We start from the raw sequence: 134,388 nt of genomic DNA, 5'->3' as shown, positions 1-134,388 counted from the left end.
GGTCCATTAGTTCTTCAATGTCTTGCTTCCACAGGAGTGTCTCTAAGTGATCATAGGAGCCCAGGAAGGTGAAATCGGGGCTTTCGTGGGAGATACAACGGGTTGGGTTTTTAATCACACCTCCCTTGCCTGGGGCCTCATCAGAATCAGATGTGCCGGGCTGTAGATGGGTGAAAGGATGAATGGTCAGGGCCACAAGAGACCACAGACTCAGGAGTCCTGCCTGAGTTCCCCTCCCCTAGGCCTCAGACCCAGGGGGCCACTCCCCGCAGCCTCCTCCCTCAGACCCCGGGGTCCAGGCCCAGCCTCCTCCCTCAGATCCAGGGGTCCAGGCCCAGCCTCCTCCCTCAGACCCAGGGTCTAGGCCCAGCCTCCTCCCTCAGATCCAGGGGTCCAGGCCCAGCCTCCTCCCTCAGGCCCAGGGGTCCAGGCCCAGCCTCCTCCCTCAGGCCCAGGGGTCCAGGACCCAGCCCTCCTCCTTCAGACCCGGGGGTCCACCCCCCAGCCTCCTCCCTCAGACCCCGGGGTCCAGGCCCAGCCTCCTCCCTCAGATCCAGGGGTCCAGGCCCAGCCTCCTCCCTCAGGCCCAGGGGTCCAGGACCCAGCCCTCCTCCTTCAGACCCGGGGGTCCACCCCCCAGCCTCCTCCCTCAGACCCAGGGTCCCCTGGAGTATAGCTGGCCTTGGAGGACTGTGACTGGTTGATGGTGTTGGAAATGATGCTGAAGATGGTGCGGATGGTGATACTGGCCTTTCCTGGTGGGAGAGAGTGGACTAAGCCCTTGGAGAGGAGCAGAGCCAGGCCCACATGTGGGAGGGAGCAGAGGAAGGGAGTTGCTCCTACCAGAAATGTGGACTTGGGTGTTGGACTTGTCAGGGTGGACATCTGGGTGGGACCTGTAGGAGCAATATTGTGGGACTTTGGTGGAACCCGAGCCAAAGACCTGCTCCATGTGCTGCCCCCCACCAGCAACAAGCCTGCACCCACTTCTCCGTGGCTTTCTTCTGATCGCCTGCGTGATCCAGCTGGGACCAGACGAGAGGCACGGAGTCACCCACAGCCTGAGACTTGAATCTTCGCTTGAGGGCCTGGAAGTGGGTGGAGAGAGACAGTCAGAGAAAGGGCAGCCCCACCCAGTGCCCGGCCCACTGGCCTGCCCAGTGGGCTCACCTTGGTCTTCTTCTTCTTCTTCTGAGAGGCCAGCATCTTATAAGGAAAGGTGGGCTCAGGGATTGCCCCTGGAGAGAGGTGGAGAGAGGAGGGTCAGGGCAGGGCATGGGGACAAGGCCCTGAGGAGAACAAGCAGGGCCCACCCAGGGGAGAGCAGGGACCCAGTCCAAGTGTTGGCGCTTCCACAGGGAAGGCACCTGGCCCGTCAAGAAGGGCCTAACAGGTGGCAGAGCCTGCTTACCTGTCTGTCTGATGTGGGCCTGCTCCTGTGGACAGGGAGGGGGCAGTCAGGAGGGTCACAGGCCCTGGTGCGACACTTCCATTGCCCACCCAGCCAGCAGTCTCATCCCCAGCCCCTCCTCCCTCAGACCCAGTGGTACGGACCCCAGCCCCTTTGCTGGGACCCTGGGACTTTAGACCAGAGGTCCCAGCCCTCATGGAGTTGGGACTGTGGTTCTCCGGAGCTTTCTGCCTGAGATCTGCGTGTTAGGGCCCCACCTGGAGGTGCCAGGTAGAAGCAGGCGCTGTGGCCAAGGACATGTCCAGGGGGGGTGTTTGCAGGGTCCTGGGGGCCCAGGTGGTGGCAGGCTCCCGAAGCAAGTTGATGAGGCGGATCCAGCGGTTGAACAGGAAGCCCACCTCATGGTCGGGGGCGTCTAGCTCCAGGTAGTAGCAGCGGCCAGTGACCAGGCGCAGTTTCAGGCGCCAGGAGGACAGATCATGGACGTATAGGTGGACAAGGTCTAGTGGGATCATCCTGGGGAGGCAGAGACAGCCAGCTAGAGCTGGGGGTGGGGGAGGGTGTGGCAGGGATGGGGGCAGGAAGGCACCTGGTCAGAAGGAGGCCGGAGGTGTCCTTGCCCTCTGCGGGCTGAGCAATCAGCAGGAGGTCGGGCAGCATCAGGCCTGGCAGGGAGGCAGCCACGCCCATGGTCAGCCGGTTGGCTCTGTGATGCACGAACACGGGGCCCCCACGATTTGTTACCTGGGGTGGCCAGGGAGAGGGGCTGGAACCGATCCTTCCTCCAACACGCCCCTCGCACCCTCTGCCTGAGCCCCCTTCCAGCCCACTCCCCGACCCTCTTAAACCCCCACCCATGGTCTCAACCCTTCTGCCCCCTCAGCCCACAGAGCACCGGGAGTAGGGGACCTGGACAAAGTTACTCTCGAACATGGGCAGCGGGCGGAGGGGCAGGTACTCGCCCTTCTGGAGGGTCTTCTGCAGCTCCCCCAGAATAGGGACCCACTTTTGAGGGGTCTGGTGCTGCGGGGGATGCCGGATGTTCCAAAGCCGGTTCATGATGCCTGCAGAGCGTTGGGTGAGTATGAATTAGGGATCTGAGGCCCAGGACCCAGCACGCCCCTCTTCCACCCGGGCCCACTGGCCTCGGCCCCTTAGGCTTCACGGGTGGTGGGAGCTCAGTGGTCACAGAGAGTGGAGCTTCCCCAGGGCCGGGAGACTAGGGCTGTGGCCATGGCCCTGCTGGGGTGGACAGCACTGAGCTGGGGGAGGAGCCTTTGGTGGAGGGCTTTGTGACCTCAACAGACACACAGGGGACTCTTCCTGGGAACTCTTCAGGAGCCCTGTCCTCCAGGGGTATGACCTGGAGTCTTCAGGGTGGGGATGGGTGAATCAAAACCCCAGACCCAGGGTGGGGTCCAGACCCATTGCACCCTCCAGAGCTAAACCTGTGACCAAACGAGGCCCCTGGGGGGTGGGTGTCTGGCTACTGTAAGGGGACCATTAACCAAAGGAATGAGAGGCCGGCCCGCTCTGCCCCTGGCCTGCTCTAGTCCCCGCGTAAGACCCAAACTCACACTGAGCCTCAGTCTCCTTACGTCTAACAGTGTGTGGGCCACGTCAATTGTCCCTGTCACCAGGCTGTACAGAGTGGGATGCCAGCCAGCTTTGGAATGAGTCCAACCAGACTACCATCAGTTTCATCCCCTTAGCTGTGTGACTGCGAGGAATGCACCCCACAAACCTCCATTTCTCTCACCTACGAGATGGGGCATGTTCCAGGGTCCACAGGGAACCAGCTAAGAGCCCACAGGCAGAGCACAGCCCAGGGCTGCGGCTCAACCAAGGGTCTTTATTATTTAGATTTTTTTGGGGGGGGATGGGAAGGTAAGACTGGCATTCCATCATTCTAAAAATAGTGTTTATTATTATTTTAAAATGTGTCATGCAAAATACAGTCATGGTAGAAATTCTGGAAAATACAGACAAGAGCAAACAATGAAAGTCACCCGCATCCCATCCCTCACTTCCACCTAGCCAGCCACTGTCAACATTCTGTGTATTTCCCTCAGGGGTTCGGCATCCTGCTGTTTCAGGCCACAGGGCATCTTTGGGTGTCTCAGCAGCCCTGTCGAAGCCTCCCGTGGGGCCAGGAGACACTCCATGCTGTGGGTGCCGTGCTCTAGTTAAACATCTCCCCACGGCTGGGCATCTAAATTATTTCCAACTTGTCATAGGAAGCAATTCCAAAACGAACAGCCGCCAGCCTGCAGCTCTGCCCCATGCAGGTCCTGTCAGTCACAGGGTAACCTTCTGGAACCTTCCATGAAATATTTATTGAACACCTTAAAGTGCTGGGCGCCATGTTTCCTTAGAGTTCTCTGAGTAGCTGACCAGTCTCCCCTCCCCTGCTCTGCCCACTCAGGACCTCCGCCTCCCCCTGCACCAGGGACCCCAGCATCCAGGCCCCCAACCCTCAAGAGAATTCACCTCTAAGTGCATAGGTATGACAAGTTTAATTCCCCATTGTCTCACAAAGGTTTCTCACATTTTTGTATAAAAACCCAGGCTTCCTTCCCCCCTCCCCACCATAACATAAAAAGTAATTGTTTAATAAATAATATACGCTCCTGCCCAGGCCCAGAGGGACGGAAGCCAGGAAGACACTGTGGAAAGATTTCTTAGAGATACAAGAATCCAGGATCCTGGTTCCCTTCTCCTTAGTCCACTTGCCTCCCACCCCCTGATTCCTTAAATAAATAAGTATAAATAAGGCACACATGCCCCCCACCCAAGTCTCCTGGAGGGACTGTATCTAACTATGGTGGGTAATGAGAGGGGCCGTCCCCTGCCCTCACACCCGAAGTACTGAAATAAATAAATAAATAAGATGTGGCTTTTAAGGACGATGGTGGCTTTAGGTCCCAGGTCATAGCCGAGTCTTCAGCAGCAGCAGCCCCCGAACGGCCCAGTCCAGGGTCAGGTGCAACCCCCCTAGGATGGCGTGAGCCGCCCTGATGCCTCCCCAGGCTGAGGCAGGTGGGGCTAGGGGAGGCGCTGGTGGGTCTGGGGCTGACTGGGGCAGGGCCAGGCGGGACATCTGTCAGGAGGGGACAGAGGTGAGAAAAAGGTAAGGAATGTGGTGGAGGTCTGGGGAAAGGGGATATTCAGGGGCAGCCTGGGGGCATATTTGCAGTCTCTGGTATGTGAGATGAGGGGTTAGGGAAGGAAGATCTCCAGGAACTAAAAAATTGAGACTGATGTCAAAGGTTGTCATCTTAAGGTCGGCCTCCAGGACCCCGTTTTGAGGGTTGGGAGAGAGGTCTGTAAAGTTGGGGCTGGGATCCTGGTGCTTTCTAGTGAGGGCTGGGGCCTCTTGGGGTAGTCAGGGCTGGAATTTTGGAGCTAGGTCTCTAGGGTCTGTGCACTCAAGTCTGGGGTCAGGCCCAGGATCTCAGGGCTATAGTTTCAGATGTATTGTCTCTAGGACCATCATTCTAAAAACAGGGTTTATTATTTTTAGGGACTCATTATTCGGGTCTCATGGGTGGGCTGGGGTCTCAAATCTGGGATCTCAGAGCTAGGAGCTAGAATTAAAGGTCTGAGGTTTTAGGAGTCAGGTTCAGGAACTGGGACCCAAAGTCTTCCAGTCTCTTTGGGGCTTCGGAGGTCAGGCCTCACGGTCTTACACAATCAAGATCTGAGATTGAGATATTTTTGACCATGGAAGAGAGATATGGGGTCCCAGGCTCAGGGTCTGGGGTCTGCAGGTTTGAGACCTGGGGGTCTCAGGACTTGAAATCTGGTCTCAAGGCTGGCTGGGTCAGGGTTGCTCAGGGTTAGGAGCTCTGGCTGGAACTTTGAGGGTCACTGCCTTGGGACTAGGGTGTCCAAGTCTGGGGGTAAGGATTTAGATTCTCAAGTCTCCCCCATCCTGGGGACCTTGGGTCTTGGGGTTCTCTGAGTACAAGGTCTAACTTCAGGATAAAACCACAGGCTCTGAAGTCTCAGTCTCAGGGTCTGGGACCCTGGGGACATGAGGGGGCTCAGGGTCTTGGGGTGAGAGTTTGGGGCTTGGGGGAAGTATTTTGGGGTCTGGGGTCTCAGGGCCACAGGACTCTGTGTGTCTCAGGGTCAGAGTCTCAGAGCAGAGATCAGGTTTGGGGTCTGGGTTTCTAGGGTCAGCCTGGGATCCGGGTATCTCAGGATTCAAGGTCTTGGGCTATAGGTTCTAGGGATCTCAAGGATCAGGGTGGGTGGTGTAAAATCTGGGAGCTAAGGCATACCAGGAGCTGCAGCCGTCGCAGGAGCCGGTCCAGCCGAGCCTGCAGAGCACCCAGCTCGGGTTCCAAGGTCTTCAAGGAAGGGCCACCAGCCCTGCGCAGCCACTGCACGTGCCGCAGGTAGGAGAGCAGATCAGTTCGAAGCCTAGTCAGCACGCCTGGCAGCTGGGAAGCAGGCTGGGGCATCAGGACACAGCTAGTACATGCCTGTGCAGCCCCCAACCCCCTGACCCCCAAACCCCAGTCCTTACCTGCAGCGCTCCCAGTGCCCCTGCACTCATGGCCAAGGTGGGCAGGGACTCCAGGTTGTGGTCTCCTTCTGCAGGGAATTTGTCTCTCTGGTGGGAAAGAGGCTTTGAGCAGCTTCCTATTCCCCACCTCTGGTCCCAAACTCTCAGTCCCCGCCATGCTGGGTGCCTAGAAGCTCTCCAGGTGGCATACTGGAAGACTCCCCCCCCCACTCTCATATCTGTCACTGCTCCAGCCCATTCCCTCCAGGCTCCTACCAGCTGTGCGGCCAGCTGCCGAGTGTCCGCCAGGAGGGAGCGTGTCAGGAGCACCGCACTGTCCAGGTCTGCCCGAGGGTCTGGGGGAACTCGAGGGGGACCAGGAGGTGGCCCAGGGGCAACAGCTCTATCTAACCGGAGGCTCAGCACCACCAGGACCAGGTGGCAAACACCTGAAGGCAGGAGGGCACAGAAGGCTCAAGCTGGACCCGGGGTCCGAGGGGAAGTCTGGGCTCCGCACTCCCGGTTCTCTCCAGGAGGGGCTGAGGTCGTGAGTCTCTGGGTGGAGCGCCCGGGGGCAGTTTGCAGGGCCCAGGCGGGCTTCCCTCTCCCTCCCTGACTCTGGCTGCCCCGCCCGTCGGAGCAGACGCGGCCCGGGGCGGGTAGACGGGCCGGGCGTCTCCCGTCCGCCCCCGGACGCCGGAATCTGGGCCCCGGGGCGGGGCATGAGGGGGAGGCACAGGCCAGAACCTGCCCCCTCCCCGGCCCGGGAGCCCAGCGGGCTGGGAGCAGGGGAAGGAGCCAGGGGCTCGCGCTGAGACCCGGACCCACCGACCCCTCCCCCGGGAGGGCTCCGAGGTCCCCAGCTAGGCCCGCCAGAGTGGGCGCGGGAGGCTGGGCCGCAGCGCCGGGCAGGACTCGGGCGCACCTGGGCGGCGAGGTACAGAGCGACGCGCACGGCCCGAGACGGGCGCTCCTGGCGCGGGGGCTCCGGCCGCGCGCTCGCCGGCTGCCCATCCCCCAGCTGCCCCGCCCACTCCCGCGATCGCCAGCCAATCAGCGCCCCCCGGCCCTCTGCGCTCCCTTATCACACCCCCAGCCCGCCCCCTGGTCCCCTCTGGCCGAGGTCCATCCTCCCGCCCCTTCCCGGCCGGCGGTCTGTCGGTGCGTCTGTCCTGCAGGTCTCTCCGAGCTTCTTTCCGCACTCCTGTCGGTCTCTGTTCCCCTGCCTGGGACCCGTGCTCCCAGGATTGCTCTCGTGTTCTAGGACTCTCTGCCTCAGTTTCCCTCGCTGAGCCTCCGTCGGGGTCCCCGGGCTCTTTGGGATCACCTCCCAGCATCTGTCCCTCTGTCCCTGTCTGGCCTGTCCGTCTCTGCTGTCTGATTTGCCCTTTCATCTGTCTCTCTGCTCATCTCTCCTCTTGGCTCCTACTTTCTCTGAATATTCTTTTTCTCCGTCTCTGACTCCCTCTCTCCTCTGTCCTCTGTCCCTCCCTCGCCGGTGGTGCCTCCCCCCCCCCTCCCTGTCCCCTCATCCCATGAACTGGAACCAACTTACAGTTCATGTCCCCACAGGCCAGGGGTTCCCCAAGGCAGGGGGCAGGGAGCCCGGGGCCTTTAACCCTTCCCTGTCCGCTGCCGGGGGAGCCCCGGGGGTCAGCTGGGCTGCGGCCTGGGGAGGGGAGGCATGTGCGTGTGAGCAGCAGGGGCCGCGGCAGTGAGGGAGTGTGTGCGCCTGGGGGGTTATATAGGGGGCCGGGGCGGGCGGGCGGGGGGCAGGCGGCTGGGGAGGGCGGCCTGACACATCCTGACTCACCCTCCCTCCTGCCTTTTCCATTCAGACGAGCCGGCTGCCTAGCAGGGCTCACACCGCCTTGCTCGGAGGAGGGCACGGAAGAAAAAGTTGGAAAAGTTGAAAAGTGAAGGGGGGGGGTGGTCGGAGAGGGGCTGGTGAGGTCATTGGCGTCCCCTCCCTCCACCTCCACCGCCAGGGCAGACACATGTGGCTCAAGAGCTGGGGCCCGCTGTGGGTGGGGGTCTGGCTGGACCAGGAAGGGCAGGAGAGGCCAGCCACAGGCCTGGGGAGATGGAGCTGCGAGGAAAGTCAGGGACGGAGAGAGAGATGGGGCACCAGGACAGAGATGGAGACAGCGGAGAGAGACATACCAGGAGATGGAGAGGTCAGGGCGGGAATGGAGGCTGGCGGGAGCAGACAGGGAAACTGTGATGCAGCAGACGCCAGGAATGAGGGGACACCAGGAATGAGCACCCAGAGCCTGAGGGAATCAGCCATGAGGCTCAGGCAAGTGTGAAAGACATGACAACTCAGGGACCCTCTGTCCTCTGTCCCTGTTCCCAGAGAGCCCAGGGGAAAGAGGACCAGGACCTCGGGGTTCGCAGACAGGAGGCGGCTGCAGGAGAGAGAGTGCGGGACACGGGGCAGGCAGCGACCCAGAGCCAAGGAGACAGAGAGTAGAAGAGGGTGTGGAGATGGGGGCACTCAGCAAGGGGACATGACAAAGGCAGGGAGACACTGGTCTAGAAAAGACCAGAGACAGAGCCAGGTGTTGTGCAGAGGCGGGCTCTCCGTGCCTCAGTTTCCTCCTGCGTGAAGCACACAGAGATAATGTGAGCTCATCCACCCACATAAAGCACACAGTAGCACTGGACAAATGTCAACCACCGCTGCTGCCATTGCTCCATTTCACTCACAGTCCAGAGAGACAGAGATGAGCCCCACAGACAGTGGTGAGTGGGTGAAAGGGAGTGAGGGGGACAGGGACACCCTAGAGCAGGGCCAAGGTGCTGGAGAACTGAAGGATGTCACACGGAGATGGGAACAAGACAAGTGTCCAGGCAGGAGAGGGACACACAGCATGAGGGAACATAGCAATGCAGTTGGTGGCACCAGAGAAATGGGGTGGGGGGCAGGGTGGCCCAGGATTCACAACCCCAAAGGGAGAGACAGAGACGTCAACCCCAATTCCCCGGAGTCTCCTCCCCAGATGGAGATGGCAAGGAAAGATGGGATCCGACTGAGCGCAGGGATAGGACTTCCAAACGTCTCTGCAGCCCCCCAGGCTGGCCTCCCAGACTGCGATGCACGGGTGGAGGACTTGGGGCTTGAACGAAAGCTGAGGCTCCCCCTCCCCATCCACCCCACTGGGAGAACTGCTCAGGTCTCTCAGGAGATGAGGTCACAGCCCCCAACAGTGGGACATGACCTCATCTCCTCAGGTAAGTTTTTTCTCTCTCTAGGTCTGTCATGGCCACCCCTTCAAGGGCCCCCCAGGGGCCCTGCCCAGCCCTGGCTCCCACTGGGACCCGCGCCTCTGACCATTGGGTCTCCGCCCCTCAGGGGGCCTGTTTCCGGCTGAGTCAGCGTGGGGGGCCCAAAGCTGCGTCAGTGAGGGGAGAGCTGACGTAGCCCCCCCCAGACCGGCAGGGCCAGCCAAGGTGACTCAGGCCACCAGCCTGGGGGATGGACTGGCCTGAGGGGATGGGGGACTGGGCCTGGGGCCAGCCCTGGAGCAACACAAGGGATCTGGGAATGCCAGCCCTTCCACCCACGGGGATCCAGGAATTGCACCCCAGCCCCCTCTTCTCAGACACAGGGGTCCAGACCCCCAGCCTCCTCCCTCAGACCCAGTCCAAGCCCTAAACCCTTGTTTGAAGATAGGTGGAGGAACATTTGGGGCCCTTCTGCACTCTGTGGAGAAGGTCACAAATCTGGGTCAAATGAGGGGTCCCCGGCTGGCATCAGTTTCTAGTCCTGCCTTGGTCCTCACCCTTGGGGGTGTGGCATCAGACTTGACCCCCTCAAGGTAACTGCAAGAGGGTGGCCTTGTGCTTGGGTCTTCCTGGCGCAGGGTGGGGACACCTTGGGCTACTTCTATGGAAACAATAGCAAGAGACCAGCCTGGGGAACCCCAAGAATGACAAATGACAAAGCAAGTACAAATAGAGATGGGGCCACCAAGGCCAGAGTAAGACCCAGACACAGGAAGAGATGGGTGCTAGGGAGACCAGCGTGGGGCAGGGTCTGCAACAGACTGGGGAGCAGGCGGAGAAGCCCTCAGGTGCTCACAGACTTGGGGGAGGTGCCTCTGCTCTGTGGGGTGGGCTGGGGGTCCTTGCTGTGCTGGCCCTGGGTGAGGTCCCGCTGCCTGCGTGTGATGACTGCAGCTCCCAGGCTGTGTGTGTCTGTCTGTCCCTGGGGGGTCCTGTCTGGCCTCTGGGGGTGACGGGGCAGGCCAACCACAGAGGCAGCCCAAACCTGTCATTAGCGGTGAGGGCCGTGACAACTGGGCCCCCCAGTCCAAGCCGCGGTCCGGGGCCAGTCAGCCCCGCCCCCCACCCCCTCCTTGATCCCTGAGGAATCCCGGGAATTGGGAAGTGGGTCCAGATGGTGTTGACACAGGAAATGGTCAGCAGCTGCCAGGCCTCAGCCCCACAACCCCTCTGACCCCCACCCCCGGCCCCCTGCCAAGCCCCTCTGACCTGTGTCATCTCTGACGGAGGCAGCTAGGGCCCACTCAGCACGCAGGAGGATGTTTACAGGAGACATGGGTATGACAAGGAGTCAGCCCGTGGCTTTTTGGGAAATGGGATCTGGAGTTGGACCCCTCCACCCTCTGACCAGGAGTCCAGGCCCCAGCCCTCCTCCCTCTGACCAGGACTCCAGGCCCCAGCCCTCCTCCTCCTGACCAGGGATCCAGGTCCCAGCCCTCCTCCTCCTGACCAGGGGTCCAGGTCCCAGCCCTCCTCCCTCTGACCAGGAGTCCAGGTCCCAGCCCTCCTCCCTCTGACCAGGGGTCCAGACCCTAGCCTTCCTCCTCCTGACCAGGGGTCCAGGCCCCAACCCTCCTCTGTCTAACCAAGAGTACAAACCCTCGCCCTCCTCCCTTTGTCTAGGAGTGCAGACCCCTGCCCTATTTCCTCAGACCCAGGAGTTTGGACCCCAGACCTCCTCCATCCCGCTGACCAGAACTCCAGACCCCAGCCTTCCTCCTCAGATTCAGGAGCTCTGGGCCAAAGCCAGAACACCAGAAGTCACTGAGGTTCCCTCTGCACTGTGCTGAGTGGTCACGGAGACAGGATAAACTAGGGATCATGGTCCCTACCAAGTCCCTAATCTGGCTTCCCCTAGTGGGAAACCTGGCCCCTTGACGGTCATTGTGGACAGGAAAAACAGCAGTGGCACTTGAGAGTCTCCAGTGGACATTCTCCTTTTACAGGTGGGGAAACTGAGTCTCAGGTGGACATGGGCCCCTTGCTCTTGAGGCACCTAACAGCCGCTGAGCCCCTCAAGCCCCCATGTCTTCAGGGCCTGGACAGCCCCATGCCTGGCCACAGGTTCCTCGAGAAGGCCAGCTCTGGCTGGAGCTGGAGAGCCCTCTAGGGTCCTCCCAGCTAGGGCTCCAGCCTCCAGTGTCTCAGGCTGGGTCCAGTCTCCTGGTTGCTGCGGAAACCTTCCCTAACAATGGGGCTCAGTGAGACCCTCCTCCCCTGTGCCCGCGGCCCCTCCCTCTGGTTGCTCAGGGGACCGACTCCCTAGCCACGAGGTTTCCTGAGCCTGGGCCACCAGAGGCTGCCTTCCCCGGCAGGGTCAGGGAGGAAGGGTTCCACAGCACAGAGGCCTCGGACCCTCCCTTCCGTACTGGGTGGGCTGATGAGAGGGAGGTAGCCAGCCCTAGGCGCCTGCCCGCCTTCTCCTTCCCTCTGGAGTTCCTAAGGGGGTTCTCTAAAGTTCAGAGGTGCCCCCCACACCCGCCTCTGCCTCCTGGGTGCCCATGGAGTCCCTCTTGCCCAGACATGACAAGGCCATGGGACTCTCCCTGCCAAGCCCTGGCTGAGGGGACTCCCTAGCAACAGAACTCAGAACCCTGGGCTTGGGGCAGCAGGGCGGGGCTGGCCGTTGCTTGGTGATGACCTTCCAGGCCATTCCCCACAGAGGCCCCAGGGCTCTGGGAGGTAACATGGTGGGCTCAGGGATCCCAGCGTTGGGCCTTTTCCTGCTGATGCAGGGCTCAGTAGGTGAGGGGGCTCTTGAGGCGGTCAGGGGCTGAGGAGCCGGCCACCCCGGCCTCCATACAGGCCCCCGACACCACCCTTTTCTCTCACAGATGGGAATGGAATCCAGGGATTCTTCTATCCATGGAGTGAGCCGGAACTGAAATCCTGACACCCCCAGGGAGAGGGAGTCCAAATTAGAGCTTAGGGTCTAAAAGGGAGGAGGGCTGGGGTCCAGACTCCTTGGGCTGAGGGAGGAGGGCACCTGGACCCTGGGTCTGGGGGAGGAAGGCCTGGACCCTGGGTCTGGGGGAGGAGGCTGGGCCCTGGGTCTGGGGGAGGAGGCTGGGCCTGGGCCTGTACACCAACACTGGGCAGGCAGTGCCCATCCTGGCTGGGCCCTGTCTAGCCTGAGGCTAGCTTTCTGAGTTTGTGCCTGGTATGGTTCCCTAGGCTGTGAGGGAGATGTGTGGGATAGGGAGAGCTGTGGGGGTCAGGCGGCCATCGAAAACCCCAACCTCTGTCTGCGCCTTCGATGCTGCTACCGAGATGGTGTCTGCTACCACCAGCGTCCGGATGGTGAGTGGCCAGGAGGAGGGTGCAGGGACCTGGGGCTGGTGGTGGGTGGAGCCCAGGGACATCGACCTCCCTCTTTTATGCAGAGAACATGCGCAGGAAGCACATGTGGGCCCTGGGCTGGACCTGTGGTGGCCTGCTCTTCCTGATCCTCCTCATCTGCCTGTTCTGGTGAGTAGGTGGGGCTCAGGTGGACACCTGCCTCCCAGAGCACAGGCTGGTGGCCAGGCTGAGCACAAGTCCCCTCCTCTCCAGGTGGGCCAAGCGCCGGGACATGCTGCACCTCCCACCGTTTCTGAAGGGCAAATGCGACCTGTCGAGGACAGTTTCCCTGCTGTCCAAGGACCGAGCGTCAGAGAAGAAGTCATCTGCAGGCAGCATGCAAACCCCTGGGGAGGGCGGGGAGACAGAAGGGGAAGCGACGGAAGGGGGCGAGGAAACAGAGGAGGGGGGAGACTAGGGGCCTCCCCAGGGGACCCTTCAATATAGATATGGCATCTAGGTGTGTGTCTCATTTCTGGGGGCTGCGCGAAAAGGTGATTCAGTGTGAACCTGGGGTGGGGTGCATGTGCTTGAGGGAGACTGAGGGTCAGACCTGAGACTGGGTGCCGTGAGCATAGGGGTGCGCCGAAGCAGGTCTGGAGTGACAGCATCCTGGAGAAGTGGGGCCGACCTGAGCTCAGTGGCCCCAGGCTGAGGGGCACAGGCGTAGGGGGCTGCAGTGAACCTGAGGTGGAGCTGGGATGAGTGGGGGCTGCGGGCCACCTAAGCAGGAGGTGGGGTAGGACGCACACAGCCATGGAAACGTGTCCCCAGCTGTCCTGCTGTAGTGGAGTGACTGGCCAGTGCCCCCTCCAGCCCTGTGGGCTGCTCGCCCCCAAGGCTGAGCTGGGCAGGGCACCAGTGTGGCAGACATGGGCTTTCCCCAGTGGACAGCTTTGGCTCCCAGGCTCCCCACTGGCTGGTGAAAATTCCTGTAGAAGTGTGCGGCCGTGGGAGACTCCTGCCCAGCTGGCCTGACCTCTGCCTTGCGTGTTTCACCCAGTACACATCTGAAAACCCAAGGTGCCTGTGTCTGCCTCTGAGAAGGACCCAGGCCGCCTGGGGGTGCCAGGCGGAGGCAAGGGTCTGGGCTTGAGGTCCTTCCCTTCACCGTTGCCCTCTGATGCCTTTGAGCTTCCCGCTTCTCAGGGGCTTCCATCCCACTCCAGCACAGCCCCTCTCCCAAACAGGCAAGTGGTATTGTAAGGTAGAGCTGTTTATCCAAGTGAGGACACGGGGGACAGATGGGTGTACTGGTGGTCGGCCCGTGGAGGGGCAGCTGCGCTTCTCAGTCGTGTCCTGACTGGTGAGGTTACCTGTAGGAGGGAGGGTGGGGTTAGTGACTGCTCCAGATTGCCTCCTCTCCATCCCAATGTCCTGGGCCCCCTACCAGTGGCAGGGGTGGACGCAGGGAGCCCCTCACACCCTGGCGCACATCCTGGCTCATCTGTGTCTCCCTTCCTGCATCCCTCCCATCTGCTGCAGACCCCAGTGTGTGCGTGCATGTGCGACTATGTGTGCCTTCAGCTCACTGGAATTCATAGGACCAGGGAGAGGCAGAGGAGAGTGACAGAGGCGCAGAGACAGAAAAGCACCTGGAGACAGAAGCAGAGGTGAAGAAAGCAGAGACAGAGAGGGGGGAAATAATGGCGGGAGGGTGGCTCTGCCCTTCTCATTTTGGCCTCAGAGGGATAGGGGTGCTGTAGAGGTAGAGCGTGTCCTTTGTCAAAATTCAAGTTTGGGCTGGAGATGCCATGGTGTGGCACACACCTATGATCCCAGCGACTGGGGAGGCTGTTCAAGGCCAGCAACTTAGACCCTGTCTCATAACCAAAAAATAAAAAGGGCTGGGGATGTAGCTCAGTGGCACAGTATTCCTGGGCTCAATCCTCAGTACTGGGGCAGGGGGACCCCCAAACAAACAACTCTCCATGTGCTGGCAGCACCTCACCTCCCAGGGAAGGAGGAGCCCTTGTTTAAATGCCTCCCTTTCCTCCTGAGAGGGGCCTGGCTCAAGGCAGCAAGGTCTAAGGCTCTGGTGGGCAGTTCCAGCAGTGCAGATCCACTGGCTGGGGTGGCCTTGCGGGCCATGTCAAGGATTTTCAAAGGTTATTTTCACTACAGATGGTTAGTTCTGCATGATATGCCAAATTTTGCAGTGGCTCATGTTTCCCCTACTTACACATATAGTTGTTCATCCTTTTAAATTTTATTTTTCGGGTGCTAGGGATTGAACCCAGGGTCTTTATGCCTGTTAGACAAGCATTTGAGTACATCCCCCAGCCTTTTGATTTTCTTAAAATTTGAGACAGGGTCTCACTAAGTTGCACAGACTGGCCTTGAGCTTGTGATCCTCCTGCCTCAGCCTCCTAAGTAGCTGGGGTTGCAGGTGTGCACCACTGCACTGTGCCTGGCTCTAGCCTTCCTTTTTCCCTTTCCTTTTTTTTTGACAGTTTTTTAAAATATGTGAGAGAGAGAGAGAGAGAGAGGGAGGGAGAGAAGTTATAGGTAGACACAATATTTTTATTTATTTTTATGTGGTGCTGAGGATTGAACCCAGAACCTCACACGTGTGAGGCAAGTGCTCTACCACTGAGCCTCAACCCCAGCCCTAGACACACATTATTTAGGTAAGAGTGTGGGCTCTCTTGAGTGAGAAGCAAGGCTTTCGGCTCTATTCTTTCTCAAACTAGCTTACTCATTTGAACTCAGAGCATAGGATATGGTGAATGACCATTTTCTCAATTCTCACAAATAGTTTATAACTAGTATCATTCTGGATGCATGAGAAAAATTAACTCATCAGAGAGAATCTCTCTGGGTTCACATATTTTATGGGACTCCCATGTGGAACATGTAGTCACTCATCCACCCATCAGCAAACCCATCCTCTCATTCATCCATCCACCACACATCAGCTCAAACCATCCACCCACACACCCATTCACCCATCTACCCATCCAGCTAAACCACTCACCCACTCATTCATCTACCCACCCACATCTGCCCACTAAACAACCAACCCATACACCCATCCATCAACCAACTCCTGCATTCACCCATCTACTTATTGACCCACCTACCTACCCAGCCCCAACATTTACAGGGTTCAGACTTTTTGCTGGGCAATGTTAGGAACAGAAACACCAAGACCCAGGCTTACCCTTAAAGAGTCCCTGGCAGTGGGAGAGACAGTGCCAACACACAAAGCACAGCCATCCAAGCAGAACTGGAAACCCGGACAATAGGAAGACTCAGAGGAGGGCAGAGAAGGGGGGCTGGCGCTTAAAGGAGTTTTCTGGGTAGAGGGCAGACAGCAAGGACACTCCCCAGGTAGAGGGGATGCACAGAGGTCACTGCAGAGAAGGCAAGAAAATGGCCTGGGCTTAACCAGAGGGCAAGAGGGATCCACGGCGGTTCCTTGAGCAGAGGCCGACAGGCCAGCTGGTGTGTTTAGGAAAGGGGATACAGTAGTAATTCCTCCTCATCCGTGTGGGATACGTGCTGACATTCCAGGGATGCCTGAGGCCAGGCATAGCACTGAACCTTACATAAGGTAGAAGGTAAAGGAGAAAGGGGAGGGAACAAGGGCGCTTCCACTCCTCCTGCCTCCCTTGGTCCTTCTCATAGGACTACTTGTCAGGAAAATCCGAGCTCCTCCACCTATGTGTCGCACGATCTTGGGCAAAGGTGGCAGCTTTATTGACCTCAGTTTACCCCCTGTAGAATGGGGATAATAACACAGTAATCTCAGGCACCCAATCCCCTGAGAGGATTAAATGGGGTCGGCTGGAGGGTGGTATTTCCGAGTGCTGGGCGTGCCTAACCTTGACCACCCCACCTCCGGACTCACGTCCAGTTGCGGGGATCATTCGTGCCCGCCAAGTCTGCACCTACGCCGGCGGTCTCTGAGTCTCCGTGCCTCCGGCTTCTGTTACCCTGCCTCAGTCCCCTCCAATCTCCGTCTCCTGCGGTTCCTGTCTCCCTCGCCCCTCGCGGTCGCCATCTCTCCTGGTCTGTTTCCACCTCCACGTCTCCGCCGGACTCCGCTCACCTGGGGCTCACTCGTTGCCAGTGCCTGCAGCCCCCGGCCCGGCCTCCAGCGTGGCGAGCTGCAGGCGCACGCGACGGGCGCCGGCGGCGGGAGGCCCGGGCGCGCGGGCGGCTCGGCGAGCTCCGAGGGAGCCGGGCGCTGCGCGCGGGCCGGCGGCGGGCGCCGACCAGCGGCGGGACAGCTTGCGCGCCAGGCGGGCGAGTGCCGAGGGCCGCAGGCCGTAGTCGCGCTCGAGCTCCTGGCGCGAGATCTCGATGTTGCCGGTGTACCAGAGGATCCAGCCGAGCAGGCTCAGGAAGACGAGCAGCGCGCCCGAGTAGATGAGTAGGTCGCCGAAGTCGCGGCCGCGCACCTGCAGTTGCGCGAATACGCCTGTCAACAGCGCCGCCATGCCCGCCACGTCCAGCGCCACGGCCAGCAGCAGCGCCATGCGGCAGCGGCCCAGGCCGACCGCAGGGGCGGGCGCCTTGGCGGCTCCTGTCACCGGCGGGGCCCCCTGCGAGGCGCACGCCGCCGCCGCCACCGCCGCCATGGCCTCGCCCTGCTAGCCGCGCGCTTTGGGAGAGAGCGTTCCGGGGTGCGGCCGCCCGGGGCGGGGTCTGGGGCCCGAGCCAGGTGTACCCGGGGCCCGCTGGGTCACCTGAGCTGAGCCGGGCGCGGCGGCCCGGGGCCTGACTGAGGGCCTGTGCAGCCCGACCCTCAGGGGCCTGTGCTGGTGCGGATATGGCTGGTCAGGGTCATGGAGCGCCAGGCAAATTCCTGGTGGAACTTCAGGGTGCCACGATGGAGACAGCAGGGCGTTGTTCTCTGCAGTGCCCACAACCCCATGGTGGACACTGCCGGGGTCAGAAACAAGAGCAGTTAAGGCCCCCTGACTCCAAGGAGCTCTGGGATGCAGAAAATGAACGTCCATAAGGGAGGAAAGGGCGGAGGCTTTCTCTCACTTTCCTTTTTTGGTGCTGGGGATCAAACCCTCAGGCCTCATGCATGCTAGCATAGGCCCTTTGTCTAGACTTCCCCAGGTGCAAAGATGGAACTCCCTCTCTGGAGGGACTGATATCCATCAGACCTAGAGTGTGCTACTGGACATAGCAGGACAAGCCCGAAGGTCAGGGCTTATTACCGGTGAAGGATGAAGCCAAGGGCACAGATGTGGACCGGACAGGGTCCCCGCCCTCAAGGAGCTCCCAGAGAAACCGAGTCAAGGTGCAGCAATAGAGGTGGCAAGGGCACTTTCACTCCGGGTGTCCTTAGTAGGTGTCTCCTAAGGGGCTCCCCCCAGGCCAGGCCTAGCTAGGGAAGCTGAGAACACACATCTGGTAGGGCTCCTGCTCCCCAGCCTGACTCTGTCCACGCGCTTCCAGAGAGCCAATGCGGGTAACTAGGGCAGAGGCATTGAGGCACAAGCAAGAGCCTAGGCGAACCGCCCTGGAATACTAAAGGGAACCAGACACAGTCACAGGTAAAGCTCCCTTCCTTCAAACAAACTAGTCCTTAGAGGAAATTCACTCTCCCCTGGGGTGGCAGTCTGAGAGACAGTTATGTCTAGGTTCTCCCCAAACTCCAGGTAGCAATTTTAGATTTCAAGAAGATTGGGGTACATTTGCTGGGAGGGACTAAAGGATTAACCGAAGGCTTTCGAACGTTGCCGAATGGAAACCGAGTGTTTCTGAAAAGATCCGAACCATGCTTGGGTGACTGGGGGTAAAGCAGCTGGCTGACCCTTCCGAGCGACTTCGGACATTCCGAAAATGCCCGAGCGAGGCTCAGTGTCCCCATCGGGAATAGTCGAGGTCCTACGAAGAAGAGCGGAAGAATCCGAAGACGCCAGGGTTATGTTTAAATCACACACTCTTTCAAATTCACAAGAGTTTATTTATTGCCCACTATGTGCCACACACAGTGCCGAGCGCTGGGTGAGCAATACTGGAGAGATGTCTTTGAGAGATAGGCCTCGAGGTTTCTCGAATTGGTTCCACTCGGAACCCACCGTAGAGTTCCGAAAATTTCCGAGCGACCACGGAACCGAGGCTTTCCACGGTTGAGAACACACCTCCTCCCTTTTACCCGAGGATTTCCGAAGGCTCCCGAGCGGTAAGCGACTGTTGGCGGAAATAGCCGAAAGCCCCGGAGCCGCCTCGGAGGCGGGGCCGAAAGGAGGGAGGAAGCGGAGGCCAGCGACTTCTGGTATGCGTTCGGAGGGGAAGCGGAAATGCGTATGCGGTATTAAAGGCGTGGCTCCGCCCCAAGCGTTCCTCTTTCCGTCTCCGGTCGTCGTAGCGAGAGGAGGTGAGCGTGCGCTCTCCTTCCCCCCCCACCCCCGGCGCGGCCGCCATCTCTCGCTAGCCGTGGGGTGTGAGCTGCCCGGCCTGGCCCCTCTTTGCACCTGGGGTCTTTGGCGGGCCCCACCTCTGTCGCCCGTGGTTGTGTAGTCACGTTCTCCCCCCCCCCCCGGTCCCTACAGACGCCTCCTGGGGTCATCAGCCCCGCCCGACGGAGGCTTCTGCCTGCCCCGTGGGCACGTGGGTCAGGGTCCCTGTGCCGACGAGGCGCGGTGCGCCAGCGCCGGCCTGCTGCTCTTGCTGACGCCTCGCTCGTGCCCGCTTTCTTGGCAGCCTGCACCATGTCCGCGCACCTGCAGTGGATGGTCGTGCGGAACTGCTCCAGCTTCCTGATCAAGAGGAATAAGCAGACGTACAGCACCGTGAGTGGGCCGGGGCGGCTGGCCACCGCGGGAGGGTTGGGGGCGCCGCCTCCGCGTGTCTCTGGCGGCAGTGACATTCCCTGCACCTTTCCCAGGAGCCCAATAACCTAAAGGCCCGCAACTCCTTCCGCTACAACGGGCTGATTCACCGCAAGACTGTGGGCGTGGAGCCCGCGGCCGACGGCAAAGGCGTAGTGGTGGTCATGAAGCGCAGATCCGGTGAGCGTCGTCGGATAGGGGCCCTTTCCCGGGCTGGGAACTGGGGTGCCTCCCTCGGGCCAGCGGACGGGTTCTGCCGGGGAATGGAGCGTGCCCGGAAGCCCCTTCCCTCTGCCCCATCTGAGCTGGCTAGGTCACATCTTGTTTCTTTACCTGTAAAGAGAAACTAACAGAACCTGAGCTTCAGAGGGTTGTTGAGACGGTTCAGTTGCTGGGTTGTGCAGTTGTGTGACATTTTCAGATGTCACAATTCAGGTGGGGTGATGGGTCTCACTGATGTGAAAATTGAGGCAAATAAGGAACTGTCTCTTCTTTCCCTGTAGAGATGATACGCTGGGTCCAAGTATCAGTTTGACATCTATCCCAGAGTTCTGCTGGCTGAGCTAAAGAGAAGGGGTCCTGAAGAGCCCACCCTGCTAAACTGTGCTCTCAGGCAGATAGGCTTGTTTTGTTTTGTTTTGCCCGGAGTACTTGTGGGAGGTCAAGGGAGGCAGGGATCTGCTGTGGGATACCCACCTCCACCCGGGGTTTTTAAGATAACGAGTTTTCCTTGGGTTCTCAGTGGGACTGGCTTCTGTTCTGATTCAATGCCTGGTGACCTCAGTGACTGCTGCCCATCCTGGAGGGAGATAGTGTCTCTTCTCGGGAGCATTGCAGCCCAAGGAGTCACCAGTTGATTTCCCTAGTGGACTTCAGAGTTCTCCTGAGGACCATTCTGGAGCCATACATCCTAAGAACTTTTGATTCCTCTCTAGAATTGTGGAACACATGAGTGCCTTTTTGGGGCTAAAAATCCGCATGGTGACAGCCTGGTGTCTTGGGGAAGCTGTTTATGTCCCAGTATCAGGAGCATGATTCTGGCTAGGCTTGTTTGTTCTAACTATGTCCTGATGGATGGCTGCTGCATGATACAAGAAAAGGACATTTTCACATGAACGGTATTGGGAGAGCATGGAAGAATTTTCAAGATCTTTTTGATGCCAGATAACGAAGCCCAGACTTGGTTTTGGCATTTCTTGGCATCTGGGTCCTACCATGCTAAACACTCTTGCTCCTTTGAGATTGTTCCAGACTGCATAGCCTGGGCCCTGGAACACTGGGATATTGTGGTTATGGGGTCTAGCTTAGGAACAGTTAGCTCTGCTACATGGGGCCTTGAGAGTCCGTATCCTGTTGCCTCTGTTGTATTTCAGACCACTGTGAGGCCTTTGGCCTGAGTGTCTCGTGGATAGGCAGGCTGTCTGCTGGTCTGGTCCAGGAGGTTGGGGGGATGGCTGGGCAGTAGTTTGCTCAGACTCACAGCCAAGGGTGCTTTGACTCTTGGGGTGAGATTGTATCCTCTTACCCGGGAGGCACACTAGGGCCTAGGCAGTTGAACTGACCTACAGACTCCCTCACCAGGCCAGCGAAAGCCAGCTACTAATTATGTCCGGACCACCATTAATAAGAATGCACGGGCCACACTCAGCAGCATCAGGCACATGATTCGCAAGAACAAGTACCGCCCTGACCTGCGTATGGTGAGTGTTCAGAGGGCCTCTGGGTAAAGGGGGGAGGCAGGGGCTGGGAAGGTCAGGGACCTTTCCTTTGAGCTCCACCCCAGGGACACCCGCCCCCCCATGACGTGGACCTGGGAGGCAGGCATTTGGGGTGGCCCAAGCCCGTTAGCTGAACCCCACACTGCCCTTTCCCTCAGGCTGCCATCCGCAGAGCCAGTGCCATCCTGCGCAGCCAGAAACCTGTGATGGTGAAGAGGAAGCGGACACGTCCCACTAAGAGCTCTTGAGCCTCAAGCCTTCTAAAGCAATAAAGACGCAGCTGACTTTCTTTGGCCCCCTGTGTGTCACTCAGGCAGCTTCACTAAATCTCTTTTAAGTGTCCAAGTGTTTTTCTGAGGGGATAGTCGGGGCTGGACATGCAGGAAGGTGGGCAGGCAACTGTTTCCAGAAAAGGCTTGCTTGTCTCTTATCTAGACACTCCTTTCTGGAGCCCCGTGGGGGTGAGGTTTCTTCCAGCCTGGAATGGTAGCAGCCAAGGAGCTGTGGGCCCTGATGGTGCTCTCAGCCCAAATCTAAGTCCTTGGTATCACAGTAGGGTTTGGGACCCTGGAACCTGGTGGCCCACAGGAGTGAAATCCTCTGATGAGAGAGTCCTGCATGTCCTGGGCCTGAGCTGCAGGGGGCTACCTCATGTGGCCCCATCTCCTTGAGGACAAGATAGGTGGTCCCAAATGGGAGGCTCTTTGTCAGATCTCAGTTTAGTGTCTCCTTTGAAGGGATCTTCACTGATGTGTGTAGTTTCTCCTGGGTTCCCCAGCTCTTTTGTGTGTTTGCTTCTTAGTGTTTGTTGTTATAACCAGTGACATCGGGACCTGTGTGCACACTGAACATGGGCTGCCAGAGTCCTGCCACTGACTGGGCTATTCCACCTCTGCTACCTTGCCAGAATGAAGTGGGTTAATGAATCCAAAGAGCTGAGGACAGGGGCTGTAGGTAGTTAAGTGCTTAGTAATTATTAATGGCCTGTATACTAGAACATGTACTGTGAGAAGCAGAACCTTGTCTCCACTTTTGATTATGTCCAGATGTGTCTACCCAGTGACACAGCTCAGCAGTATAGCAGAATACTGTAATATTAGGTCTGAGTGGCTGCCCAGCCTGCCGAGTCGTTATACTACATGTTGCCAACACAGGAAAAGAACAAAATTCAAAGTACAGTTTGTACTGAGTGCATGCCACTTGTACCATCTTAAAGTCAAAAAGATCAAAAGTTGACTCATTGGAAGTCAGAGATCATTTGCACACAGACACATGTTTATGTAGGTGCTTTTGTACCCCCAGTCACCTTGTGAGGCAGGTGTCAGCCCCACAGTACCAATGGAGTAGGTCTAAATGGGGAAAATGTTACCCATGTTGATCCTGCCATGCTTCCTGTGTGCCAGTCATGAGCCAAGAATCTAACATCCGAATCCCTGGCCACAAAGAAGAGTCCTTGGGCTGTGCTGTGCCTTTGGGGGCTGACACCTCCAGACCTCAACCCAACCTCCACTTAAGCCTTACCCAGTTCAAAAACCCTGCTGGAGAGAGAGGGGGGGGGGAGATAATTTTTAATATTTATTTTTTAGTTCTCGGCGGACACAACATCTTTGTTGGTATGTGGTGCTGAGGATCGAACCTGGGCCGCACGCATGCCAGGCGAGCGCGCTACCGCTTAAGCCACATCCCCAGCCCCCTGCTGGATTCTTGACGACCCTTCTGTCTTCCTGGACCATTGCTGCCACACCCTGCCTTTTCCCACTCAGATCACTAACCCAGATCAAGAGGGATGTTGTCGGAGTTGGGTGGCTTAAACTTGCTTAAACCTCCCATCCTTCCCGCCTGAGGAGGCCCACCTCTTGGCTTACCTTACCTCTGACACTGGTCTGTGCATGTGGCTCACTGGCTCATTCTGCCACGTCACCTAGTGAGGCCTCTCCACACCAATGAAACTTGAAAGCCCTCCCCAGACCCTGGCTTCAGTTCAGCATTAAGGTGCAGTCAGTCTTACTTGTCCACCTGTGTGCTGGTGAGTAGGACCCAGCAAAGGTTCTGCCAGCCTTCTGACCCTGGCTGAAGCAGAACTGCCCAAGTGCATGCATGAAAAGATGGCAGATGTATGTGGTTTTTAGCCAATTTTTTTTTTTTTCCACATACCCGAGATTGAACTTGAGCACACATCCCCAGCCCTTTTTATTTTTTGAGACAGGGTCTCACTAAATTGCTTAGTGTCTCCTTATCTAGACACTCCTTTCTGAAATGCTTAAAGAATCCTAACTGGCTGGATTTGAACTCTTACCCTCCTGCCTCAGCCTCCTGAGCTGCTGGGATTACAGGCATGCATCATCACACCCAGCTCCAAGATTTTTTTTCTCAACAATTTTTCAACTGAGAATTAACGTAAGATTCAACCTTTTATTTTTTGTTAATTAATTTTTGGTACCAGGGATTGAACCCAGGATTACTTAATCACCGAGCCATCCCAGAGCTTCATTTTTTGAGACAGGGTCTTGCCAAGTTGCTGAGGCTGACTCGACCTGCAATATTCCTTCCTCAATTTCCCCAGCCACTGGGATTATAAGCATGTGCCACCATGCCCAGCTCTCTCTTTTATTTCGATAGAGTCTAGTTTGCTGAGGCTGGCTTTGAACTTGGCAATCTTCCTTGGGCCTTTCAAGTTGCTGGGATTGCCACCATGCCTAGCCCAAGTTCACCTTTTTATGGTGCACAATTCAGTAATTTTTAGTCTATTCATAATAAAGTTGTGTGGTCACAACCACTAGTTCCAGAACATTTTCATCATCGCAAACAGGACTCCAAATCTTGAAACATTCCCATCCTCCACCTCCCTCCAGCTTTGGCAACTGCCAGTTGCTGTGTGCGGGCAGCAGACATCTTGTATGAATGGGTCGAGCACAGTGTGACCTGTGGTGCCTTGGCGTCCTCTGCTAGCCCAGTGCTTTGCTCCCATGTGGAGGCCGCCTCACTTGGCACTCTGTGCTCATCTTGTTGACATGGGGCTCACAGTATGTCTCCCCATTTGCCTGGAAACAGAGGTGAATGTATGCCTTGGCTTTCTTCTTGCCTGCCCCCCCCCCCCTGCCAGCACCCAGCACAATTCCTGGCACAGGGATGGTGCTCAGCCAGCAAATGCGTAGGTCCATGTCACCATACTCCTACTGGGGACAGTTCCGGTTTTTGCTACTATATTTCAGAGTACTCCCAGTGGACTCCCACAGGACACACTTCATTCTCCCAGCAATATTGTGTGACTACCTGTCAACACACGAGGCTTGCCAACCAGGGATGCTCCACCAAGCCTTGGCATCGGGCATGGCTCATGGCCTCAGTAAGACACCTGCCTTACAGGATATTCCAAGGGCTCCAGAGTTATACCTCCCAGGAACCAGTCATGGGCCAGAGTTCCTGGGACGGGCTTGCTTCGAAATGTGCAGGGTTAGAGCAACCCAGGTCTACTGAGTTAACCTGCTCTTGACCCAGACTCTCTTACAACAAAATGACAGATTTGTCTTAGGGACTAAGTGTAGCATACTGGTTAACGAGATTCAGCTACAGGTCCCAACCTCTCAGGAGGCTAAGGCAGGAGGATAGTAAGTTCAAGGTTAGCCTTGGCAACTTAGTGAGATTGTGTCTCCAAATGAAAAATCAAAAGGTTGGAGGTATAGCTCATCGGTAGAACTCCCTGGGTTAAATTTCCAGTACTGGGGGAGGGGAAGAGGAATGCATAACTTCAAAAAGGTTTTACCATCTCACTGTTCCAGTTAGAGCACATGAGATTTTCTATTGTTCCACCATTTTGTCAACACTTGGTATTATCAGATTTTATAATTGTTGGTAATTCCTTTTTTTTTTAAGAGAGAGAAAATTTTAATATTTATTTTTTAGTTTTCGGCGGACACAACATCTTTGTATGTGGTGCCGAGGATCGAACCCGGGCCGCAAGCATGCCAGGCGAGCGCGCTACCGCTTGAGCCACATCCCCAGCCCAATTGTTGGTAATTTCATGGGAGTATAGTGGTATCAATTTTGGTTAACATTTTTCCAATCAGTAATGATGTTGAATACCTTGTTATGTGTCTAGTAGCCATCTGCATTTCCTCTTTTGTGAAGTGCTCACTTCAGTCTTTTTTTAAAATTTATTTATTTATTTTTATTATTGGTTGTTCACAACATTACAAAGCTCTTGACATATCACTTCAGTCTTTTTGCCGACTTTTCCATTGTATTGTCCTGTCCTTATTGATTTGTAGAAACTCTTTATATATTTTGGATGAGCCTTGAGTTGTATATTTCCAGATGTCTTTTATCATGCTGACTTGTTTTTCCAGCTTTTTGTTGGTCTTTAAGTAGTGGGGATTGACCCCAGTGATGCTTTAATACTGAGCTACATCCCCAGCCCCTTTTATTGAGACAGGGTCTCCCTAAGTTGCTGAGGCTGGTTGCAAATTTGCAGTCCTCCTGCCTTAGCACTCCCAAGTCTACAGGAGTGCACCACCAAGCCTGGATAGTTTTTTTTTTTTTTTAAATATTTATTTTTAGGTATAGATGGACACAACACAATGCCCCCCCCCTTTTTTTTTGGGTGCTGGGGATTGAACCCAGGGACTTGTGCATGCTAGGCAAGCACTCTAGCAACTGAGCCATATCCCCAGCCCCTAAAAGAAAATTCACTGAGGTCTACTTTACACAAAGTAAAACAATATTTTAAAAATAGAGAGAGCTGGGCTTTGTGGTACATGCCTATAATTCCAGCTACTAAGGAGGCTAAGACAGAAGGATCCCAAGTTGGAGGTTAGCCTCTCAACTTGTGAGACTGTCTCAAAAAATAAAGACTGGGGAATGTATCTCAGTGGTAAAGTGCCCCTGCCTTCAATCCATAGTACCAAAATAAATAAAAAAATAAATAGGGCAGAGGATATAACTCAGTGTAAGAGCATCCCTGAGTTCAATCCCCAGTAATGCAAAAAACATAGTGTGATGTCTTGACACATTTATGCACTCATGTGACCACCACTGTCAACTAGAATATGCCTATCACCCCAAAAATGTTCTCATAGCTGAACATTTGATTCACCCGATTCCAGAAAACCAATGTCCTTTTAGTCATTAATTTTCATATAAATGGAATCAAGTATTCTTTCACTTTTTTTATATGCCTTAGCTCAGCTTATATATTTTATATTTTTGACATTCATGTGTTTTGGGGTCTCAGTTGAGCAGTCCATTGTATGAATTCACCAGATTCTTTGCTCATTCATGTGTTGATGAAACATTTGGGTTGTTTCCAGTTTTGCCTGTTACAAATAAAGCTTCTAAAAGATTCATGTTGAAATTATGTAAATATGGCATGTTTTTCTATTTCTTGTGTAAATATTCAGGAACAGAATTGCTGGGTCATGTGTGAATTTTTTTCTTTTCTGTGGTCATAGGGATTGAACCCAAGGCCTCATACATGCTAGGCAAGTGCTGTACACTGAGCTAAATCCCCAGCACCCCCAATTTTTAAAAAAATAAGTCAATTTTTAATTTTTTGTATTTGTAGATGGACAGCATGCCTTTATTTTATCTTTTTGTGGAGCTCAGGATCAAACCCAGCATCCCATACCTGCTAGGCAAGTACTCTATCACTGAGCTACAGCAGCCCCACATACTGTTTTTAGTGACTGCCATTTAGGTCCGGTGGGTAATAAGTGAGGGTCCCAGTTGCTCTGCCTCCTTGTCAGACTTAGTATCAGTATTTTGCCTGTTCTAGAATTTCATATTTCTTTTCAATTTTAGCTGACTTCATGGATGTGAAGCCATGGAGGATTTCATTGAGAAAATTTTAAAACATGAATCCAATTTCTTTCATCATCACAGGGCCACTCAGATCATCTAATCCTGGGTATATCTGGATAATTCTTGTTTTGAGGGATTTGTCCTTTTAATATAAATTGCAATTTTACTGCTATCAAGTTGTCTATCATATTCCCTTACTCTTTAATGTCCTTAGGATTTGACCTGGTAGTGATGCTTACTTCTTTCATTTTTTTATACTGGCAAATCATATTTTCTTTTTTCTCACTCAGTATCAATAGAGGTTTGTCAATTTCATTGCCTTTCTCAAAGAATTAGCTTTCTTTTCATTGTGGTACTGGGGATACAGCCCAGGGCCTGCCTTGCTCGGGTGTGCTAGGCAAGTGCTCTACCACTGAGACACAACCCCAGCCCTTTTGTTTAAATCTTGATTTTTTTCCCTATAGGTCTTTGTTCCTTTTGTTGTGTTGCTGGGGAAGCATCCCAGGTCTTGCACTACTGGGCAGGTGCTCTACCAGTTGAGTGAGCTACACCCTCAACTCTTCAGGTCCACTATCACAGTCCTTTGTTTTATTCCCTGAAGTACCTTCATGTTTTTAAAACGGCACTTCTGTGGTTGCCTTGTGATTACCCTGGGACCTGTTGTCTTCAGGGTCAGTTTTCAGTTCATCCTCTCCTGCTCTTAGTCACCACAGGTCCTTTTACCATGTGCAGCTCAAGGTTTTACTCACAAAAGGCAAAGGCAGCCAAGGGGGCCGGGTTGTGGCTCAGTGGTAGAGCACTTGTCTGGCATGTGTGGGGTACTGGGTTCAACCCCAGCACCATGAGTGTTCCAGTTGCTCGGCATCTGTATCCATCTACAACAAACTATTAAAAAAGAAAAAGAAAAGAAAGGCAACCAAAGTCTCAGAGCTATTTGGGAGGCTGAAGCATGATGGCAAGTTCAAGGGCTGCCTGGGCAATTTAGCAAGATCCTTAAAAAAAAAAAAAAAAAAAAAAAAAAAAAAAAAAAAAAAAAGCCTGGGGATGTGACTCAGTGGTAGAGCACCCTTGGGTTCAATCCCCAGCACCAAAATACAAATTGACCAGTTCCACCACGGGAAAAAGTTTTCATCCACCTATGAAATCTTAGTTGTGTCCTGGTTATTCTCTGCTACTTAGACAATAATTTACTGCTTTCAACTCTTTAACCCAAGCCTATTCACAGAATAGCAGTGCACGTATCACCCCTTGGTGTACACAGCTGGGATAAGCCCTGCCTTCCAGTGAGATCAGACCTTGACACCAGGAAGCGACATAACCCTAGTGATTGGGTCTCCAGCCCTTGATTTTGAATTGATTCAAAAGTATCAGGGAAGTCTTGGCCTAACTGGAATATTCTTAGAGGGATGGGTTTTAAGTCATTCCTGATGGGACTGATGTGGAGGGGCAGCATATGGGAGCTGAGAAGTCCTCAGCCCCACTCCACCCCAAGCACTGAAATAAACCAACAACATATAAGCTTTGTAGAGAGGACTAAGGAGTGTGACTTAATAGCATCAATATCAACCTGTGAAATCCTGAGCAAGCAGCTCAGCTGTGTTAACTTCTAGCAGAAACCGGAGATGGGTTTTGTTTGAAGCCTCAGGTTTTGCAATGTTATACAAAGGTATATACAGGATAGGAACCCACAAAGGAAGTCAATATTAAGGCCAGGCCTGGGATTAGACAATGCAGAGGACAGGCCCAGTCCAAGACCAGATAGACAAGCTGATCAGACAAGGTTGAGTGCAAGGCTCTTCAGGCCTGTGGAGGAAGGTCACTAAATCACTGCTCATTCAGAGGCAGAGCAAGGGCAGGACACACAGACTGCTGGGAGCAGGCTCCAGGGCTCCACCCCATTTTAGACTGGAAATCCCATTCCCAGAGCATCGAGATGTTCTCAAACCCTACGGAAAGTCCAGTAAACTAGCCTTGGAACCTTTGAGGACTGGGGGCAGAGCAGGGACACCTCGTGCTCTAAACAACAATATAAGCACAGGTCCCAGGGCACCTGCCAAACGTAGAAACTGCTTTTCCAACTTTATTTAGAAAAACAAAGCCAGGTCCCAGTGTCCCCCACACCCTCCCCCACCCCAGCCATAATTTAAATAATTTAGAGACAGCGTGGGAGGGAAGGGTTAGGAGGGGAGTTGAGCCAGGGATGGGAGGAGGAAGAAAAGCCCACTACAGCCGCCGAAGTGCCCGCTTCTTGTCTGTCTTTTTCTTGGCTGCCAACTTCTTATCGCGCTCACCAGCGTGCTTCTTGGCCATGGGACCATCAGCTCCTCCTAGACCTCCAGGGACCACAGGGTCAGTGGAGGAGGCTGCGCCACTGGCCAGGGCCCGGCTGGCCTCAGCCCGCCCACTGCTGGGCCCACCTGCGCCACCGTGGATCTCTGTGAGCAGGCGGGCCCGGGCAGCATACTCCTCGTAGTTCTCTAAGAGCAGGCGGCCTGCCTCCTCGTTGAGAGCAGACTCTGGATTAGGGTGGATCAGCAGGCACTTGATGGTCTGTGGGGAGAGGGCCCAGCAGCCTTCAGGGGTCTGGAATTGTCCAGCCTCATGCCCTTCATGCTGGCTTTTCTCTTTTTCAACTCAATACCCGAAGGCCAGTCCCAGCTGCATCCTTACCTCTGCCCGAGTGGCCAGGCTACTTCCCTGATACCCACAGTAAACGCTCCCATAGGAGCTAATGCTACAGGCAAGCCTGGCCTGGTGGCTTCCTCCTAGTCCCTTGAGGCCTCTCAGAGCCCACTGGTTTAACAGAGGCCTAAATGGAAGAGGGAAGGGACTCGAGGGCACTAAGGACTGGGCTGCTGGGCTCCACAGCTCTGAGCTCTTTCTTTCTACAACACGGAATGCAGAAATCCAGAGCTGTAACAGGAACCCAAATTTCACAGCCATAGGGTTCTGGCAGGGCCCAACAACAACCAAGAGGGAAAGGCATCAGGAGGTAGAATATTAAGAGACTAGTGAGCCAAAGGGAAGTCTTCAGGGCAGGCCAGGAAGGGGACGAGTCCTCAGTACCCTCGTCAGCCCAGGTAACAGGTATGATGAGTAACCAGGCCTAAAGTAGCCCCTGGTGGATCCTCTCAAGTGGGTCTGGGCAGACTAGCTACAGCTTCTAAGTATGGAGAGTATCTTCCCCTGACCCCACTTCAGGGGCTACTATAATATACGCAGAGCACCCAGCCCAGCGGACACTATTGATGAAGACCAGAGATGCAGGGACCCTACAGTTTTTACCATGGCACCCTAAACTTGGGGCCTGAATGCCTTGCTACAGGGGCAGGATGAAGCTCAGCATATATCACAGGGCAAGGAAGGTGGAATCCGTGGAAAAGGTTTGGGGTTTGGTTACCATTAAACTTAATGCTTTCCCAATGCCCCCAAAGAAACCCCAATTCCCATCTTCCCAACTATCTGGTGAAGGGCTTATTAGAAATTTAATTGAAATTGAAAAAAAAGAAAAGAAAAAAAAAGTTTTGTTTTTTTTAAAAAGCTTGGGGGAGGGACAGGGAAGGCATCAAGTGACCTAAATGGTTTAAGTGGTTTTTAGAGACCACGGCACACTGGCCCAGACCAAGGTGTCTCTATTTCAGCCAATGCTGGGATGCTGTGGGCAGTCCAAGAAGCATCCCTGGCCTCACCTCAAGGTGCTAGCAACACCTCTCTCTAGCAGTGACAACCAAAAACCATCTCCACAAGGCCAGGGGCAAAATCACCCTGGCTGATAAACACAATCTAGGACAGACAGCGGAGATGGATGCATAGACCTTGTCGTTGTTAAAAAACTGCTGAACAAATTAAAAGGAAAAAGAAGCCAGGCAAATGCCTGTAATCCTAGTTACTTAGGAGGCTGAGGCAGGAAGATTGCAGTAACTTAGCAAGACCCTGTCTCAAAATAAAAAAATTTAAAATAAAATTTAAGGGGGTGGGGGAATCCTCTAACCAGACACTGATGTGTATGTACTTGCCAGGACACTATTCTAATCACAAACCCACCACTTGTTCAGTGCCCTAGATCCAACCCTTCCACAATTTTTCAGAAAAATTGGGAACCTGAATTTTTATGTGAAAATCCCCCGTACTTCAGAGTTGATTTTAAAAAAGAAAACAAAGCATGTGGCTCCCACGTTACTGGGAAGCCCAGGCCAGAACTCACCAGCAGCACATGTCGGATGCCCAGCTCAGCCGTCCAGTCCCTCTTGAGCACATTGACACAGATCTCACCGTTGGCACCCACATTTGGGTGGAATATCTTGGTCAGGAAGTAGCCCTTGGGTGGTGAGGCAGGGAAATCCTTCCCCAGCAGGAGTTTCATACGGAAGAGACCTCCAGCATAAGGGGTACCCTCTTGAGTAGAAGGAAGGAGACTGGGTCAGGAGGTTGAGGATCCCAGCACCCCAAGCCCAGTTTCCAGGGTCTGGATGTGAGGCAAGTGCCTGACATCTCTTCTCCTAGATTGGAGGAATTCTTGAAGGCAGCAAAAACCTAGTGTACAAGGGGCCATGACTGACATCCCCCCTTGGACACCCCTTTTCTCTCTCTCCCAGGAAGCAGGGACCTGATGCCCACTTGTTTTCCTGGTAAATGAAAACAACAGCTTTCAACTCCACAGCCTTTCCCCAGCCCAGTACACAACTTCTCCATTTACCTACTGCTGGAGTAGAAAAATGTGGGAACCATGACTATCTTACCCATCACATAGCCTCCAAATCCAGCACATCAGCAACTGGGCAGCTACCCTTCAGAATCTCCTGAACGTGACCCCACTTTCAAGTATGGCTTCTCAACAGGCCACTAACTTCTTCCTTGCAGGTCAAAGGAACTAAGTAGGATCTGTCATACCCGTTAACCTCACTTAGAAGCCTTAGTGTCCCTAAAAGATCTGTTCTCTAACCGCTTCTTTCTATTCCCACTTAACACCCAGATCTGCCTGCTCTAGACCTTTCTGGAAGCCTTGCCTCCCCAACTTCTTGACCCTTCACCTTTCAACCATCCTACACAGCTAGATATGAACTCTGCCAGGAATGGTGGCACACGCCTGTACTCCCAGTGGCTTGGGAGGCTGAGGCACTAAGCAACTCAGTGAGATCCTATCTCTAAATAAATAAAATACAAAATTAGGCTGGGGATGTGGCTCAGTGGTCAAGTGCCCCTGAATTCAACCCTCAGTACCAATAAAGAAAGAATTCCTATAGCTGTCAACACTTCAGGAAAATCTCCCTTGATCATATCACCGCTCCTAACTAGATCTTTCCTTTATAAGCTCTTGTAACACCTTGGCTGATTTTTTTTCCATATTTATTTTTTAGTTTTAGGTAGACACTATATTTTATTTTCTGTGGTGTTGAAGCTCAAACCCAGTGCCCTCAAGCATGCTAGGGAAGCACTCTATCACTTGAGCCACAATCCCAGCCCTTGGCTGATGTTTTAAATATTCAAGTGATAACAGAAACATAATTTGCACAAAACAAAGTTCTAAATCTCTCTGCAAAACAAAACAATCAAGTACAATCACTTATCTTCCCACAATGCGGAATTTTGCTTATGCCCAGCTACATCAGTGTTCCTGATACTAAAAGATGAACTTTCAGATGTGTGGACTACCTTCCCAACTTTTCCAAATATTAGTCCCACCACCTGGAACTCTCTTCCCACTCTTACTTAATCCTACCTACCCATTCTCAGGTCCCAGGAGAGCCACACTTGACAGCCTCACCCCCAAAAACCTAGGTTAAGATCTCCATTATATGCTCTCAGCAAACAAACTTCTCAATGCTTATGAGAAAAGGATGCATGATCCCTCATTTGTGGTATCCTGCTGAGTAGGATTGTGGATACAAGAGTGCTATCCCTGCCCTGCCCACCACCAGTCCTCAGCTCCTAACAGGGCCCGGCCTCTGATGATGGGTGCTTTCAAGCCTTGTTTGTTCTAGAGCGGGCGACAGAAGATACTAAAAAGCAGCACCTCCCTCTTTCATGCCCACACTCACCAGGGCCCTCGATGGTGACCTGCAGGTCAGTGAGGTCCTCCTCGTTGGGGAAGACCTTGATGCCATCAGGTGGGTCCGTGGTCAGTGTCGTCACTTCCTTGTACACCAGGCGGATGATGTGGGGGGGCAAGTTCTCTACATTGGAGTTCTGAGCATAGTCGGGAGAGGAAGGTGAGTGGCCGGCGAAGCTGGGCCTAAGGATGCCGTGGCCTCCCTAGTCTTGACCCTACAGGTCTCACCCCTGGGCCCCCAGACCCTCAACCAGAATGCTTTATCGCGGTCCCGGGCAGACCTCCCAAAAGAAATGGGGGCAGGTCTCCGAAGGGGCCTCTAATGGCTCCACCCAACTCCGATGTCCCCAAGGCCCGCTCCCAACCCCGCACGGGACCCCAACGGTAGGCCCGAGGCCTAGCATGTTTCCATGTCCCACATCCAGCCTTGGAAAACCCACCCTTGAAATCTCGCCTCAGGCCTGGAAATGGCGGCGGGCGTCTCCCTCGCGGTAACACCCGCAGGCGGGTCGCAGAGCGCCCAGACCCTTCCCCGAGCATCTGCGGGTCTTCCTGCCCAGGGCTCCTGCGGGCTGCTGGGGCCCCTGCCCGCCTTCAGAAAGGCCCTTGGGTTGGACCCCAGCCCAAGACCCCCACTGGGTCCTCGCATCTGAGGCCGCCCTGAGAAGCAACTGGGACTATGCCTCCTTCTCCAGGGAGACCCCGACCACCCCTCTCGGGCCCGGTGGCCCGCGCTTACCATGACTGCGGCCGGCCGGGGGCGGGTCCCCCCGGCCCCCTTCCCGCGCTCTTCGGGCCGCCAGCCGGGGCGGGGGGGACCAACTGCGGCCGCTGCGGCCCTGGCGGCCCCGCTCCGCTGCCTGCTGCCTCCGACGCCCACCGCACACCGCGTCCGCCGCTCCTCCCGCCTGGATGCCCGGCCGCACTGAGCCGAGCGCGCGCGCACCTCCGTGCTTTTATAACCGCCCAAAAGCCCCGCCCCGAGGCGCGCCTTGACCCGAGACGTCAGCGCGCACGTTCCTCGGGACTCTACGCACTCGACCCCTTCCCCGCAAACCGCAAGCGTCAGCGAGAGGAGTTCGGGAGGGGACTGCGTGGCGGGCTGGCCAATGAGGGCGCGCGGGGTTCGGAAAGGGGATCCGGGAAAACGGAGGACCTGAGAACCGGAGTGGAAGCGGAAGGAGACCCGGGAGGCGGGGCTGCCGCTGATTGGGCCGTTTGAATGAGAAGCCGCCACGGCCCGCGTACACGCGCGCGCGTCCTGACGCAGAGGAACTCGCGCACGCGACTAACGGTTGTTCTGTGGCCGGGGAGGAGGAGGAAGCGGGACTTGGGTTTTTAAAAGAGTGATGGAAGGCGTTCGGGCCAATAGGAACAAGACTCGCACAGACCCATCCCTGATGAGAGAGGCGGGGTCGGGTAGGACTGGAATCCACCGCCGGGAGCCCCAGGAAACTCGTGAAGTTTTCTGTGGATGCTAATAAGCTCGCGGTGCCTGTCGGCGCTCCAGCCTCTCCACCAGGGTCGGGGTGGACCTGGAGTCGCTGAGGTCTTTCTGTGGGGCGCCATTTTGTGCAGGAAGTGACCTGGCACAGGTCTGCGTTGAGAAGGCCCACAGACGAGGAAGGCCCCAGTAACCCGAAGGCTTGGACCGCTGGCCCCGCACTGTGTGACCTCGTCCTGCCCAGCTCCGTTTCCCCACGTGGCTAGGGATGGCAGGGTGGAAGGGTGGAGAGCCCAGGGCCTTCTCTGGAACTCGCTGTGCCTCCTGTCAGTCAGGTGGACGAGGCCAGGGCTCCAGGGTTGGCCTTCCAGAGGTGCCGGGGGAGCTGCCCACCTCGGGCATCTGTGCGGGTCTGCACATCCTCGCACCCTGGGGCACCCACAGCAGTCCCTAGTTTGCTGGCCTTCCCAGCCCTGGGCAGGGGCAGCCATATTCGGGCCCAACCTGGCCACCAGCTTTCCCTCAGGGGCAGTCTTCCTGGAAAAGGAAGGAGGGACGTTTAAGAGAGACCTGCGGCAGAGCCGCAACCTGTAACCATTTCGTGGAGAACTGGCCACAGGTGGGCATCTCACACGCCTGATCACCCGGTTTAGTCAGCTGGGTGCATGATTCCAGCCCATTTAACAGGCAAGGAAACAGGGAGTTGGAGGCCACCCCCAACCTGGGACCAGGTGGAGCTAGTGGTCATCCTGAACACTATCAAAAGACAACACTGGTGACACTAAAGGTTAATACTGTGTGGGTGCTGTGTGCCAGGCACCCTTCTAATTTCTTCATACACTTGGTCTCTTGAATCTTGGCAGGTGCATTTCATAATTATCTCTGGACACCTGCATTCATTCACCTGCCATGTGGCTGCAAGAAGCTGAGGGGACCCAGCAGAAAGTAAAAAGGACAGGACTTGGGCTATCATGGGGGAGCCAGACAGTGAGACCATAGGTCCTCAGGTGTCATGGCAGTGAATGACGAAGACTAGGACCGTAGGTCAGAGTAGAGTGGGTGGGTATCTTGCCTTGGCTGTGCAGGGAGGGCTCTCTAAGGAATGACCTTCAGGGCTGTGGGGAGGTTTATAGGAGAAGCATTTTGAACTCAGGACCTGCCGTGCAAAGGCCTGGTGAGGGGGATCTTGCTGAGTGCTCATGGATCCAGCAGAAGGCCATCAAGGCTGGGCAGGAGTGATCATGGGTTCTTGCCAGGGCTTGAGGTCAGAGGAAGAAGTTGATTTATCCTGCAGGGCCTCCTGAGCCATGGTGTCTGTTTTGTTTCTTCTTGGAGCATTGGAGCCACTGGGGAGCGCCACATGCCTCCCTCTCCCTTGTGGGCAGAAACAAGGAGGCCAGTAAGCATGTGTGATGGTCCAGGTGGAGTTGGTGGCTCCAGTAGGACTGGTGGCAGTGGATGGGAAAAGGAATACAGGGAATGCCAACAGGAACTGGTGTTGATTGGACGGGATGAGGGAGAGGGAAACACTCACCTGCACCCTGAATCTTCATCATAAATTTGGACGGGTGACTTCCCTTTAAAGGTTCTTGGACCTTGTGACCCTTTGGGCTTGGTGCCAGCCTACTCTGCCATCACAGCTCTAGACAGTGGATGGGTGTGGCTGTGTGCCTACAAAGCTGTTTCTGAGGACAAGTGGCAGGCATAGGTGGCCCTCAGGCTGTGTTTTCCCGCCCAGCTTTAAACCACAAAGCTGAGGTGCCCCACTCCTGGTTTAAAAAAAAAAAAAAAAAACAACCTCAAGGGCCCTCCTCTCCACTGTGTTCTGGATACCCCAATCCTGCAGGGCCTGTGAGCCCTTCTGCCATTTCTCTGAGGTTCCCACGGCAGCTCCTGCCTGCTTCTCAGATAATCCAAGCTTTCCCAGCTGTGTATTCTGGGAGACACTGTTTCCTGGGCCTAAAGTGCTTTTCGCTGTCCTTCGTCCTGGGCATCTCCTAGGCTCATTGCAAACCATCACTGGTCACCTCCACTCCCATGCTTTGTTTCCTTCACAGTCTTACTTTTTTTTTTTTCACTTTTTTTTAGTTTTAAGTGGACACGATGTCTTTATTTTACATTTATGTGGTGCTGAGGATGGAACCCAGTGCCTCGTGCATGCTAACAAGCGCTCTACCACTGAGCCCCGGCCCCAGCCCCTCAGGCATTGATCTTTGTGGTCTATCAGAATTGCAGTTATTGGGGACTGGGCTGTGGCTCAGTGGCAGAGTGCTCTGTGTGCACTGTGTGCCTTCAAAGCTGTTTCTGAGAACAAGTGGCAGGCATAGGTGGCCCTCAGGCTGTGTTTTCCCGCCCAGCTTTAAACCACAAAGCTGGGGTGCCCCACTCCTGATTAAACAAACAAACAAACAAAAAACAACCTCAAGGGCCCTCCTCTCCACTGTGTGTTGGATACCCCAATCCTGCAGGGCCTGTGAGCTCTTTTGCATGAGACACTGGGTTGGATCCCTCAGCACCACATAAAAACAAAGATATTGTGTCCACGTAAACTAAAAAGTTTTTTAAAAAAGAATTGCAGTAATGTACTTGTTTCCCTCAACTAGAAGATCAGTGCCAGGAGAGCAGGGGTCTTGGCAGGGCCTCCACCCCTAGCAGAATGCTGGACAAATTGAAGGTGTTGACCCATTCAGTGAGTGTTTATTGAGCACCTGCTGTGTGTCAGGCACCAATCTGGATGCAGACGAGGATGCTGTGGGCTTGTTGGAGTGAGGGAAGACACACGCAAAGGCAGAACAAGGAGTGCAGACAGGGTCACTCGCCACATAGCGCCATTGTGGTCAGTAATGGACTGTGTACTTATGGTGGTGGTTCCTCAAGATTGGATTGGAACTAAAGAAACCTATGGCCTAGTGTTTTTACTTCACATTGTATATGTTTAGATACACAGACACCACAGTTATAGTTGCCTGCCGTATACTCAGTGTGGTCATGTGCTGCGTGGCTGGCAGCTGTGGAGGGTAGGCCTACCTCATGTCCTAGGTATGCAGGGGCCTGCCCATCTTACACCCTACGTCATTATGTAAGTAAAGGCAGAGTGTTTGCCAAATGACACTGATCTCAGATCTTGTTCGGTGACAGGTGACTGAATGTGGTTTGAGAAGGCAGTGTCATGGAAATGACGAGTAGAGTAGGGGAAAAGGGCCTGGGGTGCCAGGTGGTGAATTGAAAGTGGGGAGGTCAGGGCAGGCCTCCTGAACAGGTGTCAACGGGACCCAGGTTTGAAGGAGTTGAGCTATATAGGTATCAGAGGAAGGACATTCCCGTCAGTGGGAACACAGGTCTGGGGTATCTCGGGAGCTTCCCAGAGGCAGGTGGGCTGGGAAAGAGTGAGCAAGGTGGAGTGTGGGAGTGGGGTGGGGTGTCACGGAGCATTTTCTAGGCCTAGTTTAGGACTCTGGCCTCTTCTCTGCGGGAATCGGGCGCCACTGCAGGGTCTTGAGCAGAGGAGTTCATGATATGGCTCAGGTTGTCTCAGCCCACTCTCAGCGAGGTGGAGGTGGAAGGGCCAGGGAGGAGGCTGTTGGAAACCCTGAGAAGGGATGGCAAAGGAGGAAGGAGAGCAGCCATAGAGAAAGAGGGTCCAGGACAGCTGGGGGAGTGTGGCGGCATGGCAGAGCCCGAAGGGCGGTGGGTGTGGGTCTCACAGAGGGGATTGGAACCTGGCTCTGTGCTCTCTGTGCCACCACAGGACTCTGTAGGATCCAGGATGGGCCATGGAGTGGTGGGAAGATGGGCAGGGTGAGGATGTCACCATTACCAAGGGAGAGGTGACAGTGGGACATCATCCAGGAGCTGGGGCCTTCCGGGAAACTGAGACACTGTGAAGACCCCCTTCAAACCCTGACTCTTGCAATCAAATCAGAAAGATTTCAGACCTGTCACTTGGAGAAATAGGAATGAGGTTATTGAAGGGATAGGAAAGGGGACATTCTCAAGGGAGACAGTATTTCCTCTCAGAGAGGAGAGGGACAGTTTGCCCTTCCTGCCCTCCAGTTTTATTGGTGATCCTAGAGAAGTTATCAGATTCTTGCCCAGATCCACCCTTGACTTGACTGCCGTGAGAACTCTAGGTCACTTTGGCCCATGCTGACCAGTTTTAATTGGGTTTTTAACCATAAGTTCTTACATATTTTATGGTTTGGAGGAATTATCCTTATTTCCCTGAGTTTCAGGGTCTGGCCTGTGAAAGGGTACACAAAAATCTCCCCTCAGGGTAACTTGAGTCCCTCTTACCAACATTATTTCAGGCCTGCCTTCCTCCTGCAGATAACAGGTAGTTTACTGAGGGTTGTAGTGTATCCTGTCCACTGAAGCCAGGCAGAGCTGCAGGTGAATTGCTTCTTGGGAAATCGCACGTGGGGGTCTGCACAGCAGGCCAGTTACTGGATCATTCCCTGGACCTCATGTTCCCACCACTTGTGTCTGTCTGTGCCCTATCAGTGTGGCTTGTGTCAGGGGCTGTGCAGAAAGAGCAAGGGGCAGATGTCAAAACCAGGCTTGACCCTTGCCTTCAGGGGAACTCGGAGTTTATGGCAGTGGCAGAGAGGTTTTGAATGACCCCAGTGGAAACCTGCTTTCCCTGGGGGCAAGTGCCAGCCGTTTGTTTTGTTTGAAGCAGTGTTTCCCTGTGTTACCCAGACTGGCCTTGAACTCCTGGACTCCAGCCATCTTCCTCCCCTCTACCTGCTGAGTAGCTGGGACTGCAGGCACACATCATCACACCAGCTCTAGGCCATCTCTTAGCTCATAGCAGTGGAGCACCACCTGGACTTGGTGGCCTCCAGGAAGAGATGATGCCCGGGCTGAGGGCCAAGGGAGAGGGGGCATCAACAGGATGGTGGGGTGGGGTGAGAGAAGGGTGTGCCAGGCAGGCTGGGCCAAGGCCGGGTGCGTGAGGGAAAGCAGTAACTGGAACATCACTGTCATTTTAAAAAGCAAAGAGGAGCTGTGTGTAGTGACGCACACCTGTGATTCCAGTGACTCAAGGCTGAGGCAGGAGGTGGCAAGTGCAATTGCAACTCAGCGAGATCTTAAGCAACTTCGTGAGAACCTGTCTCAAAATAAAAAATAAAGGGGACCAGGTATGTGGCTCAGTGGCAGAGCACCTCTGGGTTCAGTCTACAGTACCAAAAAGAAAGAATTGGAAAAGAGGAAATATTAGTGACTCACCTGTAGGAGTGTAGTTGCTCTCTGAGATGTCATTTTGGGTCATTGTATGTTAGATTGGCAGCTCTTAGTGAGAAAAACACAGGAGACTGAAGCTCAGCAGTGCTTGAGTAGAAGGCCTAAGGCCATGGATTCCATCCCAGCATCACCAAAAGCCAAAACCAATAACCCCCACCCCCACCCCCAAAAAAACTATAGGGATAGCCCTTCATGACCTTGTATGCATCAGGCAGTGGTTTCTGTTTGGGCTTCAAAAGCCCAAACAATAAAAGGAAAATAGGAAAATTGGACTTCAATATCAAAATTAAAAACTTTCTTTTTTTTTTTTAAGAGAGAGAGAATTTTTAATATTTTTTTATTTTTTAGTTTTCGGCGGACACAACATCTTTGTATGTGGTGCTGAGGATCGAACCCGGGCCACACACATGCCAGGCGAGCGCGCTACCGCTTAAGCCACATCCCCAGCCCACAAATTAAAAACTTTCATGCTTCAAAGAACACCATCCAAAGTGAAAAGCTGCGGACACAGCTCCATCGGTAGAGCGTTTGCCTCACCTGCACCAGGCCCTGGGCTCAGTCCCCAGCACCACACACACATTAAAAGAAATGGAAAGATGGGCTGGGATTGTAGCTAGTTCAGTCGTGGGTGCTTGCCTAGTGCTGCAAGGTCCAGCACAGCCAAAAAATAAAAAAAATGAAAAGACAAGGCTGGGGTCTAGCTTAGTGTGCACAGAGGCCTGGGTTCCATCCCACACTGCACACCCACAAGCCTGCACGTGCACACACAAAGTGGAAGGCAACTTGCAGGATGGAAAAAGACTTTTTTGAAAACCATGGATCTGCCAAGGGGCTGACATCTGGAACATATGAAGAACAAAAGGACACATAACCCAGTTAAAAATGGGCAAAGGAGCTGAACAGGCGTTCTTCCAAAGAAGATATAGAAAGGGCCACTGAACACAGGCAAAGATGTTTCACATCACCACCATCAGGGATGGAAATCAAAACCTCAGGAGAGGCACTTCATCCCAGTAGGAGGGCTAGCAAGAAGACAGCAACATGCCGGGCACCATGGTGCACGGCTGTCAATCCCAGTGGCTGGGGTGGCTGAGGCAGGAGGATTGCAAGTTCAAAGCCAGCCTCAGCAATTTAGGGAGGCCCCAATCAACTTGTCTCAAAAAATAGAAAAGGGCTGGGGATGTGGCTCAGTGGTTAAGGAGAAGATGGTAACAGGCTGAGCAGTGGTGGTGTGTCTGTGATCCCAGTGACTTGTGAGGCTGAGGCAGGAGGATGCGAGTTTGAGGGCAGCCTGGAGAACTTAACAAGACCCTATCTCAAGATAAAAATGGCTGATGGGTGGTTCAGTGGTACAGCATAGGCCTAGCATGTGCAAGACCCTAGGTTCTATCCTAGCACCAAACATAACAATAACAAGTGAAAGCGAAGAATTTAGTGCAGCCGTAACCCTCATGCACTGCAGGTGGGTGTGTCACATGATGCAGCTGTTGTGGAAAATAGAGTCAAATGGCTCAAGAGTTACGACATGACACAGCTAGTCCACTCCTAGGTGCTTACCCAGGAGAAATGACACTGTCCACACAAAGTCATATGCAGATGTTCACAGAGGCATGTTCACAATAGCCAAAAGATGGACACAACCCAGATGGCCCTCAGCTGTGCATGGGCGGACATGGGCTGGAATGTTATTCAGCCATGGAGAGGGCTAGCACAGTGATGTGTGTTTCAGAAGGGATGTGCCCCGAGATCCTTATGCTAAGTGAGAGATGCCAGGCACAAGAGACACTTTATATGGTTCCATTTACACAAAATGTCCAGAACAGCCAAATCCACAGAGCGAGCAAGTAGGTGAGGGGTGGCCAGGGCCGGGGCATGGAGTGATGGCTGAATAACTGTGAGCACAGGCTCCCTGGGTGTGGCAGGTGCTGAGTCCCGATGCTGCACTCTGGGGACATACTAACGACACAGAAGTGGGCACTACAGATGGGTAGATTTGAAGGCGTGTGGATTATGTCTCAATACAGCTGCCATTTACTTATTTTGGTGGTAATGGAGACCAAACCTGGGTCCTCATGCACGCTGAGCAAACTACCGCTGAGTTACACTCCCAGCCAAGTCATTGATACCTAAAGAGCATTTAAAAGAAATTAGTGTGATGGGAGGAACTGCAAGAAGAGAGAAGGATGGGGTAAAGAGACAGACAAATCTGAGCCGGGACAGGTGGCGAAGAGAGGCCAGGGTCTGCGGGCCTCAAGAGGCCTTGGGCAGGCTTGGTGGTGCCCTGGGGAGCCACTGAGGCTCTCCCTGGATCTGTGCCAAGCTTGGTTCTCATCTGGAGAGGGTCCTGGAATGTTGAGAGTGGAGGCAAAGTCCAGCATCCAGTTGGTTGTGACCTGAGTTAGGGTGGTGGCTGTGGGGCGAGAAAGGCGATTTGAAGAAGTGGCCTAGCAATGGGCAGGAATTGTCAGAGGATGAGTGGGGACAGTCACTCATCCCTCATAAATTTTGGTTATTCAGAAATTTACTTTTGCTCAACGAAACCTAAATTGCCCCTTGGCTTGAATTTTTGCTGCAGAATTAGCCTTGATTCCCATGTCCCTCAGTGTTAAATTATAAAAGAGACCCGTGCTTGGGGGGAATTCTGGCCACAGAGTGCAGGGAGGGCAATGAGAGGAGCCCCAGCCCTCCTTCCCTCTGTGTTCTCCCCCTACTGGCAGCCATGTTTTCTGCCCATGTGTCCTGGACACTTGATTAGAGGCCCGTCCATCCACAGGTTGGCAGCTCCTCGTCAGCGACTGCCTTCAACTCTTAAACTGCACTTTGTTCCTCCAGAAGTGTCCTGTATCTAATGGCACCCAGGCAGGGTCTGCCTGTGGGCAGATGCCACAGTGAATGTCCCGTGCATTCATCTGTGGCACAGCTGTGAACATCTCTGCAGGAGAAACTTGGAGAAACTCTGGAATCCCACAGGCTCTGAGTGTGTGTTCTTGTGATTCTGCCAAGTGGTCCTTGACAGGTTCTCCTCTTTGGGTTCTTACCATGAGGACGTGACTTGCTTCTGCAGCACATGTTTATTTAGCACCAGCAGCATGCCAAGCACTGTTCTGGGTGTCTGGGACACATCGAAGGACGAGTTAGGAGACAAAATCCCTGTCCTCCTGGGGCTTCCATGCCTCGGGAGGCAGGTAATTAACAGTAAGTACTGAGAGTGGGTGATGACTGTTGGGGTTGGCCTGAGGCCAGGGGCAACCCAGGATGCAGGGTGTCCAGTGCTCACACTGTGAGGGTCTTAGGTTCACCTGTAGTTGTTAAGACGTATTCCTGAAGACAATTAGTAGCTGTGAAAATCAGAGCAGGCTGAAATAGGTTCAGGAATGCTGGGGCACGGTCTAAATGGGCAGCTGCAGTGAGAAAGTGACATTTGAATGAAGATTCAACAGAATAGTGGCAGTCCTGGGACAAGGAAAGTGTCTCCGCTTTTATTTGCGTTTCCTTTCTTCCCAGTGGGCTTCTCGGTCTGCTGGCTGTGGTTCCCTGCCCCTTACCAGCCTGAATCCTGTACGCAGCCACTCATGGCTGCAGCTTGAAGTCTCTGTACACACTGGGGTGGGTAGCTGTGGGAACCACTTTGCTTTGTGCTTCCAGAGCAGAGGTCTGCTTTCCTGGTGAGAGCATCCCTGCTGATTCCTAAGTGGGCTCCTAAGTGAACCAGGCGCTCCCTCTAGTGGCAGACACAAACCCTGGCGCCCAGGGCCAGGCTAGGCTTTCAGGGCTTCCTTAACTGCTCTGAAAAAGACGCCAAGAATAGGCGGGAAGTGCCCAGCCAGGGTGAGAATGGGAGCAGACATACTTCTCACCCAGATGGATGGACTCAGGCTTTCTGTGCTGCAGTTGGCATTGTCTGGCAGAAGTCCTCCAAAGCAGACAGGCTTCACCCAACTGTCTGCCTCCCGGAGGGCCTCCTGAGGGACTGACGGAGGGCGCAGAGTGGTATACAGGAAGATGCTCCTCAGTATTGCTTTCCCCAGGAAACTGGGGACACCTGAGCCCAGATGGGGCTGGTTTGCACCCATTCAACACAATAGACAAGAGCCATCAGAAATCATGGTGGATTTGTTGTGTGAATCCTAAGTGCCCTTTTAACCATTTTTTTTTTTTTTACTTTAGAAACAAACTGAGGTAGAAATTAACATAAAACAGAAAGGGGACAAACAATAACAAACAACAAACAAGACAGGACAATGAAACACACAACAGGCAAGGCGCCAAAGACAAATTTAACCTACAGAAAACCAGACTCGGACCAGAGGACCAAGGGAGACCAGACGCGGACCAGGAGACCAAGGGAAACCAGACTTACCTTCCCTGGGGAAACAGATGACTCTTGTAGTTTTAGGTGGGTGGAGGTTGGTGGAGAGATGGCCCTAGGGCTGAGGAACATCTTCTCAGAGGCCTTCCCCTAGGTGATCACCCCACCACCTCACCTTCCTTGTGCGACCGCCAGAATGCAAGAAAAGTAGATCTCGCTGGGGCCTCCAAACATTGCGGGGCAGGTCACTCAGAAAACATACCTAGTCCCAGTTTTGTCCAAATTGAAGAGTATTTAGCCAGCCGGCTGGTGACTGCTCCCTGCAGCACCCATAACTGTCTCTACAAGGAAAAGCCCCGAGCCTGAGCATTTTAGGATATTTAAAGGCAAAAACCACATCTGGGTTGACGTAGCTGCAAGAATGCAGGTACAGAAGCTGAATTGGGCAGTTAGCGAGACAATGCGATGGGTACGTTGGTATTTCCCATGGGAATTTCCAGGTTGGCATAGCAGCAAGCAAGCAGAAGGAAAGGGGGTCAAAATGACCCTAGTTCAGCACAAGTTAGAGAGTGGTTACTAAAGTCTAGACAGTCAATCTCTGACAAAGTGCATTGCCCCAGAAAAATGGAAAGCAAAGAGAACAATTTTACATTGTACAAGAATTGCTATTTTGTGTTGCCAAGTATGCTCTGTAGGAAACTATTAGTGGGAACAGAGGCAGGGCTTTCCCAAGGGAGAAGAATTTCTTACATGATATGGAGTCTCAGGGTAAAATGGAGTCTGTTTGGTCATTGCCCATATAGCCTGGCCATAACAAAGGAATCTGATGAAAGTGCTAGATCCTTTTCCCTGAAAAATAAGCCATGAGCCTGCAGCAGTAGTGCATGACTGTAATTCCAACAACTCAGAGGCTGAGGCAGGAGGATTGCAAGTTGGAGGCCAGCCTCAGCAACTTAGACCATGTCTCAAAATGAAAAATACAAAGGGCTGGAGATGTAGTTCTATGGTAGAGCACCCCTGGGTGCCACCCCCAATACTATGACAAACAACAACAACAATGCAAAATAAAGTGGAAAAAAAACCCATTAGCAAATACTAATAAATGTTGAAGGAATAATGAAGTAGAATAGTATCATCTGAACGTTGCTATTCAATCTTTTGAAGAATGATATTCAAATCTTTTTTTTTTAACATTTATTTTTCAGTTCTCGGCGGACACAACATCTTTATTTGTATGTGGTGCTAAGGATCAAACCCAGGCCGCACGAATGCCAGGCGAGTGCGCTACAGCTTGAGCCACATCCCCAGCCCCAATATTCAAATCTTGTGTGTGTGTGTGGTACTGGGGATTGAGCCCACTGAGGTATACCTCTAGCCAATTTACATTTTTGTTTAGAGACAGGGTCTTGCTGTTACTGAGGCTGGCCTTGAACTCACATTCTTCTGCTTCAGCCTGCCCAGCTGCTGGGATTACAGGTGTGTACCACTGTGCCTGGCTCATATGCAAATATTTTGAAGATTGCTATATTCAAACATCATGATAATAATTGATTCAGGCAGGAGAGTCACCTGTGGAGGCTGGAGCAGCAGGTGGAAAATTGAGGAGGAACAAGATACCTGTAGCTTCAGAGTGTCCTCCAGGCGAGGCAATTCCTAACTGCAAAGGGAAAAATAGTACCTTTCTGGTGCCCTGGCCAAGGGGCTCATTGGTCACAGAGGGGCTTAAAAACCAGAAATGTAGGGCTAGGGCTGGGGCTCAGTGGTAGAGCGCCTGTCTCCTAGTGCGAGGCCCTGGGTTAGATCCTTGCATCATGTAGAAATAAACAACTAAAGATACTGTGTCCATCTACAACTGAAAAGATATTTAAAAAAAAAAAAACAGAAATGTATTTTCTCGCGGTTCTGGAGCCTGGAAGTTGAAGATGACAGTGTGGCAGTTTCGGGTTCCACTGAGGACTTTTTTGTGGCTGCAGACAACCCAGTCTCACTGAGCTCTTCCTGCGGGGGCATAGAGCCCTCTGGCATCACTTCCTATGAGGACTTGAATCCTATCAGAGCCCCATGACCTCTTTTAACATAGACTACCTCCTTTCTGGCCCCTCCTGAATCCATCAGGGTGGGCTAGGTGTGGGGTCCGCAGCAGGGAGCCTGCCTGTGCTTTACCAAGGGCACTAGTGCCGCACTAAGCAGGGCAGGGGTTCCAGGGTGGAGGGACGGGACTCACATCCTTTTGAGCTGGGTCTAATCAGGAGGGAAAGTCAGGGCCCAAACACAGGGCCCTCCTACGAAGTAGGCTCCTGCACTCCTCAAAACACCCCTCATTGAAAACAAAGACCAAAGGAACTGTTAAAGGCAAAGGTCCTCAAGAGACATGCTGGGCAGAGGACGCCCTGATCCTAGGCCATCAGGAACTGGAAAGAAAACTGTTCTCCAGGACAATCTCAGGACAGTTGGTGGAACATGGACGGTCAATGTTGAGTCCTAACAGTGATCATTGTGCTGTGGGACATAGGAGAATGTCCTTGCTCTTCAGAAATGTCCCCAGGGGCAAGGGGCATGATGTTGGACCTACTCTTTTTTTTTTTTTAATAAATATTTTTTAGTTTTCGGCGGACACAACATCTTTGTTTGTATGAGGTGCTGAGGATCGAACCCGGGCCACATGCATGCCAGGCGAGCGCGCTACCGCTTGAGCCACATCCCCAGCCCCCTGGACCTACTCTTAACTGCCTGCAAGAAACACCATGGATATTTGTGTGGCAAAGAAAACCAAAAAGCCCCGCTGTGAAATGTCAACACAGGGGACTGGCCAAGTGATGCAGGAGTCTTGAAACTTTCTGTAAGTTAGAGAATATAAAGTCTGGAATATAAAGTGAGACAGGAAGAAGTGAAACAGGAAGCAGGCCTGGTGCAGACTTCATCCAGCCCAGAGGCTGTGCTTACTGACACTACTGCTGGGAACGGAGCCGCGCCAGGCCCAGGGGCAAAGTGGGAGGCTGAATGCCCCCTTCAGGCCTCACCCTTGACCTGCCCGTCCAGAGCACAGTGTGCACAGAGGAGACTGCTTTCCTTGGGAACAGAACGAGGTTGTTGGCTGGCAAGGGAAGGCCACGTCCTGTATCACGTGCCACACGTGCATTGTGGGGTGGTTGAGGCCCCTGTGCGGCATCATCCTGGGTCCAGTTTGAAAGAGAGCCAATACCTCAGATATCACCAGGGATGACAGCAGAGGGACAGGAAGGCACGAGGGCTCTCCGAAACGCCATTGGAAAGTACCTCCACTCATGTTTGACCACCAGGGCCAGTCGCATGGGCAGGGAAGTGGAATCCTACCACGGGCCCTGAAGGAGAATGGGCGTCTTCGGTGCAGCAAGTTTATATTTGGAGTCTACCCCTCTCTCCTTTCACACAAATGAGGGCTTACCCACTGTTCTGTATCCTGCCTTCCTACTTAAAACATCTTGGAGATTGTTTCATACCAAGCAATGTGGGCAGACAGAAGGGCACCCACATTCTCTTTCATGGACTGCCTCACTCTGTTGAACTCCTGTTTCTCTCCCTGCAGCAAGTACACTTAGTTGGGTGCATGCGTTGCGTACACACGTGACTTCACACCCTCGTGATAATAGGTGAAGAGCAGCAGAGCAGCCTACATATGGGAATTCTGTTTTGTGAGAAAATTATTTGCATAAGGAGAATTCTGGAAGAAAACATAAAAACACAAATAGCATTGACTCTGAGCTGTTGGTTGCCTTCCCCTCGCTTCTCTGAATTCTCTGACAGTCACTGTCGTCGTCAGGATGCATTTGGCTGCCAGGAACAGGAGCCTGATCAAGAGACTCATGGGAGGGTTTAGGGACATCCGTGGGTCCTTGCTCCTCAAGAACAGGAAAGTGTTCTGTTCACTATTTTGCTGGATAAGTTAGTGAACCGGCAAAACAGAAAATAGGATCCGGCTTCTCAGAATCTCCAACTAAGGCTTGGCAGCTGCGGCCTCTCCACCATCCTGTCCCCGTGCATGCGTTCTCACCCCAGCATTTCTGTTTCCTTGTCTCTTATCCTTCTCCGATCTCTTTCCAGAATGATGTGCAAATTATCTTGAGGTAGAGGCCAACACTTAGTTGCCCCTGGGGGAAAACTTTCCGAAAGTTTGTAGAACCAGTACATGGAGACACCTTCTTCCCCTGCTGTGGTCTGCTCAAGCTCTAAGACCAGAAGGCAACTTTGGCCATTACTTTGCACATGTTCTAACGCCCTGGATGGGAGGGGGATGTTTTCTAGTGATCACAAAAACTGACACTTCGAAGGGCTGCACCGCGCAGTTCCCCCCGTTTCGGATATCCCTCAAAAGAAATGCTGGGCTGGGCGTGATGGTGCACACCTGTCATCCCAGCGGCTTGGGAGGCTAAGGCAGGAGTATGGCAAATTCAAAGCCAGCCTCAGCAACTTAGTGGGGCCCTAGGCAACTTAGGGAGACCCTGTCTCAAAATAAAAGGCCTGGGGGGCTGGGGCTGTAGCTCAGTGGCAAAGTGCTGGCCTAGCATGTGTGAGGCACTGGATTCGATCCTCAGCACCACATAAACAAATAAAATAAAGGCATTTTGTCCACCTACAACTACAACAAATAAAAATTTAAAAAAATAAAAAATAAAAGGCCTGGAGGTGTGGCTCAGAGGTTAAGTGCCCCTGGGTTCAATCCCTGGTACCCCCCATAAAAGGGATGCTGGAAGCCAGGCCCAGTGATGTCCACCTGCAGTCCCAGCCACCCAGAAGGCTGAGGCAGGAGGAAGGTGTTGGAGCCTGGTCTTTCTAGAAGTCATGAGGGAGGCCCTCACCCAACACGACATTGACAGTCTTAAAAAAAAAAAAAAGAGAAAGAAAGCGGGGGGGGGGGGGGAATTGTGAGCACAGAAACAGGTGCAGAGGGAAGACATGGATAGTCACAGGGAAAGACAGTGACCTCAAGACAAGGGAGCTGGGGAGAGGCCTGGGCCGGTTCTCGCTCTGTGCCCCCAGGAAAAAACCAGCGCTGCCCACACCTTGACCTCAGACTTCAGAACCACAAGACAATTGACTTTTGTTGTGTAAGCCACCCAGTTTGCAGTTCTAGAAAAGTCCCCTGCCCTTCCTCTTGCTGATATTTAGTCAAAATTTTCAGATATAAGAATATGACTTCCAGGGGCTGGGGATGTGGCACCAGCGGTAGCGCGCTCGCCCGGCATGCGTGCGGCCCGGGTTCGATCCTCAGCACCACATACCAACAAAGATGTTGTGTCCGCCGAGAACTAAAAAATAAATATTAAAAATTCTCTCTCTCTCTCTCCTCTCTCCTTAAAAAAAAAAAAAAGAATATGACTTCCAGCAAACACGTGCTTACATGCTCAGAGTGGAGAAGTTTCTGAGGAAAAGATCCAGAACTTAAAAGCCAGCTACAACCCTGCCCCACCCGACCCCACTGGCACCACCAGCGTGGTGGTCAGGGCGAGGGCTGTCCCTGAGCCACCTAGACGTAGACACTAGAAGTGTCCCTGGAGAAACACCAACCTGCCATCAGCTACACGTGTGGGTAACCCCAGGGACCCATCCTTTGCCCCAGAAAACCTGGAGACCACAGATCAGGAAACGTCAGTTTATTCCAAAAAATACCAAGTCTCAGCTCCTTGAGCTGTCCTTACCAGGAAATCGAGGCAGGGTCCAGTGCTGGAGGGAGGCGTGAGGAGGGGAAGGGTGGGCAGAGCTGTGGAGGGTCTCCTGGTCTGGAACTGTTTATCACTTTCAGTGACGCCCCTTGGCAGCCCCCAGTCAGAGGGAGGTGCTTGTGCGTGGGTGTGCACGTGTGCACACGTGTTTGTGTGCATTTATTGGGGCCGCGGGGGAAGACAGATGGTGAGGTCCCAGCTCCATAAGCATCAAGGGGGACAGGCGAGTGCGCCTGCTGGCCCACCCTCTAGACCGCTCCCCACTATGGCTTATTTGAGTTAAGAGGTCAAGGCCCCAGGGTCAGGCAGCCTGTGCCAAGTGAACTGAGGGTGGAGGGCGAGGCCAGATCCCTAGAGTCCAGGCTAGGGGAGAGCAGGTGCAGGGGCACCCCACAGCTAAAAGACCCCAAACCTCCCGATTCCAGGGACCAGAGAAAGCTGAGTGCTCACTGGGGGTGCTGAGCAGTGGGGAGGGGCCCCAGGCGTGGCTCCAGCTGGCCCCTCTGGGGAGGTCAGAGTCGGCCTGAGCACACTGGAAGGAGGCCTCAGAAGGGACGGAGGGGGGGAGCCCATGAGAGCAGCCGTAAGCAATGCGACTGAAAAACTGGCACTGGGGCCTAGGTGGATTGGGGCCCCCCAGTTTCCTCAGTATGCTCAATTAGTGCCCCAGGCTCCTGACCAGAAGGGAGGAGCTGAGAGGCCAGTGTTTAGGGGGAGACATAAAAGGGAGAGGGTGGCCCAGAGGAGGGAGAGGAGGCCCCCCACCTCGCCCTGGGGGCTGGGGAAGGGGGGCATGTAGCCCTTTAAGAATGGGGAATGGCCACCCCCTGCAACATGGCTATGTACAAAGAGAATTGGGGCAGATTGTGCGTTGGGTGTTGGGGACTCCCTGGACACTCCTGGTAGCTGGAGAGGGGCGAAGGAGCACCCTTAGCCCCTGAAGGTGGTTCCAGCAGGGGCTGCTGCTCCCAGGGTCAGGCCAGCAGAGGCGGTGCTGACAGCCACAGGTGGCTCAGCTGCTGTTGCCTCCACAGGGCCAGGGGCCTTTGAAGAGAGTTTGGCCGGAGCCAGTAAGTTCTGATCCTGGTGGGGTCCAGGGAACAAGGCTCAGGCAAGGGCCAGTGATACCATCCAAGGGCTGGGGTGCCCCAACTCTGGTGCTGATGAGAGGTCGCTGGGTGACCCTGTCACCAATCAGATGGCTGGGCAAGGGGCAGTGATGCTGTCTGGGGGTACCCTCACCAGGAGCGAAGGGATGTTGGCCAAGGCCAAGCCTGTGATGGGGCTGATCTGGGCCTCCACCCTGTCAGGAGAGAGGCAGTGGCATAATCAAGAAGGGCACAGTGGGGTGATGTCATCCGAGGGGCCAGCGGGCTCCACACTACTCATTTGAGGGAACGGGAAGATGGCATGTTCTGCTGACCCTGGAGGAAAATTGAAATGTAACCTGTCATGTACTCGACCCCTCAGATGGTGGCTTTCGGGAGGCAATGGCACATGGCTGCCTGGTATATGGGGACACACTGGGTGTCACGGATCAAGGGAGATGATGACACCATGGTTATGATGGACGTCGGTGGTGATAACTCCTCGGAGCTGATGAGAACATGGCTGCAGTGGGCTCTAGGAGGTGCTGATACTGTTGACTCTCATGGATCTGGACACATGGTGACACAGATCTTGGATGTCATCTCTGGTGATGGCATCCCCCAGGGATGGAGGTGATGGCACGTGGTGGAAGTGGATCTTGGGAGGTGGAGACACCACGGCTCCCACAGATCTCGGAAGAAGATGATGATTATTAGGTACCATCACGTATCACGGGTCACGAAGACACTGAGGTTGATTAGACACCATTGGCTCTCATGGCTCCTGGGAGATGAGCACACCACAGTTGTGGTGGATTCGGGGGCATGGAGGACTCTGTGACTGGAGAGGATCTTGGGAAGCGATAACCCCAAAGTATGGTGGGTCCTGGGACGTGGAGACGTGGGTAAAGCAGATCCTGGGAGGTAATCAAGGGAATTCTGGAAAAAAATTCTGGCATCATCAGTCTTAATGGGTCCTGATAGAGATTTAGAAGGCAAGGACATGACTGGTTAGGGTCGATTCTAGGATATAATGACACCATGCTTGTGCTGGATCCTGAGAGATGGTGACACCACTGGCTGTAGGGAATCTTGGGAAATGATGACAGTATTAATTATGGGAAATCCTGGAAAAAGAGGATGGTTGAGGTGGGTCAGAGGGAATCCTGGCAAATGACTGGTTAACATTTGACCCCAAGTGCTCTGTCATCATGAGTGGTGGACACTGTGTGGCACTGATGATGTCCTGGCCAAGATCAATAGCAGGCACACCCCAACCCTCCCCTCCAGTAGGAGGCTAGGACTTTGCTGACAGAGTTGGTGATGTCTCTACCTGTGGCAGAGAGAAGTGACACAGCTCTCAGGCTACTGACAAGTGCCACGGCTCCAGGAGCTGGGTGGGTCAGAGTGGGCTCCTAGGAGTCACTGCACAGGGGCCCAGCCTCCCTTTAGAGGCTCTGGCAGGCATCATGGTGGTCATATCCTTGGGGTCAGGAAAGGAGCCACCAAGCCAAGTCATAGTGGGATGGGGCAGAAACTCTGGTGACACTGTCACCAGTGATGGGTGTTCCGAGCAGACACTGCCCCTGAGGGGAAGCTCTTGGTGATCACGCTGAAACGTGGAGCGTCACTGTCAACAGCCGGCAGCCACACAGTCCTCACTGGTGGAGACTGGTCCCAGAGGGTGGCCTCTGAGTGGTGACACTTAGGTGACATCTCAGGACAGGGGCTTTCTCTAGCACTCCCCCAGGGTGGTCCTGGCTCAGTATCACACCTCGCCCTCTCACACATGGCAACAGCAGTGAGGTGTCCCCTGGTGTCATCACTACCCCCGTGGGTGGCGTTTGGTGGGGACATTGCCAAAGCGCCTCATTCTAGAGAGGTCACAGGAGCAGGTTGTCATCTCTGGTGATGGCATCCCCCAGGAACAGCCACAGCCTCTCTGGTGGCATCATAGGGCAGGGGAGCTTCTCTGGTGACAGCATCCCAGGAAGGGGGCAGAGTTCTGTGACAGTGTTGTGGAGAGGAGGCCTTACCTTTGGTGAGGACCCAACCAGCAAGGCATTTCTCCTGCAGTGTGTCCCAGAGAGATGGCTTTGTCTGTAGCAATGACATCCTAGGACACAGGCATCTCGTCCATAGCAAAAACCAGAAGGAAAGTATTTTCCCCCCAACACTGACGCCAGAGGCCTCGGAGCTCAGGATGACCTCAGAGGGTGAGACTTGCCTCTGCAGGGATATCACAGAAAGTCTGTGTGATGTCATAGAGAGTAGATGCGGCCTCTAGTGATGACCTCATAGGCAGGCCTCTTCCTCTGTGAGGACCTCATGGGAAGGGATTTTGTCCCGCTAGTGACATCGTAGAACACAGACATTTCTGCTAGTGACTTCATGTGCAGGCCTCTTCCTCTGCGATGACATCATGGGAAGGAGGCATTGACTCAGTGACGTAATAGGAGGAGGGATCTTGTCTGCCGTTTGACATCCTGGCGGGAGGCTTGGTCTCGGTTCAAGGGCCCATCTGGGTCTCCGGACCCCGGGGTGTGTGAGCCTGTGCCGGTGGATCCCGACTTGGGGCCGGGGGCCTGGAAGGCCGCAGCCCGCGGGCCCCCGCCCGGCCTCAGACAGTCACCTCGTTCTTGCTGGCAGTGCGCAGGTGCTGGGGCAGGTGGTGGCCAGGTATGAACTGCAGCTGCTCCAGGGTGCCCTGGCGCTGGAAGGGCGGCCTCCGGGCCAGCGTGCCCCCGCCCCCCGCGTCGGACATCCAGGCGGGCTGCGGCGAGCCGTGCAGGGCGTGGTGGTGGTGGGCGTGCAGGCCGGAGGGCGGCAGCCCGTGCAGCGGCGTCGGGGGCCCCCCGGGCCCCAGCAGCAGGTTGGAGTGTGAGGCCGCCAGGCTGGCCCGGGGGGCCGACTCGGGGGGCAGCGCTGGGCTGCGCGGGGGCGACAGCAGGTGCTCGCGGCTCTGTCGCAGGGCCTCAGGCGAGGAGAGGAGCAGGTGCTCCTGCGACACCAGGCGCGCGCGAGGCAGCGTGAACTCGTAGCGCGAGGCCCGGCCCCCGTCGCCCAGCAGGTGCTCCTGGGACATGACCCGCCGCGGGTTGGGCGCGGGCGCCAGGCCCAGCTCCTCCGGGCCACCCCAGCCCTCCATGCGGTAGCCGCCTCCAGTGCCGGGTCGCCGCAGCGCGTGCAGGGGCAGCGTCCCGCGGGGCATCTCGGCCAGGTGCCGGCGCTTCAGGTAGGCCTCGTCCAAGTCCTTTTCGGCTGGGGAAGAAGGGGAAAGGTGCAGAGTCTCCCTCCCGGCGGCCCAGGGCCTGCCTCCCCCGCCCCCCGCTGCCTGGGGAGCTCCCGCGGGTGCGCCCAAAGGGCCCTCGGTTGAGCCGGCTGCGCCAGCCGTGCACAGCCCAGCCCCGCGCCCCACTCCACTGTCCACTGCCCGGCGGGAGGCGGGGTCCCTCTCTTTGGCCTCTGAGTACCCCTTCTTTCCGGAGGTGAACCCACTCTGGCTCTGGGGACTCTCTTCACCCCCTTCCACCCTGGATCACTGTTCCTCACTCTTGGCATTTAGAGTCACTGCCGCGAGGTGCAGTGAGTTTTGCGGGTAGTGACTTGCAGTTTGGAAAAGGGGATAGAATAGGAAAGAAGGCTAGACCAACAGACGTCCTCAGGATGAGGAATACAGGGTCCAGATAGCGAGGCTCTGATGTTAGGGGATGAAATGGCCCCACGCCTGGGGTTAGTTTAACAGAACCCCCAAAACACAGGCACAGAGAGGATGGGAACAGAATGAGGCTCGTGGCTAGAGCTAAGAGGGAACATGGGCTTCATTTACAGATGTTCTCTACTTCCACAAGTGTTTGAAAATGCCCATGATAACTAGTTTCAAAGCTTTTCTGCAGTTAAAAGTATGCATATATGTGTGCCTCACAGATCGTGATATAAAAAGCATGTCTTAGTGTGGTTTTCAGTTCAAAATGTTAGAAAGCTACTCCACCACCAGGGAAAATCCCCGGGCTGGGAAATGCCTAACCAGGGTGACGATGATTGGTTCAGAGAGTGGCATGTGACCAGTGGTATCCAGGCCTGGGGTTTTTGCTGGGATGGCAGAAAAGGGATTCTTTTCTGCCAGGGAGACTTAAGCTGACATGGTAGAATGACAGCCGGAAAATTCATGGGGCAATCTTTGCGATTATGGGGAGAGAACCTGTCTGAAAATGAGGCCAGCTTGTTTAGAAAAGCTGAGACTATAAAATACTGAAGAAACTCTTGAGCTGCTGGATCCAGCCATATCTTAAGGTAGAGACATGTAGACTTTCCATGATCAAGCCAACAAGAACTTGTTTTCTTTGCTTAAGTTATATTACTGAAAATTGCAATAGGTGGCTAGGTGCGGTGGCACACACCTGTACTCCCAGCGGCTCAGGAGGCTGAGGCAGGAGGATCACAAGTTCAAAGCCAGCCTAAGTAAAAGCGAGGCACGCATTAAGCAACTCAGTGAGACCCTGTCTCTAAATAAAATACAAAATAGGGCTGGGGATGTGACTCAGGGGTTGAGCACTGAGTTAAAACCCTGGTACCACCCCCACAAATGCAATAGGTCTTCAGAGGGTAAACCATGAATTTTCATTAAAAAAGATACCCCAGGTAATTCTATTATAAAATTGCCTTGGGTAATTCTGGAACAAATGTGGATAAAATCCCGAGAGAGGATCTAAATTTTTAGAGGACTGTAGGGTCACTGTCCACTGCCCTGAACCCAACCCCTGTCCCCTTCCCCAGACTCACCCAGCCTCTTCAGGGAGGAGTAGCGGTTCAGTTCCGACTTCACAGCAGCCTCATAGGATGGGGGCAGGTGCGAGAGGTTGTGGAAGGAGCGAGAGCAGGACAGCGTGGAGTAGTGCAGGGAGGGGCTGGGTGGTGGCAGGGCCCTCCAGTCTGGGGAGCAGGCAGGGGTCAGCCCTGGGTCCAGACCCAACACATACATGGACCCCGGGGTCCAGGCCACCTCCTCCCTCAGACCAGGGTCCAGGCCCAGCCTTCTCCTCAGACCCAGGGTCCAGGCCCAGCCTCCTCCCTCAGACCCAGGGGTCCAGGCCACCTCCTCCCTCAGACCAGGGTCCAGGCCCAGCCTCCTCCCTCAGACCCAGGGTCCAGGTCCAGCCCTCCTCCCTCAGACCCAGGGGTCTAGGCCCAGCCTCCTCCCTCAGACCCAGGGTCCAGGCCCAGCCTCCTCCCTCAGACCCAGGGATCCAGGCCCAGCCTCCTCCCTCAGACCCAGGGATCCAGGCCCAGCCTCCTCCCTCAGACCCAGGGTCCAGACCCAGTCCTCCACCCACAGACCCACTTAGTCAATTGGGCCCCTTCCCTGGGGGAGGCAGAAATCTGGGACCCCAGCCCCTCAAAGCAATCCAGTCACCTTAGCTGCCCCACACCAGTACCCAGGCCTGTTGCGGGGAGGAAGACACACCACAAGCTGGCACCTGTCTGGGGTTGGGGTGCAGCCCGTGTGTGCCCCCTTTAACATGGGTGGAAGGAGGACCCCCTCCATGTCCACTGGAGGACACGGAGGTGCCTTGGTGGCTGGCACTGTGGGCACTGTGAGCAGGGCACAGGGCACCTCGCTCCGGTTCCTTCCCAGGCCTGGCTCGGGCGCCCACGGCGGGAGGAGCCCTCTGCGTACCCAGCATGGCGGCTCGGTGCGTGGGGCTGTTGGCGCTGAGGTGCAGGTAGTTGTGGTGCAGATTCTCTGAGGGGACCGAGAAGGAGGCGATGTCACTGCCCTGCTACCCCCACCTCCTGGACAGATCCCGGCCCTGAGCTCAGCCCTGGGGCAGGCCTCACTGGGGCTCCCAGGCCAGACCAGCCATGGGCTGCGTAGGGTGACAGGAGGGGACTTGCAGGCTCATGGCAGGGGCTGCGGCCACACCCACTCTAAAGTCCAGGCCAGAGAGCCTCCCTCCAACTCCCCACTCTTGTCTGCTTGGTCCCTCCTGGCCTCCAGGTGTCCACCCTGACCCCTGCTCTCCCCTGACCCTTCAGCCAGTGCATCTCGACACACTGCTGCCCGTCCTCTGCGGAAACCCTTCCTCCGGCTCACCCTCACCCCTGGGACAACATGGGGCTGGGGAATGGTGACGAGACCCTTGGAAATCTGAAGCCTCATCCTCCCTCTCGCTGCTCCTCTCTCTGAGGCCTGCGTCAGCCCAGCTCAGTTCTGCCCAGGGCCTTTGCACATGCTGTTATTCTTTTCTGGCTGCCTTGAAGCCCTTCTCCCCCTCCCTCTCTCTGTATATATTTCTCTCTCCCTCTCTCTGTCCTCTCTGGTGCTGGGGATTGAACCCAGGACCCCACACATGCAAGTCACGTGCTCTACCACTGAGTTACGTCCCCAGCCCTTTTTATTTTGACACAAGTCTAAGTTGCTCAGGTTGGCATCAAATATGCCATCCTCCTGCCTCAGCCTCCCAAGTGGCTGGGATCCCAGGTGTGCAGCTCTCTGCCCTCCTCCTCCTCTTGCCTGGAAAACTATTCAGCATCCATCTTGAATGTTCCTTCTTATAACTGTTCAGACCCTCTCCTCCCCTCCCCCCGACTCCAGCTCAGTCCTGGCTGCTCCCTGGGACCATCATCCCAGCCTCCTCCCAAGCCTCTTCCCCTTCAGCTCTCCCTTTCTGACTCCAGAGGCGTGGCTCTTCCCCTCTCTTCTGAGGGAGCTGCTCCCCGTGGCTCCCGTGGCCCTCAGGACCAGGCAGTCTCTCCTTCTTCAGCCCAGCCTCTCCCTGGCCTCCAGCTGGCCCAGCTCCCAGGGCCTACGAGGCTGCAGTGGCCCCTCGCCCTAAAGCCCTTTGGCTCAGTTTCACTCCTCCCCGAGGACAGAGGAGACCCTTCTGTCCTCCTTACAGCCCTGGGACGCTCCTCGGTGCACTCAGGACGCCTGCGGAGCCCACAGGTGCTGAGTGAAGGACAGCTCAGGACGGCAGAGGCTGGGGGCCGGCCGGGGCCCGAGGGGGACTGGAGGCGAGGCCACAGGCATGAGGGCGCGTCAGACCAGGCAGCCCCGTGACACCACTCACCGATGTTGGGGGGCTTCACGGTGCTGTAGAGGTTCTTGGGCGTCCGGGGGGGCATGCTGTCGGAACCCCCAGTCCCTGGGGTCAGGGAGCTGCTTCGGGCCCGGTCCGGACGGGTTCCAGGCCCCGCCTGATGCCTCAGGATGTCCACCAGGGCCCTAAGTGGGGCAGAGGGATGGTCAGTGGCCCAAGGCCTGGGGACAGGAGGGAGGAGAGAGGCCGGGCCCTTCCCTCCTGTCCCCTGGTCCGGGAGTCCCTGGCGCCCTCTCTGGGCCATACTTCCCCCTGAGGTTCCTTCCCAGCTCACTGCCCCACCCACGTGGTCCCTGCACCTGCTCCTGGTGGCTCTGCCCCATCCTGAAACCGGAAGCCACAAAGGAGCCCCAGGAGCCCAGTCACCCAGACCCCAGACCTCGCCGTCACTACGACTCCTCACTCCCACCTTTCCCGTGAGCCGCCAGCTCCCGGTGCCCCCGACATTGCCCTGGCCTCCTGCCCCGGCAGTTTAGTCTCACGCCCAGCCTGGGTGCTTCTCCCCCAAGGTCAGGACCCTCCCAGAGCCCCCTCCACAGTTAGAGACACTCGGCCTGGACTGCTGCTCCTTGCCTCTTTGCTTACCACTTCAGCTGAACCAGTCCCTTTCCTGCTGCTGTCAGGGCACCTCAGGGCCTTTGTACATGCTGTTCCTCTGCCTGGAATGCCCTTCCCAAGATATCACTCTCTTCGTGTTTCTGCTCAGACAGGCCTTTTCTGACCACTTCATCTAAACCAGACTTCCCCACACTCTCAGCCCTTGATGGGGCTTTTTTCCCTTCAAGCCATTACTAATATCTAAAATTATATTGCATGCATACTTGGTTGCAGACACAGGGTTTGTCTGCATGGCAGGGGAGGTGCTGGGACTGAACCCAGTGTTCCCTACCACTGAGTTACCTCCCACCCCATATTTATCTCATTTTTTCGACAGAGTCTAAGCTGATGAGGCTGCCCTGGAGCTGTGATCCTCCCACCTGGGCATCCCAAGTCACTGGGATTACAGGCATGCACCACTGTGCCGGGCTGCACCTGCCACGCCAGGACTCTACCTGAACCAACTCAGTTAATCTTCACTACAGTCCCATAGGTCAGGATTGTCACCCTGTACAGACAAGGAAACACAGAGGCCCAGCAGGGCTGGGCTGGGGTCAGCGGTAGAGCGCTCGCCTAGCACGGGCCTTCGAGGCCCTGGGTTCCATCCTCAGCACCACATAAAAGTAAGTAAATAAAATAAAGGTACTTCGTCCATCTACAACTAAAAAAAAAAAAAAAAAAAAAAAAAAAAGGTTAAGCTGCTGGCCCTGGGCCACACAGCCTCGGCAGAAGGCGGGACCTTGTTTGGTCATGCAGTAATCCCAGTTCCTGACCCACAGAAGGTCACTGAGAAACGTTTGTGGAGGCCAGGCACGGTGGCACATTTCTGTAACGGGGGAAGCTGAGGCAGGAGGATCGCAAGTTCTTAGAATTTAATGAGGCCTTACCCATCTTAGTGAGGCCATGACTCAAAATATAGAAAGGTCTGGAAATATAGCTCAGTGGTAGAACACCCCTGGGTTCAGTCCCCAGTACCAAAAAGAAAAAGAGAAAAGAGAAAAAGAAATCGTTGTTGGGTGCAGGAAGGCCGGCGCTCCCCGCTCGGACAGCCCAGTGGGCCGGTCTTCTCCAGTCTCAGGCCCCCCATCTCCCTGGGCCTCCTCCCCCTCTAGGCGTCTCTGGTCCAACCCATCCCAGGAGCCCGCCCTCGCTCAAAGGCTCCACTTCCCACGGCCCAGGTCCCGCCCCCAGGTCCCTACCCTGGCTCCCCAACGCACACGCACCTGGGCACGTTGATCTCGCGGTGCGCCCTGGGCGCGCGGGACGCCTTGCTGAAGGCCACTTTGGCTCCGACGCCCACGGCCAGGGCGAAGCTGATGACCCCGCACACCACATAGGCGGTGCTGCCTCCAGGGCCCTCGCCCCCTCGTCCCCCCGCACCCCCAGGACGGCCCCCTTCCAGCCACCCGGCCTGGCCTGGCCCTGGGCCCCCGCCCGCGCCCCCGGAGCCCCCCGCGCCCCCGGCCAGCGGCGGCGGCGTCGTGGCCCATCGCGGCGTGTCGTAGTTGGAGCAGGAGGCCTGCGCCAGGCGCATGTGGCGGTGCTCGCAGCAGAAGCGGTAGTGGCAGGTTCCGCAGCAGAAGCGGTAGGAGCCCGTGCTGCAGTTGAAGGTGGCGTCGTACTGGCCCATGACATCGTAGTAGCCATGGCAGAGCTCGGCAGGAGGCGGGGCCCGGGCTGCTGCGCCGGGGCCGCCTGCGGGGCTGGTCCTGGTGCCGTTGGCGCCCGGGCCCGCCGCGCCCCCGCCGCCCGTCAGCGCCCCGGTCAGGCGCCGCAGGTGCGCTAACAGGGCGGGCAGCGGGCCGGGGGGGTCGGCGCTCGTTGCGTTGGACGGGCGCGCCCCGGCCTGGCCGGCGGTGGAGGCCAGGAGCACGAGGGTCCCGAGGAGCAGGAGGGCCGGCATGAGCGCAGGAGGTCGGCCGCCAGGCTGCTGCGGAACGGAAAGCGGAGGCTGGAGTGTGGGCAGGGGAGAGATGGCCAGAGGCGGAGAGTTGTAGACAGGTGGCCGGAACGGCAGAGGGGTGCAGGGAAGGGGCCCAGAGGTGACCGCCGCACGCGGAGTCGGGCGGGCATCCCAGCGCGACGGAAAGGCGACGCACACCGGGGAGGAGAACGGAAAGGACAGGGGCACGCAGAGAAAAGACCAAGTGACCGAGGGAGGAAGATGGGAGGGTCCACGGAGACATCAGGGCGTGCGCAGAAATAGAGAGGCCAAAGGAGAAGGAGAGTGCGATGGAGGAGGCAAGGAGGGCGGGAGGTGGGGAGAGCAGAGGAGCAAGAGAGCCCGGGAGGCCCTGGAGCAGGCAGAGGCCGGGCAGGCGGCAGGACGGTGGGGTGGGGGACACGGGGGGGAGGGGGCGGGAGGTTGAGCTCCGAGTGGAAGCTGGCAGCCCAGGCAGGCAGGGGATTCGAGCCAGGTTCTCTCCTGGGCTTGCTGACATGGGGCAGGAATCCTGCTTTGTCCTGAGAGACCGTCCTGCGAATACCGGATGTTGAGCGGCATCCACAGCCCCCCAGTTTGTGACAACCTAGGGTACCTCAGGCATTGCTCGGAGTTCCCGTGGTGGAGATGGGGGCACAGGCTGAGAGCCACTGGCTCACCCACAGGCTCCTCAGTGCCCCCATGCCCATTTCTGTCCTCTATTTAGTGCCCCCTCTCTCCGTCCCTGTCTCATGCACACCACACTCAGTTCAGGTCTGAAGTGTCTCTGTCCGCAGCAGGGGAGGCAGAGTAGCAGGGCAGCTCATCTGCAGCTCAATGGAGTGCAGCTACTGGACACCTGGCGGCTCTTACCCAACCACAGCCCCACGCCTCATTTCCTCACCGTAAGACAAGGGCAGGAGTAAGGCTGGTCACCCCAGGGTTGTTAGGAGGGTGGACCCAGCCTGTAAGGGCTCCGGACAGGATTTCATGGACCCGAAGTACTGTTCTTTTCAGAAGGGAGACTGGATGGGGGTAGAGAAGTGAGTCTGGGGCCATTCAGGGCAGGCTCCCAGCTGTTTCTATGGCAACAGTCCAGCCAGGCCCAGGACATGCCCACCCAGTGGACATAGCAGGTGGGGAGGATGCCTGGCTTCCTTTAGGGAGCAGAGGAGGCTGCACTTGCTCCATTGCCAGGAAGGACGACCGAGCATCAGAACCGGGCAGTGGGCAGCGGGCAGCTGCAGGCTTCCTCCTCCCTCCTTCCGGAGAATGCCCAGATGCTGCCCTCAGTAGCGCAGGCCCTGTGGCGCCAGGTCAGGAAGCCGACTCCTTCTGCACAGGGCCGCCAGGCAGTGCCTACTGAGTCCTGGGGGCGTAGGCTTCTGGGAGCCCTGGGGTGCTGTGGGGAGCTAGCCTACAGGGCCCTGTCAGCCTGCGGGTGGCCTTCCAGTGAGCGGGGAGAGTCACGGACATAGATAAACGTGATGCGTGTTGAGAGCGTAGCGCTGTGAAGACTGGCCAACGAGGAGGGATCCTAAGTAAGCAGCATCAGCGGAAGGAGAGTGGGTAGGACTAACCCAACCCTATCATCAGGTGCTGTTTTTACTATCCGTCCCCTTCCAGTGCGTGTGTGTGTGTGTGTCTAGGGACACACTGTCAACAAGTGGCTGGCAGTTGGGTGGGGAGAGGGTTGGGGGGTGCGGGTGCCGCCTCATCCCACATGGGGCCTCAGCTTTCGCTCTGAGCTCCCAGTGGGACCCACCCCTGAACTCCAGCCTGGATGCCCACTGCCTGGGGCTCTTGTGCTTGGTGTTCAGCTGTGTTAGAGTGGTTCACCTGCACTGTGGAACAGCTAGACACAGAGTTACAGTGGGACTCAGAAGCTGCACTCCCACGCTTCTCCTCCGCAGACCCGAAAACACATGTTCACACAAAAACATGTAGATGACTGTTCACAGCAGCACCAAGCATGAGACAAGGTCCATCAGGGATGGACAGACACAAAACATGGCAGTCTGCAGAGAGGAGTATCAGTCAGCCCTGAAAAGAAGCCAAGTGCTGACGCCTACTGCCTAGGGGAGCCCTGAGTGAGGCATTGCTCTGGGGAAGCGGCCAGTCTTAGTGCCTGATCCCGCTGTGTGCACTCCACAGTGTCAAATCCGGAGGCCGGAAGCCTCTTAGTAACTGCCTGGAGCCGAGGGGAGGGGCGGAAGTGGCTGTGTAGGGGGCCCCCTTTGGGGGGTGAGGACAGAGTGATGGGCACACATGCTTCTGAAACAGTAAACACTGCACACTCACCGTAGTGAAAACGGACAGGGACACACACAGGCTTCTGACCCACCAGCCACTCCCCGTCCGGACCCTAGGCTGCCCCACCCAGGTAAGCCCCAGCTCTGCCAGGAGCCCTGCGCCCTTCCTGCTTGCTCAGGGTCATGCCCAGCAGGTGCCCACTTCCTACCTTCCTTGTTTGTTTTGGTATAGGGGATTGAACCCAGGGCCGTGTCACCACTGGGCCATCTCCCCAGCCCTTTTTATTTTGAGACAGGGTCTCCCTAAATAGATGAGGCTGGCCTTGAACTTGCACTCCTCCTGCCTCAGCCTCCCCACCTGCTGGGATCCCAGGTGTGGCCACACCTGGCACTTTTCTGCCTTTTGCCCTTGCTGTTCTCTTCTAAGACCACCTGCTTTCCTCTGGTGTTGCTTCTCCCAGCCGGCCTCCTGTCCAGCCTCTGGCAGCAGCCTGGACATGCGCCAGTGTCCTCCCCACTTGGTATCCTCTAACTCCTGCCTCCACCCGCCATGTTGTGGGGTCCCATCGCCCACCTCCCCTGCACTATTCATCCATAAGACAGGTCTTCCTGTCAGGCACCCAGCACTAGTGCCTGGTCCTTTGTAGGTGTTGGATTCATGTTGTCAATGTACCTTTATTTATTTATATGTGGTGCTGAGAATGGAACCCAGTGCCTCAACATGCTAGGCACGTGCTCCACCACTGAGCCCCAGCCCCAGCCCTCCATTAATGTTTATTGAACAGATAAAACAAGTGTGAGAGGGGTTTCTCTCTGTCTTATGCACGTTTCAGATGGGGACATCCAAGCTCCTAAGCCCCACAGTGCAGGAGTGGTGCAGTGGCCTCTGAACTGGGTCTTCAGGCACTGAGGCCTGCAGACTGCAAATGGAATGGCTCTGTCCCACACCCAGAGATGGGGGTGATACACACACAGCCACCTGGGGTCCTTCACCACTGAGGCTGCCATGGGAAACCAGGCAGGCAGAACGCTGGCAGAGAGGCCCAGCAGGACCCTGCTCCCCACAGGGGTTGCATCCACCTGGGCAAGGAATGCCCTTGGAGACTCGCAGGCTGCCATGTGCCTGTGAAACACTAGACTCGGGAGCTCATGGGACAGGAGGGGCTTTTGTCTCGTCTGCAGAAGGCTGTTCTGTGGAGTAGCAGTTCTGCTTTCTCCATCCTGTGCCACCCTCTGGCTGGGCATCCCTTGCTAAAGGAATTCTGCTGTCTCCTCCTCTGCATCCAAGTGGACACCTGGGAGACACGCTGCCAGGGCATGGCAAGACCAGCCCGGGGGTGGCAGAGCAGCATACTCCCCATCGAGCTCAGTGTCCCCCCACACAAACTGCCTTTCTGCACCTCCCCATACGGGCAGCACCTACAGGTGGACAGAGGACACACCTGCAGACACAGTGCCCGACCAGAAACAAAAAAAAAAAAACCAGGGGCTAGCTCTTCCCTTACCTCACAACAGCACTTACCCACACACAGGGGCACAGAGCACAGGACACTAGACAGTGCACCAGACACAATGTTTAAGGACCCCAGTGTGGTCCCCGCAGCTCCACATGGACACAGCCATGCATTTCTGCACCTCTGACTCAGACACCATACAAGCTGGGGCCACAGCAGCTCAGGAACCAGCCAGGGGCCTGCCAACCTCTCTGCAGTGGGCACACATCTGTGCGGGCCCCTCAGCTCAGCCACAGAGCCTCGGGGTGCACGCACACGTGGCAACACCCTCACCTGGGATGGAGAGCCTGGAAGCAGGCATGTGACACCCCACCCCGCCCCCAGAAGGCCCCCACCTCTTGCTCTGTCCTCCTCCACAGCTGGGAGGAGCAGGCCAGACCCTAGTGTCCATGCACTGCCCTGGCTTGCCCTCTCCAGCCAGGCCCGCAACCTGAGAGACAGGGGACACACATCGGGGAGCCAGGCCCGGGGAGGTCTGCTCTGGGTCCATGTCCTGTGGACCTCCTGCCACCAACACTGTTCCAGATTCCACTCTCTTGCTGTCCCCTCTCAGCCTTGCCAGCTGGGGGATGGTGGGTCCTAATGAGTTGCCCCCTGGGAAGCCCCACAGAGAGCAGCAGGAGGTGGGAGCTGAGGGTGCCCAGAAGCCCAGAGCAAGGTGCAGACACTGACAGGGAAGTCGAGATCAGGGAGACGGGTGAGGGTTCAGAAAGAGTCAGGGGACAGGGAAGAGAGACAGAGAAGGGAGGAGATATGTCCCCCAGGAGTGGTGCATGGGGGGAGGTGAAAGGTGGAGAGAGGGGGCCGGGTCAGTGGTGAGCAGAGGAGGACACACACCTAGGGAACTGGGGGGCACAGACCGAGGTGGAGGGAGGGAGAGAGGGGCATGGAGACTGGAAAGGGTCAGAGCCTCTGGAATGGCGGCAGTGGGGTCAGCAAGTGGCAGTGGAGGGGCTGGGGATGCAATGGAGAGGGGTGGGAGGGGTTTCCAGGAACACGGGGTTCAGAGGCAGTTTGAGGTGGGAATGTCAGAAGCAGGCAAGGAGGACCCACAGGAGGAGAAAGCGGAGGGAGAAGCGGGGTCTGGATGCCGGTTGGGGGGGGGGGAGGTTGAGCAGAGGTGGCAGGGCCGGAAGGCAAGGACCACACCACGACCCTCCCCGGCTGAACACCTGAGGGGGACCACATAGGGGGACCAGATAGGTCCCCGTGCGGTTCCATCTCCGGGGTCTCCAGCCCCAGGCGTCCCCGTTAATCTATCTTCCCTGGACCCCTGCCTTCACCGCCCCCTCCTCGGCCGCCCACTGCCGGTCTCTGTCACTGCCCTTGGGTCAGAGTCTCCTATAGGTCTGTGGCATCTCTGCGTTGCCTGGGTCTCGGTCTCAGCACCTCTGTCTCAATCCGCCCCCTGTTTTAGCCTTCATCCCCTGCCTCCCCCGCTGGGCTCTGCGTCTTCCCGGTCTCCGCCACGTTCTGTCCCTTTGCCTCTGGCTCCCTGTCTCTGCGTGCCTCTGTCCCTCTGAATGCCAGTGTCCCCTTTCCTCGGACCCCCGCCCCTCCGGCCCCCACTCTCAGGAGAGGTGGGTGGGGGGGCGCTGCGGCGGGAGCTGTGTGTTCCCAGCGCAAAATAGACTCCTGTTGCCATGGTAACGAGAGCGCGGCTCCAGACGCAGGCTTCGGGCTGGGGGTGCAGAGGGGACACCTGGATCCGGAAGGCGGGGGCCGGGGGTGCCGACTCCCGTCCCAGGGGCTCCAGAGGAGGGGCGGCTGGGACTCCTACTCCCAGGGAACGGGGTGCTGGGCTCTGTGCTGCCGGGCCTTCTGGGAGGGGTCTGGGCTGCCAGCACCGGTAGTGAAGGGCTAGCTGGCTAAGGGCTCTCGTCCCTGCATTCCCGGGGGACGCAGAGGATACCTTCTTAGGTCCCCAAGTCTTGGGAGGGGGCAAGGACTGTCAATCTCTGGGGGGTTGGTCGTCTATAGAGTTCTAATTCCCAGATTTTCAAGGGGGCTGCAGAATCTTGGAGCTCTCATGTGAGTCCCTGGACTCCTGAGTCGTCGGGGCACAGGGACCACTCAACGCAGCCGTCTCTTCTTCCATCCATCCATCCACCCATCCATCCACATGCCTGCTCCTTCCTCCCTGTCCAGTGCCTCAGTCTCCCCCTCCGCACCGGGTGCGGTCGCGCTCACCTCACCTTCCGGATGCGGGACCCTCAGGGAGTCGGGGGTGGTGGCGTGGGGGCTGGCCGGGGGAGGCACAGCGAGCGCGTGTCTGCGAGCCAGCCGGGCTGGGCGAGCGCGCACCGCGCCGATGGGGGCGCAGCGTGGCAGCGACCCCGGCCAGCGGTGCTTTTTCCCGTGCAGATGCGCCGGCTTCCGTGCAGATGTGGCAGCGGCCGGTCCTCGCCAGTGCCTTGCACAGACTGAGAAAAGGCACCTCCCCCTCCCCACTTGCTTAGGACCCCTCTTTCTCCCACCCGCGGACCCCAGTCGCCCCCAGGAAACCCCCCAAACCCAATAATGGTTCGGTCTACAGCCACATCAATGTTTATTCTGCGAGTCCGGGTCCCAGTCTGTAATACTCTTTCCCCCTCCCCGTTCAGGCCCTTGAAGTGGCCCGGGGCCCAGCCCCACCCCCACCTCGCTCTCAGCCAATTCCCGCCCAGATCCCAGGAGTTTCATTTGCATTTCCGGGAAGAATTGCCCAATGGGAAGGCATAACCACGCCTCCCCCCCAAGGGGGCGGTACCTCTGGTGGACGGCACCACTCTTGGGATACAGGGATGGGGGAAGAGCACTTCCATGGGGTAACAGGAGGATGGTATCCCCTCAAGTTAGGGCTGGAGATTCATCAGAAAAGGGGGTTCTGGCCTTGGAAGAGGCCCAACAGCCCGCTGTCCGGGACGGGCTCCTTAATGATCTTCTGGATCTGTAGAGGGAGGGAGGAGTCAGGAAGTCTTCAAGGGTCCCCATCTCCATGATGACAAATCAGAGGGACACATCTCCATCTTCATCTTCCCTGACACTCTTGGCAGCAGCTGACTAAGTCAACTATTCTCTCTTCTCAAAAGCTTTCCCAGGGCCTCCCTTTCATCACAATTGTCTGGTTTAAGTCATAACTTCAAACCATCTCAGTCTGATTTGCTGGCTTGGACCACTAAACATGGATGGCTTTGTCCAGGGATTCTTGTCTATTCTTCCTCTTCAGTTATTTCCTTTCTCCCATCACTCTTCTGGCCTTTGATTCCCAAAATCCAGCCCAGGCTTTTCCCCCTGAACTCCAACCCATTTATTCTAACTACCTATTGAATATGAACAACCAACCATATTTCATCCATCAAAAAGTTCCACCAAGTTTATCTCTGGAAAATTAAACAACAAAAACCAAGGCTGCATCTCCACTGCTTCTACCCTAGTAAAGCCCCTATCACTGCTTGCCTTGATGCCTGAAGTTGCCCCCTTGCTGGACTCCCTCTCCCCTCAACCTGACCCATCCTTTTAGCAGAAAATCTTTTTATTTGCTGATCTGACTATGGTCAGCTCTACTGTGTAAAACCCTGATGACTGCCTATTGCTAAAATCCCAAATTGTTGCCAAGATGTGGCTCTACCTCCTGCCTTCCTTGCCTCTTCTGCATACCTGCCCAGCACCAACTATGTCCTCCAACATATAGTTCCTCGAATAAGGCAAGCTCAGTCCCACCCTCTGGGCTTTATCCCAGCTGTTCCCTGCACCAGGGAAGGAACTGACTGCTCCTACCCTCCAGGTTTTGGGTTCCAGATGACCTATCATCACCCTCTGCACATTCCAGCTCCGGGTCACAACCTGTTATTGAACATGGATTGGCTTTTTGTCTCCACACTGCGTTACTAGCTCCAGGAGGGCTGATTCTGCCATTGCCTGGCCAAACCACGTGGCTCAACAGATGTTCAACAGCATGTAAGGAAGGGGAGGGGCAAGAACTGGGGCTTTCTAGTTGAGTCTTTTCCCATCATCTTGAGGCCTAGGGGTTTGAAGGTGTGGTGGGGAGAGCACACTAGCATTTGGTCAGGCACCAGAAGAGGGTGAGGATGGGCACCAGGACTCAACGGGGAAAAAGCCCAGGGCATGAAGAGTTGGCAGTGGGTATCAGGGTGTCAAGGGGTTCTGCTCACAGGGTCTCTGCTGGACTGTCCACCCCATGTCTGCCTGGCTTCCTTATTTCATTCTAAACCACCAACTTCAGAAGCCTCCTGAACCACCCCCATGTAACTCCCTCCTCTGCACTCCAATACCCACATCATCCCTCTTGTTCTCTGGAGTCTTTATGGGCATCTGACATGTCCTTTCACTTATGTATCATGGTGGGAGCAGTCCTCCACCAGAATTTAGCCTACCCCACGCCCATACACATTCTCCTGTGCAGGGTGGCCCGGCAAGGGGACACCAGGATCCATTACCTCCCTGAACTTGGGGTGGGCAGCATCCCTCACAAGCTGCATGATGAGTCCTTCGCTGGTGGAGAGGAAGGCACCACTCTGCCTCATTCGGGCCAGCGCTGTCAGCCTGTCCACCTGACTGTACGCAAGTCCGAGGAAGAGAGGGCAGGTGTCCATGATGTGGCAAAGACACCTGATACTCTGGCACATGTGGCAGGTGGCCCCAGTGGACCCACACACACATCCACTCCCGGGAGGGACTCTCACCTGCGTGAGGAGCAGGCGTCCACCACAATGTGGACCTGCAGCCCCCGCTCCAGAAGGTCCAGAGTTGTGTGCTAGAGTGGAGAGAGGTCAGAACCAAACCCAGGCCAGAACCAGGGGCCCAAGTGAGGGGCTGGGTCAGAACTGGGGACCCAGAATGGGGCTGAGGGAGGCTCACATCAGAGCAGGGGCCCAGGTTAGGAGCTAAGTCCCCGGTCAGAGGAGGTCCCTACAGGTGAGAATGTGGGGCCCCAGGGGGTCAGTGGGGAAGCTCACCAAGATGCACACCTGGGCCTCAATGCCACAGAGCAGCACTGACTGAAGCTGGGGCCGGCTGTCCAGCTCCCGCTGCAGAGTGGGCACCATGCTGAAGCAGGTCTTGCTCACTGGCTGAAGGCCCTCAGCCCCCAGCTCTGGGACTGTGGGGCCTAGGCCTTGTGGGTACTGCTCTGTCAGCAGGGCTGGGACTTGCAGCAGTCGGGCCACCTGTGCCAGAGAGGGAACAAAGGCCTTATTCTGAGGGAGGAGGCTGGGGCCTGGACCCTAGGTCTGAGGGAGGAGGCTGGGGCCTGGACCCTGGGTCTGAGGGAGGAGGCTGGGCCTGGACCCCCAGGTCTGAGGGAGGAGGCTGGAACTGGACCCTGGGTCTGAGGGAGGAGGCTGGGCCTGGACCCTGGGTCTGAAGAAAGATGGTCTATGGCCTGTGAGGGAGGAGGGCTGAGGTCTGAACCCCTGTGTCTGAAGGAGAAGGCTGGGCCTGGACCCCCAGGTCTGAGGGAGGAGGCTGGACCTGGACCCCTGGGTCTGAGGGAGGAGGCTGGACCTGGACCCCTGGGTCTGAGGGAGGAGGCTGGGCCTGGACCCCTGGATCTGAGGGAGGAGGCTGGGCCTGGACCCTGGGTCTGAGGGAGGAGGGCTGGACCCCCGGGTCTGAAGGAGGAGGCTGGGGCCTAGACTTCTGATCCAGGTAATAGGCTGACACATACCCTGAGCATTCGAGCAGCCACAGAGACAATCTGTGGGAAGTAGACGATACTGTGACGAAATCTTTCCTGCATGTCACAGAGGAACAGGATGGAGGATCCCGGGAGGACTCGGCCCAGGCTGGTCCTGGCTGCTGCCATTCCTTCAAGTGGGAGACAGGCAGGGGGCAGGCTCAGCAGGGAGGGAGTCCAGCACATTCTGCAGGTTTCATCCAGGGTGTGCATGGTTTCCACCTGGGGTCCTCACCCCGGACTTGCTTACTCCAGACCTTTCCATCTACTGATCTCCTGCATCTTCTTCCCACCTTCTTCACTAGGAGGACGCTTCTCTGGGAAGCCTTTGTGGCCCTGACCATCATGGTCCCCAGCGTCACCCTCCCAGACCTCTCCATCCTGGAGACTGTACATCAGCAAGCATTTCTATGACTTTAGTTTCCACCTGCCACTAACAGGGTTCTGGGCTCATGCTCTGCCATGTGTCCAGCGCCCTCCCATGAGGCTCCTACGTGAAGCCTCAACGTTGAAGCCTCGACCGTACCTCACCTCTGGGGAAACTAAGGGCCAAGCAGTGAAGTGACACATAGAGTTGGGATGTGCCCCTTGAGAGAAGAGACTGCACTCTCCAGGCTGTGCCTCTCCCCACCCCGCCCCTTGCGGCTGCGGGGCTTGCAGAGCCTTTGAACCTGACTTCCCAGGGTGGCCCCGGGCTCTTCTCCCACCTCCGTTTACCCAGTGCAGAATACACTGGCAGACTCCCTCCCAGGTCTTGGAAAGAGGATGGCAAACAGGGCTGGGGATGTGGCTCCAGCGGTAGCGCGCTCGCCTGGCATGCGTGCGGCCCGGGTTCGATCCTCAGCACCACATACAAACAAAGATGTTGTGTCCGCCGAGAACTAAAAAATAAATATTGAAAATTCTCTCTCTCGGGCTGGGGATGTGGCTTAAGCGGTAGCGCGCTCGCCTGGCATGCGTGCAGCCCGGGTTCGATCCTCGGCACCACATACAAAGATGTTGTGTCCGCCGAAAACTAAAAAATAAATATTAAAAAAAATTCTCTCTCTCTCTCTCTCTCTCCTCTCTCACTCTCTAAAAAAAATATTCTCTCTCTCTCTCTCAAAAAAAAAAAAAAAAAAAGGAAGAAAGAAAGAGGATGGCACACCACAGCGGGTATTCTTCAGCCATACAAAGGAATGAAGTACCAACGCGTCACACCACAGGGGAACTTTGAAATATTCTCAGTGAGACGTCAGTAACAAGGCCACTCTGTGTGTGTTTCTACTTGTAAGAAATATCCAGAATAGGCAAACCCAGAGACGGAAAGCAGAGTGGCAGCTGCCAGGGATTGGGGCAGGAGGAACCTGGGGTGACTGTTAATGATTCAAGATTTCAATTTAGGGTGACAAAAATGTTCTGAATGAGGCAGTAGTGACAGTTGCACAACATCATGAATGTACTAAGAGCTACTTAGCTGCACGTTTTAAAGTGAGGAGGGTAAGTCTTTGGGCTGGAGTGCAGCTCAGCTATAGAGCATGTGAAGCCTTGGGCTCCAACTCCAGCACCCCCCCACACACACACAGGTTTTATGTTCTATGTATTTTACCACTTTTTTAAAAATAGAAAAAGAAGAAAGAGGATGGGACTGGTGAAGCTACCTGCTCAGCAATCCTTCTACAAGGGAGGAAACTGAGTCCCAGGGAGCCCCTGACTTGCCCCAGGTCTGGACTGACACCCTCCATCAGAGCATCTCCAAGAACCTTGGTGTGTCCCAGGTGTGCCCCAGCCAGTGTCCCTAGGAGGCCTATTTCTGGGTCCCCACAATGCTGCACAGTGGGGAGAGTTCTGGTGGCGTTTTTCTGCAGGTCTCTCACTACACATGGAAGGTTTGTTTGTGCTCACTTGTGGGAAGCCACTCTGAATGGTGGCTCCGCACACTCACTCATTCACTGACTCATTTGGGAAACAAACTGTGGGGACCCAGTGAAGTGTGGACCAGAGTGGGAGAGGCAGGCACTAAACAATAAACTGCTAATATTTTTAAGCTGAGTGCTGAGCCCACAGGTGTTTATTATTAAAACTTAGTATAGGGCTGGGGATGTGGCTCAAGCGGTAGCTCGCTCACCTGGCATTCGTTCGGCCCGGGTTCGATCCTCAGCACCACATACAAAAAAGATGTTGTGTCTGCCAAAAACTAAAAAATAAATATTAAAAAAAAACTTAGTATATCTACCATAGAAAATGTGTTTTATGTGTAACATCTCAACTTTAAGAGTGAACACAAGACTGTGTTGGTGACTTGTTTGGTAGTGCTGGGACTGAGCTCAGGACCCTGTGCATGTGAAGCTCTACCACAACACTACACCCCAGAGCAATGGTGAATTTTGTGTTTCATGAATTTTACCTCAATTTTTAAAATATAATGGATACCCCCCCAAAAACAAAACCACAGCAAAGTATTTAATCACATAATTACAACTGTGATAAGTGCTGTGATTACTTGAAACCTGATCTATCTCCTGACAGAGTCTGCATATCTCTTCCCAAGAAGTGAAGAGAGAGAGATGATCTTTTGGAAAACAAAGCTGTTGTTCCTGTTGCCATTCCCACAACCCGGACCCCGTGGCTTCTATTTGTCTTCAGGACAGAGATGCAACCCCCTCCAACAAGGTTCTGGGGACCCCTCCAGCCCCAGCCCATCCAAGGGTCTTTGCTGGAGAGCTCCCTGGTGGGTCACTTAGGCCCTGGAATCTCTGTGAGGGGAGTGGGCAGCCCAGGGAGTCTGAGGGTGGGGTGTTGGAAAGCTCCACCAGCGTCAGTACACTGAGCAGCTCCCCTTCAGGCTGGCAGCAGTGGGGACAGTGACTCCAGGTGACAACTACAAGGCCCCATTTCTCAAAATGATAGATACACAAACCCTCTGCCCCAGAAATCTGTCCCTAAGTCTTTATCTGGCAGACATCCCTGTGAAATGACGAAGGTTACTGATCACAGCACTCTGGCAGGGCAAAGGAGCAGAAATAAATCTAAATGTTCACAGTTAGGCACTGGCTGCTACTACAGAATTCTGTGCAGCTAGAAACAACTACAAGGAAGCTCTTTAGCAATAAGGAAAATTCAAGAGAAGTGAAAAAGGAGGCCCAGTGCAGTGGTGCATGCCTATAATCCCAGTTCTTGTGAGGCTGAGGCAGGAGGATCACAAGTTTTAGGTCAATCTCAGCAACTTAGTGAGAATCTGTCTCAAAAAGGCTGAGATGTATCTGTGGTATAGACCCTTTAGGTTCAATCTGTAGTACTGTTTAAAAAAAAAAGGAAAATAGAGTGTATGAAATACTTTCATTTACATCAAAATCTTTATCTACTGTCTCTGGCAGCTACAAGGACCAGACACTCAGGTGGGAAACTGGGTCTAAACTGGGTGAGAAACAGTGTGATGGAGACTTGAGTTTCACCCTTTTGGATTTTGGACAATGTATAATAGGTTGTCCTGTAGAGAAAAAATATAGAAGCCTAGTGCAGTGGCCATGCATGTAATCCCAGAGACCCGGGAGACTGAGGCAGGAGGATCAACCGTTCAAGGCCAGACTGGGCAACTTAGCAAGATCCTGTCTCTAAATAAAAGGCCTGGGATGTAGCTCAGTAGTAAAGCACTTATCTAGCATGTGTGAGGCCTGGGTTCCATCCCCAGTCCCATTAAAAAAGGAAGAAGAAGAAGAAAGAAGAAGAAGAAGAAAGAAGAAGAAGAAGAAGAAGAAGAAGAAGAAGAAGAAGAAGAAGAAGAAGAAGAAGAAGAAGAAGGAAGAAAGAAAGGAAGAAGAAGGAAGAAAGAAAGGAAGAAGAAGGAAGAAAGAAAGGAAGAAGAAGGAAGAAAGAAAGGAAGAAAGAAAGGAAGAAAGGAAGAAAGAAAGGAAGAAAGGAAGAAAGAAAGGAAGAAAGGAAGAAAGAAAGGAAGAAAGGAAGAAAGAAAGAAAGAAAGGAAGAAAGAAAGAAAGAAAGGAAGAAAGAAAGAAAGAAAGGAAGAAAGAAAGAAAGAAAGGAAGAAAGAAAGAAAGAAAGGAAGAAAGAAAGAAAGGAAGGAAGAAAGAAAGAAAGGAAGAAAGAAAGAAAGAAAGGAAGAAAGAAAGGAAGAAAGGAAGAAAGAAAGGAAGAAAGGAAGAAAGAAAGAAAGAAAGGAAGAAAGAAAGAAAGAAAGGAAGAAAGAAAGAAAGAAAGAAAGAAAAAAAACACAAAGAAAGGACTATTTCCTTGGCATAGTGGGAATGCCCAAGGAGGATCACAAGTTCAAGGCCAGCTTCAGTAACTTGGAGAGGCCCCATGTTAAAACAAAAGAAAAAAACCTCAACAATAAAATACCCCTGTGTTCAATCTCCAATGCCCCCTCCAAAAAGGTAGGGGGTCGGTTGGCTTTTTTTTACATAAAGTCAAAACCTAAAACCAATTTGTGGTACAACATGTTGAGATGGCCAAGCACCCTGAGGGTTTCTGGAGGACGTCCCATCACTGTTTACACCAGGTGCTCACTTCTGAAGATTTCCTTGAGCAGTGTATTTATGGTTTGCACTGTTTTCTGTATATGTGGTATACTCCCCTTTAAAAGTTTTCAAGATAAATAAAATGAAAAGGCCTCGATGACCTTGGTGGGGCTGGACTGGAGGAGGAGCCTTGAGAGGAGATTGGGGCTGGGGTCTACTAGGTTGGGGGGCAGATGGAGAAGAGGGGGCAGGTCGCAGGGCATGGTGGTGCAAGCCTGTAATCCCTATGGCTCAGGAGGCTGAGGAAGAAGGATCCCAAGTTCAAAGCCAGTCTCAGAAATTTAGCCAGGCCCTAAGCAAGACCCTGTCTCAAAATAAAAAATAAAATGCGTGGGGATGTGGCTCAGTGGTGAAGCGTCCCCTGGGTTCTGTCCCAGGTACAAAAAAAAAAAAAAAAAAAACAAAACAGGAGGGCAAGACAGAAACTCAGGGGCCTGAAGACACCCCAGGTTTCCGGTCCAGCATGGTTCAGGACCTGAACACTAGCGGGGACCTGAACAGAGGCGAGGGGGGCTGGTCTGGGGAAGTAAATATTTGGACCAGTGTGGGGCTAAGATGTGAGGAGGGAGGTCTGTCTGGGCTGCAGCCGGACCTGAGTGTCGTGGGGAGAGGTCCGGAGGAGCCCGCGGGTGCGACAGTACTCTGGCCCGCAGGGGGCGGGGGCGAGCTGGCTACTTCCCCAAGTGGCCTCGGGGACCCGGCTCTGAGATGGACGTCCTGGCTGTATGACCCTGGGCAAGTTTCACTCTCTCGGAACCTCGGGTTCCTCCTCGAGGAAGTGGGGGTCAAACCCACCCATCCGCCGGGAGGACGCAGAACTCGGCCCGGGACTCGGAGGCGGCGGGAGCGCCCGGGAGGGCTCAGGTCACTCCGCGGCCGCCGAAGTTCTCGGCCACGCGGACCTCGCCGGGCGCCGCCGCCTCCTCCCCTTCTGCGCGGCGGGCGGACTTACCCGAGGCGCCGGGGTCGGGCCGGGCGGGACTGGGCACCGCGCTCGGGGGGTCTCCGGCCGTCCGGGACGCACGGCCCGCCGCGGCCAGGGGGTAACCGCCGCGCGCCGGCCCTTCCTCACGCGCGCGCCCCGCCCTCCGTGACGCCGCGCGGGCGGGGCTGTCTGCCTGAGAACGCGATTGGCCCGGGGCGGGGCGGGGCGGCCGCGCGCCCGACCATTGGAGAGCCGTGGGGGCGTGTCGGCGAGCAGGGCGGGGCGCCGCGGAAGGCCTGGGGCTCGCGCGGGTGACCTGGCAGGGAAGACCGAGACTAAGCGTGGCCCCTGTTGGCCACCTGTTGGTCCCCTCCTCCTTGAGTGGTTGCACTTGGCAAGCAGGGTGGTGACAGGGCAGAACTTCCAGGTATCCTGGAACTAAGCCTGCCTTCCTCCCTGTCCATGGTGGGCCTTGGCCGACCTCGGTGCCTCTCAGGTCCCACCTTCCCGCCGCACCGCGCCGCCCGGTGTCCGCCTCAGGGCTTGGGGCCTTTGCGTGTGCCCTTCCTGTCCCCAGGCCCCAGAGCTGCCCTGACCGTCTCCTTGCAAGAATGCACTGCTCGAAATTCCCCTCCGAAATTGGAGGTTTACCTTGGTGTGTGAAGACCTATGTGGGTACTCGTTTATTGTTGGCTCCTCCACACACAAACACACAAATGAGAGCGCCCGGAGGGCAGGGTATCCTCTGCTGCACCTCCACACCTCCATCTGGCCTGGCCCACGGTAGGCACTCAGTAGATCTTGGGAATAATTGCTAGGAGCCTAGACTTTAGGCAGAGATGAGCCCAGTGAGAGGGAGCAACAGATGCCAAGATGGGGCTGGGAAGAAAGAAGGGAGAAGGCAACCCAGAGTGAGCCCTCAAGGGGCAGAGGTGGGGCCCTGGGCCTGGCGAGGCCCCTGAGACTGGCCCGAGGCAGGAGTCTGGGCTTGGCTTCTTTTCTCAGGGTCTGTCAGGAAAGGAGTGGAGGACAGGTCAGGGGACTTCTAGGTGAGGCCTCTGCTTTGTCCTGGGCCCTGGGCTTCATTGCAGTTGATGATCATGGGGTCCCCCAGTCTTAGCGGATCCCCTGAGAATGCCAGGTACTAGGCACTTCCCACCTGTCCACCCAGCTCCAGTCCAGATGCCCAATCTCAGATTCTCCCCATTGGGCATGCTGGGTAAGAGGCAGAGAATCTGAGCAATGTGGTGCCAGCATCATGTCCTGCTGCCTCAGGTCTCCCTGGCCCAGAGCATGACAGGACAGACCCCACGCCAGCTGGGGAGTATCAGCAGTCGGAGGCTGTGAGGACAGATCACATGGCACTGAAGGACAGTCTGGGGTAAGTGCGATGTCATCGAAGAGGTCAAGGGTGGAGGCCTCTAGGGCAGCAAGGCTCAGGGTGGCGCTGGTATGGGGTGCCTCCCTGGGGGCCATAGCACAAGCCACCCCCAGGAAGGGAGATGGAGGCGGCAAGGGTGGCCTTCTGGCTGGCTTTTTCTGGGGGGTTGCCTCCTGCGACAGGATGGATAGGGCCAGGCTCTGGGTGGCAGCCTCAATCTTGGCGAATTGCCTGCAAGAGAGATGGGTGTTAGCTGTGTGACTACAAAGGACCTCTCTCCTTTCTGCACCCCTGGAGCAACTTGTCCCCTCTTTCCATCCCATTTTTCTTCTTCCTGCTCATCTCTGTGCCCTGGCTCTGTTTTCTTGAGTATGGTAAGGGAAACTGAATAGCTGTAAGGGTGGAAGAGGCAGCCCTTCCAGCCCAGCTCTAGGCACATTTTTGACATTACAGATTTATTATGACCTTATTCCAACATATAAAAGTGTAGGGCTGGGGATGTGGCTCAAGTGGTAATGCGCTCGCCTGGCATGCGCAGGGTGCTGGGTTTGATCCTCAGCACCACATAAAAATAAAATAAAGATGTTGTGTCCACCGAAAACTGAAAAATAAATATTTAAAAATTCTCTCTCTCTCTCTCTCTCCTTCTCTCTTCTAAAAAAAAAGTGTAAAATGTCTTATGGGAGTGCTTTCAAAGAAAGGTGCAGGGCAAGGTGTTTCATGCCTCTAGTGTCAGGTACTCCGGAGACTGAGGCAGGGCGATTACGAGATCAAGGCCAGTCTGGGTAACTTAGTGAGTCCCTGTCTCAAAAAATAAAAAAGCTGGGGTTGTAGCTCATTGATAGAGTGCTTACCTAGCATGCACCAAGCCCTGGGTTCAAACCCCAGCGCGCACACATTACCCATCACCCATCACCCATCACGAAAAGGTGTGCTATGGACTGGTGGCACAATCATATTGATATGACAATCAATATGACAATATGGTCATATTGATGCCCTGTGGATTCTTTTGGATCAGCCTTCTTCTTGGCTTCTCCAGCAACCGTAGGTTGAAGTCTCCAGCATCTCCCAACTGCAGTAGCCACCCTGTGGATCTCTCCCCTAGCATTCCTACACTCTCGGCAATCTGGATGGCTTTCATGAACTGTTGTGGACTACACTGTGTCTCCAAAATTCTTACACAGAGTTCCTAGTCTGAGTACCTCAGATGAGACTGCATTTTCAGATGAGGCCTGCAGAGAGGTGATTAAGGTGAAACGAAATCATTAGGCTGGGTCCCAGTCCAAGAAGAAGAGACTAGGAGACAGGTTTAAAGCACAGAGGCAAGAGCCTATCGGGTCAGAAGGAGGCAGGTGTGTGCAAGCCAGGGAGAGAGGTCAGAGGGAGCCACCCAGCCCACCCCCTGACTGGGACTTCCAGTCTCTGGAGCCAGAAGAGAATGATTGTCATGTAAGCTGCTGGGTCTGCAGTGCTTTGTTACGGCAGAGCTCCCACAGGCACATGTACACACACACACACACACACACACACACACACGGGTGCACACACTGGTGAAGGCAGTGAGCCCCATCAGCTGTGCTGTGTGACCCTTCCCTACACAGCCCCAGTCGGGCTGAACTGATAGCGGGGAGAGAAGGCAGGACCACGGCCTAGGGGAAGAGACCCACCAGGCTCCCGGGGCGAGAAAGCCCTGGGCTTCTGGATCTGAGTGTGGATTACGTGAGTGGGTTCTCTTTATTACACTAGTGGGGAGATTCATGGAGCTCTTTGCTAATGGTGTGGGTGTGTATATTAAATTTCCATAAAAAGGCTTATTTAAAAATATGTCTGATATCTATAATTCCATGTGAATGAAATATCCAGAATAGGCAAATCCCAAGAGAGAAAAAAGAGAAAAAAGGAAAAAGGCTGGGGGAAGGGGTCTGGGAGTGGCTTCTTCATAGGAGTGACGGAATGTACTGGGACTAGACAGAGGTGATGGCTGAAACATGGTGACTCTATCAAATGCCACTGAACTGTACACTTTAAAATGGCTAAAATGGTGGGTTACAAGTTATGTGTATTTTGCCACATTATTAATTAAACATCTGTCTGGGCCTGGGGATGTGGCTCAGTGGTAGAGCACTTGCCTGGCATGTGTGAGGCCCTGGGTTCCATCCCCAGCTCTGCAATATATATCTCACCATCCAGGTATGGTGGCACATGCTTGTAATCCTGGCTACTCAGGAGGCTGGGGCTGGAGGTTCACAAGTTAGAGGCTAGCCTTAGCAACTTAATGAGACCTTCAGCCACTTAGTGAAACCTTGTTTCAAAATAAAAATGAAAAGGGCTTGGAGGGCTGGGGATGTGGCTCAAGTGGTAGCGCGCTCGCGTGCGGCTAGGGTTCGATCCTCAGCACCACATACAAACAAAGATGTTGTGTCTGCCAAAAACTAAAAAATAAATATTAAAATTCTCTCTCTCTCTCTCTCTCTCTCTCTCTCTCTCTCTCTCTCTCTCCCTCTCTCTCACTCTCTCTTTAAAAAAAAAAAAAAAAAAGGGCTTGGAGAGGTGTGGCTAGGTGTTAGAGTACTTGCCTAGCTTGTGCGAGGCCCTGGGTTCAGTCTGCATACTGGGGAAAAAGAAAAAAAGAAAAAAAGGAGGAGGAGAAGAAGGGAGATAAAAAAGAGAGGAGGAAAAGGAGAAGGAAGAAGAAATATATATGAAGGAAATAGGCTAAATGCTGTCAAGAGTAAAAACCTGAGGCTGGGGCTGGGGCTCAGGGGCAGAGCACTTGCCTCTCACCTGTGAGGCACTGGGTTCAATCCTCAGCACAACTTAAAAATAAAATAATGGTGTTGTGTCCATCTACATTATAAATATATAAGTAAACATTTACAGAAAAAAAGAGTAGAACCTAACTCTGAGTGATCAGACCAGAGGTTCTCAGATTTGAGCACAATTCAGAGTCACCTGCAGGTGACTTGGGAACCATGGCCCCTGGCTGGAGTTGTTTTCAGATTCTGTTATTTGGGGGTGAGGTCTGGGAGCCTGCATTCCCCAGGTGATGCTGGCCTGTGCTTCTAGGGGCCTGGGGGTGGCTGTCGAGAGCCACTGCACCAGACAACTGCTGGAACTTTTCTGTAGGTTTGGAGGGCACACACAAGAAAGGGTGAGCGCCCGTGGGAGCGGGTGGGAGGCTGGCTGGGGGAGCAGGGCCTGAGGGTCGGGGGATGCTGGGACGGCCCTCCGCCCCTGGGTTTTCCCAGGGTGAGCCCAGGTCCCAGGGGAATGTGCCCCAGGCTGCCCAGCCCTCAAGACCATGGTGGGCAGCCTGGTCTCTGGGGAGTGTGGGGCAGAGCCTGGCACAGGGCGGGGTCTCGCCTGGGATCTACCTGCCCAGGGGAAGTGTGGCCAGACGGGGAGCTGCGGGAACCCTGGGCTGGGGGCTCAAGATGAGCAAGGCCTGGAGCAGTTGACAGGGGGCTCTGAGGCGTTCAAAGGCAGTTCTAGAACTCAGGGCTGGGTTTGTTGGGGAGATGAGCTTTCCTCTTTGGTGGTGGTGGTGGTGGTGGTGGTGGTGGTGGTGGTGGGAGGCATTTTGGCGACGGCCAGGTTGGGCCTCCCGGCAGGACCGAGCCTTGGGCGTTGGGGCTGAGGTAGGATGGACTCCCGTTTACTCAAGTTTGGTTCCAAGACCTGCTGGGCAAGGTTCTGGGTGGCCGGGAGAGGCACCCTGCTCACAGGAAGCTGGGTCTGTGGCCAAGTCCACTACCACCCTGGGTCTCAGAGTCCTCATCTGAGAACCTTCCAGGACTGGGGTGTAGTTTAATCCGTTAACCCTCATCCTGCACCAGGGCTCACTCATTAGTGTGAACGCGGAAGTGCTTCTCTGTGCCTGGCACACGGTCAGCTACCACCATCGCCACCAAGGTCAACGTCAAGGTCAGCACATTATAATCCTCTTCTTCACACCAGCACCATCACTATCGCCACATAATCCTCAGACCAATTGTCACCATGACTGTCACCACCACCTCTCTGTCATCCTCTCCACCTCATCACCACCGTCACCCATCATCACCGTTCTCGTCTCCATCATCTCCCCTCTCATACCATCATTATGGTCATCACGTGATGGCTCAACCGTGAAGTGTCCCCAAGAGCTCAGCTGTGGGACCTGCAGGAAAGCTCAGAGGGGAGGCCACTGGGTGACGATAGCCTGACCTAGCAGCACTCTGACCCCTGGTAGGAACTGGTGGTGACCGTAGGCACCTTGGGAATGGCTGGCTGGAGGATGTCACTGGGCTATGCCTTTCCGTCCCTGGTGAGTGGGGCTCTCTGCCTCCTGGTTGACCTGTCCTGAGCTGCTTTCCTCTGCCGCGCCCCTCCACCATGACGCTCTGCCTCACCTGGGGCCCAGAGCTGTGGAGTCAGCCATCCACGGACTGAACCTCTGAACCATGAGCCCCCAGGAACTTCCCCTTCTCTCTGGGTTTTCTTTCTTTTTGTTTGTAGCAGGGATTGAACCCAAGGACAGTTCACCACTGAGCCACATCCCCAGCCCTTTATATTTTTAAGTTTGAGACAGGGCCTTGCTAAGTTGCTTAGAGCCTCATAAGTTGCTGAGGCTGGCTTTGAACTCTCGATTTTCCTGCCTCAGCCTCTGGAGTCCGAGTTGCTGGAGCCACTGGTGTGTGCCACCACGCCAGGTGTCTATGTTGTTCCTGTGAGGTCTTTTGGTCACAGCAATAAAAAGCTGAGTAGAGCACTGTCACCACCGTCACCCCCATCCTCAGTGCCACCACCATCAGGTGGGCAGGGAGGCTGGGTCCAGGCAGGACTGACCACCGGCACAGAGGGTGGGCCCTGACCGCAGGCTGACTGGGCGTGTTTGTTCACCTCTCTCGGCCTCCTCCTCTGTGACGCGGGGACAAAGACAGAACCTCCCAGGGAGATTCTGGGGAGCATTCAGTGACATGCAGTATGCCAAGGCCCCAGCAAGTGTCCTGGCCCACAGCAAGGTACTTGTCACTGTCCTGTTTAGAGGGGAACACAGGGGGGAGGGTCTGGGAGGGAGTGGGAGGGAGGTGGACTGAGACAGAAGCTGAAGGACAGAGGCCCCCAGGCCTGCAGAGACGCAGTGCTAGGCAAAGACCAGCGGCCCAAGGGTGGGGCTGGGTGGGGACAGGGGAGAGCGCAGGAACAGGGCAGGGGGTGGGCCGTGGAGAGTCTAGGGAAATACCTGAGCAGAGGGGACAGTGGGTCAGCCTGACTCTAAAGCGCTGCAGGGGCTGGGTGTGCTGGCCAGGGCTGAGGGCAGGAGGGCCACAGGTTCAAGGACAGTCTCACAATTTAGTGAGGTCCTGTCTCAAAATAAAAAATGAAAAAGGCTGGGGATGGGGCTCAGTGGTGAAGCACCCCTGGGTTCTGTCCCTTGGACCACAACAAATAATAAAAAATAAAAGTAAAATAAAAACTAACTAAAACACCCCGTGGGATCCCACTCCCCACCCACCCCTGACCCTGGTGGCCTCTTCATTGTCCCTCCCCAGGACCATGGCCCGCTCTCAGTGCAACCTCACTCCTAGGCTCTGTTCACAGAGCAGCCAGAGGCCCGGGCCCAGCGCCTGTGTTCACAGCCAGGCCTCCGGGCTCCAGCGGGCCTGAAGCTGCCGCTTATCCCAGCCTCCGGCCTTTACCCAGGCTCTGCCTGGCCTCCTCCCTCAGCCGTCCAGGGCCTCCCCGCAGCCCCTGCTGGTCTTTCCGGAACACCACCTTCTCTGGAACGCCTCCCTCAACACACCGCGCCGCCCCCGCACTCCTGTCCTCCCTCTCTCCAAGCCTGCGTCCCCTTCTAACAGATCCATCGATTTTTAAATGGAGGCAAAATGTACCCAAAGACACCATTTGAGAGAGTGCAGGAGACTGGGGGGGGGGGCGGTGAGCACGTGCACGATGTGTACAGCCACCACCTCTCCCCAGCACCCCGACTTTCATCACCCCCAAGGCAAGCCCTAACCTGCGAGCCCCCGCAGTGGCCCTGGGGCTGCCTGAGGCTCTGTCTATGGATCTGCCTGCTACGGAACATGGAGTCCCGCACAATGCTGCCCGTGGTGGCTCACCACCTTCCCTTAGCACCACGCTTCAAGGTCGTCCATGCACGCAGTGGTATTTACTAGGGTCCTTCCTTCCTATCTGCCACCCCCATGAGGACCCTTACTTTAGGAAGGTAGGGGTCTCCAGGCCATGGCACAGGCCGAGCACACAGGGGCACTCAATAAATGCATACTGAATGACCCTTGGTCCAGCTCTCAGTCCACTCCTGTGCTGTTGGGGCCTTTGATCCACTCCAAACTCTGCCCCCACGACATGACCTCTCCTCCGACTGCCCCCCACCTGTCCCCTCCTCCCACTGCCCCCCACCTGTCCCCTCCTCCCACTGCCCCCCACCTGTCCCCTCCTCCCACTGTCCCCCACCTGTCCTCTCCTCCGACTGCCCCCCACCTGTCTCCTCCTCCCACTGCCCCCCACCTGTCCCCTCCTCCCACTGTCCCCCACCTGTCCCCCCACCGACTGCCCCCCACCTGTCCCCTCCTCCCACTGCCCCCCACCTGTCCCCTCCTCCGACTGCCCCCCACCTGTCCCCTCCTCCCACTGTCTCCCACCTGTCCCCTCCTCCCACTGTCCACCCCACCTGTCCCCTCCTCCCACTGTCCCCCACCTGTCCCCTCCCCCCACTGTCTCCCACCTGTCCCCTCCTCCGACTGCCCCCCACCTGTCCTCTCCTCCGACTGCCCCCCACCTGTCCCCTCCTCCGACTGCCCCCCACCTGTCTCCTCCCCCCACTGTCCCCCACCTGTCCCCTCCTCCGACTGCCCCCCACCTGTCCCCTCCTCCCACTGCCCCCCACCTGTCCCCTCCTCCCACTGTCCCCCACCTGTCCCCTCCCCCCACTGTCCCCCACCTGTCCCCTCCTCCGACTGTCCCCCACCTGTCCCCTCCTCCGACTGCCCCCCACCTGTCCCCTCCTCCCACTGCCCCCCACCTGTCCCCTCCTCCCACTGTCCCCCACCTGTCCCCTCCTCCCACTGTCTCCCACCTGTCCCCTCCCCCCACTGTCCCCCACCTGTCCCCTCCTCCCACTGTCCACCCCACCTGTCCCCTCCTCCCACTGTCCCCCACCTGTCCCCTCCTCCCACTGTCCCCCACCTGTCCCCTCCCCCCACTGTCTCCCACCTGTCCCCTCCCCCCACTGTCTCCCACCTGTCCCCTCCTCCCACTGTCCACCCCACCTGTCCCCTCCTCCCACTGTCTCCCACCTGTCCCCTCCTCCCACTGTCCCCCACCTGTCCCCTCCTCCCACTGTCCACCCCACCTGTCCCCTCCTCCCACTGTCTCCCACCTGTCCCCTCCCCCCACTGTCTCCCACCTGTCCCCTCCCCCCACTGTCTCCCACCTGTCCCCTCCCCCCACTGTCTCCCACCTGTCCCCTCCCCCCACTGTCTCCCCACCTGTCCCCTCCCCCCACTGTCCCCCACCTGTCCCCTCCTCCCACTGTCCACCCCACCTGTCCCCTCCTCCCACTGTCTCCCACCTGTCCCCTCCTCCCACTGTCTCCCACCTGTCCCCTCCCCCCACTGTCTCCCACCTGTCCCCTCCCCCCACTGTCTCCCACCTGTCCCCTCCCCCCACTGTCTCCCACCTGTCCCCTCCCCCCACTGTCTCCCACCTGTCCCCTCCTCCCACTGTCTCCCACCTGTCCCCTCCTCCCACTGCCCCCCACCTGTCCCCTCCTCCCACTGTCCACCCCACCTGTCCCCTCCTCCCACTGTCCCCCACCTGTCCCCTCCCCCCACTGTCCCCCACCTGTCCCCTCCTCCCACTGTCCACCCCACCTGTCCCCTCCTCCCACTGTCCCCCACCTGTCCCCTCCCCCCACTGTCTCCCACCTGTCCCCTCCTCCCACTGTCCACCCCACCTGTCCCCTCCTCCTACTGTCCCCCACCTGTCCCCTCCTCCCACTGTCCCCCACCTGTCTCCTCCTCCCACTGTCCACCCCACCTGTCCCCTCCTCCCACTGTCCCCCACCTGTCCCCTCCTCCCACTGCCCCCCACCTGTCCCCTCCTCCCACTGTCTCCCCACCTGTCCCCTCCTCCCACTGTCCACCCCACCTGGCCCCTCCTCCCACTGTCCCCCACCTGACCCCTCCTCCCACTGTCCCCCACCTGTCCCCTCCTCCCACTGCCCCCCACCTGTCCCCTCCTCCCACTGTCTCCCCACCTGTCCCCTCCTCCCACTGTCTCCCCACCTGTCCCCTCCTCCCACTGTCTCCCCACCTGTCCCCTCCTCCCACTGCCCCCCACCTGTCCCCTCCTCCCACTGTCCCCCACCTGTCCCCTCCTCCCACTGTCCCCCACCTGTCCCCTCCTCCCACTGCCCCCCACCTGTCCCCTCCTCCCACTGCCCCCCACCTGGCCCCTCCTCCCACTGCCCCCCACCTGGCCCCTCCTCCCACTGTCTCCCCACCTGGCCCCTCCTCCCACTGCCCCCCACCTGGCCCCTCCTCCCACTGTCTCCCACCTGTCCCCTCCTCCCACTGTCCCCCACCTGGCCCCTCCTCCCACTGTCCCCCACCTGTCCCCTCCTCCCACTGCCCCCCACCTGTCCCCTCCTCCCACTGCCCCCCACCTGTCCCCTCCTCCCACTGTCTCCCCACCTGTCCCCTCCTCCCACTGTCTCCCCACCTGTCCCCTCCTCCCACTGTCTCCCCACCTGTCCCCTCCTCCCACTGTCTCCCACCTGTCCCCTCCTCCCACTGTCCCCCACCTGTCCCCTCCCCCCACTGTCTCCCACCTGTCCCCTCCTCCCACTGCCCCCCACCTGACCCCTCCTCCCACTGCCCCCCACCTGTCCCCTCCTCCCACTGTCCCCCACCTGTCCCCTCCTCCCACTGTCCCCCACCTGTTCCCTCCCCCCACTGTCTCCCACCTGTCCCCTCCTCCCACTGTCTCCCCACCTGTCCCCTCCTCCCACTGTCTCCCACCTGGCCCCTCCTCCCACTGTCCCCCACCTGGCCCCTCCTCCCACTGTCCCCCACCTGTCCCCTCCTCCCACTGTCCCCCACCTGTTCCCTCCCCCCACTGTCTCCCACCTGTCCCCTCCTCCCACTGTCCCCCACCTGTCCCCTCCTCCCACTGTCCCCCACCTGTCCCCTCCTCCCACTGTCCCCCACCTGTCCCCTCCTCCCACTGTCTCCCACCTGGCCCCTCCTCCCACTGTCCCCCACCTGTCCCCTCCTCCCACTGTCTCCCACCTGTCCCCTCCTCCCACTGTCCCCCACCTGTCCCCTCCTCCCACTGTCCCCCACCTGTCCCCTCCTCCCACTGTCTCCCACCTGTCCCCTCCTCCCACTGTCCCCCACCTGTCCCCTCCTCCCACTGTCCCCCACCTGTCCCCTCCTCCCACTGTCTCCCACCTGTCCCCTCCTCCCACTGTCCCCCACCTGTTCCCTCCCCCCACTGTCTCCCACCTGTCCCCTCCTCCCACTGTCTCCCCACCTGTCCCCTCCTCCCACTGTCTCCCACCTGGCCCCTCCTCCCACTGTCCCCCACCTGGCCCCTCCTCCCACTGCCCCCCACCTGTCCCCTCCTCCCACTGTCCCCCACCTGTCCCCTCCCCCCACTGTCTCCCACCTGTCCCCTCCTCCCACTGTCCCCCACCTGTTCCCTCCCCCCACTGTCTCCCACCTGTCCCCTCCCCCCACTGTCTCCCACCTGTCCCCTCCTCCCACTGTCCCCCACCTGTCCCCTCCCCCCACTGTCTCCCACCTGTCCCCTCCTCCCACTGTCCCCCACCTGTTCCCTCCCCCCACTGTCTCCCACCTGTCCCCTCCTCCCACTGTCTCCCCACCTGTCCCCTCCTCCCACTGTCTCCCACCTGGCCCCTCCTCCCACTGTCCCCCACCTGGCCCCTCCTCCCACTGCCCCCCACCTGTCCCCTCCTCCCACTGTCCCCCACCTGTCCCCTCCCCCCACTGTCTCCCACCTGTCCCCTCCTCCCACTGTCCCCCACCTGTTCCCTCCCCCCACTGTCTCCCACCTGTCCCCTCCTCCCACTGTCTCCCCACCTGTCCCCTCCTCCCACTGTCTCCCACCTGGCCCCTCCTCCCACTGTCCCCCACCTGGCCCCTCCTCCCACTGCCCCCCACCTGTCCCCTCCTCCCACTGTCCCCCACCTGTCCCCTCCTCCCACTGTCTCCCACCTGTCCCCTCCTCCCACTGTCTCCCACCTGTCCCCTCCTCCCACTGCCCCCCACCTGTCCCCTCCTCCCACTGTCCTCCTACCTGCAGATCTGGTTGTGCAGGAACCTCCTGTGGTTGGGCCTCCTCTTGCGTGGCCGGGTGCGCCTGGGCTGCAGGGCCCGCAGCATGTGGGCCGCTGCCCCACTCACAAAAGCACACAGCTCTCGGGGACCAGGCTCAGAGAGCCCCAGTGCCGCAGGGACCCCAGGGTGCATGGCCAGGGCACTCTGAAGTCACTCCCCAGATAGTGCTGATTGGAAAGCCCTCCCCAAATCTATGAGGGGCCAGGGACTCCAGGGCAGGGCAGCCCTGAGGTTGGGGTCAACCCTGGGAGCTAGGGTAAGGGCCCCCTCTGATCCCTAACATGGTCCCTACTTCCCGAAGCTGGACCTGAGGCTTGAGGGACGCAGGGGTGAAGGTCGGCTGTAGGAAGGCAAATGGCTGGGAGCCAAGGAGCTTCCTGTGTGCCCCCCAGGTGCCCAATTAGCACATAGTTGGACCTGGGATATAGGACAGGGCTGGTAGGTGAGGGGACAGAGAAAAGAGCCCGGAGATAGCCAATTAAGGGAACAAAGGCCTTGTTAAGGAGGCCAGGCCAGGAGCAAGTCAACCTCAGCGATTAGTGTTGAGGACCCTTAATTGGAGTCAGGGGAGGGGACAGGTGGTGGGTGGAGAGAAGGGGGCCAGCCCCTGAAAGGAGCTGGGACGCCAAGGTTGAGTGTGGGCAGACTTCTCATCAGCCACCCACCCCCACATGTCCCCAGCCCCTGGCCCAAGTCTTTAGGGGAAACTGAGCCCTGCGGTCTCCAGCTTGCAGGAAGGCTGGTTCTGGGTGCTGAGCACTCGCACAGAGGAGGGAACGGGGAAGGGGCGGTGGCAGGGCACTGAGGGGGGGGCGTTGAGGGGAAAACACTGGCCAGGTTCCCCCAAAGGGCATTTTGTTGAGGACCAGTAGCATTCCTGCTGCTGGTGGGAGAGAGGATGTCCTCTGGTTGGGGGCCTCCAGGACCTCCCTGTCTCGCAGGTTCTCAGAGCTCCAGTCCTCGGGGTGCCCTCAGGTGCTGCCCTCTGTCTCCCTGACCTTGCTTTCCTCCTAGGGCCCCCCTGCCGTCGCCCTTTCTCTCCTCTCTGGCCTCACACACGTGTCCTCTGCTCCTGTCACCCACCGAGGCTCTCTGAGTTTCAATCTCTCTCTCAGTGTCTGTTTCTTAGGCTCTGAACGTCCCTCATGGTCTCTGTCCCTCTCAGGCCCAGAGGTGAGGACCCAGGGCCCCTTGGCCAGGGGCTAAGGGAAGTGGACCCCCATGTCCTTGGAGGATTGGAGGGTAGGAAGGGGCTGCTGCTACCATGGCTGAGGCATGGCCTTTGCTAGCCCAGCTCCAGAGTTGACTTGCATTCCCCAGCCCCAGGAGCCAAGAGCAACATCTATGGCAACCCTGTCCCCACAGCCAGCAGGAACACACAGGGCTGCTACTCCAGGCGCTGGCCTGGGAATGCGCCACCAGGGGCGCCAATGACTTGGCTGGTGCTGGGAGACCAGGCTCAAGGTTCTAGGCCCAGACTTATGGTTACTTCTCCTGTGCCCTGAGCTGGTGAGACTCTCCCACAGCTGAGGGCTGACTTCGTCCAGGACCTGCACTTCCACGTGCTGGCCAGGTTTCTTTTCCCTATGCCAGCCCTCATAACACTGTGGTGGCGGATTTAATCATTCAACATCTACTGTGTGCAGAGACTGAGGATGCAACCTGCTGTCCCTGCAGAACTTAGGGGGGAAGTGCCCACAAACAAGCAATGAGAAAACGTCAGGTGGTGTGCGATGTGGTGGTGCCAAGACTGGACCATGAGATGGAGGTGGGGGTGCAGGTGGGGCCCCTTCAGATGGGAAAGCCCTTTTAAAAATTTTTTTAGTTGCAGATAGACACAATATCTTTATTTTTATTTATTTACTTTTTAAATGTGGTGCTGAGGATCAAACCCAGAGCCTCACGCTCTACCACTGAGCTACAACCCCAGCCCTGGGGAAGCCTGTTCTGAGGAGGTGACTCCTGTCCTGTAGCCTGAATGCTGAATGTGTTGGATGGATCTTGTCTTCCTCCTAGGTCCGCCCCTGCCGTCTCCCTTTCTCTCCTCTCTGGCCTCACATACGTGTGTCCTCTGCTCCTGTCACCGGGGCTCTCTGTCTCACCTGAGGTCAGGGTCCTCTTCCAAGCTCATGTGGCAGAGTTTGTTTCCTTACATCGGTGGATGCCACGGAGGCTCACATCCTTGGGGCCGGCAGTACAATCTCTGACTTGTGGACACAGTCTTCCAGGGCCTGACTGAGTCTACGGGTCCGCCCAGGGCAGTTAGAGTTAGGATCAATTGGAGCTCTCAGAGAAGTAGCATCTACTATTTATTAACCTGTCAGTCCATCTAGATAGATATGGATAGGTGGACAAGCCAGTATAGACATCTCTCCAGAAAGAGACTTATTGTAAGACATTTGCTCATGTGGTTGTGGAGGCTGAAAGTCTCCTGATCTGCTTACTTTTTTTTCTTTTTTAAAAATTTTAGCTGTAGATGAACATAATACCTCTTTTCTTTTAGTTGTCAATGGATATTTTATTTATTTTTATGTGCTAGGCTAGTGCTCTACTACTGAGCTACAACCCCAGTCCCTCTTTCTTTCCTTTTCATTAAGAGTAGGAAAGATTTATTTTGCACTCACGGTTTCAGAGGTTTAGTCCATGATTGGCCAACTCCATAATTGGGCCCAAGACGGAGCAGGACATCATGGTGGAAGGACAAGAGTAGCTAGGAGGAGGGTGAGAGGAAGCACTCCTGATCTGCCTTCTGCAAGCTGGAGACCCAGGAGAGTTGGTGGTACTCAGTGGGTTTCACTTTCCACAATCTCAGTTACGTGCAAACCTTGGTGTGAGTCATTCTGAGTAGTGTGATGAAATCTCATGCCTTCTCCCTCCGTATTAATCCACTGTATATGCTACCCACTGGTTGCCTGCTTAGTAGCCACCTCTGTTCTCAGACAAACTATTATAGTATCATCAAAGTGCTTGTATTTCAGTAGCCCTTGCTTTAAACAGTAATGGACCCAAAGCGCAGGAGCAGTGACACTGGTAATTCAAATATGCTAAAGAGAAGCTGTAAAGTACCTCTTTGAAGTGAGAAGTGAAAGTTCTCACTTTAATAAAGGAAAAAAAAAAAACATTGTTTAGGTTGTTTTTAGTCCTCTTTTGTGTCCCTGTGACCAAAAGATCTGACAAGAACAATTAGAGAAGGAAAAGTTTATTCTGGATGATGGTTTCAGAGGTCTCAGTTCACAGATGGCCGATCCCATAGCTCTGGACCCAAGGTGAGGCAGATCATCATGGCAGAAGAGCATAGTGCATGAAAGCATCTCGGGACACGACACCAGGAAGCAGAGAGAGCAAGCCGTTCCATTCACCAGGGACAAAACATAAGCTCCAAAGCATACTTCTCAGTGACCTTCTTCCTCTAGCTACACCCAACCTGGACTACAGTTGCCACCCAATTAGTTCATATCAGTGGGTTAATTCTCTGATTATGTTATACCTCATAAAATAATCATTTCACCTCTGAAAATTCTTGAATTTTCTCTCACATGGGGTTTGGGGAGATACCTCATATCTAAAGCATAACATTCTGCCTCTGGCCCCCAAAAGCTTATGCCCATCTCACAATGCGAAATGCATTTAGTCCTTTTCCAAGAGTCCCCATAGTCTTATCAGTTTAGCATTGCCCAAAAGTACAAGTCCAAAATCTCATATGAGACTCGAGGCAAGTTAGACTAAAAGATCAAAAGGAATTCACATTCATCCAATACATGACACAGAGTAACATTTCCATTCTACAAGGGATTACCAGGGACACAGAAAGAACAGATGGGACCAGAACAAGACTGAAGTTCAGCTGGACAAACAAGTCCTGTAGCTCCATGTCCAGCTTCTGGGGCACATGGCTTTGTGGTGTTCTCTCTAGCGGGCGTGTGCAGTCCAGCCATATGGCATTGCTGGTTGCAGTCCACCTGGTTTCTCTCTTGGCTCGTCTCTGCTGGATTCCTGCAGCTTTCCTCCGCAGACTTTCCACATTACTGGCATCTCAGGGGTCTCCACTGCAGCTTTGGCTTCCTGTTCACATCTGCACATTGACCTCTCAGAGGCTGCCGCAGGAATTCCAACCCTGCTACACTTTGCCTTACCTCCTAGGTTGTTCTTTAAAATCTTAATGGAAACTTCCATGATACCCGAAGTACAGTATTCTGCAACCACATGGTTGATGCCAAGGTTTGTCACCATCTTGAGCCATGGCCAAACCTCATGGGACCACAGCTGCTGCCTTCAGTGCCTGGGCAGCTGAGCAGAGTGAAATAACTTCCTAGGCCTCACTGAGCAAGCAGCGCACCTCTTCTCAAAGGAATGTTTACTTTTATACCCTTAAGCCTAAAATGGGTGTGGTCTTGCTAATTTTTGAAATGCCCTCAAGCTATCTTTCCTACCTTTCTGGGTAAAACAGTTAGCACCTCTTTAGTGGCTGTAATCTCTTTTAATAAACACACTTTCCTTAGACCTAGTTAGTCAGTTTTCTTTCTTTCTTTTTTTTTAAAATTTTATTCTTTGATGCTGCCATAAATGGAAATGTTCTTTTTCTTTTTTAAGAGAGAGTGTGTGAGAGAGAGAATTTTTTAATATTTATTTATTTTTTAGTTTTCAGCAGATACAACATCTTTGTTTGTATGTGGTGCTGAGGATCGAACCCGGGCTGCACGTATGCCAGGCGAGCGTGCTACTGCTTGAGCCACATTCCCAGCCCCTCTTTCTTTCTTTTTTAAAAATATTTTTTAGTTGTCAGTGGACCTTTATTTTATTTATTTTTATGTGGTGCTTAGAATCAAACCCAGTGCCTCACACATGCTAGGCAGGTGCTCTACCACTGAGCCACCACCCCAGCCCCACAGTTTTCTAATCATACTGCAAAATTTTCAAGTTTTTCTGCTCTGCTTTCTGCTTCCGATTATCATGGTAAAGTAGCTAAAAGCTGCCAGCAATATCCAGATCACTACCTGAATGCTGTGCTGCCTTGAAATTTCCTCCAATTGATTAATTAGTTCATCACCTTTGAATTCAGCCTCACAAAAAGTCTGAGGACATGGACAAAATGTAGACAACTTCTTTGCCAGAATGTAACACAAATGGCTTCTAGTCCAATTTCCAATAGAGTCCTCCTTCTTCTCTTTCAGAGGTTTCACCTCATGAACCTCAAGACTGGAATGGGCAATGATGATTTTGTTATCTTATTTGTGACTTCAGCTCCTGGATTCTCCGTTTTCTTGTAAGTGCGAGATGCAGGGCTAACAGAGGTTTCTACATACAAGGGTTCAAAGACAGGTCAAGCACAGAACTGATTTGGGATGGGGTGATGATGTCCCAAGACTACTCTTTGGCTTGGCAAATGCTGAACATTCCTCCCTCCTTGGTTCCAAGACACTGTTCTGTATTTTTTAAGACCAACTTGTCGAATGTGCATTACCTTTTTAGTGAAAGCCTGTTGCTCAAGGCCACTTCTAGACCTCTGATCACCTTCCACTGCAAAGCAGAGAATGCTAAGGAGGGCAGAGCCTCTCCCACCTCCCTTGTTAACACCTCTGGTAAAAGGGGTTGAGTTGAGATCTCTTCATCACTGCAGGAATCCCCGGAGGACTGAGGCAAGGGGGAAGACAGTGGAACCCACATCCCTGGGCCTACCCTCCACATCCACTAACCCAACCCAGCCCTGCAGCCTCCATTATGTTTTGATGGGTGTTTTAAAAGCCAAAGTGAGGGCTGGGGATGTGGCTCAAGCGGTAGTGCGCTCGCCTGGCATGCGTGCGGCCCGGGTTCGATCCTCAGCACCACGTACAAACAGAGATGTTGTGTCCGCAGAAAAAAACTAAAATAAATAAATAAATTCTCTCTCTCCCTCTCTCTCCTCTCTTTAAAAAAATAAAATAAAATAAAAGCCAAAGTGAGAGGAATGTCTGAGCTAAGCGGGATGTCATGGGTTTTACCCGCAGGAATGCCCTGCAGACAGGACCCAAGCCCAAAGTGGGTCTAAATCGGCTCAGAGTTCCAGGCAAACTGAGGCATGTGAGTGTAGTTGGTGCTACTGGATCTAGCAGGTGGAGGCCCGGGCTGCTGCTGACCATCCTACAACGCAACAGAAGAACGACCCAAGCCACTGTCACGGGTGTCCAGGTTGAGACACCTGCCCTGCCGCTGGACGAGTGGCGCTGGGGCAGGTCAGGCGGGAGGGAGCTCGGGTCGGTGCCGGGGACTCGGCCTCCGTCTCCCCGCCGGAGCGCCCACGCCAGCAGCGGGTGGGCGGGCTCCCGAAGCGCGCTGGCGGACAGTCCCGGAGCACCGCAGGACGCGCCGCGCCGCTCTGGCACCGCCTCCCCGCCAACCCTCTCCGCCCGCTCCGCAGCGCCGAGGCCGTGGCCGGGGGCGGGGCCGGGCGCGGCGCGTGCGTCATGACGCGCGACGCGAGTCGGGGTTTGTGTGCGCAAGAGGCCGCCGATAAAGGTTGGGTGCCTCGCGCCGGGGGCCGTCGGGAGGGAGCGCGCCCCCGCCCCTCCCCGGCCCCCGCTACTGCGGCGCCGTGCCGGGCCCCCCTTCCCGTCGGCCCCCGCGGGGAGCTCCTGGGCCTCCCGCCTCGTCCTCCGGACCGGGGCCGCAGGTGAGAGACCGGAGGGCGGGGTGGGGGAGGGGCTGGAGGGCGGAGTCGTTTGGAAAACGGCGAGCGTGAAACCGGAAGGGGCGCCTTAAAGGGAAGTTCTCTATTTCGCCTCCGACTTTTGTCCGTTTGTCCGGCTCCGCCCTCTTAAAGGCTTCGGAGATGCGTTTAGAGGGCGGGGCAGGGTTTACATTTTCTAAACTTTCCCGCTGATTTTTCCTCCTGTGAAAAGGAGATTGTCAAATTAAAGTCCAGTGACAGTTTCTCAGACATTCAAGGTAAAACTCCATAGTCCTGGTGCCTTCAAAACGATAGTAGTTTTGCTGAACAAAGGTAGAGATGAGCATGCAGCAAGCGCATCCCCTTAAAGGGAAATTCTAGCCTGTTGGAAGGGGTGAGCTGGCCTTTTAAAGGGCACGCTCTCTGATTGCTAAGGTGGATCCCTGTTACCTCCAGAGCGTGGGCATTTCGCGTTTTAAGAGGCAATGTCTGGCTTCTCAAAAGTGTGTGCAGCTTCTTGGGATCCTTAGTCCCTTTAGAGGACCTGCTTACAGTTTAAACTGGACCTCCGTCTTTTTTTTTTTTTTAATTGAATCTAGGGGCGCTCTATCACTGAGCTCCATCTCCAGACCTTTTTTTGCTCTTTATTTTTTGAGACAGGGTTTTGTAAGTTGCCCAGGCTAGCCTCAAACTTGGGCTCAGCCTCCTGAGTCACTGGGATAACAAGCCATTGCCACCACGCCCAGTTGACATTCATCTTTTTTTTTTTAAAAAAAATATTTATTTATTTATTTATTTTCATGTGGTGCTTAGGATCAAACCCAATGCCTCACACATGCTAGGCAAGCACTCTGCCACTAAGCTACAGCCTCAGCCAATATTCATCTTTTTAAAAGGAGATCTTTATACTTGTCTAAAGGGAATATTCAGCCCTCATTCATGTAATATATGCTTACTGAGCACACACTGCCAGACAGATGTTAATACAGAAACTGGAATACAGCAGTGAACAAGACAAAGGTGCCTGTTTTCATGGCATTCTGGCATGGGGAGGCAGAATAAAACAGGAAGCTCCAGGCATTCTGTAGCAGTGGTTGTCTGTGGGAGGGGGTGATGGTACTTCCCTGGGTGACAGTGCAGTAAAGACCTGAAGTGCAGTAGTGAATTTTGTAAACAGTGTAGAGGAGGAGTGCTTAATAGATAATGGTCAGTCAGGCAACATTTTGATTGTCACAGCTGCAGGGATGTGGTTGCCACTAGCATCTAGTAGGGTGGAACCAGGTCCATGCTCAGCCCAGTATGCACAGGATGTGCTCTCTGGCAAATGGTGCAATCCTAGTTTTTACTGCTGAGGTTGAGAAACATTGGCTGTATAGTACTGAGAAGGTGATAAATGCTCTAGAGGGAAAATGGAGTAGGGGGAGAAAATGGGGAGAGTTGAAAGGGACTGCAGATTTAATAGGGCAATTGGAGAAGGCCTCATAGAGGGGATTTCAGTGAGGACTTGGAGGTGAAGGGTAGGAGATGGGAGCAGCCTGCCTTTCCTGGTTGGTAGGCTGGAGTGATGAGAATGGAGGTGTATAGCAGAACAAGCCAGCAAGGGGCTGAGGCCTCAGGGTGTGGGAAGTCAGCAGGGTCTTGTAAGGGATTTGTTTTCTGCTCTTATGTGGGAATCTGCAGAAGTCTTTGAACAGAGGGATGAAATGCCCAGTTTTCTCTAATGAAGGTTCCTTTAGCTGCAGTGTTGGGAGTGGACTGGGGCAGGATGGCAAGGAAAATGGCAGTCTGTTAGGAGGTCACATCTGCCCAGGAGAGAGATGGCAGTGCTTGGACAAAGGTGGGGCTTGTGAGAAGTGGTCACATTCTGACTCGGTTCTCACTGGAGCAGAGGAATCTGCTGACGGGTTGGTTATACAGAATGAGAGAGCTGGAGCGGCAGAGAGAGAGAGGTGAGGAGGACCCAAGGCCTGAAGAATAGCACCCCTGTTTTCAGAGAAGACTATGGTTGAGTAGGACATTTAATTCCTAATTTGAGGGGGGCGCACAGGAGCAAAAAGCTGGATTAGATTTTGCTATTAGATGTCCAAGTTTTAAAGTTGAGCCGGTATTGTAGTGTGCGCCTATAATCCCAGCTATTTGGGAGGCTGACGCAGGAGGATCACAAGTTTGAGACTAGCCTGGGGAACTTAGTGAGACTGTCTCAATAAAGTTTAAAAGAGGGGAGGGCCTGGGGAATGTAGGTCAGTGGTAGAGCACTGCCTACTCTGTGTGATGCTGTGGGTTCCATCCCCAGCACCTCAACTGGCACAGTCTAGCAGGGGATGTGGAGCAGTGGAGTCTCAGGCAGAGGTACATGTTTGGAGTCACATGTTCTTAGGGTGTGAAGCCACTAGGGGCTGAGAGTTCCTAGGGAGAGGGCAGATAGGGGCGCAGCAAGTCACCAGGACAAGCAGGACTCAACTAGGGACTGGTTGAGGGAGGAGGAGACCTGGCTTTTGGAAGCCAGGGGAGGTGGTTGGAAGGAGGAGACCTGGCTCTTGGAAGCCAGGGGAGGTGGTTGGAAGAAGGAGTTGAGGGCTGAGCACTAGGATTTAGCAGCAGGGGACCGGGCAAGTGTGTGACTGAAGTGGCCTGAGGTGGGAAGTGCAGGCTCTGCTCTGCTGTAAAGGGCTGGAGAGAAGAGAGGCTGTGGCTGGAGGGAGAAATGGGGTGAAGAATTTTTTGTTTCTTTTAAAAAAATGGGAGACATGGTTTATGTCATGCTGACAGGCACGGTCCTGGAGAGAGGAAAGTTCCAGAACGCAGTGGGAGCTCCAAGTCTTGGCCCAGGAAGGGGCTGATGGGACCCATAGTGCAGTTTCTCAGCCTGACATTTTGGACTGGATTCGTATTTTGGACAAGGTCCACCTTTGTTGGGAGGGTTGTCCTGTGCATTATAGGGAGGGTGTTGAGAAGCATCCAGATCTCTCCACCCACTAAATGCTAGTAGCACTGGCCCCTCCAGTTGACTGTCAGGCAGCAGTGTCTCCAGGCATCATTAGATGTCTGGTGGTGGGAGGACATCTGCCCCAGTTGAGAGCCTCTGGTGTGGTGATTGGAACGTGGAGACAGTCTCTTGGTGGCTAGTATGATTGATGGCAAGGGAAAGGAGGGAAAAGGAGGTGCCGGAGGCTTCAGGAGAAAAGAAGCATGCCAGGCAGTCACCCAGGGTAGTGCGGGAAGCAGAGTAATATGTGTGAGTTGGAGAGGGAGGCGGGCAGGAGTGCACAGACAGCCCCTACGCTTTTGCTATGCAAGGGACTGCAGGGTCCTCAGCAGCACTTCCCTTGGGCCAGGGCAGAACTGCGGGAGTGGATGGATGGAGCACTGGAGCACGAAGAGCCTGCAGGATCCAGAGAACTAGATCTGGCTGGCGAGGGAAGGGACTAGAAGGCATGGTGGTAGAGTGGGATGCTCGGCTCCGCTGGGCTCTCTGAGGGCCTGGAGAGTGAATGGTTCAGGGTGTGACAGGAAGAGCCAGTGTTGAAGTGGAGTGGACACGGGAAGCCAGGCTTCCAACTTTAGAGGGTACCAGAGTGGGCCCGAAGGCAGTGCTCAGCCTTCTCGGACCTCCCTGGCCTCCTGGAGGACATGGCCAGCATGCTGGGAGGTGGCTGATTTGTTTGCTGGGAAGTTTTAGCACCGGAAGACTCACATCCCAGGGACCCCCTTACTCCTCTCTCAGTCTCAGGTAAAACGTGGGCCATTGTAAACCCTAATCCTGATAAGGGCTCTCTGCAACCCCTGTCCCTTAAAAGTTCAGTGCCTACCCACTCTGATCCGGAATCCCTCCACCAGGTGTGATGGTTGGCTCCCACGCGGACATGGCGCCTGCCTCTACCGCGGACGGGGCCGGGGAGAAGCCCGGCCCGGCGGCCCCCGCCCCTGCGGCCCAGTATGAGTGCGGGGAGTGTGGCAAGTCATTCCGGTGGTCGTCTCGGCTCCTGCACCATCAGCGCACGCACACAGGCGAGCGGCCCTACAAGTGCCCGGATTGCCCCAAGGCCTTCAAGGGCTCCTCAGCCCTGCTTTACCACCAGCGGGGCCACACTGGCGAGCGGCCCTACCAGTGCCCCGACTGCCCCAAGGCCTTCAAGCGCTCCTCGCTGCTGCAGATCCACCGCAGTGTGCACACAGGCCTGCGGGCCTTCACCTGTGGTCAGTGCGGCCTGGCCTTCAAATGGTCGTCCCACTACCAGTACCACCTGCGGCAGCACACGGGTGAGCGCCCCTACCTGTGCCTCGACTGCCCCAAGGCCTTCAAGAACTCATCCAGCCTGCGGCGCCACCGGCACGTGCACACTGGCGAGCGCCCTTACACCTGCGGCGTGTGTGGCAAGAGCTTCACGCAGAGCACAAACCTGCGGCAGCACCAGCGCGTGCACACGGGCGAGCGGCCCTTCCGCTGCCCGCTCTGCCCCAAGACCTTCACCCACTCCTCCAACCTGCTGCTACACCAGCGCACCCACGGCCCCGCCCCCGCCCCCAGCGCCGCCCCCGGCACCACCCCCGTCCCCCTGCCCCCCACGCCTGGTGAACCCTGCGCGGGCAGCAAGGTTTTGGTCTCAGACGCTTACCTGCAGCGCCACCTGCCGTCCAGCAGCCCACCCGCGCCCCCCGCCCCGCCGCCCCAGCCTCCGCCAGTGGTGCCCGAGCTGTTTCTGGCGGCAGCTGAGACCACGGTGGAGCTGGTGTACCGCTGCGATGGCTGTGAGCAAGGCTTTGGCAGCGAGGAGCTGCTCCTGGAGCACCAGCCGTGCCCGGGGCCTGCTGCCCAGCCCCAGGATGCCCCTGCCGAGACGCCCAACGATGAGCCCTCTGCGTCGTTGTCCCCGACGTCCCCTCTGCCGCAGCCCCCTCCTGTCACTGCTCCTGGCTTTGCCTGCCTTCCCTGTGGAAAATCCTTCCGCACGGTGGCAGGCCTCTCCCGACACCAGCACAGCCATGGTGCAGCTGGGGGACAGGCCTTCCGCTGCGGCAGCTGCGACGGGGCTTTCCCGCAGCTGGCCAGCCTCTTGGCGCACCAGCAATGCCACGTGGAAGAGGCTGCAGCTGGGCGCCCACCCCCCCAGGCCGAGGTTGCCGAGGTCACCTGTCCCCAGGAGCCTATGGCCTCTGCTGCTCCTGCCCCGCCGCCTCCCCCGCCTGCTGTGGCTCCTGTAGAGCGGCCATATAAATGTGCAGAGTGCGGCAAGGCCTTCAAGGGCTCCTCGGGGCTGCGGTACCACCTTCGGGACCACACCGGTGAGCGGCCCTACCAGTGCGGTGAGTGTGGCAAGGCCTTCAAGCGCTCCTCGCTGCTGGCCATCCACCAGCGTGTACACACAGGCCTGCGGGCCTTCACCTGTGGCCAGTGCGGCCTCACCTTCAAGTGGTCATCTCACTACCAGTACCACCTGCGGCTACACTCCGGCGAGCGGCCCTACGCCTGCAGTGAGTGTGGAAAGGCCTTCCGCAACACGTCGTGCCTGCGGCGCCACCGACATGTGCACACTGGCGAGCGGCCCCACACCTGCAGCGTGTGCGGCAAGAGCTTCGCCCAGACCTCCAACCTGCGGCAGCACCAGCGCGTGCACACGGGCGAGCGGCCCTTCCGCTGCCCGCTCTGCCCCAAGACCTTCACCCACTCTTCCAACCTGCTGCTGCACCAGCGCACCCACTCAGCCGAGCGCCCCTTTGCCTGCCCCATTTGCGGTCGCGGCTTTGTCATGGCCGCCTATCTGCAGCGACATCTGAGGACGCATGCCCCAGCCAACACGGCTTCGGGCACTACAGCCTCCGCTGCCGCAAGCTCTCAGCCCCAGGCCCCACTGGCCGCAGCCCCGGCCTCACTAGCCACCCAAGATGTCCATGTTCTCCCTCACCTCCAAGCCACGCTTTCCCTCGAAGTGGCTGGGGGCACAGCTCAGGTCCCGCCCCCGGGCCCAGGGGCTCCCAACTCCCAGACGTTTCTCCTGGTGCAGACTGCCCAGGGTCTCCAGCTGATCCCTAGCAGCGTCCAGCCCCCTACTCCTCCGCCCCCACCTGCACCTAAGCTCATCCTGCTGCCCTCCAGTGCTGGGAGTGGGAGCAGCCGTGCAAGGCAGTGCCCTCGCGCAGCAGGGAAAGCCGGCCCTGGGACAGGGGTAGTCTGGCTGCCAGGCCCTGGGAGTCTAGGGGTGCAGGGAGGGAGTGGAGCAGGGGCCAGTGGGGGAGGGCAGAGCCTCATTGTTCTGCAGAATGTAGCGGGTGGGGAAGCAGGACCCCAGGAAGTGAGTGGGGTCCAGCTCCAGCCCACACAGGAAGTGACCACGGTCCAGCTCCAGCCCGCACAGGAAGTGACCACGGTCCAGCTCCAACCCCTGGCAGGCCAGCTTTCTAATTCCAGTGGAGGAGCTGTGACTGCTGAGGCCCCCAATCTGCTGGTGGTTCAGAGTGGGGCAGCTGAGGAATTGCTAACCGGGCCAGGTCCTGGGGAGGCAGGGGATAGTGAAGCTAGCACGGGTGTGGTCCAGGATGTCCTCTTTGAGACACTGCAGACGGATGAGGGGTTGCAGAGCGTGTTGGTGCTGAGCGGAGCAGATGGGGAGCAGACCCGGCTCTGTGTGCAGGAAGTAGAGACCCTTCCCCCCGGACTGACAGAGCCACCTGCCCCTGGCCCTCCGGGGCAGAAACTCCTTATCATCCGCAGTGCCCCAGCGGCTGAACTGCTGGAGAACAGCAGTGTTGGGGGAGGCGCTGCCACACTACAACTTCTGGCCCCACCACCACCTGGCCCAGTCTCTACCCCCGCAGGGATGCCTGCTGTTTCCACCTCCCAGATGGTGCAAGTGGTCCCCGCAGGGGCTGGGCCTGGGGTCATGACCTCACAGGGCCTGCCCTCTATCCAAATCGTGCAGACCCTACCAGCAGTCCAGCTGGTGCACACATTTTGAGGACTGGCGCCTCTGTCCACCCCACACAGAGACTCCTAACTCATTGTCCTTGGCTGAGCTGGGGTTAGCCCCAGGAGAAGGGGGCTGTAGGCTGGGCGTGCTAATAAAGACCCAGAATCTCCTCTCTCTTTTTTTTTTTCCCCTTGGGGGGTGGGCAGGAGACAGGGAGCAGTCAGGCTATGGCCTCCATCTGGGGTCTTGGATTTTTTTTTTTTTTTTTTTTTTTTGGAATTGGGGGGTTGAACTCAGGGGCACTCGACCACTGAGCCACATCCCCAGACCTATTTTATATTTTATTTAGAGACACTGCAGTTACTGAGTTGCTTATCGCCTCGCCATTGCTGAGGCTGGCTTTGAACTGTCAGTCCTCCTGCCTCAGCCTCCCAAGCTGCTGGGATTACAGGCGTTTGCCACTGCGCCCAGCCTGGTCTTGGAGTCTTTACTTCTGCTTCCTGGCTCTTAAGAGCTCTGCGTCTTTGGACCAGCCACTGCTCTTTATGGAGCTCTTTCCCTATTCATTAAAAGGGAGCTGATGGTGATGCCATGGTTGGTCTCCAGCAGGGAGGCATTAGAATCGGAATACCGGTTCTGCCTCTTGTTTGCTGGATGTCACTCGCCCCCTCTCCTCATCTGAAAAATGGGTGGGGGGTAGATCTTTTATCCGGAAGGGCACTGTCAGGGCGCCCCCAGGGATTGAGGTGGGGGCTCCGGACCCCACCCGCAAAGGTCCCAGCACCAATGGGAATCGATGCACTGGCGTCGCGGTTGCGGTCGCCGTCTCCTCCCGCGCTTAGGTCGCTTAGCAACGAGGGACCGTCGTGAAGGAAACTGCGAACGCTCGGGGTCAGTAAGTACTTCTCCCAGACGCTCGGCTCTACTCCCACCACCTCCCTGCCGGCCTCTGCTCCCGTTCGCCCCCAGGTCCCTTTTCCCCCTTGTTCCTTCTCCAGGCTAGGATAGGTCGCCTCCACCCACCTCCAGCGGTCCGGCTCCCTGCCCCGGTCCCACCCTAGCGCACTCGGTTCCCGCCGCCGCCCCTTCAACCCCGGAGACGCTTGGCAACAGTTGCTAAGGCCCGGAGCCGGCGCCGCCCCGCCCAGCCAAGCGCGAGTGTGGACGTCACTTCCGCCGGCGACCCCCTCCTGACCCTGCTCCCCCAGCACCTTGTCTAGGGATCGGAGCGCCCGAGGAGGTGCTCGCGGATCCTCGCTGGCGGGGCGAGGGGCGCGGGGGCGGGGCGGGGGGAGCGCGGCCCCTCCTCTAGTGGGTCCCGGGGTATTCGTGGACCCCCGGGGCAGTCCCGGCGCCTGGGAGGGACCGTGCCGCAAGGTGTTCGCGTCCACAGCCTGTTTAGGGGCGGATCGCTGACCATGGGGAGGGGGATCACGGAGACTTTAGGAAGGTCACTGGGTAGGGTGGACCTATCCTGACACGGCCTTCGCTCAGGGACCCCGAGGGTCCTCGGTACCCGATTTGGAAATTGCCGGTGCTGCTCGTCCCGCGGGAGGCTTTGGGGACAGAGGCGCCCACCTGATACTGACCTACTTGTGTTTCCAGCAGGTGCACAAACTACGCCAGCTCCCTTTTGGGGGCGGTGGCCTGGGGGCTGCCATGGCCCCCAGCCACCTGTCTGTGCGGGAGATGAGGGAGGATGAGAAAGCCCTGGTGCTGGAGATGCTCAAGGTGAGACAGGTGAGGCGGGCAGGGGCGGCCTTGTCCACCCACGCCACGCCTGAGCCGGGCAGGGGCGGGCTTGTCCACCCACGCCACCGCCGGGGCCTTTTCCTCCTCAGCGGCTTGTGCCCTTTCCCCCAGTGCCTTCTCCCCATCTGGCCTCAGCTGCCCGGCTTTTAGCAGATGGGGGTCCCAGGGGGCACGGTGCTGCGTCCAGCACCCCAGCACCAACTCCTAATCTTCTCTGCCTGCCTCCCACCCCAGACTCTCCTGAGCAGAGCCCGTAGCCTCGGTTTCCCCATTCTGTCCTGTCGGGCCTCCTTGTCCTTCAAGAGTGCTTCCCTGAAGCCTGGCTCTGGGACCTCCGCTGGATGGTGCCCACAGCTCCATATCACCCTTCCCCTTCCACCCATCCCTCACCCTTAACTCACACCCAGTGTGCCCACCCCGTCATCTTCCTGCCTCCTCACGAGGGAGCCCCCACGCTGGCCCTGGACAGGTCCACCTCCTTTCCTGGTCCTGGGGGCACTAACCGTTCTGGATGGCTGAGCCCCACCCCTACCCACAGGCTGGTGTAAAGGACACGGAGAACCGTGTGGCCCTCCATGCTTTGACACGGCCCCCGGCCCTTCTTCTCCTGGCGGCAGCCAGCAGCGGCCTGCGCTTCGTCCTGGCCTCCTTCGCCCTGGCCCTCCTGCTGCCTGTGTTCCTGGCTGTGGCCGCAGTGAAGCTAGGCCTGCGAGCCTGGTGGGGCTCCTTGCCTCCTCCCGGAGGCCTGGGGGGACCCTGGGTGGCCGTGAGGGGCTCTGGCGATGTGTGTGGAGTCCTGGCCCTGGCCCCTGGCACCAATGCGGGGGATGGAGCCCGGGTCACCCGCCTCTCTGTCTCACGCTGGCACCGCCGCAGGGGAGTGGGTAGGAGGCTCCTAGCCTTTGCTGAGTCTCGGGCTCGAGCCTGGGCAGGGGGTATGGGGGAGCCCCGGGCCCGGCTTGTGGTCCCCGTGGCCGTGGCTGCCTGGGGGGTGGCGGGGCTGCTGGAGGGCTGTGGCTACCAGGCCGAGGGGGGCTGGGGCTGCATGGGCTACACACTGGTGAGGGAGTTCAGCAAAGACCTGTGACTGCAGACCTGGGGCAGGGGGACACCAGCACCCAACACTCCTGCTGTGCCCGGGCACTGTCACATCCATGCCTCAGTGACCCCAGCACACCTGTGCCCCAGCAAGGACTGCAGACCTAGACACCCACCCCTCCACCTGCCGCCAGCCTGCAGTGTCCAGTGTGGGACAAACTCCTCTCCCCTTTGGCTACGAGGGCCATCAGAGGTCAAGCCCCTGCCTCAGATTCTGTCTGCACTGAGAATCTCCCTGCTTTGTCTGCAGAGCTGTGCTGTCTGTGCTGCTGGCCCTGGGGGAGCTCTGGGGAGGGATAGAGTGGCCGCCAGCTTGCCCTGAGCTAGGACTTGAGGCAGGGTGCCTGGGACAAGGCCTCCCTGGGAGCGGGCGGGGCTGGTGGGCACTTCGTCTGGTCCTTACAGTGTGTCAATAAAGCCTGAGACTGCTGTGTGCGGGCCTCGTCCTGATGCCTTTTCCAGCCTGCCTCTGGACCCCGCTGGCCCTTCTGCCTGGCTGGCCCCTCCTCTCGCCAGTTGCTCTGTGTGTTGGTGGAGTGGGGGGTGCTGGGCTGGGGAAGGGGGCAGTGAGCTCATGCAGCCGCCCTGCCAGGCTTCTGAGTCACCTCCCCATTACCAACTTTTTCCCCTCACTGCTGCCTGGTGTGTGGGGAGAGAGAGAGAGTGTGTGTGTGTGTGTGTGTGTGTGTGTGTGTGTGTGTAGCTCCCTCCCCCTCCCCCAAGCCTTGGCCCTGTCTGCCCAACCCCCACCTCTTCTTTCTGGGGGCTCTGAAGTTCAGCCTCTCCTCAGATGGGGCCTGAGGGCTTTACATTCAGGTCCACCAGTGGGGCTGTCAAATGAAAAGAGGGTTTTCTCAGTTTCTTTTCCTAATCCAGAAAGTCCCTTCTGGTGTCTGGCTGCAAGCCCTCTTGCTACTGCAGGAGTGCCCTAGATCTGCCCACTCACAGCCACACTTCCATGGCTGGACAAGAGAGGAGGCAGGAGGGTGTGCCCCCTCCCTTGCAGTCTTCCAGACACTGGAGTCCAGTCCCTTCCCTGAGCCTGCCTGGTCTCCTCCGTGTGGGTGTTTGCAGTTGGACGCTCTCCCCCTCCCGCCCGCCTCCCCCCTTCTCCCCACGCCTCAGCTGGGCCAGCCCCCTCCCCCTCCTGTCCCCTGCCGCCTCCCTGCAGCCTCTCTGCTCCTGGCAAAGCCTGCCGCCTGCCCGCCCGCTCCTCTGCGGGTCCAGGGAGCCTCTGTGCGGCCCTCCTGCCCTCCTCCCCTCCTGCCCTCCTGCCCTCTTCCCCTTCACCCCGTCCCCTGCCCCGAACGCTGCAAACATGAAGGTCTTGGCCTGTCTCCTTGGTGAGTGACCTATTCTCCCGGGGGACTCACAGGGCCTGGGCCCACCTCTGACCCCTTAGCGCATCCAGATTAGGGACTGAGAAGGCCAGCACCCAGTCCTGTTCTCTGGGTTACCCTGGCATCTGGCTGCCTAGCCCCCCAGGGAGGCAGCCCTCTGCATGTCCTGTCCCACCTTCAGCAACCCAAGGGACCTGCCCCCCACCCCCATGCCCTGGCCCTGACCTGGTGGGGGATCACCCGCCATTCGACCTGGTCCCAGCCCTGACTTCAGGAGCCAGGCATCTGGGGCTCCACCCGCCACAGGGACCTCTTGTCTTGTCCCAGCCTCTGCCCGGTCCACTTCCCAGCAGCAGGGTGTCTGGTTCGGAGGTGTGAGAAGCCTGGGTGTGTCTTGGTGTGTGTAGGCTGGGGAAGGGCCCGGCCTGTCCCTCACTGTTCTGTCCACCCCCCTGCAGCAGCACTGGTGGGGATCCAGGCTGTTGGTAAGTTCCCAACTCTCCTCCCGTCTGGCCTCTGGCCTCGCCCATCGAGAAGCCTCCCCATCTGCCTCGCCCTCCTCCTGGGTCCCTGGCCACCCCCACTGCACTCTGACTGACCAGGCCCCAGGGACCAGCACCTCAGGTGCCTTTGTCTGAGTACCCTGGAGTCCACGTGGAGGGTCCCGGGCAGCAGCTGGTCTCCTGATGGGCCCTGTGGGGTAGTCCCCGGGCCTGCCTCACTCTGGTCCTGCCTTGTGGCCTCCTTGGTAGGAGTCACAGCCTTCCCTCTGCCCCCCAGAGCGGCTGCGCCTGGCTGACGGTCCCCACGGCTGTGCTGGCCGCCTGGAGGTCTGGCATGGCGGGCGCTGGGGCACCGTGTGTGACGATGGATGGGACCTTCGGGATGCTGCTGTGGCCTGCCGGGAGCTGGGCTGTGGGGGGGCGCTGGCCGCCCCCGGGGGCGCCTTCTTCGGGGAGGGCGCAGGGCCTGTGTGGCTCAGCGAGCTGGCCTGCCGGGGCAGTGAGGGGCAGCTGGGCCTCTGCCCCCACCGGGGCTGGAAGGCCCACATCTGTTCTCACGAGGAGGACGCCGGCGTCGTCTGTGCAGGTGAGGGAACCGCTCTTCCTCTTCCGTTACGGGGCAGCTCTTTTGAGATGGCCCAGGGCCCCGAGTCCTGCACCTCCGTATGTCTGAGCTGACAGTCCTGCAGAACCTGACCCCTGGCCTCCCTAGAGCCACGGGACCTCCCTAGCGCCACGTGTCTCCTTCCTTCTGGGACCCCAGCTGACGATCACTTACTTCTGAGCCCCAGGACACCAAGGCATGTGGCCCTGTCCCATGGGGCAAGTGGCCGCTGCTCCCCCACCCCTTCACAGTTTCTGTCCTCTCCCATAGGCCAGCGAGTGGCGACCTCCAGGGACAACTCCGCTTCCCCCCCAGATGGAGGTCTGTGGCCGGGGCTGTCTGGGGGGCTGAGCCCCGGCTCTGAGGAGCCTCCCGTGACCCAGGGTGAGCCCCGAGGCTGAGGCTGTGTGTGCCTATCCTGTGCCCCTGCTCCCATTTCAGCCAGTACCAAGGTCTCCTGGCACAACCCAGGAGCACTTTGTCACTTTAGGTCCTCGGGAAGGGAGTCCTGGCCCCCTGGGGACAGGAAGGATGGACAGCTCAACACCTGTCCTCCTGTGTCCTCTCCTAGTCCCTCGCCCAGCTGGGATCCCCCAGAATGGCCCCCGGAAGAAGAGCCTCCGGCCACCCAAGCCAGCCAAGTCCACCCGGGCGCCTTTGCTGACTGGAGCCCCACGCCAAGGTAAGCCCCTCCAGACCCCCCAACATCCGGATGCTCTGAGACCTGACTGAGGACCCTCCAGCCCCGCCCCTGGCCTCCACTGACCCCCGTGTTCACTGCACCTGCACGGGCCTGGCCTCACCTTTCCTCCCGCCCTCCCCTGTCGGAGACACCCACTCTGGCCATGCCTTTCTGGGCTGCAGTGCCCCCAGGCTGACCGAGGAGGGGGCTTGGATCTGCTTCTCCCAGGCTGCAGTCAGAGGAACCCCTCACTGTCCCTCTCCCTCTTGGTCTGTCCTTACCCAGAGCGGCTGCGCCTGGTTTCAGGCCCCCACGGCTGTGCCGGCCGCCTGGAGGTCTGGCATGGCGGGCGCTGGGGCACCGTGTGTGACGATGGATGGGACCTTCGGGATGCTGCTGTGGCCTGCCGGGAGCTGGGCTGCGGGGGGGCGCTGGCCGCCCCCGGGGGCTCCAGATTTGGGCCTGGTGCGGGGCCCGTATGGATGGACGATGTGGGGTGTGGAGGAGGAGAGCAGGCCCTCCGGGACTGTCCCCGAAGCCCCTGGGGCCGGAGCAACTGTGACCACAGTGAGGATGCTGGTCTGGTCTGCACTGGTACGCTGGGGCTAGGGCTGTCCTCTGTCCCCCCCTTCCTCCGACCCCAGCTCCCTCTGCCTGCTTCTAAGAAGCTGCCAAGAGCCTGGCCCCAGGTCTGTCCCTCTGCACTGCAGCCACTCTCCTGGGGCAATGGGAGGGACAGCTGAGGGGCCAGGGCAGCACCCTACCCCCACCCAACATAGTGTCCAGCTGTCTCCTGGAGGTCACTCCCCTCTGGGACCTGTGACGGAACCCGGAGAAGGCGGACACCAAGGAGCTGTGCAGGACTGCCCTCCTGCCCTCCGTCCTGCCCTCCGTCCTGCCCTCCGTCCTGCCCTCCCTCCTGCCCTCCCTCCTGCCCTCCCTCCTGCCCTCCCTCCTGCCCTCCCTTGCCCCTGAGTTTCCCATCAGAACTTGGTGGTCCCTCATCCATCCTAGCTTCCTGTCTCCTTGATCTCCTTTCCTGCTATCCAGGACCCGCCCCCAGGCTGCGCCTGGCCGATGGCCCCCATGGCTGTGCTGGCCGCCTGGAGGTCTGGCATGGTGGGCGCTGGGGGTCAGTGTGTGATGACGCCTGGGACCTTCGGGATGCTGCCGTGGCCTGCAGGGAGCTGGGCTGTGGGGGGGCGCTGGCCGCCCCCGGGGGCGCCTTCTTTGGCGAGGGGACTGGCCCCATCACCCTGGACGACCTGCGCTGTCGGGGGAATGAGACAGCCTTGAGGTTCTGCCCAGCCAGGCCCTGGGGCCAGCATGACTGTCACCACCGGGAGGACGCCGGGGCCGTGTGTGATGGTGAGGGGCTCGAGGGGGCCCGGGGAGGGCAGGCACTGGGCAGGAAGTGGGGGTGCAGTTGTCCCTCTGCATTCAGTCACTCTGTCCAACCTCCCACTTCCCCCTAATCCTCTAGCCCACTCCACAGCAAGGTTTTCAACTGGGGGCTGCTTTGCTCCCGTAGGGGGCTCTGGGCAGTCTGGAGACAGTTCTGGGAGTCACAACTGGAGGTGGACAGAGGCCGGATACTGCTTAACATCCTGTAGTGCAACAGACACTTCAACCCAAACCCAGAGAGAATGATCATCCCCAAATGCCAGGAGTGCGGAGGCTGAGCCTCAGCCTGGGCGGCCCTCCCTGCCCTGCCTCCCGCCCCCCAGAAGCAGCTTCCCTCTTCCCGTCACCACCAGGCTATCTCCACTTCCTGCCCTCTCTGTTCCCTTACTCCTACCCACACCTTCTCTCCCCGGGTCTGGGACTCAGGGACGGGAGGCTTGGGTGGGGAGGTCTGGAGGCTCAGCAGGCAGGAGTGGTGGTAATGGCTTCCTTCTGCCTCAGGCATGCCCCTTGGCCTTGGCTCTCCCACGGCCCCTACTGTGGACAGCAACAGTTCAGCACCCAGGGAGGTGGCAGCCAGGCCACTTTCCACCACGGTGGGCCAGACCCTAGGGACAGCCAGCGGTTCACCTCCTCCAGCTTCTCCTACTGCCCCCTGGGAGCCTGGGCCAGAAGCTGGTGAGTCCCTTCTTGCCCCAGCAAGAGGAGTCCCCTGGGGTCCTCCCGCTCAGGACCTCTGCTGACACCATCCTAAGATCCATGACCATGTTTGAATAAGGGCCCAGGCTGCTGTAGCTGGCCCTGGATAGAGAGGGTGGTGACCTGAGAGTTGACTATGTCAAGCTCCCGGCTTCTCATGCCTCAGGGTGTGGCTGCGGGACTGTCACCAGGTCCTCTGCTTAGCTCTCAGTAACAGTCCTGCTCAGGAATGTCCTTTGACTTCTTGTCAGGGAGCTGCTCGGGTTCTTAGAACATGGGGTGAATGATTTTGTCTGTGTCCTTCCCATAAGTACTGAAAGGGCTGTATCGGTGACAGCTGTTGTTTGAAACATAGGCTCTGTTACACTCAGGGAAGTGAGGTCCACAGGAGTCAGTGGCCACTGAGGAGTTGGTATGCACAGTTCCCAGGGGGATGAGGCACTGTTAGGGTCTGTTAGGGGCAAGCAGGATGTGGGCAGTGGACTTTGTTGTGGATTCTGTGGGAATAAGCAGGTGATCCAGTGACTGGATCCCATCAAGTCAAATGAAGCCACTCACTCTAAAAAATCAAACAGCAGTAACGGTGGAAAGCAGGCAAGGAGCTCTGGTCAGTATAGCTGAGCGGGAAGACGGGGGACCTGGGTCTTTAGCCCTGTCTTCAGGGTACTGACATGAGCTTCCAAGTCATATTCACAAGCTGGGGCACAAGCATGCAGTCAAGAGCCTCTATTGGACTGCGGTCAGGGTGACCAGGTCTCAGGACAGGAGGGACTTGTCAGAAGGGTAAGAAAGTGGCGATTGCCTGAGGGGTAGTTTTGACTCATCACAAGATGTCTTTTGATCAGACCTGTTATTCCTGGAATCCAAGGTGATTCCGAAAAACGGAGACAGGTACAAAACGCAGGTAGAGACACCAGGGTTTTCATCCTTTTAGTTCAGCACTGGGCATTCACAGGCTCAAGTGAAGAGCTCCTGTTTTTAGCTTACAAAAGACTCAGAAGTGCACAACTGATAGGGCTTTCTTAAGGCTGGGAGAGGCTGAACAGGTGGCGACTGGCTGTCACCGCGGGCAGAGCACCAGAGGCCTCATCTCCCTTACCCTCTGTAATAATAGCCAACATTTATTGAGCACTCACTGGCTTAAATTTACAGAGGCTGTTCCAAGTTCTTTGCCTCAATCCAGGCAGTGCTACAACTCATGGGGTGCTTCCAACTGGTTATAACCCTCGTCCCCAGTAGGCAGCACAGCGGAAAGGTGGAAGAGCCAAGACCCAGAGATTTGTCCAGAGCCCGTATTCTTTTTTTACTTCTGATAGTATATAGTCATACACCACATGGTGACATTGTGGTTAATAGCAGACCCCAATATACGGCAGTGGTCCCATAAGATTTTATCACTTAGTGAAGCTGTGGTCATTTCAATTTGTGTAAGTACATTCTGTGACATTGCCTGATGACACACTTCTCAGAATGTACCCCACTGCTAAGTAATGCAGCTCTGTACCCCTAACAGGATCAACCACTCCGGCATTCCTAAGAACACAGGTGGGTAGTACCCACTGTTCATACTGTTACCAACTATCATCACCCTCCATCCCCAGACTTCTTCATTATTCCAAATGAAGATTGAGTCACTGTGAAATACTAACCTCCTTCCCTCTGCCCAGCTACTAGCAGTCACCATTCTACTTTCCATCTCCATGAATTTGATTCTGATAAGTAGAATCACATACCATTCATTTTTCTGTGACTGGTTTATTTTCACATATACAATATCCTCAAGGTTCATCCACATTGTCAAAAATGACAGGATTTCCTTCTTTTTAAGGGCTGAATGGTATTGTATAATTATGTACCACATTTTCTTTATCCATTCATCAGCTGATAGACGTTTAGGTTGTTTCCACATCTCATTTATTGTGAATAGTGCTGTATTGAACCTAAGAGTGCTAATATCACTTTGAGATAATTATTTCAACTCGGGGGAATATATACCCAGAAGTGGGATTGCTGGATCATACGGAAGTTCTATTTTTACTTATTTTTCCATATTTTTTATTGGTGCATCATAATTTATGATAGTAAGGCTCATTGTTGCATATTCATACATGTAGACAATACAACAATATAATTTGGCTAATACAGTAGTTCTACTTTTAATTTTCTAGGCACCTCCGTACTGTTTTCCATAGAAGTTCCCACCAAAGTGTACCAAGGTTCCAGTTTGTTTCTTTTGTGGGGGCATATTGGAGCGTGAACCCCAGAGGTGCTTTACTAGTAAGCTATATCCCCAGCCTTTTTCATTTTTTTGGAGACAAGGTTTAAGTTGCAGAATTTGGCCTTGAACTTGATCCTCCTCTCAGTCTCCAAGTCACTGTGGTAACAGGCATGTGCCATTGTACCTGGCTGGTTCCAATTTCCCTACATCCTCACCAACACTAGTTGCCCTTTGATTTTTTTTCCCCTTTGGTAATAACCATCCTAACAGGTGTAAGGTGGTGACCCATTTCACTTTCAATTTGCATTTCCTTTATGGATAGTGACAAACTTTTTTTCGTATTTATTGTGTTTGGAGAAATGTCTATTCTAGTCCTTAGCCTCTTTTATGTAAGGTTACGAGATGTTTTACTTGAGTTGCTGGGATATCCACGTTTCAGAGATTAACCCCTCATGAGATGGACAGTTTGCCAGTATTTCCTCCCCTCATGGAGGCTGCCCTCTCACCCTGTTGATTATTTCCCTTGTTGCACAGAAGCATTTTAGTTTAATGAAGTCTCACTTATTTTTGTTTTTATTGGCTGTGCTTTTGGGCTGGATCCATGAAACCATTGCCAAGACCAATATCACTTTGTGTATCCATTCATATACTGAGGGACGTTTGGGTCATTCCCACCTTTGGGTTATTATGAATAGTGCTGCCATGACATTCGCATACCTGTTTGAATACCTGCTTCAGTTGACCTTGGGTATATCCCTAGTAGTGGAATTTCTGGATCACAGGGTAATTCTACCTTTAGTTTTCCGAGGGACCACCCAACTGTGCCTGACTGTGCCGTGTGGCCAATGCAGAAGAGCCTCCATAAACACCCCATCTGGAAGGAGAGATGGGTCAATGAGGGGATGGCATGTGGAGGCCAAGGTGGAGGACTGGACAGCTTCCTGTCTCTAAGTTTTTGCATTTCTTCTATACCAGGGTCCCCTGGGCTGCGGCTGGTGGCTGGGCCCAGCAGGTGCTCAGGCCGGCTGGAGGTGTGGCATGATGGGCGCTGGGGGACAGTGTGTGATGACAGCTGGGACACACGAGATTCAGCTGTGGTCTGCAGAGAGCTGGGCTGCGGGGGGCCTCGGCAGCCAGACCCTGCTGGGGGCCGCTTTGGCTGGGGTGCGGGCCCCATCTGGCTGGATGATGTCAGCTGTGTGGGGACAGAGAGTTCGCTGTCTGACTGCCCTGCTGCTCCCTGGGGGAAGCACAACTGCGCTCACAATGAGGATGTCGGGGTCACCTGCACGGGTAAGAATGCCATAGCCACCCCCAGACTCCAAGAGGCTTCCAGGAGGAGGAAATGGAAACTTGCCCTGGCACCGATACTGACTGAGCATGTCCCAGGCCCCAGCCCTGTGCTGCGTGTTTCCCTACGTGTGACCACGTTCGAACTGTAGTGTGGACTTACCCTGACCAGGGGATGTTGTGCCTATTTCACTGAGGAAGAAGCTGAGCATGGGGAGGTTAAGTAATTGCTAGAAGTCACATAGCAACCAAGGGGCAAAGCTGGGACTCCCACCCAGGGGATGTCTTCCTCTTCCTTGTTCCAGAAATCAAAGACAGCCCCCCACAAAGAAAAGGGCTTTATTCTCAGATGAAAGGAAGTGGAAAGAGAGGCATGGAGAGATGGCAAGAAGCCACAGTAGGGCAGCTCCAACTCACCTGGAGGCGTGCAGCTGTGCTCACCACATTCACTGAGCCAGGTGCCGGGTCCTCAGAGTGGACACAGCCCTGGTCTTTGAGAAGCTCACAGTCCAGAGAGCGAAAAATGCACAAGCAAACCACTGGAAGCCCATGTGACACATAGTTGGGAGGTCCCCAAGGCCATCCTTAGCTCCAGGACTTCAGTAGGACTCACAGAAATCAGAGGCTTATACTCAGGGTGCTGGCTCATCACAGTGAAAGGACATGGATTTAAATGAGTCAAGGAAAGAGGTGTGTGGTGCAGGGCTCGGGGACAGGCTGAACTCTCCCTGCACACAGGAAGGTCTGCCAACCAGAGACGTACTCTGAGCCTTGATATCCTTGGTTTTGTAGGGCTTGGTCTTGTTTATGCGGCAGTCCATAAATCACTTGGTCAGCACAGACCATCTAGCATAGCCAACTCTTCCATTGGGCAAGAAGATTTGAGGGTTTAGAAGTCCTCTCCCAGTAGCCAGGGGCAAAGGGCCAAGCCTTTCTTCAGGCAGTTAATTCCTGACTGCACACATACGCTATCAAAAAGATGTGCGGAGTAGTAATGTCCAGAAAATGGAGTCACAACTGCACTGATACTCGGGCCTTTCCTCCACTCTCTTCCTGAGTGCATGGGAGCCACAGAAGAATCTGAAGCCAGGGAGTGGCCTCTCAGACCCGATGCCACCCTGGTGGTTGGTAAGAATTGCCAGGGAGGTAGAGAAAACCCTCAAAGGCTCAGAAATCTAGGCCTTGATTCAGAGCAGAGGCTGAGGAGTTGGAGAGGTTGGAACAGGAATAAGGGGTGGAGAGGTTCATCACATCCAGACTGTAAGTGCCAAGAAAGCAGGAGATGGTATTGGGTTGGCTCACCACAGTACCCCCAGGGTCTGACATAGTGTGTGGCTCACAGGAAGTGCTCAGTACATACCTCTAGAATGAACGAACAAATGGGAACTAGGTGACCAGATAGAGGAGGGACCTGAACAGATGATCTGCTCCTCATGGTCTCTGATCTTCTCTTTCCTTTCCACCTGCCTTCTAGGGACCCCTGGCCTGGACACCATCTCAGATCCTTTCAGTTGGAGCTGGCTCCCTGGGCTGGGGAGAGGTCAGGATGCCTGGCTCCCAGGAGAGCTTGTCACCAAGCCCTCTGCAAGTCTGACTTCCAGTGTGCTGGAGAAAACCACTAAGGCCCCAGGGAAAATGCCCAAGAGTACTAAGAAGTGGGTGACCAAAATTCCAAAGAGACCAACCACTCAACCTCCTGGGATGCCGACCACTAAACCCTCTAGGGGTCTGAGCACCCCAACCCCCCGAGAACTAACCGCCCAGACCACAATCCTGACCACTGAGGCCTCCCCCAGACGAACTTCTGAGCCAAAAAGGCCGATCTCTGAGGATCCCCACAGACTGACTTCACATACCACTGCAGCACTGACTCCTCAAGTGCCCAGGGAGAGGACCTCAAAGACTGTGGCAATGCTGTCCACACAAAGCCCTCGAGACACTACCTCTGAGGCCACTGCCGGGCAAATCCCCCAGGCCTCCCCAGAGACATCTGCTGAGATCCCAGAAGGATCTCCAGAGCCATCCAAGGACTCAGTCCCCTCCCCCACTGCTAGCACCCTCGGGGAACCAGGTGAGTGGTGGAGGAAGGAGTGGGGAACCCAGATGGGCTGCCCCTGCCTCCTGACCCTAGGGCCTTCTACCCACAGGCCCCTTCCGGGTTCGTCTGGCTGATGGACCCAACAGGTGTGCTGGCCGGCTAGAAGTATGGCATGCTGGACGCTGGGGGACAGTCTGTGATGACAACTGGGACCTGAGGGATGGCACTGTGGCCTGCTGGGAACTGGGTTGTGGAAAGGTCCGGCCCCGAGTGGGCAAAACTCACTATGGCCCTGGGACTGGGCCCATCTGGTTGGATGACATGGGCTGTAAAGGGACTGAGACTTCGCTGAGTGACTGCCCCTCGGGGCTGTGGGGGAAGCACAACTGTGACCATGAAGAAGACGTGGGGCTCACCTGCACTGGTAGGTGCAGTCTCCCAAGGGGAGGCGGCCAAGGCAATGGGGGGCGGGCAGGGTGACTGCACCAGGGTGCAATCAGAGGACCTGGATCAGAGGGGTCAGGGCTGGGGCACCAACAGGCTCCAGGAGACTCCAGAGGAGCAGGAAGCAGTGGCGAGGACCTCGGCGACAGGGAACTGCGTCAACTGCTGCCCACTTTCTCCCAAGGCTACACAGACGATGACGACTATCCCCCCTGGACCTGGGACCCCACTTCAGGAGAGGACCTGGCCACAGAGACCACTACAGCAGTGGGGTCTGAACGCACGCGTCCCTGGGGCCCCTCTCCAGCCACCCAGCGACTTCCAGACACAGGTGAGGCCTGGCAGGGCGGCCAGGGGCCTCAGGAAACCTCTGCTCCCCTCCCCGCCGGGTTCCAGAAAGACCCAAGTGAGCTGGCCCGGGCCTCTGGGATCACACTGCCCAGCAGGCCCCGAGCCCACGATCGGTCCGGGAACCCGCAGGGCCACGGCAGCAGGCCCCAGAGCCTCCGTGGGGTCCTCGTCCGCCCCGCCCCGAGGCCGCGGCACCACGCCGCCCTCCTCCTCCCGCCGTCCCGCTGCGCTCCCGTTTCTCCGGCACGTCTTCCGCCCCGCCGCTTCCCTCTGTCCTCCTCCGCCCCGCTCGGCCGGCTCCCCGCCCCTGTGGTCCAGCACGCCCCCTCCGGAGCGCCTGGCTGCTGGCGTTCTTTCCCGCCTTTCCCCGGCGCCCAGCACGCGTGCGCACGCGGTGGGCAGGCGTTCCCGGCGCCTCGTGACGTCACAGGGCGCTGCGCGTCCTGATTGGCTGGATGGCCCACTGCTACGGCGATGGAGGTGGGATGAAGCGCCGGAGGTGCCTGGAACCCTGTAGCCTGCCCCAGAGGGAGAGAGGAAGAGACCTGGCCCTGGGAGCGCTGTGACTCGGGTGGGGGGCTCAGGCAGAGAGTCGGACTGCCCGCCCCGCTTCCCAAGCCGGAAACTGGAGCTGCCAGCAGTGTTGCTCCTCCTTCAGGTGTGGCCAGGGTTTCATCGCCCTGTGCCCTGCAACCTGGTGCGGCCTCCCTGGCCTGTAGCGCCCCCTCGTGGCAGAGACGGCCACTTGCGGGACACCTGCCCTGCAGAGGCGGCCTTCCCCAGCTAGATCCCGCAGCGCAAGTAAACGCAGAGTTACCAACTGCGCAAGGGAAATCTACACAGTCTCGTGTACAGACCTGATAAGACCTGAGAGGGACCGAGAGGTGGGGTGGGGCGTGGAGGAAATGACAGGCATGAATTCGTATCTTCAGTAGCAGTGCAAAAATGACCTCTCTTTGAGCCCTCATTTCTTCCTCTGGCGGTGGGAACTTGGGTTCCAGAGTTGTTGGAAAACCTCAACGACAGCTCGCTGTCTCTGTGCTGGACAGCAACCAGGTGGTGTAAGGCCTGTTGCTAACCCCATGTTTCGGATAGGGAAAAGAAAGGATCAGGAAGTTCATCTCTAACGCAGAAGCCCTGATGGGAATCAGCTTTAAAAAAAACTTGACACATCTTGCTCATTGGATTGGGGAGGATCTATGCTACTTAGTTAGAAGCTGGAGTTCCAGCGTCTGTCTCCCCCACTAGCTGCCAATCTAGGCTCCATAGGGACCGGAACTGATGGGAGACAACAGTTCCCAATCCAAAGAGCAAAATGTGTGTGAAATTGCTTCGAACCACAAAGCGATGGTTGTTACAGTTATTTACTGGAAATTTCCAGCAACTGTAGTATCACAGGGACGGAGTAATTATTTTTAGTAGTAGAATCAAGGAAAACCTCATGGAGGTGGTGGTATTATTTCACCAGCAGAAAAGAGCAGGAGGGAATTCTCAGAGGAGCAAAGGCCAGAGGGGAGAAATTTGCATTGCTCGATATTTGCATTGAGGCTGTCAATCATAGCCAGATTTTAAACTACAAAGGATCTGTATCCATCTCTATTGCTGCCATATACGAATTTAATGACTTAAAACATGAACTTATTTTCCTGCAGTTTTGTAGGTCAGCAGTCAGGCATCGGTCTCACTGGGCTAAGATCAGAATCCCTGCAGGGCTGCTCCCTCCGGGAAGCCCCAAGGGAGAACCCCCCCCACACTTGCAGCTCCTGGCCTCCGGGCCCCTTCCTCCACCTTCAGTCAGTAATATGGCATCTCTCTGAGGCTCTCTGTCTTTACAGCCTTGTCACTCTGGCTTCACAGCTTCCCTGATTTTAGGGATTTGTATGATTAGTTTGGGCCCAGAATAATCTCCCACCCAAGGTCGGGGTCCTTACATATCAGCAAAGTCCCTTTTGCCATATTCACAGGTTTTGTAGATTAGGGGATGGTATTTTTGGAGGTGGGGGCGTTATTCTGCCTACCGTGTTTGGGTCTAGGATGGGGCTTGGAACTCAAGACTTTCTACTTAATGTTGAATGAGTGAGTGAAGGAGAGTCTGCAGTGTAAGCCGAGGAGTGTGCAGGGATGACACTGGAGGCTGTGGAGTTGGATTCCACTTCCAGTTCCACAGAGCCGCATTTCTTGGAGCTTCCTGGCTGATGGCCTTTGGAGGCAGACGTTAATTCATGTCAGAGGCCAGCTGTGTGTCAGGTTGTGGACCAATCCCTGGGAACACAGCGGTGAGGAACACAGCACAGGCTGGAGAGGTCCTGAGGTTGTGCTTTGAAACGGAGCAGTCAAGAGACACCTCAGAAGGTGCCATTTGCACAAAGACCTTGAGGGAGAGTGGGAGAAAGCCATGCAGCTCTCCAGGTGAGGGGCTCCAGGGAGGGACCAGTGTGTGCAGAGGCCCTGAGGGAAGCTCCTCAGCTGGCTTGAGGAGCCTCCGCCAGGTCGGGGGTGCCAGGTGGGTTGGCAGAGGCATGAAACAGTGATGATTCGAGGAACGGGCTATGGGTGAAAGGAGCAGGCGGGGAGCCTAGGAGGTCCAAGCCAGAGGCGGCGGTGATCCCTTTGTGTCAGGGAAGAGATGTGGATGTCTTCAAGCCATATCTGGGGGTTGAGCTGATGGGCCAGGTCAGGGGTTAGGGGAGGCAAGGAGGTGGGGGGACCCACCTGCAATGTGGGGCGGGTGCACAGCAGTCAGGAGACATCAGTGTTGCAGTCCTGCAGCTCAGAGGAGCGTCTGGGCTGAGAAGTGAAGAGGCCAGGCCAGTGGACGGCTGTGTGTATGGTAGTCCCTGCCACCTGCCACTGAGGAGGTGGGATGGCCTGTATTTGAGATATTGTCGTAAGCCATTGCTGCAGGAGATCATGCAGAGAGAAGAGGGTCCGAGATCAAAAGCAAGATCAAGTTTAGGTGTTAGATCACATCATGACAGTCGTGCTGAGTGCATGATGCCGACCGGGTTTAACTCCTTCCTCCTCGTGCAACGTTAGGAGGTAACTACTGTCCTTGGCCCCGTTTTGCAGATAAGGAGATTGGGGTAGAGAGATGTCAGAATAGCAAAAGGCAGGGCCTAGGTAAAAACGCGAGTTTACTCCACAACATGGAGACTGGTCAGGACAGAATCAGTCCTGAAGAATCCAGGGAGCATGGAGGCGGGAGACCTCATCCAGGGAGGAATTGGGGAGGTCTTTGAGCTAAACCAGGAGTGGGGTGAGGCTTGGGGGTCTGTGCCCAGAGGGAAAGAGGACCCATTCAGAACAGGGGCCTGGGCCTGAAGCCTGACATGGCACTGAGCTGTGTGACTGTGGTAATGAACACTCTGAGCTTCAGTGGAGTCATCTGTGGCAATTCAGAAGCTTCCCAGTCACTCCCTCCGCACAAGACCAACAAAAATCAAACCCTCTGACAGTACCAAGGATGTGGGGTACAGGTGGGAGCGAGGATTGGCACCCCCTGCAGCCTGGTGATGCCCGGGGGAAGCCCCTGCTGCCCACACAGCAATCCTGTGTCAGGGCCAAGCCTGAGGCAAGGCAGGGTTCCCCAGCCACCTGGGCAGCTCCTTTTAGCAGGCGTCCCGGGCAGATCTGTCTGGTGGGCAGGTCACTGGTTGTAGGTTCAGTGTGGAATATTACACAGGTTTAAAAAGAACGAACCAGAGTTACATTACTTCAGGGTGAAGAACAGCATATCCTGTGCCCAGCTCTGTGACCCCATGAAGTGGACGTCCTGAGGATACCCATTTTACAGATGAGGACTGTGGGTCACAGAGAAGTTACTTGCTTACCCAACCAGTTAGGGACACAGCGGGCAGTCACAGTCAACACGAGGTTGAATGAAAACAAGTTCCAAGTGCTGAGCGCATGGCTCTGCACGCGCGTGCGCGTTCCGACACCGGGAGCGTCGCCCTCTGCGGCACCGTGTCGGGAGTGTCCCGCAGGCGGAAGCAAGTGTGAGCACCTGCGTGAGAGTGACAGCCACGTCCCGCCGCAGCTCCCTCTGGAGAAGGGAGGGACGTAACTGTGTACTGGTCCTTCTTTTAAAAAACACTTAAAAAGTATATTTTAACGAAATCCAGCCACACCCACGGACGGTGAGCACGTAGTGACCTCAGCACTCGCCGGGCGCACAGGGCACGTCTGCAGTCGGTGGGCCGCGTCCAACAGGTGGTTAGCTTGGAGTTTGTGCCTAGTGGAGTCCTCCGGAAGTCCATCCTCTCGGAAAATCTTTAACAGTTCACGAAAATGGACTGTTTTCCCTCTTTTTCTTTCATCATTTCTTAAATCGCTAGCGCGGCGAATGGGTTTCAAGTTCCCTAGGAGTGTGCCTTCCTGTAGGGTTTCAGAGCCATCCCCTTGGTGTTAATAAGGATGAGAAAGGTAGCTGATTAAGAATGGAGCAGATACGGTGGCTGTAATCCCAGTGACTCAGGAAGCTCAGGCAGGAGGATCACAAGTTTGATGCCAGCCTGGGCAACTTAGTGGGACCCTGTCTCAACAAAATTTAAAAAGGGAGTTGTAAGGGCTGGGTTGGGGCTCAGTGGTGGAGCGCTTGCCTAGCACGGAAGGGGCCCTGGCCCCATCCCCAGTACGAAAAAGGGGGAAAAGTGATTAATAACCTGAAGACATTGCTGGGCGAGCGTGACACTGGCCTCGGGTGGAAGTGGACCCTGTTCCTTGGGCACGTAGCACATCAGTGTAGCAGAGGTTTGTGCAGGTGGGGCATCTAGCCACAGAGATCAGACTGGTCATGACTAAGTGCCTGGGTCCTGGGCCCTGCCCTTCTGCCTGGTTTTGAGTGTGGAGGGGAGAGGGTCTTAGCAGGCCCCTCATGGGAAAGTGGGCGGAAGGGAGTTCCAGGGGAGGCAGCAGATTCCTGCAGAGCACTGGGGGACTGGGGGCTGATGCCCAGGGGCAGGCAGGACAGCTTCTGTGGACTTCACAGTGGACCGTGGGGACTCGTGGGAAAGCGTAAGCCCGGGAGGGGACTGGCAGGCTCCATGGTGTGAAGAGGCCTCTAAGGTCAGAATTGGGGGACACCGTCACAGAAGTCGGTCTGGGTGTGGTCAGAGCAGTGGGCAGGGAGCTCTGTTGAGGCCAGGGAGATGCTCTTCCTTTCTGACACTTCAGTCAGTCAGTGGCCATGTTTGTGGGTTCTATCCCAAGGAAAGGGTGTTAAGCTTTTTGATCAACAAAGTTAGAAGACTGAATCATCTTTCTATTCTCCCCTAAATGAAATTTTATGTTGATGATAAACTTATATAAACTTGTTATATAAGGTTGTTCTACAGACTATCCAGGTGTATCTGGCCAGAAAACCTAGGGAGGGCTGGGGTCGTGGCTCAGAGGCAGAGCGCTTGCCTAACACAGGTGAGGCACTGGTTCGATCCTCTGCACCACATAAAAATAAATTAAATAAAAGTATTGTGTCCATCTACAACTAAAAATTTAAAAAAAAGGTAAAAGAAAGAGACCCAGGGAGCGCAGTGTCGGCGGTGGGCAGTCACTGCTTTCCCCAGGGAAAGGAAGACAGGCCGGCCAGGGACTCAGGGAACTGGAACCACCAGCGCTCTTGTTCTATGAGCTGCCTTTGCCACAGGCTCTGTTCCTAGTAGCAGGAGTGTGCCACTTGGCCACCAGGGTGGCTGTAGGACTGGGGAGTAGTCTGCGTGATGGACTCTCTGGGGCCTGGTGCTGCCCGCATGGGGCTGGGCCAGTTGGGGCACAAAGCCAGGTCAGACCCAACCTTCTTCCTCTTGTCTCTCCAGGTGACCAGGAGGGTGACAAATCTTCCTGGACATGGGACACGCCTTCCAGAAGGGACCTGGCCAAGGGGACTCCCACTGCAGCCACAGCTGGACCCACTCTAACCACTGGCACCACCAAGAGCCCAGGCCAGCCCTCTCCAGCTCCAAGGGCCCCTGGGGACAGAGGTGAGGCACGTGCCCAGGGAGGGTAGAGGTAGGCTCCAGACCCCCCAGTGGTAGCCCAGCTCTTGCCCCAGGAAGACCCAACAGAAGTGCATCCTGAGACCCAGGGCACTGTGCAGACCAGGGCGCCCCGGGAGCCATCCACAGGTGCATTTGGTAACGCCGGAGCAGGGAGCCAGCCGCTGGCCCTCATGAGTGGAGGCTGGGGTGGTGTTAGGCACAGGACGGTCCCTCAGCCAGAGCCACGCAGCCCCAGATGCCCACAGGGCTGAGGGGGAGGTGTGGCCCACACTCCACAAGTCACTGCGGCCAATGAGAGAGTGCCAGTAACTCCCAGAGAAAGCAGAGGCAAGCCCCGTGGCTGGGTGTGTGCAGAAGTGCTCCCACGGGGAGCCCGGCTGTGGGGCGGCAGCCCTGGGAACAGGGCAGCCCCGGGAGCAGCCACTTGGCAGAAACAGTCTCAAAGCACTTAGTGGAATGAAGTGGTCATGGACGGGGATCCAGAAATCCCGCTCCCAGGACAGTTCCGCAGAGGAGTTCTCATACAGGCTGACCAAGGGAGGCAGGCATGACCGGGAACTCTGGGGTTCTCAGGGCGTGGAGGAGAGTGCAGGTGGGTGAGCGATGTAGTGGGCCCGGGATGGGAGCTCCGGATGCATGCCCGCTGGGTGCCGCGGGGCCTGGCCTACACCAAGGCGGAAGTCAGAAAGAGAAGGAGGTTTTCAGCTGAATGGTTTTTTGCAGAAGTTAAAAGCACAACACAAAAATACACACACACACACACACACTCACACACTTACAAAACATGCTGTGGAGGACACAGGCGTATTTAAGGCCATGTGTCAAATGCATTGGTGAAGTACCTGTGGGAGAGGGTGATGGGGTGGAGAAGGGCCAGGAGGGTTCCAGCCTCTGCTGATGGCCTCCTGCAGAGGAATGACACAGCACGGCCCTCTGCACCTGGGCTCTGACAAGCTGAGACCACCACCGTACCCAGGGTCTGAGGCTGCAGTACACAGCCACATCGAGATTCTTGAAATAATGACTAAAAACATTTAGAATGACGAGTGGTGCACCCGCGCCGAGTGCTGTTGGAACACCTTGTGCATCATTCCCTCAGTCCCCGTGATGCTCCCCAAACCCAGGGAATTGAGGCAGGCATCCATGACACAGCCTCAGTAGCCTGAGTGCTTGTTCCCTGCCGGGACTTGTGCTGTGCTTCACGCAGCCACCGTCCCTCTGGGTCCCTGTGGCTGCTCTACAGAGATTTGGTCACCTCTGGTTTATGGGTGGGGATCACACTGAGATTCAAGCAGTGAAGGAACTTGCCCGTGTCACCCAGCCGGGGGAGAGAGCCTGGCAGAGGCCCAGCCCTTGGCTTCTCTGCTTCTGGAGCCCGCTAGTAGAGGGCATGGGAGCGGGTGCACCTCCAAGACCCCGGACCTGGTGGGATCTCCAGAGCGGTGCTGTTCCACGAGGCCGTTCAGCACCGGCAGCTGTTGGAATTTAAGTGAGGCGACATTTTGAACAATGACCCACCCTTCATGCTGGTCACATTTCAAGTGTTCGCCAGCCACCAGCAGCTAGTGGCCACTGAATTCTGACGCTTACTGGTGGAACAGCCCCCTCACTGAGAAGAGGAGATCTGAAACCTAGACTTGGGTGCCAACTGCCCGGGCTCCGGTCTCACCCCGGAACCTGCCCACTGTGTCTGTCACCTCGGGCAGGTTCCCTGTGCTCTGCCCTCTCTGCTCGCCTCTGTGAGAAGGAGATGAGCTCTCACGAAGGGGAAGCCAGGCCAGGGGCAGCCAGCCCGTCACTCCATTGGGCACAGAATGAAAGGGGCACAAAAACCACAGTAATCAAGATAATGCCACCCTATTACAGTGTCGCTAAAAATCAAAATTAATGCGAAAAAGTCCCACGATGAAGTAAATACCAGAATTAACTAAAGACAGGATCCTACCCACCTCGCTCCACTCCCCTTAACCCAGCCCTGTTGGATCCTGTCCTTAAAATTTTGTTATTTAGCTCATTGTGGGTTTTCTACATTGATTTTGTTTAAAATTTTGCCTTGAAGTACTTATTTTGATTCCTGAGATCACCTCTCCCATCTCCCAGCCTGCTTCCCTGCTCAGGCACCCTGTGCCACACCCTGTGTCTGTGCCCAGGCGGCACCCTCCTCAGCCAGCCCCCTCCTCAGCACCCTCCTCAGCCAGCCCCCTCCTCAGCACCCTCCTCAGCACCCTCCTCAGCCCCATCTCTGTTCAGCACCCTCCTCAGCACCCTCCGCAGCACCATCTCTGTTCAGCACATCTGGCTGGGACTTCCTGCCTCAGGCAGAGGACAGAGGACGCCAGGTGGCGTCTGGAGCCTCGGAGGAGGAGGGAGGAGGGGCACTAGGGCCGGGCGAAGTCTGCTGGTGACCCATGATGTCGTGAGCTCCCCGCCCTCCAGTTGGCCGGAGAGCGTGCGGGACCCAGGATGGGCGGGGCAGACTGACCTCAGATGGACTCTGTCCCTCCCGCCTCCCCCAGGTTCCCCGAGGAAGCCGCCGTGGTCGGGGCGCCGACTGTCGCAGCCCACCGCAGCCCGCACAGCGGCCCCCACCCCATCCCACGCGCCCTCCCCCTCGCCAGCGCCCTCGGGTCCGCTCGTCCTGGACGGGGCTGCACCACGGGAAGTGACCTCGGACCCTGCTGACCCTCCTCCACCCACCCCAACCCTGCCCTCCTTGACAACAGCTGACCTTGCTCCGTCCACCGCTGACTCCAGTGTGGTTCCGGCTGTGACCCGGGAGCTCTCCTCCATGCCGTCCTCCACCTCGCCCCAAGAGCCGACCTCTGGCCCCTCCACGCCATCAGGGCTGACCCCAGAATCTGTCACTGCCCCAAACGTGGAGACAGCTTCTTACCCCAAGACAGCCCCAGAACCTTCTGGATCCTCAGACCCCTCCACAAGCCCTGGCCCCACTGGGACCACACACCCCACCACGACCCCTGGCGCCACCACCCACCCCACTACCTCCCTTCACCCCACCACAGTGCCTCCTCCTTCTATGACCCTTGACCTCGCCATGACCCCTCACCCCACCACGGCCTCTCCACCTACCGGGACAGCTGAGCCTGCTGCCACCAATCACCCTAGTAGGACTCCTGACCCCGTCTCCACTCCAGCCCTCTCCACCAAGTCCCTTCCAGCCTCCCTGGGGACAGAACTCCCTTCTCCCACTCTGGCACCCCAGGACAAGTCCAGCTTGCACCCCCAGCTGACTTCGGTGGGGACCCCTCACACGCCCACACTCCAGGAACTAAGCCTGGACCCCTCCCCAGCCTCCAGGTCCAGCCGCTCTAGGGCCTCTCCAGCGCCCAGCGTGGACCCAGTATCCACGGAGGGCTTCAAGCCACCCAGAAGCCAGACCCCCAGATTAACCCCTCCACCTGCCCACAGCCCACACTCAGCCTCTGACCCCACAGTAACTCCTGACCTCCACCTGCCTCCCAGGGCTCACCCCTTGGACCAACCACCCCCTGATCCCCTTGTTCAGGGCCCAGCCCCTGGCCAGATCCCAGGTCCCCTGGGCCCGTGCCTGTCCCCAGCACCACCTGTAAGAGTCATGGCTTGTGAGCCACCTGCCTTGGTGGAGCTGGTGGACGCTGTGAGGGCCGTGGGTGACCAGCTGCAGAGGCTGACCCAGGTCCTGGAACAAGACCGTCAGGAGCGCCGAGCCCTGGAGCTGGGGCTGGCCCAGTTGGCAGAGGCCACCCAGGGCCTGGGGCACCTGGGGGAGGCTGTGAAGAGACTGGCAGAGGTGGCCTGGCCCCCCAGCACGCCTGTGCCCACCACCACCACCCCAGAGGAGGAGGAGAGACCTCTGAGGGGAGATGTGTGACCCTGTCCAGGACTTGGGGAGCTTAATATACTCTCAAAGAAAGCCAAGCCTCTGGTGAAAAGCAAGGCGTGTGAGACCAGTGTTTCTGGGCGATTCTGGGAACTCTGGAGAGAGTCCCAAGACAGACCTCTATCTCTGGGTGGTTGTGGAGGTGGTGACAGTAAGATGGCAGCAGTGGTGAGGGTGACGGTGATGATTATCATGAAGGTAATCATGGTGATGGCAGTGGTGGTTATGATGACGGGGTGGTGATGGAGATGGTGCTGATGGTGACGGCGGCGGTGAGGATGGTGGTGAGGATGGTGGGGAGGATGGTGGGGAGGATGGGGAGGATGGTGAGGATAGTGGGGAGGATGGTGGTGAAGATGGTGACGGCGGCGGTGAGGATGGTGAGGAGGATGGTGACGCAGTGGTGAGGATGGTGACGCAGTGGTGAGGATGGTGGTGAGGATGGTGGTGAAGATGGTGAGGATGGTGGTGAGGATGGTGGTGAGGATGGTGGTGAAGATGGTGAGGATGGTGGTGAAGATGGTGGTGAAGATGGTGAGGATGGTGGGGAGGATGGTGGGGAGGATGGTGGTGAAGATGGTGAGGATGGTGGTGAGGATGGTGACGCAGTGGTGAGGATGGTGGTGAGGATGGTGGTGAAGATGGTGAGGATGGTGGTGAGGATGGTGGGGAGGATGGTGGTGAAGATGGTGAGGATGGTGGTGAGGATGGTGGTGAAGATGGTGGTGAGGATGGTGGGGAGGATGGTGGGGAGGATGGTGGGGAGGATGGTGGGGGAGGATGGGGACGGGCTGATGGTGAGGATGGGGACGGGCTGATGGTGAGGATGGTGACGGCGGTGGTGAGATTGTAGTGAGGATGGTGGGAGCGGATGGTGACGGCGGTGACGGCGGTGGTGAGGAGGGGTGCAGTGGCTAGGACACCTAGGTATACCTGTGAAGTATGGTTTGTATGTATAAAACCTGGTGACGATGGCCATGCTGGTGAGAGGGGTGGGGAGGCTCCGTGTGGACAGGAAGTGCTGACTTGCTCTCCGGTGTGCCCAGCTGGAGATAGAGCCTGGTGCCGAGTGCACACCCAGTGCCACCTTGATGGGTGTGCATCATCATCAGGGACTGGAGCCTGGTGGGCACCTGCGTGAGGCCACGCTTAGGGCCCAGCCCACGTGATGCCATTTCACCGTGGTGAGTGCTGCCCAGGAGGACACTGGTGCGGCCACTCAGCAGTGAGGAGGTGGAGCCCAGGCAGGGCCTCTTGCGCTGAGCTGCAAGGTGTGGTGACTGCAGGTGCCCCTGGGTGGGCGTGGAGTGAGCTGTAAGTGGTTCCCCGAGGGCTTGGGGAGAGCCTGGCCCTCGGGCTCAGGTACAGATCTGAGTGCTGGGCACAGAGAGGGCTGGTGGCGCACATGGACAGAGCCATGATCGGCAGCCAGGCTTGCTCCCTGGGCCCGGCTCTTGTGACGGTGCTATGGGCCCCTGTCGGGCCCAGCTGGGTCCAGTCCTGGCCTCACCACTCCACACCTGTGGAACTCTAGTTTTCTCTCCTTCTCTGCGCCTCAGTTTTCTTTTCTGTATAAGGGGATAGAAATAGTGCCTGCCTCCCCTGCCGTGGGGAGGGTGTGATGGTATGTGTAAGGATAGCACTTGGCGTGAGTACATGCACACTTAACTAGAGTCCCAGCCACCCCTCTTGGTGCTTCCCTGGTTGACACCATGTAGACTCAATATAATACAGTTGTCACGATAATCCTGCAAGGGAAGAATGTTGATCCCCATTTCAGAAAGGGCTCTGAGGATCAGAGAGGGCAGACCTCTTGTTTTGGGCCACAGAGCAGAGCCAGGGCTCAACCCCAGAATAATGTGGTGAAGATCCCCTGCTTTGACTTGTCCTGTGGTGCCAGATCAGGACTTTCATGACTGCCCCTGAGTGACCTCTCCCATCTCTGTGTCTCAGCTTGCTGCCCTGTAAATTGGGGGACAACTTGGAAGATCTGCCCCCCACACTCCCACTGTGGCCCCTGCACCCTTCAGCAGGAAACCATTCTCTCCTCCTCTCCCCAGACCAGAGCCTGGCTTGGAGGTCACAGAAGGTGATGAGGCTGGCGCCCCCACAGTCCTGTAAAGGCCAGCAGGGTCCAGTTACTTGCTGGGGGTGGGGTAATGCCTGGGGGTCCTGATGGATGGACTGTTTGCTCCCGCCAACAGGCAGAGGAGCATTCAGGGAATCTCTGGTCCCCAGATCTCATGCAGCCCAAGACTTAAATAACTGCTGACCAGTGCCCTGGGGAGGACACAGGGAGGGCTCCCGCTGCCTTCCCCCTTCTGCCCTGGGCATTCAGGGCATCGCAGAGCAGGACCCCAACTGGCAAAGAAAAGTCGCCTTTTCCATCTCCAGGTGGGAGCAGGTGGGACCCTGGCTCTGGGCCATCCCCCCAAAGTAGCAGAGAGGCCAGCTTGGGGTTCACCTCCTGGCCCTTCTGTGAGCCTGGCCCAAGGCCCCTCCACCCCGCCACCTCTGCCAGCCCCGAGAAAGCGGGTGCTTAATTACTCGTCATCCTATCCCTGCTTGGTTGGGCAGCTAAGCCCAGACATCTGGCCCTGGGGCTCGAAGCCAGCATGGGTGGCCAGCCTCCACCCACTGCTGGCCCTGACTCGGGACGCTCCCACAGGACAGCTGAGCTCAGTCCTCTGTCGGCTGGCATCCAGCAGGCCTGGCAGTGGCTGCAGAGGCCCTGCAAGCCCACCCGTGCAGAGGGTCCCAGTCCTGTGACACCCACAGGCACCTCGCGTGCTCAGAGTGGAGCCGCAGCGGAGGTCCTCCACAGGAGGACACCAAGGAGGACCCACATCCGCCATTCCCCCACAGCCTGACGGCTGGCAGGGAGCCAGCTGAAATCGCACCCCACAGTGTGGCACCCACCGTGTGGCCCAGGGACTAAGTGCCCATCTCACTGGGGGCTGGTCAGGAGAGGATGCCCAGGCCCTACCCTAGCCAGCCGCCCTCCGTAGGCCTTCCTGTTGGAACCCTGTCCACTCAGGAAGGCCTCTGGGGTCACCTGGGTTTCTGTGTGCCAGTCCCAGCTGCCTCCTGCATCTTAGGCAAACCCCCTCCCTGCAGCCCTGGGATGGGTGGGGCTGGATGGAATCCAGGCCTTGTGCGCGGGAGGCCGGCTCTCCACCAGCGGAGCTGGGCCCCAGCCCTGCCTCGTGATTGTTGATTTTGCCTTTTGTATGTGAAGAGTCTGGTGAGACGATGGAATGGATCGTGTGTGGGGACAGCTCCGAGCTGTCCCATGAAGCCCAGTTTCCCTAATGGTTTGGAGGGTGGGGGTGGGGAGGGGCAGGGAGGGGCAGGGAGGGAGGAAGGGAAGCTCTCACAGTGATTTTGGTACCAGAGGCCCAGATTTGCATCTTGTATGTCACCCACGAGTTTATAGCTAGTCCTGCTTACAATCTTTGGGACCACCCGTCACACACACGTCAGGGACGCTGTGGGTCAGAGTGGGTCTGAATCCGGCTGGGGCCCCTTTCTTCCTGGCTCTTGCCAGGGGACCACAGCAGTGACCCAGCTCTGCCCCTGTGACCAGGGATAGGAGTCGCCCTCTGGCACCCCGAGACTCGTGTGTGTGACCTGACGGAGAGCACGGGAGGCCTGCCATGCTCCTGGTGGAGCCCAGAGGTCTGCTGAGGGAGGGGACCCGCGGAGCCCGGCAGCAGGGTGGGCTGCCGCGCTGCCGCCGTCCTCAGGCTTGCCCTTGGTCTTATTCTGGACAGCCTTGCTAAGATGCAGTGGACACGCCATGAATTATGCCACTCTAAATGTGCCAGGCAGACATGGGCTGGTGTGCCGCGCCCCGGGGCGCCCGTGCATTTCCAGAGGGTGCCGGGCGTGGAGCTGTGGCCTCCTCCCGGTGCCGTGGCATTGCCAGACCCTTCTCCACCCTGTGAGCAGCGGTATCCTCGCCTGCACGTGCTGTCCCTGAGGCGGCCACTCCAGTGGGCCTGGAGGTGGTGCAGCCTCGCTCCTTGGCCTGTCCTCCCAGGGCGGGTGACACCTCACACCCACGGCCAGGCTCAGTCCCTCACTCTCACACACTCCACTGTCCGCAGGGAGCGTGGTTGCACACACACTCAGCCCAGGCCCATGTGGGCCACCCTGTGCTCCTTGGTGGACCAGGGCAGTTAACAGCAGAGAGCCCAGGGGCCACCTGAGCTCCGGCAGGCGCCTGGCGGCTCAGGGTACCGTGGGCCCACCCATGAGGAAGGGTGTGTCCAAGGGACCCTTTGGCTTGGTCAGGGGACAAGTCAGCCACAGGCCACCCCCGCTGCTGAGGTGGTGTTAAGCATTCCCGTTAGCACTGGGCATGACTTAATCAGTGTGGCCCCTGGCTGGGCCCTCTGGGCGTCTGTCCTCCCCTGCTGCGCAGACCCATGCTGTCATTATCACTCTCCAGTTAATCCCCAGCTGCCACCTCCAATTAGCACAGGCAGGCACAGGCCCACTCTGCCCCTGCCCCTCTACTCCTGTCACCCGGCCACTTCCCGCTTTAGGGGACACATTCTTGGCCTGAGTGCTTGGGCTATTTCAGACCCACATGAGGTGGCAGGAGGTCTCAACGCGACCCTCCACATGGTGAAGCTCCCAGTCGTCAGGCCAGGGGCTCCTGTCCCCACTTCTCTGGCTTGAACTTGGATTCCAAAGGTCTTGGAACCGTTTCACGTGGCAGGCACGCTCTGCCACCCCACCAGGCAACACCTCGGGGCCACTGCAGGGACACTGGGGGTGTGCGGGGCCGGGAGCTGATGACATGCGATCCAGCCTGAGTTGTAGCCTTGCCTTCCTCTGGGCCCACGGCCAAGCAGGGCACGGAGAGGAAGAGAGAGTGTTTGCAAACAAGGCGGCTGCCAGGAAGGGGACGGGGTGGCGGGGCAGACGCCAGGAGAGAGGGGCCAGGTGGCAGCTGGCCGTGGTGCCTGCCTGACCTTTCCTACCCAGCTATCCACACGAGCACACTCGTGCACGCACACACACATGGTCCAAGGCCTCAGACAGATCCGATGTCCACACACGCAGAGCTGCAAACCCGTGCTCTCCTTCTCCTCGACACTCATAGCCCATGCTCAGACACAGAGCATGCACCAAGCTCTCGCCCACGTGTGCAAGGCGTACTCACACTTCCACTCTCACACTGTGTGTGCACACCTTCAGGAGAGAATCTCTGAGGACCGTGTTCTACATTTCAACACTCTGACACAAACTTTGATTTGTAAAGGGAAAGGATTCTTACAAATAAGCAGCTCGTGGGAAAAGGCATCGTCAAATCTTGTTGGTGGGAGTGAAAATGGGCACAGTCCTCCAGAAAGCACTCTGGGCTCCTCAGAATGCGAGGACTGGAAACGCCTTAGGATCCAGCTACCCCGCGCCTTGGTGTTTTTCCAAAGGATCCAAAACCAGCACACGGCAGAGCACAGTCCCATCAGTGTTTCACAGTGTGATCCGCAGTAGGCACGGTGCAGAGCCAGCCTGGGTGCCCGTCAGCAGATGATGGATCTGGAGAATGTGGTCCATGCCCACAGAGGAGTTTACTCAGTCATAAAGATGGATATGGATGAGGTCACGGCATTGCTGGTAGGTGGACAGAACTGGAGGGCATCTGCTAAGTGAAATGAGCCGGACTCCGAAAGGCCGTCGACTGTTTTCCCTTCCGTGTGGACGCTAGAGCCAAGCTAGGGAGAAGGGTGTCCGTGAAGACAGAGGGGAGACCAGTGGAGTGGGGAAGAGGGCTGAGGGCAGGCGGGAGGGGTGGGAGAGCAGGGAACTGCGGAATGAGGCGGGCCAAGTGGGCTGTGTGCGTGTGCGAACGCAGCACGTGATGTCCACCTTTGAGTGTGCCTGTCCGGGACCACCCAAGAAACCAGCAGCTCACCCTGTGCTCCATGCTCTACCGTCCACCACAGGGCCAGCTGGGCTGGGGCCTCGTCCCCAGGCACTCCACCTCTCCCTCTCCACAGCAGCTGCTGGTGTGTGTGTGTGTGCGCGCGCGCGCACGCACACGCGCACACACACACTTACTGTCCCACAGTGTCAGGGGACCTGAACACCAGGTGGACTCTATTTGCAGAGAGCAGCTGGGGCAAGAGAGGCAGAACACGAGAGTGACTCCCCAGCAACGTGAGAAAAGGGCAGAGGGACGGGGTAGAAGGGAAGCCCTGCAGGAGAGGGCAGGCCAGGGGCAGTGTGAGGCACCTGGAAGGGAGGCAGGGCCCGGCCAGGAGTGGCTCTGGGCACGTGGTCCTTCAGGAGCAAGAGGGCAAGGCGGCTCCCTTTGGGATCTCATTCAGTAGCCATGGTAAGTAAAACATCTGGATTAAAGAGGACACGGGTCACAGGAAAAGTAAAGGACCACAAAGTGGGGGGGGGCTGCAGGGGAGGGCGGCGGCCGTGTGCTGGGGCGAGGGACGGCCTAGAGAGGAGGCGCACCTCCCAGAGCATCCAGGGAAGGTGCAGAGGAGGAAGGACACGTGGGGACAGGGAGGGGCGGGGACTGCACAGAGCAGCAAGGGGGCACAGGAGAGGGACAAGATGGGCAGACACCAAAGCCGCTTGGCACAGCTAAGCACCCCTGGAAGTGGGCACTGCCCTCCCAGCCCTGCTCACTGCCCGTCCTCAGCCTCCTTCTCCAGCTGTTTCCACGGTCGCCCCAGGTAGCCCTGGATGGAGCCCACCGGGCTCCTCCTTCGGGGGTGAGGGTCCAGCAGCCCCCACAGGAGTTCATCTGCCGCAGGCGCCAGGCCGAACCAGGGCTGCGGTCGGTCCTGGGGCTGGCCTGAGGCCTGCCAGATGAGAAAGTCCTCGTAGAAGGGGTCGGCCTCCACCTGGGGCTGGTCCCAGGGGAAGTAGCCAGTGAGCAGGCAGAAGACCAGGACCCCCAGAGCCCAAGCATCCAGGGCAGGCTGGATGGGCAGGCCCTCGGGGAGAGGCGGCGGGGCGCAGAGCTCGGGGGCTGTGTAGGGGATGGGTGGCCCGGCTAGGCGGAGCAGGGTCCCACGGGGCCGTGTGTGGCCAAAGTCGGCCAGCTTGACGCGACGGCAGGCTGGGTCGCACACCAGCACGTTCTCTGGCTTGAGGTCCCGGTACACCAGGCCGCGGGAGTGGATGTGCTCCAGGGCCGAGGCCAGCTGGGCCGCACAGTGCTGGGCCGCGGGCTGAGGGAGGCCCACCTGCAGGGAAAGATGACGGGTCCGCTGCCCTCTGGAGCCGCTGAGGGGATGGAGACCTGAGGCTTCTCTGCAGCACGGAGCAGGCCCAGGCAGCACTAGGAGCCAGCAAGGGCTGCAGGTGTGATGGCCAGGTGGGCCCTGTGAGCATGAGGCCTGGTGTGAGCTGGTGTGAGCTGGAGAGGCCTGGTGTGAGCTGAAGAGGCCTGGTGAGGCCTGGTGTGAGCTGGAGAGGCCTGATGAGGCCTGGTGTGAGCTGGAGAGGCCCTAGTGAGGCCTGCTGTGATCTGGAGAGGCCTGGTATGAACTGGTGAGGCCTGGTGTGAGCTGGAGAGGTCTAGTGTGAGTTGATGAGGCCTAGTGTGAGCTGATGAGGCCTAATGTGAGCTGGAGAGGCCTGGTGAGGCCTGGTGTGAGCTGGAGAGACCTGGTATGAACTGGTAAGGCCTGGTGTGAGCTGATGAGGACTAGTGTGAGCTGGTGAGGCCTGGTGTGAGCTGGAGAGACCTGGTATGAACTGGTGAGGCCTGGTGTGAGCTGGAGAAGTCTAGTGTGACCTGATAAGGCCTAGTGTGAGCTGGAGAGGCCTGGTGAGGCCTGGTGTGACCTGGTGTGAGCTGGAGAGGCCTGTGACGCTCTGAGTCTCGGCTGAACTTCTGAGGCCTGTGTGGCTTCCTGTGTCCCAGTGGGGCACTTATCCTAGATGGGTCTAAGTGGCAGCTGGGAAGCCTGCCAGCCACAGTGGGCCAAGGGCGACCTTGTGAGGACTGTGGAGCGCAGGTTCTGTGAAGACACAGAGGCCATCAACCCAGAAATCCTGTTGGCATGTGGAGGGTGCCCGGGGGCCAGGTAAGGTCCAGTGAGGCCCCGGGCAGGGAATGGGATTTCTGGGATCCAGGGTATTCCTGTGAGGCCTAGTGGGCCCTTGAAGACATGCTCAGGGCCGTCTACCCACCTTGGGCTGGATGAAGGTGATGAGGTCCCCGTGCAGAACGGGCTCCGTCAGGAAGCTGTAGGAGTGGGCTGACTCGATGCCGATGCCATAGGCAGCCACAATGGCTGGGTGGGCGCCCAGGGACAGGCCCACACAGAACTCATACAGGAAGCCACGGAGGGACGTGGAGGGCTTCGGGAGCTGCTTCAGTGCCAAGGGCGTGCCTGAGGACAACAGGGGTGGATGTGGGGGCAGCAGGAGGCTGGGGTCACTCAGGCAAGCTGTCCTGCCCTGCAGTCATCATTGCTGGCCACAGCCTGGATTCTTTCCCGTATGTCCTGGCCCCCATTCCTCTCACCCCCTAACCACATGGCTAAGATGCCAGCAGAAATTACAGCACTGGCCGAGTGTCCACACGGCCCTCTCTGTCCTAGAGCAGATGGACACTGGCCCAGAGTCTCGGGGGCCCGCATCGGCTCCCCGTGACCCTACATGCATATGTGAGGCCATCAGGCCAGTGGGGGGCAGCAGGGAAAAGGTGACCACCACCGGTGGAGAACCAGTTAAGGACTCATGGATCCTGTCCTGCCTGGACACTTCCAGTCCCTGCGCTCCCCAAGGGCAGAAAGTTCTGGCCTCTTCGCTGTTCTGGCCCCTGCTGCCAGGTCCCCATCTTGCTGGCCGTGGGCTGTGTGATGGGTGGTCACCTCCTGGGATAAGCACCGCCCCTCCCCATGCACGCCCCAGCTGGTCCTGGGGATTCGGTCAGCAGCACACGCCACCCTCTGTGCCAATGGCCTCTGCCTACCTGAGCTCCGTCCCCACACTTGCAGGGTCACCTGGCTCAGCGGGAGTCAGGGGCCTCAAGGCCTGCCTTCAGTGAAACCCAGTGGACAGCCCCGGGCGCAGCGTCTGTTCCCCTGTAGTTCATGCTTTTAAAAGCACCCAGGGTGGCTGCCTCTGTCTGCCGCCCTCTTACGGGCTGGACGAGTCCCCTGCCCATTCGAGCGTTTGCACCATGTGCCTGTATCTGGTGGTCATTAGGGTGAGTCCAGACCCAACATGACCGGTGTCGTGTAACGGTGGAGAGTGAAGACACACGCACGGAGGCGGGACCTGTGAGGACACGGGAGAGCCCATCTGCAAGCCAAAGAAAGACACCAGTCCTGGCGACCCCTTGGCTTTCAGCCTCCAAAAGCCAAGGGAATAATCCTCCATGACCAGAGAGCTTTGCAGCAGAGTCTGCCGTCACACGGTCCTGCACACTCAGCCTCTCTGCCGGGCTCACTGGGAGCTTCCTGGAGCAGGGACAGGCTCAGACGCATCTTGGAGACCTCAGGACCCCCAGCTCGGGCCTGAGCCCCAGGCAGGCTCCAGAGGTGTACCCTGAACTGAGACGGACTCTGAGGCTCAGCCCAGGGCCCCTGTTTTGTGGGAGGGGCTGAGG

The 134,388-nt window shown here is 56.7% G+C and overlaps 12 protein-coding genes and 1 long non-coding RNA gene across 20 annotated transcripts in view; 6 read left to right on the top strand and 7 right to left on the bottom strand.

Moving 5' to 3' along the window:
- Positions 1-3,458: 3,458 nt before the first annotated feature.
- IL11 (interleukin 11) lies at positions 3,459-6,132 on the bottom strand. Its single transcript, XM_081274637.1, has 3 exons — positions 5,946-6,132; positions 5,698-5,859; positions 3,459-4,511 (listed from the first exon to the last, which is right to left on the bottom strand). Exons 1-3 carry the CDS (start codon positions 5,973-5,975, stop codon positions 4,341-4,343), a joined length of 363 nt encoding a protein of 120 aa, XP_081130763.1. The 5' UTR covers positions 5,976-6,132; the 3' UTR covers positions 3,459-4,340.
- Positions 6,133-11,896: 5,764 nt separating this feature from the next.
- On the top strand, positions 11,897-12,969 carry TMEM190 (transmembrane protein 190; the record flags this gene model as incomplete). The annotated part of the gene is made up of 5 exons (XM_081273631.1): positions 11,897-11,957; positions 12,047-12,082; positions 12,387-12,512; positions 12,596-12,680; positions 12,765-12,969. The coding sequence occupies exons 1-5, from the start codon at positions 11,900-11,902 to the stop codon at positions 12,967-12,969; spliced, it is 510 nt and encodes a 169-aa protein (XP_081129757.1). The 5' UTR covers positions 11,897-11,899.
- A 780-nt stretch (positions 12,970-13,749) lies between these two features.
- TMEM238 (transmembrane protein 238) lies at positions 13,750-17,219 on the bottom strand. Of its 2 annotated transcripts, none has more exons than XM_081274065.1 (2): positions 16,606-17,218; positions 13,750-13,867 (listed from the first exon to the last, which is right to left on the bottom strand). In XM_081274065.1, the coding sequence occupies exon 1, from the start codon at positions 17,135-17,137 to the stop codon at positions 16,613-16,615; it is 525 nt and encodes a 174-aa protein (XP_081130191.1). In that variant the 5' UTR covers positions 17,138-17,218; the 3' UTR covers positions 13,750-13,867; positions 16,606-16,612. The 2 variants fall into 2 exon arrangements, 1 of the variants encoding a protein (XP_081130191.1); XR_014019632.1 differs by having other exon boundaries at positions 13,752-13,867; positions 16,405-17,219.
- A 1,626-nt stretch (positions 17,220-18,845) lies between these two features.
- Positions 18,846-21,355, top strand: RPL28 (ribosomal protein L28). Its single transcript, XM_081274069.1, has 5 exons — positions 18,846-18,894; positions 19,221-19,309; positions 19,405-19,528; positions 20,930-21,048; positions 21,225-21,355. Exons 2-5 carry the CDS (start codon positions 19,229-19,231, stop codon positions 21,312-21,314), a joined length of 414 nt encoding a protein of 137 aa, XP_081130195.1. The 5' UTR covers positions 18,846-18,894; positions 19,221-19,228; the 3' UTR covers positions 21,315-21,355.
- Positions 21,356-28,929: 7,574 nt separating this feature from the next.
- Positions 28,930-34,168, bottom strand: UBE2S (ubiquitin conjugating enzyme E2 S). Its single transcript, XM_081273050.1, has 4 exons — positions 33,651-34,168; positions 32,901-33,048; positions 31,067-31,257; positions 28,930-29,412 (listed from the first exon to the last, which is right to left on the bottom strand). Exons 1-4 carry the CDS (start codon positions 33,651-33,653, stop codon positions 29,086-29,088), a joined length of 669 nt encoding a protein of 222 aa, XP_081129176.1. The 5' UTR covers positions 33,654-34,168; the 3' UTR covers positions 28,930-29,085.
- An 18,835-nt stretch (positions 34,169-53,003) lies between these two features.
- Positions 53,004-66,403, bottom strand: SHISA7 (shisa family member 7). Of its 2 annotated transcripts, XM_081274095.1 has the most exons (6): positions 66,270-66,403; positions 59,616-60,322; positions 57,766-57,920; positions 56,373-56,438; positions 55,478-55,627; positions 53,004-53,956 (listed from the first exon to the last, which is right to left on the bottom strand). In XM_081274095.1, the coding sequence occupies exons 2-6, from the start codon at positions 60,293-60,295 to the stop codon at positions 53,316-53,318; spliced, it is 1,692 nt and encodes a 563-aa protein (XP_081130221.1). In that variant the 5' UTR covers positions 60,296-60,322; positions 66,270-66,403; the 3' UTR covers positions 53,004-53,315. The 2 variants fall into 2 exon arrangements, with proteins under 2 accessions (XP_081130221.1, XP_081130222.1); XM_081274096.1 differs by lacking the exon at positions 56,373-56,438.
- On the top strand, positions 53,793-68,019 carry LOC308637604. The gene is made up of 3 exons (XR_014019636.1): positions 53,793-53,930; positions 58,730-59,015; positions 67,891-68,019. It is a non-coding gene; the product is annotated as an uncharacterized lncRNA (long non-coding RNA).
- ISOC2 (isochorismatase domain containing 2) lies at positions 66,611-75,090 on the bottom strand (the record flags this gene model as incomplete). 2 transcript variants are annotated; one of them, XM_081274139.1, is made up of 6 exons in its annotated part: positions 66,611-67,008; positions 68,519-68,636; positions 68,765-68,835; positions 69,038-69,247; positions 69,748-69,887; positions 75,066-75,090. In XM_081274139.1, 6 exons carry the CDS (start codon positions 75,067-75,069, stop codon positions 66,931-66,933), a joined length of 621 nt encoding a protein of 206 aa, XP_081130265.1. In that variant the 3' UTR covers positions 66,611-66,930. The 2 variants fall into 2 exon arrangements, with proteins under 2 accessions (XP_081130265.1, XP_081130264.1); XM_081274138.1 differs by lacking the exon at positions 75,066-75,090 and having other exon boundaries at positions 69,050-69,247; positions 69,748-69,885.
- Positions 75,091-76,311: 1,221 nt separating this feature from the next.
- Positions 76,312-87,078, bottom strand: LOC308637318 (uncharacterized protein C19orf85; the record flags this gene model as incomplete). Its single annotated transcript, XM_081273630.1, has 2 exons — positions 76,312-76,807; positions 86,906-87,078. The coding sequence occupies 2 exons, from the start codon at positions 87,076-87,078 to the stop codon at positions 76,312-76,314; spliced, it is 669 nt and encodes a 222-aa protein (XP_081129756.1).
- A 6,290-nt stretch (positions 87,079-93,368) lies between these two features.
- Positions 93,369-101,270, top strand: ZNF628 (zinc finger protein 628). Its single transcript, XM_081274071.1, has 2 exons — positions 93,369-93,592; positions 97,427-101,270. Exon 2 carries the CDS (start codon positions 97,432-97,434, stop codon positions 100,540-100,542), a length of 3,111 nt encoding a protein of 1,036 aa, XP_081130197.1. The 5' UTR covers positions 93,369-93,592; positions 97,427-97,431; the 3' UTR covers positions 100,543-101,270.
- Positions 101,271-101,373: 103 nt separating this feature from the next.
- Positions 101,374-103,775, top strand: NAT14 (N-acetyltransferase 14 (putative)). Of its 5 annotated transcripts, none has more exons than XM_081274125.1 (3): positions 101,374-101,389; positions 102,100-102,234; positions 102,785-103,775. In XM_081274125.1, the coding sequence occupies exons 2-3, from the start codon at positions 102,154-102,156 to the stop codon at positions 103,331-103,333; spliced, it is 630 nt and encodes a 209-aa protein (XP_081130251.1). In that variant the 5' UTR covers positions 101,374-101,389; positions 102,100-102,153; the 3' UTR covers positions 103,334-103,775. The 5 variants fall into 5 exon arrangements, with proteins under 5 accessions (XP_081130251.1, XP_081130252.1, XP_081130254.1 ...); XM_081274126.1 differs by lacking the exon at positions 101,374-101,389 and adding an exon at positions 101,481-101,734; XM_081274128.1 differs by lacking the exon at positions 101,374-101,389 and adding an exon at positions 101,579-101,734 and having other exon boundaries at positions 102,100-102,225.
- Positions 103,776-104,403: 628 nt separating this feature from the next.
- On the top strand, positions 104,404-124,838 carry SSC5D (scavenger receptor cysteine rich family member with 5 domains). The gene is made up of 14 exons (XM_081274070.1): positions 104,404-104,687; positions 105,143-105,169; positions 105,465-105,773; positions 106,062-106,175; positions 106,363-106,473; positions 106,759-107,067; positions 107,524-107,841; positions 108,379-108,555; positions 111,770-112,087; positions 113,559-114,155; positions 114,232-114,546; positions 114,751-114,897; positions 120,728-120,892; positions 123,427-124,838. Exons 1-14 carry the CDS (start codon positions 104,663-104,665, stop codon positions 124,779-124,781), a joined length of 4,287 nt encoding a protein of 1,428 aa, XP_081130196.1. The 5' UTR covers positions 104,404-104,662; the 3' UTR covers positions 124,782-124,838.
- Positions 124,839-131,243: 6,405 nt separating this feature from the next.
- Positions 131,244-134,388, bottom strand: part of SBK2 (SH3 domain binding kinase family member 2) — a 6,545-nt gene continuing 3,400 nt past the window's right edge. The window contains exons 3-4 of the mRNA XM_081274121.1: positions 132,963-133,165; positions 131,244-132,010 (exon numbers count right to left, since the gene is read on the bottom strand). Of these exons, the coding sequence (XP_081130247.1) occupies positions 131,444-132,010; positions 132,963-133,165 (770 nt within the window). The 3' untranslated portion in view covers positions 131,244-131,443. The remainder of the gene's footprint in view (positions 132,011-132,962; positions 133,166-134,388) is intronic.

The sequence above is a fragment of the Spermophilus citellus genome, assembly GCF_964194105.1.
Source record: "Spermophilus citellus genome assembly, chromosome: 18".
Lineage (NCBI taxonomy): Eukaryota > Metazoa > Chordata > Mammalia > Rodentia > Sciuridae > Spermophilus > Spermophilus citellus.
Note: the sequence above shows the minus strand (reverse complement) of the source record. Positions and strands in the feature narration are given on the sequence as shown.

Excerpts from the sequence above, each read along its gene's own strand:
- IL11 (XM_081274637.1), bottom strand. The coding sequence starts at position 5,975 with ATGAGTGCAGGGGCACTGGGAGCGCTGCAG. Across the intron at positions 5,860-5,945 it reads GGGCACTGGGAGCGCTGCAG|CTGCCAGGCGTGCTGACTAG; the intron begins GTAAGGACTGGG and ends CCTGCTTCCCAG. Across the intron at positions 4,512-5,697 it reads TGCGACGGCTGCAGCTCCTG|ATGTCCCGCCTGGCCCTGCC; the intron begins GTATGCCTTAGC and ends CCCTCCTGACAG.
- ZNF628 (XM_081274071.1), top strand. The coding sequence starts at position 97,432 with ATGGTTGGCTCCCACGCGGACATGGCGCCTGCCTCTACCGCGGACGGG.
- NAT14 (XM_081274125.1), top strand. The coding sequence starts at position 102,154 with ATGGCCCCCAGCCACCTGTCTGTGCGGGAGATGAGGGAGGATGAGAAA. Across the intron at positions 102,235-102,784 it reads AGATGCTCAAGGTGAGACAG|GCTGGTGTAAAGGACACGGA; the intron begins GTGAGGCGGGCA and ends CCCTACCCACAG.
- TMEM238 (XM_081274065.1), bottom strand. The coding sequence starts at position 17,137 with ATGGCGGCGGTGGCGGCGGCGGCGTGCGCCTCGCAGGGGGCCCCGCCG.
- SSC5D (XM_081274070.1), top strand. The coding sequence starts at position 104,663 with ATGAAGGTCTTGGCCTGTCTCCTTG. Across the intron at positions 106,176-106,362 it reads GGAGCCTCCCGTGACCCAGG|TCCCTCGCCCAGCTGGGATC; the intron begins GTGAGCCCCGAG and ends GTCCTCTCCTAG. Across the intron at positions 114,898-120,727 it reads CCAGCGACTTCCAGACACAG|GTGACCAGGAGGGTGACAAA; the intron begins GTGAGGCCTGGC and ends TTGTCTCTCCAG.
- SHISA7 (XM_081274095.1), bottom strand. The coding sequence starts at position 60,295 with ATGCCGGCCCTCCTGCTCCTCGGGACCCTCGTGCTCCTGGCCTCCACC. Across the intron at positions 56,439-57,765 it reads CGTGAAGCCCCCCAACATCG|AGAATCTGCACCACAACTAC; the intron begins GTGAGTGGTGTC and ends CGGTCCCCTCAG. Across the intron at positions 55,628-56,372 it reads GCACCGAGCCGCCATGCTGG|ACTGGAGGGCCCTGCCACCA; the intron begins GTACGCAGAGGG and ends CCTGCTCCCCAG.
- UBE2S (XM_081273050.1), bottom strand. Across the intron at positions 31,258-32,900 it reads GGTCACCATCGAGGGCCCTG|AGGGTACCCCTTATGCTGGA; the intron begins GTGAGTGTGGGC and ends CTTCTACTCAAG. Across the intron at positions 29,413-31,066 it reads GCATCCGACATGTGCTGCTG|ACCATCAAGTGCCTGCTGAT; the intron begins GTGAGTTCTGGC and ends CTCTCCCCACAG.
- RPL28 (XM_081274069.1), top strand. The coding sequence starts at position 19,229 with ATGTCCGCGCACCTGCAGTGGATGGTCGTGCGGAACTGCTCCAGCTTC. Across the intron at positions 19,310-19,404 it reads ATAAGCAGACGTACAGCACC|GAGCCCAATAACCTAAAGGC; the intron begins GTGAGTGGGCCG and ends CACCTTTCCCAG. Across the intron at positions 19,529-20,929 it reads GGTCATGAAGCGCAGATCCG|GCCAGCGAAAGCCAGCTACT; the intron begins GTGAGCGTCGTC and ends CTCCCTCACCAG.